Here is a 120,057-nt window from a genome sequence, read left to right as displayed (position 1 = left end):
CGTGGCCTCCTCCCAAGCTCTTGGGAGTGGCAGAGCAGAACAGAACAGTGCCCGCAGGCTATGGGAAACAGTATTGTGACTCGTGTTTACACAACCGTGTACTCACGCTTACGGGTACATTTTCTACGTGTCAAATATTTGATATCATTACGATTGCCACATATCTGTTTTCCCTTTCCGGTCCGATCAGCCGCTTCCTGCGTTTCGCAGCGGAGGGGATCGGCATTCCTGAACCAGGGAACCCACGTGGAACAGTGACCCTGACACTAGATCCTTGCCCGCGCTGTGTTTAATTGTTTTCCTACAGCCTTTCACAAAAGGAGCTCGCACAGCCACTGTGCAGGGTTTTCACTGGAGGGAGGACACCGTCCACTGGTTCAAATATCCACTCAACACTGCTGTCAATATTAGTCCGCCCCCTCAGTTAAAAAGAAGAATTAAGACAAGATCCCTGTGACCGCTGAAAGAAAGATGTCAGCAACGGTATCATTATTCACGTCCATCAGACCCGGACTAAAGCCGGCATTCGTTTAAAAATTGTGAATGTGTACGCATGAGGAACTGTGGCTCAAAGAGAGGCATGGACGAAACATCAAAGCTGCAGACTGTAAACGATCAAATACATAAATACCTAATTGTAATAACTCAGCTGGTGTGATGAACACATTAAAAAGGCAACATTTTAGGGCCTCTTGAGTCCCGAGCTTTTGTTTGCTCTGCACTTTTAATTCCTCCGAGGTATTTAGGATCAGTAGGGCCTGAAAAAAACAATGTCCTCATATGTGGACACAGGGATTCTTTAATTATATATTTTATAATAAAGTCACCAAAAATATAAAACTGTAATTTTACTTAAATATCTGAACATGGCTGTCAAGTCCCAACGTCCTCAAACGTGTACTTGCTAATTAGCGAGGTTGTAGCTCGTTGCTATTGACAAAATTTGTTAAATTTGCGCGTCATATGAAACTAGAAACCTTAATAAGCATAAATTAATACATTTTAACCGCTGGGGTTTTGTTCCTCGTCCACTTTTGTCCTGTGATCGTCTGTAGAATGAATCCGATGAAATGCCCGCCATCGCGTTTTCACCAACAAGTGTATTGACCGTTTGCTACCACTAGATGGCAGACTAAAGCGTCCACTAATGAGGACAACAGGTTTGAATGAAGCAGAATAAGCTGCACATATGAGGACGTGGAGTCTCAACCAACCAAATGAGCTTATTAGCTGACGACTGTATGAGTGTAACCTCTAGAGATTTGTTGTTCCTCAACAGTTTTGTCTTCCACCTTGGCCTGAGGGCACTCTCGTGTCTTCTAAGGATCTATATAGATCTATAAGCTGTGTAAGGTTTGTCTGATGTTACCCAAGTTGCCAGATCATCTGTAAAACACACTCTACGCATGCACACAATCTATGAAAAGCACAATTCAAACCCATCTGTCACCACAGGCTGAAACCCATGAAGGCTGTGTGTGCTCTGTGCAGGCAGACAGGCCACTTCATGCCAAATGAACACGAGCTCACATACCTGGTGTCAAATCATCGGGGCAGGACACTATTCTAACTAAAATCCCTGATATTCCAGGTTGTGGTGATGAGTCAACGCTGCGCTATTTCTTAAAGCTCCCGTCACTTTAAACGAACTGTTAAACAACACAGAGGAAAGCCTGGAGCCAGGTTCTGGATTATTCTACCTGATGACTACTGACTGATTTCCGGCAACTAGAGCAAAATATCACAGAACTGTCAGGCGTAGTCCAGTGTTTCTTCATACTTAATGGGAGAGAAGAAGAGACGGAGAGGGTGGGAGTTGAGTAGGTGGCCCCAGCAGCAATTAATTTCGCTTTCTATCTCACTCACCTTAAAGACATTTATGTTCCTGCGTGCATGTTATTCCCATCAGTACAGTGGATCTCTACATGGGAATAAACTCCTTTTTTGAACTTTGAATCAGTTAAACCATTTATAGCATTTCCGTCCAAACATTCCTTTAAAACATGATCGTACCTGTGAGTAAAACTTAATCTTTACATGCTGGCTTTTACGTCAGGATTGACCAACTCGTATCTTTTTTTACTGAAACTCCAAATCTTTACAAGATTGTTGTGATGTTCGATACCACAGATTTCCTTTCTGAGTAAAATTCATGTGTCTGGTTAATCTAAAATCAACTCAACAGTTTAGTTACTTTCCACTGTGTTTCTGTTAATGATACACATTACCTAGAATGACTTAAGTATCAAAGGTATCGATATTTTGAGTTGAGACTCGATTTTAGAGCACACAGACCTGGTATCGGAGGTATCGATATATATCAGGATCAGTACGCACATCGCTACAAGATCCTTCAATCTGTTTATTGTTTAATTAATTTCTCTGTGTTGTGTTCTCGCCTGACAGGCTCTACTGTAGGAATAGAATTAGAATATGACTGAGCGCAGGAAGCAGCAGGACATCCAGATAAAGCCAGTGTCTGTGTGAGCAGCTTTAAGTGTATTTCCTCTTGACTCCAGCAGACCACACACGGGTTAGGTGTTAAAGGTCACTCACTTATGACTGGACTCACACAGACCGAGTTTGAGATCCACGCGCGATCACATCTGTGATTTGAGTCAGACTCCAGAACCAGCCGAGGTGAAAGCGGCTCTTCTTCTCCTCCTGATTGCGTTGTGCATGCAGCACTAAGCAGACACACAGTCACGCTCCTAGCAACCAGATCTGGTCCAACACAATGGATAACCCCCTCCAGGGGAGTACGGCTTTCCTGGCTGACACTCACAGATGCCAGTCAGAACAGCCTCTTACAGGTCGAAGGAGGACGTGGAAGGGTGTGTTTTGTCTGCTGTCTTATTTTTTCTCACTTGAACACGGGGTGCTGCTGCGTGAAAAAAAATAAAGTTCTGGACTTAAACATATAAATATTTGTGACTCCCAGAAGTTAAATGGGAACATGTGGGAAGGGGGCTGCAATGTATGTGAAAACTAACAATATTAAAACGCTGCTTTTTAAAAATAAAAACAAAACTGTGAAGTGTTCATGAGACATGTTTACACTCTTTGGTGGACTTGATAAACACAGCTGATAAACCGCGCGTCCTTTAATAATAACGGTGCGTTACTTACTCTGAGCAGGTTGTTGGAGTCGCGGTGAAGTTTCAGCAGAAAAAGGAGATAGAGCTGCACTCCTCCGGCAGGCTGCTGGGACACACACACACACACACACACACACACAAAGTCCAGAAAACTGTAGAAAAACAGTTTGTTTGTGGTTTTTCAGATGGGAAGAAGACAAGTCTTCCGGTCGCGGCTACATCTCAGCCCGAGTGTGCCCAACTTTTCGCTAATTTACATGAGAAAAAAAAAAAAAGAAAGAAAGAAAGAAACTGCGCTTTTTGGATCAGTGGGTTCATTCACTGCTTAGAATGGCGTCTCCCTTTTTTTTGTCCCCCACCAATAAATCAGCCACAGTGATGTAGACACACATGCGAACACAAGACATTTCACACGGAGGGCAGAAAGTTTAGAGAAAGACCTTCATATCGTTAAGCTAATAGCAAAGTAGCCTAGAAGTTTTTTTTTGTGACTTTTTTGACTGTAAATATATAATATAAAAATACCTATGTGCTTGCTAAAAAAAAAAAGTTTCAAACATGTTCTAGGAATTGATGCTGCTTGAGGCTGACGATACATAGAGCACCATAATAATATGCTAACTATTATGGTTTCAATTAATACCTATATTATGATACTAATGACATAAGTGGCGTATGTGAATGAACATGTATTAAACCAGTTTAACCCATTAAGAACAAACATCCGCCGGAGGAAAAAAAAAAAGTTTGCTGTAATTGGATTAACATCACACACCTATGGAGAAAATACAAAGCGTGGCTGAACACTGGGAAGTGTCCTCGCGCGCGTACTTGTATGCACGCATACGCGTGTTCGGGCGCGTGTATACACATACACATGTGCGCGAGTCTGTACGTGCGTGTGCGCTCACACCTGTACATTTGTGTGTGTACACGCCTGTATTACACGCTTAGACACATGCGTATGGCCTGTGTGTATACGCGTGTACACACGGGTAAATAAGCGTGTGTGTACAAGCTCATACACATAGGCGTGTGTGCACGTGCACTTATACGCGCATATGTATGAGATACACCCACACACACACACACACACACAAACTAAAAACTGTATTTTAATTCCCGTCACACACCAATGGACAAAATTTAAAGTGTGGCTGAACAGTGTAAGTCTAACACTGGGAAGTTGCTCTTTCTGGGGGAAAAAAAGCTGCCATCACGGTAATGATGACCAGTGATGGGTAATATGACCAGTAATCACATGCGTTACTGTTTTCTGGGCAACCTATGAGGGTTTCCAGTGCAACAAACAAAAACGTTGCCCCTGGGCTCGTGGATAAATACCATTGAGTTCCTCCTGAAAAGTCTTGCGTAGACATATTTGCAGGGGAACCGTGACGGCAGCTCTGGGAGGCTGAGGTGAAGTTGGGACCTGCTCAGGACGCCCCGCAGGCTACACTGGGTGTGTTCATGGGCCGTGGTGAATCATCCTTCCACAGTCTACACCCGTCTTAAAAGGATGCAGTCTTCATAAAACCAGTCTGTTACTTTTATGCATAGATGTACACTGCCTAGCCAAAATAAGCCTCTAAACCTGGATTTAACTAAGCAACTAGGTACGATCCTTTTGGATAATTACTGCACGGATAATGATCTTTCACCCAGCAACTAGTTATTTAATCCCAACTGATGCAATGAGTAGCTTTGAGGAAGAAATGTGGTCCTAACTGATTGTGATCTGTGAGGTGTCAAACTCATTTCAGTTCGGAGGCTACATACAGCGCAATTTGATCTGAAGCAGGTCAGACCAGTGAAATAACAGCATAATAACCTATAAGTCAGGACAAGTCCAGAGTTTACAATCTGAAGGGAACTCAAAGGACTGGGACTAAACAGCTGTGTAACCTTAAAAAAAAAAGGCCAATCAGTGAGGCTAACCTGGAAAAAAAGGCTTTAATTTGCTAGAGAGCTAAAAGACTGGACTCTGGAGCAATGGAAGCAGGTCATGTGGCCTGATGAGTCCAAATTTAGTAGTGATGGGGCATCAGGGTAAGAAGAGAGGCAGATGAAGTGATGCCCCCATCGTGCCCAGTGTCTACTGTACCAGCCTGTGGGGGGAGTGCTATGATCTGGGGTTGCTGCAGTTGGTCAGGTCCAGGTTCAGCAACGTCATGCCCAGAGAACGAGGTCAGCTGGATTAACCACATTATTCCATCAATGGATTTTTGCTTCCCTGATGACGACAATGCCAGGATTCATTGGGCACAAATTGTGAATGAGTGGTTCAGGGAGCATGAGACATTGTTGTCTCACATGGATTGGCCACCACAGAGTCCAGACCCGGCCCCCATTGAGAATCTTCGGGTTGTGCTTGTGCAGTGGTCAGGGAGAAAAAGTACGGCAACGCTGGATGGAAATAGATCTTGTGACATTGCAGAAGCTTCTTATCAAAACAATGCCACGGTGAATGTGTGCTGTAAACCAAGCTATATGTGGTTCAACGAAATATAGGAGTGTTAATATTGTTTTCTCTTTACGGTAGCTATTGAATACTTATATTTATCTTAAAACAAATACAGCTTGCAGATATCTCTAGAAAATCTGTAACTCTTCATAGACCTTTTGAAAGTTATATATTACACTACACAGCATAGGTCTTCAACAGGGGGTTTAATATAAAACACATACACACATCCAGCTACATGTTTCATGTTGTTATTACTCATCCACAGACAAGTTCAATCTGTGTGAACCAAAGAGTGAACGTCACATGTTTTTCAGTGTTACATCTGCATTCCAGGATCTGCAAAAACACGTTGAGATGCAGGGAGAACATCGACATTTGTTTCGCGCCGCCTATCAAATGCACGACTCCCCTAACGGCCCAGTGTTGGCATGATTCAGCGGAACGTGGCTCAGACCTGAGTCACCGATGACAGCGTGGGCTCCGAACCGGGTTCAGGTTCACTGAAGGTCACGATGCGATCATCTCCATCCTATATATAGACGTATATACGCAGGTGTGCACCGTTATTTCCACACCGTGTTTCTATTTCAATACCACAGGCTTGCTGGTGGCCATTGTGCCTCTTTTATGCAATTAAGAATGCAGGGTTAGGTTTAGATAAACACGATTAGGACACAGGGAAGGCATTTTTGCATAGTTTGGATGTTTAGTTAGTACAACACCCAAATTTCAGGAGTAGAAAAGGTTATGAGAAATATGTGCAGCTTGTGAAAGGAAACGAATGCGAACAACATTTCACTTGTCTTCAAAGCGACCTGGGGGACTACAGATAAGTTTAACCCCGCGCAATTCTTCAGAAACGCACTGAACTTCGTTTTTATTGACATAGGAGGGGGGAAAAAAACTCCACCTGGAACGCACATGCTTTATCTATCACAAAGGATAAAAACTGTGTGTGTGTGGACTCTTTGGTCCAGATTCAGGTCAGTGCCTGCACTCAATAAACCATGCCGCCCCCCCCCACCAGTAAAAATGGAGAGCCCATTTATTTCCACGGTAAAACACAAAGATGTACAACTAAGTTAAAAACAGCCATATGTGAAACGATAGAACAGAATAGTTTCTATATCGCAACTTCACTTTCAGTATGACGAGGCGCTGGCAAAAAGACAAGGATCCAAGTGAAAAAGGCAACATCCGATCCATTTATTCACCTTATCATCAATACATATTGTACAAGTGCAAAAACATCTTACCTCAGTCGTTCATTATGCCACAGAAGAAAAACGAATGCTCGAAAATGCATGAATATGTTGAGTTAGGACACACGACTGCTACAGGGAGCAAGGAGACACTGCACCAGAACTAGAGGTATAAAAATAAACTGTTTTTCAGACGTTTCTACCAGGAGCTTTTCCCCGTGTTCAACCATTGTCTTTTAACTGTTTTAAACAGCCGTTGCCAACATATAAAAAAACAAAACAAAAAAAAAAAAAACAAATGCGTTGAGATCTGCATGCATCACATATACAGAGGGCCTACGCGTCAATTTGGCTTCATGATGCAGTAGGTGCAGATAAAATCCCAGAGATAGAAGACGGTTTAGTCTTTCGTTTAGTCCATGTGCAGCCGAGACGATGGCGGATCCGGTTCTAACTTCGTCCACCAGTCGCTGAATCTTTCTCGCGTATAATGAACGCAGCACAACGCGGGTCTTTGAACTTGTTTTCGCTCTCGCGGACAAACCGGCTCTGTTCACTGCTTTGATTTCTTTAGGATGGTGCCCACTGCGGAGATGACCGTGGTCTTGGTGCCGCTGGCGGTGGTCGTCACGGAGACGACGGCCGGCAGGGTCGCCGTGGTGGTGAGGAGAGTGGGCTGTGCCAGGGTCACGGGGATCGCAGAGTCCCACTTGCTTTTCCTCTTCTGGGCGTCTGCATGTGTAAACACAGAGATCAGTCTTTCAGTTAGAGGTTGTTTTTTTTGTCTGTGTCATGCGTTACAATAAGGACGCAGGGATCAGAACCAAGAGGCCAAACTTAGATCTACTTAAACATTGAGTTTACCTGTGGCTGTAGTGGTGGTGCTGCTGGTGTTAGAGGCTGCCGTGCTGGAGGGGTTGGTTCCCTTCTTGGTCCCTGTGACGAACTCGATCTGAAGGAGACACAAACAGGTTCCAACAGTGGTTTAATCCCTGCTACCGTTTGAGTCGTCATAAACAATAACAGTCACTTTGGACAGAGCATATTAATGAACATCATAAACAACGTAATTATAGAGGGTTAGCTAGTGAAGTCTCCGTGGTTACAGCCACCGAGTGGCAAAAAGTGACAGATTAGCATGGAGATTAGCCGTTTAGTTTGAATCACAGGCTTCATAGCGTCTAAGTTGTAAAATGAATTTAAAAAAAGGTGAAAAATATTTTCACAGATATCTCCGACTGCCAAAGAAAAGAGAATTTGAAAGAAACAACTGAAATCCAGGCACCGAAACCTGGTGCTGTGGTTCACATTCAGTGTCAGGTAATATTAATTTATGCTGTGCTTTTTGATGAAGTCATACCTTAAGTTATGTTCTGGACGGTTGTCAGATAAGTTTGTTGATGTTGTTGTTTTGGCGTAGTTACAGCCGACAGTAACTACTTCAGTTGCAAAAACAAATAACAATAAAACAATAAATAAAATATTTCTGATCCCTCCTCGTCATCCTTTTAACGTCCAGTCAGACGCCACAGTGTTGTATGGCTAATGTTACTTCTCAGTAAAGCTCTTAGCGTTAGCATCTTTTATTTAGCTGCATTTGTCATAACTGAAATGACCTAAAATTAACTGAAACTAAGTGAAACTGAGGCTAATCCACTTTTCCAAATCCATACTAGTTCATATGGATTATTGTGGAGTCCAATTGTCCTTAATTTGATCTGATAATCCACATTTTCCTGGTCTCTCTGTATTTACTGATACATTTTACTGTGTTTTTGCCGCTCAGGGCGATTTTAGCCGAGGCTAATTTCGTTCTGTTGTCACTAAGGCAGGTTGTTGATCATTAAAAAAACAAAATACATAGAACAAAATGTAGAATATACCCTGAAAAGAATTAACTAGGGGTTTAGCAATAAATATACACACACAAACAATTTTAGAAGGGACAAGTGTATCAATTCATTAGTGACCATGACAGGAAAAAAGAAGAGGTACTCAAGTCCCAGACTGTACATAACTTACTATTGCAGTATTCCACTACTTCTTTACTAGCATTTAAGCTACTAGCTTTTAAATAACTAAATGTATACTGGAGTCTGGCTAGGTTTATATGCCGGATTTCAGCAATTATTAACATGCATCTTGATACCAAGTGAGAACACGTGATACAATGTGTATTAACCACAGCCTGAACTCCTCTGACTACATTTCACAGAATACCTTGTGTAAAGTACATGTTCATTCAAGCCCAGATTTTAACTTTGTGCAAACTGACGGAATAACGGGGCCGATGATGCTGATGACGGCGGCGTGTGTCACGTTGTTTTCCAACCACGTGCGCATGTTCCTAGGAGATATCAATCACTCATCTCCTCGGTCTCAGCGCTGGCACGCTATTTACCTCGGTAAGAATGCGCGAAAAAACGCACATGGGAGAATCAAAAGGTGTTCGAAAGAAAGATACACTCAGTTTGCTTCAGCTGCAGGGGTTAGTGCTTGCATAGAAACCCGGCGCTAACGCTGAATGGGCACAGCTGAGCTGTAAATCTGCCCGGGGCTGGGCCTGAACTGATGTTACAAGATCTGAACTTGGCAGCGCAGCTTTCTGAGAGTCTGATGAAGAACGTAAAAGTAGAAATTAAGTGCAGCTGGTGGAGACTTGCCCCTGACGCAGACGGAGAACAACACCGGCAGCAAAGTCATCCACGTTTCTTTGTTGTCACACTAACCTTGGTTCGCTCTTTCTTGGCTTTCTCCAGTTTGTCCATCTCCACTTTCTGGGCTTTGGCTGGAAGAATAAAGCACAACAGTGAGTGCTGAGCTGGAAACACAAAGATGACATGTGAAGGGGGAATAAAGTGGCTCACCCAGGGCTTCGTAATAAGAGTCTTCAGACCAGCCGTGAGGATCAAACATGTCTTTGGGGTAGTTAGTTCCAAGTTCATCTATACTACAGAACTGAATGAGCTTCTCGTAAATACTGAAAGAAAACCAAAGGGAATCACAGTGAGACACTTGGACAGCGCTGTAGATCATCTGTTGCTGTATTTGTTGTGTATCTGGTGGGATGTGTGTGTGTGTGTGTGTGTGTGTGTGTGTGTGTGTGTGTGTGTGTGTGTGTGTGTGTGTGTGTGTGTGTTGACTGGTTTGGGTTTGTTCTCCTGCTGAACCACATACCTTGGGTTTCTGAATTCTTTCTTTTTCTGGATGTGGCTGTTTGTGTCAAAGTCTCCATGGAGCTTCCTCTCGTACAACTTGTGGATCTTCTCCTGTTACAAAACAAACAAATCAGTGAAGGTTGTGGGCAGACAGGAGGTCAGTCCCTGAATGTAAGAAGATCAACACCTCTGCTTTGACTTGGCTATGTGCACTTAACATTTGGCAGGAACCGATGTCAATGTTGTCAAATATACTAAATATATATATATATATATATATGATCTGTTCTGCTCAGGTACGGGTCAGTGTGTGAATGGACCCATTGTATATAGCGTTTCTGAAACATGCGAGAAATATTTGACAACTAGGTTCCACTGAACCACAGGGAGCTTGGAACAACATAGAAAAAGAAAATGCTGAAGATAGAAGAAGATATTGATCCCACTGGTCTGTGGTAATATCAGTAACTCCTCCATAGCCCTGTGCTTTGTCATTACATTACAGGCAATGTTTACATCTGATATTTAGGCTCTTGGTTGGCCAACAAGGCAATACAACTACAATAAGTAGTACCACGCAGCGACGCACACATAAACAACAATGGAGGGACCAGAGAGATGAGTGTTTTTGAGCTGGAAAGTAGTGGTTAGAGGCGCAGCTTGGAGGCCAAGGGTCAGAGGTTTGCCTCACGGAAAAAAAAGAAAGACGTAAACGTCTCTAAGTCAAGACTTTGAAGCAAAACCAGTACACTGGAGAGAGTTGAAGAAGTTGGCTGGGGACTATATTGTAGAGGAAATGCTGCATTTTTAATAAAAACATGCATTTTATCGATTTATTTTGCTGGGGGACGGCAGCTGCTGAATATTAATAATAAAGTCACTTGTGTTCTAATCAGTGTGGACGCCTGAACAAAAATTACAAGGAAATGTCAGAACTGCAGTTCCTCAAATGGCCACTTGAGGCTGGCTCCAAGAGTGACTCAATCCCCAGAATATTTGCCTCTCTAGCTAATTTCTACATTTGTGGCAACTGTACACAAGTTAAAAGGTTTACTGTGGGGCTGTTAACAATATTACTTCCACCTTTACCGCTAACACATAAAATTTATAATAGATTTTTTGTAAAAACAGACACCGGAGTCTGTTCTCTTGGAACGCCCGTCTTCTACAGACAGATCTATGGTTTAGTTCGAGCTGAGCGATTTGGTAGCCAATAGGTTGCTTTAATCCTAAAATCAGGGAATGGTTGCTAAAGGCACAACACTGATGAAAGTGAAATGACAGGGGAGGAGGGGGAAAAAAAAGCCAATTTAGTGCAAAAAACAATATTTTTGAAATTCAATCGCAGCAGATTCGCGAGCCCACGTTCCTCTGTGACCTGAGGCCAGGGATATCCAGACTGTTCAGGCGAAGGTGAATCATTAGTTGTTCATCTGAAAGGTGGGAGTGCCGGCCCCGAGGGAACGCTGCTGAGCTGTTCACTTTCCAAATCAGCTGTGTGTCCTGACCTGCCTCGGCTCCTCACACGACAAACCGTGTTGCCGTTCGAAGAGACACCGTGCAAACGGGGGAGGCGGAAAGAAAGCAGCGGTTGTCGACGCTGCGCGCTGACTGAGGATGACACCGTGCGCTGCTTTAATTACAGGGGCGAGTCCCAGGATTTATGTAGCCACGGGAATTCGCTTCCAACCCGCAGAGGGAACGGGTGAAACTGCTAAATTATTCACTTGGCGTCGAGAACAAGTTATTTTGAGTGCACCAACATCCAAGACGAGTTGTGTACGGATGAGGCAGCTTTTGGCCATTAACACTTACAAATACCAGAGCAAGTCTTAATGTCTGACTGTAAACGGGCGCAGACTACGTGTCTCCTCATGAAACCAACACCTTACCTACAGTTTTAATCTTCTGGTAAGATTAATTTTACACCTGGAAGGTGTTTATCCCCTCCCATAAACAAGGCTTCGGTTGCCACTAAAACACGCAACACGGGGCACAAGGACTATTCCATCAACCCTTCACAAAACCCACAACCCCAAATAAATTCACACTCCCGGTCGTCCGGTCTGATTAGGAGACATAACTGTGGCCTTGGTGGTGAGATAAACACTGCCTGTGTATATAACACTGTATACTGTGCTAAATGAAATGGTGAAAATGTACGTGTTCAACAGTGGCGTCCGTGTACCTGCAGTTGACTCGAGCAGCGTCCGGCCGGCTCTGGGGGGATCCTGATTTCATCAGGCGACATGTTCCTCACCTTCTCCGAGAACAGCGCTGTCAAAAAAAAAAAAACGCAGAAAGGTAAACATGAGCCCTTCCATGTTTGCACCACAGCGGCTTTCCCTTTCTGCTACGCCCTGCGTGTCTTTACACGCAGAAGGAGCATTAACTGAGAAACCGCTGTGATACAAAGGCAGCGAAACACGGGGGGATGTAAATGTGGCATAAAATTAGGAGGAAGGTTGGATATGGACACACGCTAGAAAACAACTTGGTGTGTGAAGCAAATAACATAACGCAGGTGCAGTCTTGAGCAACATGTTGTTTGTCTCAATCTTAATTGTGTATCAGTGTTTTTGTGTTTTTTACAGGGGAGTGTGGTATGAGGAGAGCACGTCTCAGGCGGGGAGTGGTTGCTGTCGGGGCTTGCACGAGCTTGGAGGCCCTGTTCGACCCCTTTGATCGCTCGCTCTCTGGTCTGGCCGCTTCTCGACCTCGTCACTTTCTCTGACTGCAGGCCAAGCATTCTTCACTGTCACTCTATACCCGACTCACACACGCAGCCTTTGCAAACACCAGTCGCACTGTGAATAGGTTCGGCAAGTGCGTGCGCGCGCGGCAACGCAGGAGCTGTGAAACGGCAAGTGAAAACTTGAACGGGCGTGGGAAGGTCGCCTTCCGAACCGAGGAGCTCGTCCTGTCGAACACTTTGCCTTAAAAAGCAGAAGGAAATTCCTCGAGCAGATACTCCCCTTTCACTGAAATGAACACTGTTCAACGATAACAATCAGACTAATATCAACCAGCACCTTTTATAGTCGAATAACATACTTGTCAGTGTTGTTGTGGACAAACTACATCATGGAGAGTGTGTAAATATACTGAAACATACTGAATATACTGAAGTATTAACTACTGTCTACTACCACATTTCTGGGGAAAGTATCTTTTGACTCTGAGGACATCCATCACATATTATGGCCTGTCCTCTGGAGAGTTGTAGAGGGGCTTGAGCCCCTACAGCTGTATCCCAGCTGTAGCAGCCTCGACAGGTCACCAGTCTATCACATGGCTAACGTGGCCTCTCTCCAGTTTCGCCTTCAGCACTGAACCTTACAAGCACCTAAAGTATTTGAAAGTAGAGTTGGGCTGTACGACCAAAAAAATGTCAAAATTCTGACGGTGTAACAGTTTTTGCTTCCCACACATAATCACGTGTTCACAGCATTTTCTACTGGTTGAGAGAGGAATTGATGCAGTAGATTGACTAAGGATGGACTATTCTACTGTGATGATGAGTAAATATTGCAGAATAATCCCACACTAGTAGTCAAACACGTTTGCATGGCCTCGTGTTAGCGCTGTATATATCCAGGGACATTAAAAGAAATTAATCAACATCATCGACGAAGAAACGGTTCCATAAATTTTGACATATTCATTCACCTTTAAACTGTTTCAGCTACCTTAACAATTGTAGTCTGCGCGCAACATTTTTTCACCCTTATTCATAAAGCTAAAATTGGAACACCTTCAGGGACAGCTTTACCCAGGGGGCAGATCAACCCAAAGGGGGACTGTACCCAGAAATCAGGGATGTCTGTGGTTACCCAAAAACAAAGAAACTCGTCTGTTCTGCCGCTTCATTTTCCAGACCTTTCCATCTTCACCACGCCTTGCAGTGACGCAGTTGCACCATGCGTATTTAGAAGCTACATTGAAAACGGTCCAATCTGAAACACTGTCTTGCTGCTCATTGTTCTGAACTCTTTGTAATCACATACAACGATATATTAAAAATTCATTCAGGAAAAAAATACCAGTATTCGGGATGAACCAGTATATGAACCAGTAAACCGTTCAGCCGTAGCTGAAAGTACTGATGAACACGACACCGTGGCTGCTTCATTTGTAGTCGTCCACACATAAATACTGCTGCTCCACAGTTAAGCAACTCTTGGGTGTGGGGGTGCGCCAGAGCCGAACTGCTAAGTGTTTGTGTGCACACAGATTGTCATCCTACACCGACGGCCCGTTTCCAGCGGACCCTCCCTTCTGCATCGCTTCTGTTTTCCTTGGTCTGCTGAACATGTGGGACCGCGGATTCACACATGTGGATCCCGACTTGCCACACTGGTCTCCCTTATGTCTGGAAAGTTCAGAGGAGGAACAGTAACTCCCTTTTAACGTTTTGCTCCGAAGCTGATACGGCCAAAGTTAACCTCCTCCAGAGGGGTAAAGGAGGGGCAGGGCGTTGGCTGTGTTGGCTACAGAAGCAACGCAAAACATGTCTATGTGCAGTCACACACACATAACAGATGCACCATGTAACTAGTCCGTATATATCCTATATTACATAAACATAAAATACTGCAGCCTCCAACAATAAAAATAAAACCTGACATGGCAGGTCTGATGACTCAGAGGGATTAAGTGGCAGCTTGGTATTTCAGTAAAGTCTCTCACAGACACCGAGTGGATCAACAAGGGTTTGCAACTGAGGACGATAAGTGATAATCTGCTCAAAATATCTTTAGATTCACAAGCGGCGACACCGAGTAACAGACAGACAGAGAAAAGCTTATATTCGGTTTCCGAGTTACCATCTGGCCGAGCAAAGAACTAGACGGAAAGTCACAATCTGTGCCCTGAGGGTCTTCTCGGGACAGACAGACAGTGTCCGTCCCTTCAGAGGACAGACAAAGGGCCGTCTTCAGCCTGCTGACAGGAGGCTTTTTGCCAGACGCGCAGTGACATTTACTGACAGACGAGACAGAAAAGCCGAGCTCTGCCGCAGGAATGCCAAGGGTCCAAGCCCAAGGACCGTGAGTCACGCTCCCGACGCCACAGGACACTGACGGCAGCGGGAGCCGTTCGAAAGCTAAAAACGTCTCAGCAGCGTGTCCCTTTCCTCTAAATCTCCTCTTTACGAGGACAACGAGCCATAAGAGTGGATGTTGTGATGACGGAGGGAGAAGCTGCTTGCTCTCTCCCACGGAGAGCGCTGGAGTCGTTTCAGAGGGAAGCGTTTTGGCAGCTGCGCCTTCACAACACAACAGCAGCGCGCAATCGCTTCCATTCAGCTCCGCCACAAATCATCTTCCACTTTGGATTCGGCGCGACATTCCTTTCAGAAGCTAAATATTTTCTCTGTGAGGAATCATACGTTAATCATTCTAATCAGTTCGTCGGCCTCATTGCGACACGTTGGCCGTGCGTATCGTTTCCCTGTGCTTTTTTGCAGTTAAATGAAGAATGGGGGATGAGCGGCGCGTTACATAACCCGCGCTATCATCTGCATCCAGCTGGAGGCAAAAAAAAAAATAATAAAATAATTATATCAGGAGGGAACTGCGAGTGCTGAGAGTTTCTGATCTAACAGGTCAGTGTTTGAAACGCCACTCCCTGTACCACTCACATCCTGTCTGATGCGATGCTAACCGCACACACACACACACACACACACACACACACCTGTGCTAAGTATTCATTGCTCACTAACCACTGCCAGCTCCTTGCGAGACGTTCACCTGACACTCAGAACAAAGACGCCTTTACGACTTAACAAGGTCTAGTTAGTGATTCATACGTTTGCTGCACCAACACCCAGCAGATGCCTGGTTCTCGGACAGTAGCCCTAAAGCCACACTGCTGCTTCCATTTATCACCGGATGTTGGCTTTTGCGTTTGTTTTTCGGTTGCTGAGAGGAAATATCGAGACATAAATATGCATTAAGATATCCCAGGTGCATTTTTTTATTTTTGAGGGAAGTCTCATCTAGATGCCCGCTCTGTGTTTTTAATAGTTTCTAGACGACAATGGAGCTCTCTGGCTCAGAGGAATGAGATTTATTATGTGCTGAACACACGCACAATACCTGTCAGACGGATCAATTCGCAAGTGAATTTATTGACAATAAACATCCCCCGTCGTCCGCAAAGTGTCGGTCATTCTTGTGTGTGTGTGTGTGTGTGTGTGTGTGTGTGTGTGCGTGCGTACTCACCAACGAGCTCATTGGGGTCCTTCCTTTCTGCCTCTGGGATCTGTTAAATAAAGAAGAAGAGGGGAGGAGGAGAGAAACAGGAGAATGGAATCGTTACAGCTCGCTGTAAGGTAAGGAAATATAAAAAGCACAAGTGGTATGTGTTATTAAAGCATGCCCCCCCATCTTTGTTACAGTTAATCGTGGTGGATTACACAAAGGTTGGTGAGAGTAAAAGTCCAAACTAACAAACTGGTGGAAAACGTGGAGATGGAGACAACATCTCATTGCTCAAACCTTCAAACCTACAAACGTACAGATGTTAATGACAGCTGAGAGTAATAAAAAAAGGGAGAATATTAAACCGAGCAGTTTCCAGAGAATGCCTCGGCCTGGCAGGAGGAGGAGGAGGAGGAGGAGGAGGAGTCTTGCACGGCCTCTGAAATATGCCGACCGCGGTGCCAGCATTGTGGTCATAACACAGGTTGAGCACAAAAGAACAGTGCTGTTATTCACGGGGATCGCGGCGTCACCTAGCAACTGCACCGGCCCACCAAAGAATCGCCCTGGAGTCGGTCAAGTCACCAGGAGGAGAGAGGAGAGAGGAGAGAGGAGGAGGAGGAGGAGGAGGGCAGAGAGGCACGGGGTACAGCGGAGCTCGTTGGGGGGAAGCCAAAGCAGTGACACCTACAGTTTGAGACGGGGCCAATAAACGGTCGAGCGTTCATCGATTCCCCACCTGACGTCTCTTTCGCCGCTCCGTTGATTTCACAGAAAGGTCGCAGCAAAAACTAATAAGATGGCAGCGCTGGAGCTGTTTTCAAGGTTTCTCCGCACGCAGAGTTTGAATTCATTTCTCAGAAATTCAACTTCTAATACAAATAATAATCTATTTCTACAAGTAAAGATCCACGTCATGTAGTTCTGCCGTCCTAGACGAACAACACACATTTCTTTGGACTTTCTGCAAGTTGACAAATAAACCACAGAGTAGATTTTTACAGAGAAGGGGTTTCGTGCATCTTTGTAGAGCTTTGTGTTAGATGATTTAGGCTATATATTACCATTCATCCAGATAAATACCCCACAGCCACATTATCAGTGCTATGAGGATGTACTCAGACACAGTGGTACATTGAGCTAAACGCTCACATGCTGATGTTAAGCAGCCATGATATTAGCCACCTTCGCTTTAATTAACCAACAATTGTTATAAAAGTCACTATCACCAAAGAAAATGGATCATTACTTCTCCAGATATTTCTAAGGATCGTTCTTAAGATCTTTAGTTTCATACCTATATTTAATTCTAATTTAGGTTCTAATTGATTTAATATTGTTATGATGTCGTGTTTAACTGTGGTTCCGTCGGTGTTCGATCGAGACAAAGTTGTAACAGGCCCTTCGCTGCTTCCAGACAACGATGTCGGCTGTGCACTCATCAGGTAAACCTCTTGGCTTAACTGACTAACCTCTTAATGTAGGGTGACCCATCAGTTTGTGGGTAACACTGAAAACAAACCGCCGCAGGGAACGACTGCAAACGGGCTGCGACCAGCCTCTCTGACTGGCCTCATGTGCAATTATGGTGTTTGCACCAGCACAAATAAACCAACCTCGCAGGGAAACGCTCTCGGTTTCTGAAACACAACCTAGGTGTATGAAAGCACCAGAGCGACCTGAATTTGTGAACAGGAACTAAACCCCTCCACTTGCTAGGATGCCCTGCCGGCCAAACATAACATAAACAGTGAGGCGTTAACTGTATCAGAAACTTTCACAAAGGCCCACGGGTTTGAGGGTGGAGATCACACCGCCGTCTGCAATCTAGTCAACTCTTACTCAATGTATCCTGGCTATGGGCTGCAGCGACACTTCAAAGGTTTCCTGAGAACGACTCTCTCTGTTTCAGCGAGGGGCCGGGCCGTACAATGAAGCTGTTATCTATGGTTATACAGAACTGCACCAAAACATCAACGGGCATCTTCCTTTTACAGCACTCAGATAAGAGAAAAAATAATAAAGTGAAAGTCGGAGACTCTGAACCCATACGAGTCTAGACTGTGATAAAGATCCCCACCTGGCAATCAGACACGAGAAGAGAGAGATCCGCCCGCCTCGGTGCTACAGATAACACGGAAAACATATCACAACATATACAGTGTGCTGAGCATTATGCTACCAAGTAAACAAAAACGGTTTGATCCTGGAAATGTTCTCTAATACCAGGCATGTTGATGCACGCAGTGTTGAGAAACCTCAGTATGATATGATTGTACAATCCATCCATACATTGCCAGTGCCTTATCTCCCCTTGATTACATGGCACCCATCAAGTTACAAAACCACTTATCAGATTACCATCGATCAAAGAAAGGATGTAAAACAAAGCGTTAGCCTAAGTAGACGTTTGCATTGTTCCTGCTCGTTAGACTTGTGAGTCACCCTCACCTTGCTGAGTTCAGCAGGAAGCTCACTGGCCCAGAGTCTGGCCCGTGCAGCTTTAAAACACACCCAGGGTTGTGGGGTGGGGCAGGTTTGGTGTTAAAGGTTCAAGCAGTGCGCTCTGGAAAACCACACTGTCGTTTCTTTCTCTTCTCTTCAGAAGAGGGCCGAGACACGCGTGAAGATGCACCAGTAAAAGCGTCAAATACCGGTCACTCAGCAGGTCCCAACCTACGTCAAGTGTCTTGTTAGTGAGATGAACGTTCGCCACACCAGACACGCGTGAACCCACAGCACCATCTAGTGCTGCTCCGTAGCATGTGGTGCCTGCCGCCCCTCCGCGTTTGGTTAGTCACATAACAGCATGACAAATAATTCAAAGGGTTTTCCACATCTACTCCGTCCCACCGCAGGTGGGCGTTCAAGTACCTCGACATCATCTGCGTCCCGCCCCTCGTCAGATTCTTCCATTTCCTACGGAAAACAAAAATGCAGAGGGTTAACGCTGTGGGAGTCAGAAGGAGGAGGAGACCAGGACGGGAAACCAAGCAGCACCAAGCAAAGGCTGTAAAACTACTCAACTCTATGATCTCCTGTCAGTCATGAGACACTCCAGGCAGGACACACATACTACCTTAAATGTGGGTTAAAAGTTGTGTGTTATATTTATTCTTTCTGACTAGACTAGACTACAGTGTTCTGATATACATCACGATAAAACATTGTCACTACTAATACTTATCTGGAAAATGTTTGAACATACAGTTTATGCTTTTATAGTGCTCCTCCTTAAACTCCAACAAGTTGGAGAACAAAGAAAGTTTGTGATATTTGCATGGAAGTTAACAAATGTTTCACTGGCGCAAACACACCTTTGACAAAATTACAAAATGTAGATGAATCAAGTAAACACAAATAAAGGAGAACATAAAGTCTGAAATAATTAAAAACAATATGTTTGAGAGGCTTAATGATAATAGAACCGTAGCACACTAATATTATGAGCTACAGCTCAATCAGTCAGAACCGGATCTTCTCAGAATCTCAGTCTGGTAACACGTATTTCATTATGGGTCGTGTTTCAGCCGTTAGTTATTTTTTGGGGAAATTCCCCAAAAGACACAACACAAACATTTCAGGATTTAAACATTTTACAAAATGTTCATGTTATACAATTGAGTGCTGATATTTATGAATAAGTTCATATTAGGAACCGGTAAACCATAACTCTTCCAAATCATGGAATTCAAAGACAAGACATGAGTCTTGGCATGTGTTCCCCGACAAGTCGCACACTTGAATCTCAGTGACTGTGTTGTTATTGTCGAGTATGTTTATTTGCCAGCACCATCTTTTCTACTTAAGGTACCACCGAAAAACAAGAACTATCATATTTGGAATTGAAGTACCTGTAGCTGGGTTATTTCTCAGTGGACTGTTGAATATAGATAATGACAAACAAAAAAAACAAAAAACTATTATAATTATACTCCACCAGATACGGCAGCAAAAACACCATCAGGCATAAAACTATAAGAGGTGAATTACACTGATTGTTTTGTCTTCAAAGTTCATTAGTTAGAAGCAGGAAAATTGGGAAAATGAAAGGAAAGACTAAGCCAAGTGCCAAATTGTGATGGCTAGATGAACGTGTGAAAGCAGAACTTTAAGTCTTGTGAGACATTCCCAGTTTGAAGTGGTCAGTACATATTAAAAGTGGTTCAAGGGAGGAAAACGTGTGAACGAGCTGCTGCAGACCAGTCTGGGTGTCCATGCTGGAACCGGGACCGAGGAAGATTTCATCATAGTGGGATCACCAACATTATTCACTTCACCATGTTTTAATATTATGGCTGAGTGGTGTAGTTAAAATCACAGTCAACCTGTTTCGTCTGTCTTCAAATGTGTCTCACGTGTTTTACTGTGGGGCACGTTGTGTGCTGTACTGTGGTGGACTTTGTGGAATGGAGACGGTGCTATGAAAAAGAATTTTCCCATGGGGACAATAAAGTCATAGGTCTATGAAACCTCCACATCCACCAGAGTTCACTAAAGACCCGGTGTGTCAGATTATATTCGGTTATATTTTGTAATACCACACAGTATATTGATTTACCTCCTTTATAGAACAGGCTTCAACACTAAAACTTAAAGAGGGATCAATCCCAAAGTGAAATACTGACCGAATTGCTCTCTCTGCTGTCTTCATCCGGGGACACTTTGTCATCTATGTCTTCAGTTCGGTTCAGGTCATCATCACCGTAGCCATACACAAGTCCTCCTCCGCTTCCTTTGCCCCCTGGTGATGGGGTGATGGGGTGGGGCAAGGGGACATGACACAGAAACAGGTAAGATAATGATCTAACCAGGCCATAGCTACAGCAAGATACCAACAGCAAGCCATACGAACTGTACTACACACTGTTTGCAAAACCGCTGGAGAGTCAAAACGTTTCACTGATATGCGAGACCCGGAGTCAAGAAGTTAATCCGGAAAATTCAAGCTAAACAAAACGTCGGTTGATGAAACAATCAATTTCAACGACCATGACTTATTTAATGAACAGAACCGCGAGACAGACGTAAAAACACATCCACCGAAACGATTAATATCCATATATATATTATATGTTTGTCAAACAAGTCAATATATGCTGAACAATGTCGGTTAGCGCGGTGAGCTAACGGCTAACAGCCGCTACCACATGAAGTTCCGGTAAAAGAGCCGCACCGCTACTCAAAGCGTTTAACGGCCGCAAGACTGACGGAACAATTTAAACATGTTATCATATACCTGACTCTTCTGGTTCGGGGTCAGAGTCGGGCTCTGAGTCGTCTCCATACTCTGCCAAAGAGGAAAGCAAACTGCTCTTTTTGCCGCTCGCCATTGCTGTGCGCGTCGCGTAAACGTTTGGTCGCAGAATGATAACGTCAGTGGGTGAAACCGCGACTGCGCAGTGCGCAGGAACAAACGGAGCGACGGGAGATGTAGTCCTTAAGTTTCACCGGAGGGCTAAACAAAAGGAGACTGTCCATATCGGATCATTATTTTTTTTAATTAAGTTATGTTTTAGATCTAAAACTAGTCATATTTTATGTTAATATTAAATTATGTAAAAAATCTATAACATGCTACATATAACATACATATACTTCTGCCGCGTTATTTGCATTTTTTTTTATATAAATACCATTTAAGAATTTATGCAGCCTGGACTCGTAATTGTTAAAATTACACCAACTCTGATTGGTTGGCATTCTTAGGTATACAGATTATACCTGCTTACAATGGGGCCATGAAATTAAATATGTCTGAGATCTCTCAGGCTCTACCTCCACAATGAAACAAGGTCATTCTGTATGCATCTTATTTTGAATATTTTTTATTTGAAGTACGTTTGTTACAGTACATTATCTTGAAAAATACCCAAGAAAATCACAGATTTCGGGCTTCATTCTTACACTGAGCAGCCTTTTCAAAACCACAACAAGTAGTCCTGTTGTAACCTTTATTCAAAAATAAATTCATCGAAAAGTGATTCACTTTAAATATAGACATAACAATGAAGTATCACACATTTTAATTCAAAGCTACTCTGGAGAAATTGCCAGCTCTAAAAATTTGTGTAGCAGTAAAAACTCCCAGAATTCGTTTTCAAAATCCAAATGACATACAATAATTTTAGATCATGTCAGCATACATCCTGCAGTACATTTGTCAGTGCTCCTCGTGAAACTAAATCACTGTATTATTCGTCTTCACCGGCTTTTTCTTCTTCTTTTGCTTGACTTTGTTTTGACTGCAGCAGCATCCGAACGCCAGCGCAAAGATCACCAGAGACAGGATCCCGAGCACGAACACTCCCATGACCACAATCCCGCCCAGGGCCCACGGTTCGTGGTGCAGGCGGTACAGGAACCACTCCAGCAAGTCCTGAGGTGACCCCGTGGGTTTCAACATATCTGTCAGACTGCGAGGGGAAGGGATAAACCAGATAAAAGCCTTGATATTAACCAATGATAGAATGTTATTGGGCCCATTAGCCGCCCGCTAACAATGCTTTTTCAGAGCCGGAAGCACTTAATCTGCTAATGATAAGATGTTTTTCAGAAGGTAAAGATGTCATTTGAGTCTATAATGAGCTGTTGATCAGTGTCGTACAGGGCGTTTGTCTCCAAACTCCACTCCATTTGAAAACTCACCTCTCCATGGCTATGTCCAGCTAAATAAATAATCCTCTCACGGCTCGGTGGCTCCCAACAGAATGTACCGTAGTGTGATGTTCTGTTCTTGATCCACAGCTCTGTCCGGGCCTATTTAAATAGCCCAAACATTACAGTTTGTCGTCACTTTGAGCTCATTCTTGTAAATCCGAACGCCGGACAGTAGCTACGGGGTTTTCCTGGTGGCCGTGAAACCTGTTCTGTGTGAGTTCAGAGTGAAAGTAACAGTTCCTGGTTAATGTTTACACTAAGGTCACTGACTACTGGAGGAGAAACAGAAATGTGACGATAAGGCACGCACACAACAGTGCTCCGTTCCCCTGACGGGATTTGGGTCGAAGCTTATTTGGAAGGAAGTCTCACATAGTTTAAACGCCAGCTTCACAATGAATCCTATTAAATCTAATTTGTTTAAAAGACATTTATTACAAATAAGATCAATCAAACATTTCAGCACACATTTTGTACGGCCTAAGCAAATGACACACTGCATTATCTCTGTGCATTTGTCCTACAGTATACAGGAATACATTTATGTCAAAAAATAAACAGCTCAAATTTTCCCCCTGACACAATTTGTAAAAACACATTATCTCCGTTGAGCCAGCAGAGGGCGATATCGCCGTCTCCCTCTCTCTCTCTGTCAAATGCTGGTTCCTTTTTAAAAACTGTACAGTAACGCATCTGTTCCATCTCGTCTCATTCTTGATGAATGTCAGCTGCATACCAAACCGCTCCATAATAACAAGAGTCTCTGTGACATTTCGACTTTTCATCTGTTAAAACGCTGCCGCACAGTGTTTTATTGTTCGGGTTTGTGATGAATCGTGGTGAGTTGTGCCACTCTGCTGACTTGCATGGATTCCAGCGGCGTGGCCCCCCTGGGTGCTGATTCTCTGGGTGCTGATCTTTAACCCAGTGCTGGAAATGTCACGGCTATGAGTCCCCACCCTCTCCCTAGCTTGATCCCATTTGATGCCCGCGTGTTCCCACCAAAAACGATTAATGAGTTTTGTAAAGAATTGTTCACCCATCAGGTGAATGTGAATAAAGGCGCCCTTTTTTTCATGTGGGTGACGGCGAGAAAGGACCGAAGAAAGGACGGTCATTGCATTTATTGGTCTCCTTCACATCAGATGGGCTGCAGAGGTTGAACTCTTGAGGCCTGGTACTTTGGCTTCGAGCTGCAGCAGCATTTGCTGCAGGACAGCACGATCATGAAGAGAAACGTGGCTGCGAGGAAAGACAGGAAACAAAACGGTGAGGTCAGTGCACGCTGGGATGGCTTTGCGAAGCACGATTTAAAGGTCTATGGCATGTCAAGAAGAAAAACGTATGCATCAGATTAAAGCTGTTGCTCAACAAACACCCGCAGAGAAATGTTTCTTGACTCAGCAGTTTCCTGCAGCTCTGGGTGTGAAGTTTTAAGAAGTGCAACTATGGTGTGCAGAGGTGTTCTACCAGTATTTTTATTTTTTTTTACCTTACCGAGTCTCCAGCAGTGACATATCTTACTATTCATTCCTGCTATACAAAGAGTGTACTAGCGAGCTACAGCGCTGTCAGTCAGTCTGAGCCACCGCTAACTGTTAGTAGCCTCCAAAGAACCCGAGAACAAAGGCTCAGACTCAATGGATTCATCGTTTGTTGTAACCAGCTACGCAGCGAAGCGTTTAAACTGCTTTGTTTAAAGTGTTGTGGGACTTGTTCTTCATGAGTCATTCTTCATCTGATTGACACTGTAGTGGGTTGCCCTCATCTCAGCTTTTTTTTCCAGCAACGAGCAGCAGTTGTTTTTTTTTTTTTTAAAGGAAAAACAAAAGAAAAATCTTCAATATAGTACGTTGCGCACTACATCTGCAATAGCAAATGGCTGGTGAAAGTTAATGTCAGTGAACGCAGAGCAGTTTAAAGCAGATAAAGGGACTTGGGCGGATGTTTTCCTCAAATGTAGATGGAGCTCAAACCATTTTTTTTCAATTGTACATCCTGCTTGTGGCCCCCGAATAGAAGAAAAGTAGCGGTGGTTTGAATTTAATGACCTTCAGGCGAGTAGAAACAACATAGCAGGTTAAAAGTTTCCTGCTGGTGTGAGGGGGTCAGAGGAACCCGTCAGAACAGCTACGACTGTAGGAACAATACTCCTAAATTCTAACCTCTCCTTAAAAACTCACCAACGAAGAGGATGATCACAGCGAAGGCTCCCTGCTCCAGAGGGCTCGCCTGCGGGAGACCCTGCATTTTGGTCCACGCCTTCTGAAGGATGTCCATCATCTCGTGTCTCACTTCCATGGTGCCGTTTCAGGTGATCAGGTGAAGACGAGACGCAAAATTAGCTCCTTTCCCACAGGAAAAAGGCCTCTGTAGAACTTAAAAAATCAAAAAAGACAAAAAAAAAGATCTGAACTGAAGGAGCGTTTCTCTGTGTGAAAATGTTCTGAACGTACAAATGAAAAAGTTCTTTGACTCCACCCTTCACTGCTGTGATTTTATCCTGCCACCCTGCAATTACCCCTCAAACCCAGTCATAATGCACAGGCCCTTGAACCAGAAATACTCTCTATGATTTGCAAGTACTCATTCATTATTACACCAGCGCACACTGATTAACTTGCTGTACGCGTCCGTGTGTTTGTGTGGGCACAAAATGCGTCTACGTTGCCTGTGGACAGACGGAGTGTGAGCCCCCTGCTCCGGGCATAGCGCAGTTGTATCCACACACAGGACAAACCATCCTGCACGTTCGGTTTAATTATAAACTAGGCTAACTATTTCAGGCCTGTCGTCGTCACTAGAGCAGCTGTGTGTGGGTGAGATGCCGCGGTCTGATACTAGAGGGACTGTACAGTGGCACCAGCGCTGGACACTGAAGACAGACACGCGTCAGAGATAAACGCTGAATGGTGATTAGTGTGTCAGCGATGAACAACAGGAACTAATGTCGTTAGGTTCAGTCCTTGTAATATCACATGACCTAAAATAGAGGTTTTCAACATGACTGTACACTACCAGTCAAAAGTTAGGACACACTTTCTCTCACTTTTGACTGACCACAGACTGTATATAAGAGACAGCAGCTTCATTTTAAAACTTTTTTTTATGTCTGAAACTAATCTCAACCTGTGCAACAGCCCAGAATGTTCTTTCAGCTTTCTTGTTTAATTTCTTCCTGTCTATTTAACTACAGCCTGTGTTCCACAGTATGTTTTTGGCCAACGTCATGGCCTACTACTATTGATATTTTATATTAAAATACAGTAAATGCATATTCTACATATATACATTTGCAATAAAGCGTGTTTTAAACATGTAACTTATTTTTGCTGGCTCAATCCAACCATAATTAGCTCCACTGAGGATGGCAGTTGCTGCTGCTACGCTAAGCTAACTTAGCAAGTGTTTAAGATATAATTCTCGCTCTTCACTGCACTAAACTATTGTTACGATGTGTAAAATAAGAAACTAATCAACCAAGATTGTGATTCAGTCGATAATGACAGCGCAAAATCAATATTTAAATTTAGCTGGGTCTTTGCCACTTGCTAAGCTAATGCTTGCTAGTTTCCCTTCCCAGAAGGTTGTTGACTCACCTGATGTGTTAATGTTAAACCGCCTGTATCACCAACAAAATCCTGTTTGTAGATACATTACACACATTTAAAATACCAGTGTTTCATTTGCCTTCCTGTCCCACTTTTTTAAAATATGAAGCTTGTGTTCCTGAGAATTCCTGATGCTTGTTGCCAGGCAACATAAACAATAGTAAAAAACCACACATATCTAATTAATAATTCATTATTAATTCAGTTCTTTGTGGGGGGTTTTGACTCAATCGACTTTGTTTTCATTTCTATGAACTTCTTATTCATCGTCACTGTTTGTGCTTCTGTGTTTTGATTCAGTATTCTGACTGTTTTCCTGTAATTATGCAAATCGTGTGTTGTTCTGTTCTTTTTGCCGGTATCAGTAGCTTAACCTCAACGCTGCTTTTCACGAAACAGGAAGAACCACGTGACCTGATACCACAGACAGCTAAACAGGATACATTGAAGATTTATAATCTACCTACAAAGACACTCACTGATCACCTTGTTAAGAACACCTTGCTAGTACCGGGTGGACACCTTTCCTTTCTGTTTTTACAGTCTGCCTTAATTCCTATCTCAGTTGTAACAAGTGGTTAGTTGGTATTTTTGCCCTCTCTCTCACTGAATATTTTCTCACAAATCTTAAAGATGGTTAAGTGGGAAAATCTGAGTTTACCAGTTTTCAGACACCGAGCCCATCTGACACCGAACCAATCAAACCAAGTCACTAAGTTCACCTTTCATCCTTGTTCTGAGGCTCAGTTTGAACTCTGGCACTTTGTTTTGATCACATCTACATATCTAGATACACTGAGTTGCTGTCATGTGATTGAGATTTAAAGTTTAAAGTTAAATAGGTGTGCGTATACACTAATCAGGCATAACATTATGACCACTGACGGGAGAAGTAAAATAACATTGACCATCTTGTGACAGTTCAGTGTTCTGCTGGGAAACTTTTGGACCTGGCTGTTACTTTGACATGTGCCACCCACCTAGACCAGACCAGACACCCCCACCCCATAGTAATGACACCCCTTGATGGCAGCAGCCATCCCCAGCAGGATGCAGCCAGACACACACATACACACACACACACACGCACACACACACACACACACACACACAAAAATGATATAGGAACAACTCAAAAAAAAAAAAACACAAAGAGCACACAAAGTATCTATGGGAAAGGTGCCTCCCCTCAACCCACACAGTAGTGGGAAAGTGGTTGTAATGTTATGCCACTCAAAATCCCCCCTTCACGACTTTTCCAATGTGCAGTTGATGTGAAACTTAACTAATAATTGGCAATTGACATTTTAGAGGATGTAGTTTCTGATGCTGTTACACTGGATTGAATCAATAAACACTAAAGTGGTTCTGGTATTTAGCCTAGCCCACTGCCTAAAATCAATTACCGTCACAATAACAGGGAACATGTTCCGGTACAACAAAGCACAGCCTGCGCAATGAAAACACAGTTGAATCACCAGCTCTCTCTCCGTATTGGAAACAAATTCTAAATGCCGCAACCTTCTTGAGGATAAGAGACGTTACATGTCTGAATACATTCCTTTTAAGCAGTGCTGCCGGTGAACTGGTATGTGAGCGCCTCTACATATTTATGTCCAGTGCAGAGTGCCTATTCTTGTTTTGCTTTCTTGAAGCTCCTCCAGCTGACTGTGAAACCTCCACCACCTGCTGGAGTTGCTCTGGAGCTTGGGTGACCCCTCTTTGCATTACATTCTGCTCTTGTCTTTGTCCTTCCACTGAGTTGCCCCGTCATGTTTCACAAGCAGAACAAGTTGCCCTTTTTTTTTTTACCATCTGTGGTTTAATATTTGCAAACTTATAGGTAAATAAATGAGAAAGCATTACACCAATTCTTGTCATATGGTGCAAACCAAAGTTAGGTATTTTAAAGCATAAAAAAAGTATAAAGATGATGTAGTTTATGTTGACACACACAAAAAACAATGTCTTACCTCTGCGGTGAACGTGCACTTCACACTGAGAGTGTCACTGTTTCCACTTAAGTTAAGTTTTCTATGAAATGAGAACCAGAGTGAACGGTGCACAAACCTCTACCCCTTCTTGCTTTCACCCTCCCCCTTTTCCTCTCTCTCGGCTTCTCTCGGGTTTGTTTGCGGTGCCTGCTGGTCTCCAGCTCTTCATCTAATTAGCCTGCTCCCTCCCGTCCCCTCCGAGAGAGACACCAGCGCTGGATGTTTTGGAGCGTAATCTGACTCTTCCTGCGGATCAGCGGCCGTCCCCGTGTGCGACTGCAACTGTTCCCCCCGCCGCGTGTTTCCACTTTCTCCTCCTGTTTCTCGGGGAGTTTGTGTACCTCCTCCCTCCTCCTCCCTCTCCTCCTCCTCCTCCCCTTTTCACCCTCCCTCCCTCTCTCCTTCCAATCTCGCCCTCCTCCAGCCCTTTTCCCAAATCAACTCATTCACTGCTGCGTACGCTTGTCTCTCACTCCCCCTCACCCTCTGTCCTGTCTGTACATCTGAACACTCATTCACTGCCTTTTCCTCCCTCCCTCCCTCCCTCTCTCCCTCCCTCCCTTCCTCTCTGTTGCTACAGACCAGCTGTGCCAGGGCCTCCTTCTTTTTTTTTGTCTTCAGTCACCGTGGAGACGAGGCTCCTTCTAAAAAGAGCAGGGGGTGGTGTCCGTGTGCCTCCGTGTGCATCCGTCTGCTGCCCCACCAGCTAACACCCATATTTCTTAACAGCGTTTCCTTTCTGTTAAGCCTCCGATTCAACTACTGGGTGCGCGTCCTCCATGTGCACACACGTGAAGTACTATTAGACATATTTCCAAGACCGGGGGCTGTGGCACATTGCCCTCCTGCCAGTTCAGCCTCCGTCTGCGTCGTAGGTGGGGTGTCCTTAACTACAGAGAGGAATGGAGGGAAGAACAATGAGGCTTTTTTGCTGTTGTTTATTTTCTGAAACAGCAGCCTGGTTGATGTGTGCTCCCCAGGGAGATTTTTCTTCAGGAAAATCACGTCCGGTGAGGGAAGCGCAGACGAAAGTCAGTTGTGTGGGTGTCCTCAGAGGATATTTGGACATTTCGCGATAACCGTTATTCATTTCCCAAAACTTCATCACAGCACAGACGCAGTGGTAACACAATGAATGGGCGTTAGAGTTGAATGTTTCGTGTCGAGCCTCAAACAATGCGGCTTGGTCAGAGCTGCTAATGCGGTGCACTGTAAAAAGGCACAAATACATTGGCACACTTCACCTCCTTTAACAATAAAATGTGATTTAAAACAGTTTCGCAGAATTTATTCAAATGACAAGTTGCGTAACATGCAAATAATGGCTAGCATGTGACTAGTTTAGAGTATAAAGGAATAAATAATATTTCACACTGGGGACATGATGTGGCTTCTCCTGCTTATAAATCACATACAGTCCAGATTCTCTTTGGATCCTGTTGTTTAATGGAGGCTCAGTTTTAGCGGCTTAATTGTAATACACTTTATGGCGGCGCCACTAATAGGATTTGAACCTGAAAGTGCATCTAGGAGGATTGCTTCTGCATGTTTAGGAAATTCGTGGTGGATCTCTGCTTTTAGAGCATCAAATGTAGCCTTTCAACAGTTCTCACCTTCGGCCACTGCCAGGACGAATAAATACACCACTGGTTACCAGTTGTGTCTGCCTGCATGTTATATGTAGTGTATCTGCTTTTCATGGACTGTACATTGGATATTACCTTTCCTTTCTCAATTTGTTATTTTGAAACCTTTGTCTTGTTTACGGTAGCCTGGTCTGACCGTAAGAATTCCATCGTCGGGCGTGTTTCAACTGATAAAGAGAAAAAAAATACTCTGTATCCAGCTGGATAGTCCAACAACTTGTATGAGCCATTGTGTTGTCAGCAAATTCACCTCTACGGTTCTCAGATGACACATATGACCCTGTTGCGATTATTCTCTGACCATTGACTGTGTAAAGAGAGAAGGGGAACTGCTTCTCAAAAATTAAGCCAAAGCAAGTAGAGCTCCCCCTGGTGACTGGCTGCAGACATGTTAGCGGATGGGACTCGGGCAAAAGTAAAACACTAAAATACACATCAAATAACTTTTTCAATGATGGTTTGTTAGGTAGTTAATATTATGTTGATGTGTGTTCAAGTGTCAATTTTGTTGATAAGTTTCGTTTTAGTTAGTTATTTGACGCTGTTGAAACAGGATGAAACAGGATAAAGTAGTCCTGTGTGTCCCGTGTGAGATATAAAAAAAATATACATAAAAAAAAAACACAGTGAATCTAGGAAATGTGTTTTAGCTCAATTTTGATCTAAACCAGAAACCCATTATCAAGATTTAAAGCAGAAAATGAATGAATATAAATCAATTTTGTAGACATAAGTAGATAAGTCTGTGTTACTAATCTTGTGAAGCTATTTTTCTGGTCAACAGTGGTGGACACTACTTTGGTGCACCCATCTTTTTGTGTTCACACCTAAGGATCTGAAAACAAATGCGGTCATAGAGCTTTATTAATAGGGCCTTTTATAAGATCCTTTATAAGTTATTTATAAGATCCTACCGTGGTACTTCCCCTGCATAAGATATACAACGAATGGTCTACCACAACTGGCAAAGGTGTGTTAGCCAGTTTAAACAAGATTAAACAAAAATGGGACTAAAATTGAAGTGCAGCCTTTTTTCGAATCTATGTACAAGGCTTTTTTATGTGACACAGAAATAAGCAATATTGCAACATCACCACCTGTGGGCTGGTTATGACATACAACCTATAAATAAACCAGTGGCTAGTTACTCTCAAAAAGTTGCTAGAACTACATGGTATTAAAGTGTCTTTTTGTGTGTCTACTGTTTGCTGCTGTCAGTGAAAGTAACGGCACAAGAGCCATAAGAGGGAGGCAACTCAATCAAACTACCTTTTTTAGTTAAGTATTGCATTCTTGCACATACTCTTGGTTATTTCGAGTTATCACTTGTAGATTCCTCAGCATATTCATCACTGATATAAACTGAATGTCTTGTAGTCAGCTGTTGTAGCAGGTCTGCATTGCAGCCTACAAACGGAGGAGCTCCTCACTGAAGGGAAGACTTACATATCATCAGAACTGTTTTATTGTAGGGCTGTCTCTGATAATGATGGAAATGGTCAGTGCTTTAGGAGGCACACTGTGTAACAATGGGCTGATTTGCATTGACGCCCTGTGTGGGGAGGTCTTGTGAATAGAGGCTTCTGCCTCAATCAGTTTCTTTTCAGACTTTGTTGTGGGCAGACTCTGTGAGTAGCGTGATAGCATTTTAACCTTGTGACCCCTTTGATGCTGTCAGATACACAGTGCACTCACAGCTACACACCAAACACTACTCAGCCTTATTCGTTATCTTGACTGACGCACATGCACAGAAATCACTCTGTTCTGCTGAATTGAATTAGTAAGACTTTGCAGGTAAATTAAGTATATAATGTAAAATATGCATTTAACAAAATAGCTTCAGTGATTATTTTATATAGAGCTCCAATGTTTGTTTTGTTCAAACAGTATAGCAAATGGAACATGTTTAATTAATAATTATATACATCAAACCAGTAGATCTCTAACACTTGTCAAGAAGTATAAACAACTTACAGTAATTCCTTGATTAAAAAACTCAAATTTAAATTTTACAGGAGCTGGTGATTCATTGTCTGTTGATCAACATCTTGATGAATTTAATCAGTTTAATCAGATTCGTTAAGTTTTTGTTTCAGCACCATCTCTTACCATCAGGGATAAAACAGCGCCTATCATCTTAATTAATGATTCAGGAGTAAATACTGATAATGGAGATATTTCTGTCTCATAATATGTAAACTGAAAGGCCTTGGAAGTGATGAACTATGGCTGACACATTTTTCTGTACAAATCATAGATCTGATCTGGAGTCCCTCAGGGATCAACACTCGATCCACTGTTGTTTTACACATTTTACATCATCCATACACACAGTTTATGTTACTACACACTAACACACTCCTTGTATCGCTGTTTCTGGAAGATTCTGTCTGACTACAGGACTTTTCTGTAAGTGAGTACCACGCTGGTGACAAAATCTGGTGTACCCCCCTAGTTGTGATCATATGTTCCAGATAAAAGCTCGATAATTCGATGCATGGGAAGTAAGTGGAGTCTTGTCACAGAAGAATGCAGAAAAACATATTTATACATGCATTCACGTAGACTAACACAAATCTGTCATTTCGGTAATTTATAGCAGTGCATTTGGTTGTTTTTAAGATTCTCACTCAGCTCCTTTGTTTTGTTGGGGTTGTCCTTTAAAATGCATGTGATTCCTTGAACTTCTTGTTAGTGCGCTATCTTACATCTGCTTTCAAAATAAAGTAATTTACTTTGAAGAAACAGGGCTTTCTAAATTAAATGAAGCTCTGCTTGGTCGCTGGCTTTGCATCATTCAGACAGAATTTATAGAAATATGGGGAAAAGGTCACATTTTAGATGAATTATATTTTGTTATAACGTAACTGCATTGCATTACCTTGATAAGGGCAAAGCTTAAGGGTAAATAGCATTAATAATTTAAGTAAATAATTTGACTCCATGTGCCCCTATTCCAGCCTCATACCAGGATTTTTAGTTAATTTATTTCAGCTTTTTTATTCTCCTTTATATGCAGGAATGGAACGGATGACGGGGACATAATGGTTTTTGTTTCACAGTCTTTTCTGTTACCCTTGTTCTTTCACTGGATGAGCGCCATCATCACTGTCAGCATTAAACGAGACACAGAAAAACAGATCTGTGGGGCAGCGCATTTGTTTGCAGGTGCAGAAATCATTGGTGTGTGATAACGGGTGCGTGGTTTCCTATGAAAAGTTTGTGCACCAGGATGGAAGAGAGATTGCTAACAACGTGGCTATGATAGGAGTAATCTCTCACAGAGAGAATAATCTCATTCATGGTGGTGCTCATATTTCTCACTTATTTGCCCAACTGTGACAGCACTTTCCACATTGCAATGGCCTTTAGAGACATGCTGATTTCTTACAAAACAGCCACTGGAAAAAACACAAAAACACCCCTTTTTTGTCTGCTTTCAATCAACGGAAATCTGATCTCAAGAATCAAGAATCAAGAATCAAGAATCTTTATTGTCATTATGCAAGGCACAACGAAATTCTGTTCAGCAGCTCTTGGTATAAATGTACAGACCTGAGATATATAAATAATATAAATATAGAATAGGAAATATAAAATAGAATAACAAGTTAAAATAAAAAATAGAATTTAAGAATAAAATAAGATGAGATGAGAGGTAGTAGTGCAATCAAGGATATTTAAAGTGACCAGTATGAATATTGCATGTATAGCAGCATGTTTAGACAAGGGGCAGCATGTTTAGACAAGGACACAGATGTCTGCTTTGAATCAAGTTTTTTAGTCCCCGGCCAGTCTTTTCCTGCGTAGTGAAACCACAGTCTCTGTTTATAACGTATGTGCCGTACAGTGATTAAGCTGTGGAGGATGGTGACACTTGACACAAAGTCTGCTGTTTTTGGAGAATGTGACGCGTTATCAACACACAATCAAATCTACGTCTATCTTCCCTGCACAGTCGCCACAGCAGCGAGCCTTATCGGTAAAGCAACTATTTCTGTCTGTGTGTGAACTGTCGAGCTGTTAAACCACAGTCTCCAGAGGATGAGACGGCTCTCGCGGAGTTAAAACCCACCATCTGTACTGAAGTGCCTCATCCAGGACATGCATGTCACCATGTTACGCAGATAGGACGTGGGTGCCAGTTGATTTCTAACAGACAGGTGAACCGCTTTTATCTCTCTGGCAGCAGAGAAACGTACAGCATGTGGATGCAAAGTCATGCTACACCTGTTTTCGTAATTCAAAAGATGTCTCCTTCGTTGTGACCGACGGCAGAACTTCCAGCAGCATTAGCGCACGTTAACTTCCTACAGGAGATTTAAATGACCCACTTTTCACAGATCTGTGACACACGAGTGGCTTTCATTTGTTACAGTTCACCAGCTGGTCGACTTTCTAAAGATGACAGGAAGGAGAGAAAGCAATAGTTAAACTGGTATTCTGTGTCACTTTGTTTTTAATTTGATTCATCACAACTGCGATGACAGATCACAGGGCACTGTTAATCTGATGAGCAGTTCAATGCGATTCATACACAGTGCTAAACAATCCAGAATAAGTTTTACTTTAGTTTAACTTTTAAAAACAATACCTTACAAAACACCCAGAAAATGAATAAAATGCAATAAAAGATGAGTAATATAAAACAAAATAACCGTAAAAGGTAAAGTGTAAGGCAACAAAACACATCACATTGTAAATTCACAAATATAATGAATCAGGTACAATATGAGTACTTTAATCTTAAGGTTTGTCTATATGAATGAGTCTTAAAAAAGCTGCTTCAAACAGTCCAGCAAGTCAACAGTCCCGGGTACTATCACCTTTAGTTTAATAATTAGAACAGGGGAAGGGAAGACGACAAGAAGATCTGATGTAACTAGGAGTAAGGCTGGTGAAGTGAGCTCAAATCAACCTCTTCCAACTTTTGGGTTCAGTCCTGCCAGCCCAGAGGCGGCCTACAGTTTCATGGGGATTTCATCCCAATACTTAATGGTAATCAGGGTACTGCTGTCTCGTCTTTAGAGGTCTGCTGTCCCTCCATTAATATGTCATCACTAACCCATGCGACTATCACATGTGCTCAGGGCGAAGATGCTCTCATGTGTGAAAAGCACGACCCTGTCAATTATTCTACGGCAAATGCCAGTCAAGCAGAAAGCACGGGGTCACTAGAGGACGCTGGGACCTCAAATCCCACTCATGAAGTCTGTTTCTGATCTTGGGAAGACCTTCTTTGACCCTGCCCAGCTCTCATCTACGCCCTTGAGACGGCACTGGGAGACACAGCAAACCCTCTGGCTATGGTGAAAGCTGATGTCCTGGATGAGCTGGACTGCCTGTGCAGCCTCCGTGGCATCCAAGTATCACCTCATGCTAACAGTAGTGACACTGACCCCAGTCAAATTCAAAACTAATGAAAAAAAAGTCAGAAAAGATGGGGAAGGAAGAAATGTCATTGACCTCCAACTGTAAAACCTTTCCTGTTTTGGCTGTCGTCTGATTATTACCCCTCTAGTGCACCTGTTGCTAGTTTCATTAACACCAAGCCAACTGAAACTGGTTAAAACCTGTCTTTATAGATAAGATAAATAAGTGTTCCTTTGATATTTTTTGAGCAGTTTGCTCTTGAATAATCATTCAAAGGACTCCATGTGGTTTGTAAAGAGGTCAACAGGAGTATTTCTGGAGTATTTTAAGCTCAAGTGCCAGAAAGGTTCACTCGTGTTAAGATGACGGAGTATGAATTACCAGATCGCCCTCTAGTGGTGTAAGCAGCCACCGGCACAATTTGCTGTTGGAAGGGAATCAAACTACAATAAAATTTTAGGACCAAGCAGAAGGTGCGCACTTGTTAATACAACTGAATTGAAACTGAGTTAATAAAATAGTAAATATTTTTGCCAATTTACTATTTGAGCATGAACGTTCATGTGAACTAAGATTGTTAAACTGAGAAAATAGGCATTCAGGGTAAATTATTTTGGGTAGTGGTATTAAAAAAAAATGTAAACAAATACTCTAGGTCTATTTTACATAAACTGCACTGTACATACGCAGTATTAACTATGAAATGAGAGTTATTGAGATTTCCCCCCCAGTTTAATTAGAGGCACCAAAGAGGATCTTTGGGGAAATTTGAAAAGTGCATTCTTTGCTCAGATAAACAAATAAGTCATATTTTCAAATCTGTCACGTCTCCTCATATCCACTTTTAATATGTTTTCATTTATTTTTATTCTTGTATGTTTTGACAGTTTTTCAAGCCTTCTTGGTTGTCGGATAATGTATGAGGTAATGCAGCGTTTAAGCGCCATCCGAAATTTCAGTTGCAATTTTAGAAGTGCCATTTTAATCAATTAGCTGTGCCTTATCCTGACGTGTGCCTTGACATCAGTCTGGAGCAGCGGTGTAAAGCTCATATTAATTCAGGGCCCTCATTTGAACAGTGACATAACAGAATAATAACCTTTAACGACAAGTCCAGGGGTTCCCCCTTGTTTTAGTGCAAAACAAGAACAAGTACATTTGGAGAACTAATAAAAAAAAATGAAATGTCGTACAAAAAAATGGGCATGTTGCCGTCTGTTATTTAGTCCTGTGTTTCTGTTGTGTTCTGTCCATTTCCTGTACTAAAACAGCGGGCAAATAAACATAAGAATAGCAGTTATTTGCACTGAAAAATTCTTCTATGTAATTTTCACACTTTGCAAATTAATACTGCGGGCCAGATTAGACCCTCTGAAGGACCGCCTTTGGCCCGCGGTCCGCATGTTTGACTCCTTGCGGTCTAGAGGGCGCAGTTGGCCGAGAGCTGCAAGACAATGGTGTAGTTTACAAGCAGCACGTGAAGGCACCTCGAGTGTGTTGCTGAAGACGGGGGGAAAGGAAGTGCTGTCATCGTAACAAATCGCTGCCACGTCTGTAGGCTCCTCTGGTCGGAGCACCGGGATGGGCCGGTGCTGGGCGGTGGTAGAGGGATGAGAGGAAGAAGGGGGAGTGACCGTGGAAACTGGAGAGGAAGGCACAGAGGAAACACGTAGAGCAACAACGGGAGAGCGGCTCCAGCCTGGAGAAGGAGTGAGCGCTGTCTTTTCCTTGAGTCCTGTCTACTGCTGCTGCTGCTGCTGCTGCTATTGTTCAGACAGAGAGGGGCTATCCCTGCGGGTTTCTCTGGCTCAAGAGGAGGGGGGTCCCCCATGCTAAGCTCAGGGAGAATGGAGGAATTCGTGACCGAAGAGGAAGAGCCGTGGTACGACCAACAGGACCTGGAGCAGGGTAAGGCTAGACACCACCATCCTCCCCTCCTCCTGCAGCATCCCTCCTTGTGTCAGCTGCTGGCGCCGGCCGGTCAGCTGGCCTCCTCTTCAACAAAGGCTCTCCCTCTGCGAGACAACAGAGACGTCATCTGCAGCTTTTTTTTTACTTCTCGGTTTTAATGCAATCCTTCCATTGAGGCAGTTTCCGAGCAAAAAAGGCTGAGCTTCTTTGACAACAATGCGCTGAAAGCATGCCAGGCAGGGCCTTGACTCTACTGTGAAGTGTCAGCATCAGATCGGTGTGGTTGATCCTCACTAACAGTGTTATCAGGCTGCATGTGGTTTATGGAGGCTTTAACGAGGCATCAGTATGCCCTCAGAAGCTCCTCAGATATTATGTTTTTTATTTCTATCATTTTTTACGCAAGTTGATTGGTCCAGTTGTTAGGGAGAGGCTCAGGAAGTACACAAAGCCCTTTTAGGTTGCTGTGTCCATGTTTTCAAAGGCACTGACCCTTAAAATTTGTATTGTCATGAAGCCGGAATATACACAAGATTAACCTAGATTTAATTCATCTTTTAATTTCTTGACATGTGCAATTCAAGATTCTTAAAAAAAAAAACTACCGCTGCTGTTTTTGAGGTTTCTACATTGGAATAAATGCATTAAAATATACTTTTGTCACTGTTATATATCAAATAATCCAAACGGTGGCAAATGATGAGAGCAAATTAAGAAAAATCAGCAGATTCTCACACTTGAGAAGCTTGCCGAAGAAATTTGTTATTAAAAATGTCAAAAACGTGTCAACTAACAGCTTTATTGTCTAATGGACCCTGTTCAAAGCCGGTTAATTAACTTCTGCCTTTGCATTAACGCCACCGGCCGTGAACATTAACATAATAAGTGTAGTAAATCTGATCTACATAAACCCTAATGGTCCTGTTATTTGAATCTGTTTATGTAGATGCAAATATATGTAAAGGGCCATTTAAAACGTTTCCTACATATCTAAGCCTTGAGAACTAATAACTATAACTGACATTTTGGATGATTTTATTCAGTGTAAATTATTGTGAAGTATTTATTAGCCAATTTGCTACTTAAACTCATGTCCTGCACAACTTGACATTGAATATTAAACGTGAGTTATATAATGTTATTTTCTATATCCGTGGCTCCTGCGGGCCTTTTTAACTTTTCATAAAAGTGTGTAATGAGTCACTGCGTTCTCTGCACCTCTTACTCCATCCGTCTTCTTCATCCCTCAATTTCCTGTTTTTAATCACCTTCTAATTACAATGGTACATTTCACTTGGCTGTGGGGAAGTGGTCTTGATGCCGACTAGAAACACACACGGATAAACGCACTTGGCATCATGATGTCACGGATTCATAGGCCAAGTTTTTTCCTCACACGTCGGCGAACCTGAGGGTAAAAATAAATCTCTTGATTAGCTTTTTATTCAGGGAGACAGTGAAGATGAAAGAGTGGGGAAAGAAGCGAGATGGAACTAAATCGAGCGACGGCAGCGCAGAAATGAAATCAAAGTCAAAATGGATGGCGTCAGAAATAGCGCCTTGTCTTCGCGCGTGTGTCCACGCGGAGACAGAGGGAGAGAAAGACAGAGCTCTGTGTCTGACGGAGCGGGGCAGAAGACGAGCTGAGCCCACGGCCCCAGCTCGTCTTCTGTCATGTGGCCTTTCTAACGGCCACGAGTCCTTCGCCGAGAGACACCGCTGTCATTGTATTACTTTGATGTCATGCATGAATCACTGGGAAGCTGATGTTCTATAGAGTCAGGCTGACCTGGGGGGCTGTCGGGAGGCTTCCTTGCAAGGTCTCGTAATAAAGACAGACATTGACAACATTGAGGTCCTGTTATCGCTTTGGAATCATGAATGTTATAATAAAAACTGAGAGGTGAATCTGAGTTTGTTTGAATTTGCCTTACCTTTGATAGTTAGCCACAAATTAAGTAGTGTTTAGCAGTACGTTTAAATTATTCCTATAATTTAAAGGAGAGGAATTCACGGAATAAGAAAAGTGCTTCCAAAAAAAAGCAAAGAAGGTGGCAGAAAAATAGAGAAATGGCTGAGCCTAATACAGTTGCTAATATAAAACAGCTAATATTAATATACCAACATCAGGTTAGCATAAATACAGGCAGCCTGTAGCTTGTAGCTTCGCTAGTTTGTCTGAAGCTAACAAAACAAATAAATCTCACTAATTGACACTAGATTTGGTCATGTATGGTCATTGTTTCAGTAGAATTGTTTCTACCTCTACCTGGAGGTGACAAAACATTAAGCTAGCAGTCGTTTATTTTCTATCATTAAGAGAAAGAATATATAACATCTTTCAATTCAGCCAAAAGATTAAACAGTGAAGGACAGCCTGTGTCCTGTTGGTCAAATATTCTTTTGTTTTCCTTGTTTTAACCTGACCTCCGCACGAAATTTGAAAATCTAGCTGTTCTAGCCTCTACGTTAAGGTAAGCTAGCTAGCTGCTGGCGCTAGCTTCATATGTGCAGTAAAAACAACAGAATGGTCTGTTTCTGTCTGTGGCGCAAGGTATCGTGATGAAACATGAGGAGGACAAAATATTAAGCAAGTTGAAACGTAGTTTGCTATCTCATCTGTTACCTGTCGACAAAAAATGAACCGTCATCAGCGAACGGACCAAAAAAAAAAAGGAAATGTAAACACGGAAGCACCGTTTTCCCCAATTCAAACTGACAAATCAAGTTCTCAACAAACACAGTTTATTGAGTTTGGTTGCTCATGGCTCAAGTTATAGTTTAAATGTGGCAACCCTCGCACACCACATAAGGTGTCTTATGTCCCCCACAGATCACTCAACCTGTGGACATGCTTTGATAATACCATGTTTTAAGCAAATGAATTTGTACAAGGGCTACAGGAGAGAGATTGTCAGACATTAAACTGCTTCCTTCAGTTTCTGTGGCAGATGTCAAACTTGGAAAGCCGAGTCCTCCTGTGGAATGCTAATTAAGATGTAGTTGCAACTCACGTTTCAACTCTGAAGCCGAAAAAAATAGCATGGATGCAGACGTGTAATTGGGATGCTTCTTTGTTTGGGCCCATTGTGCATTAGCCAGAGCCTTTCCTGGCTCGCGGCCAGGGAGCGAATGCGTGGCTCTGCCAGCTGCGACTGGAGGCTCGTTGGCTTGACTCACATTTGATGATAGGCTTCCTTGACGGTTGAAGCTTTCGTGTCACGTCTCAAGTGTTTACGTCGTTCGAGGAATGAAATGGAACAGTGTAAAAGAGCAGAGTTCGCGGGAAGGAATAAAGAAATGTTGCAAGACATTGCTGCTTTGGAACACAGTGCGTTAGTACTGCTGATGGTACGGAAAGGCACTCTGCTGTAGCATTAAATATTAAGTCAGGGCTGCAACGCAGGGAAAGGGGAACAGGAGAAGTCTTGTTTTTCACATTCCAGTGAATCCCAGGGGTGACACGCACCTTTAAAACACGGCCTGTGAAAGACGTCACCACCACCACCACCACGGACTCTACGGTATCACTGCATTTGTTTGCATCTGAAAAGCAAATAGTTAATAGTGTTGGTGGAGTGATTTATGTAAACACACCAACGCACTCACAGCTGGTTGCAGCTGTTTTCAAGGAGCGTGCAGGAAATGGATGTATTCCTCATACGTGATGTAATTACTGTGCGCTGGAGTTCCGGCCTCAGTCATTTCACCCAGTGAGGATCAATGTCAGGTCTGTGTGGATCAAACAGCAGTCAGTTGTCGCGTATTGACCTGCAAAGTTGTTTGCTTGTGCAGTAAATTCCATCGATTGGTTCTCTGTCCTCGCTGCTTTCTTCTTCACTCCTCCTCCTCCTCCTCCTCCTTCTCCTCCTCCTCTGTTGTTCTCTTTTCACAGAGGCTTTAGTCTGTGCAGTGTTCACTTTCCCACTCTGGCAGCCAAAGAGCATTCGACATGTGAATGTGGACACCGAGAAAGTGTTTGGACAGTTTTTACTTGGTGACATTTGGGTTTTAGATTTCTGTTTTCGGCCACAACAACCTTTGCTTATGTAATTCAGGTTTCTTTTTATTCATGAGAGGAATGCTAGCCAGACTAGTGTTGTACTTACAGCAGCTACTGCATCAACTGTGTTTGATAGAAATTCTCTTCTATTGTGACAAGATGATGGCTTATGTTGGTAGCCATGGCTGCGGACACTGACAATGCCAACTACACACTGCATCATTCAGACTAACTACCCCTTCTTCTTTTTTTCTTTTTTTCTTTTTTTACAACAAAATAAAGCCCAGAAAAGAAATATGCGCTTCAAAGTTTGTGTTATTATCGTAGCCCAGCTGGGGTAGCACACCACTGGCTACTTTATGTTCTCATACAGTTAATTAGCAAATGTGTCAGCAAACAGTTGCCAATTTACGCAACTTTAACATATTTCTGACCATCCAGCAAATCCAAAGTCCAATATTTTAGTCTCCACCAATGTATTTCTCCGAATAACTTACCAGATTTTTAACATCTGGCCTCTTGAACTTGGCAGATAGCATGCAGTCGGCTAATCTGGTCTGGTGCTTTAATTAATGTGGATGAAAGTGAAGGAGACTGAACCAAAAAAACATGTTGCAGACATTTAAATCCAAAGCCAACTGTCTGAGGTCTAGTGAAGCTCTAAAAGCTGAGGAAATTGCAAAATTGGATGATAATGCTTTTTGGGTTTGCCGCTGTCGGCGATCCAAGTACAAACACCTGCCATTTGTTTTTACATGGTTGTATTACGATATCGTTATTATGTCGTATCAGTGACCGTCAAATTCATCACCTCATCGTTCTACTGTCTCTGCCGGATGTTTTTATGTTATTATTACCTCTCAGGGCTTTAATGCCTGCTGTAATCACATACCATCGTCTGTCCACGTCCTCATGAAAGCACTGACTCTAGTGTCAAAGAGGCATCCACTCAGTAATAGTACCTGAGCTGTTGGCTCCAGGGCCCCGCAGGAATTCATTAAGCTATCAGCACAGAAGGAAAGTCCGTACGGGGCTGTTGGGCACAGCAGGCCTCACTTGCTACTCATTAGTCTAAGACAGGGCTGTTAATTAGGGGAGGAGTGTGTGATTTCGCAAAATTGAATACTGAAAAATAGAGGTTAAACAGTGTTGGATGTTGGAAGCTAACGCCAATGTCAGCATTTAAGGGTGGACATCTCATTACAACAGGAGGTTGGTAAGGAATGGTATTTTTAAAGGTTTCTGTGATAAATTCAACCCAACAATTAATCGGGTACGGGTTAGAACTAAACTAATAATGATTCAGACGGACATTTAAAATCATATTTTGGCCACTTGCAAGCAGCAAAACATGCTGTGAGCAGCCCTGACTTTTTACATTTTATTTGGTTTATTTTTTTCATTTTTTTTTACATATTCAGCAACTTTTAGCACTGTTTTTGGTCTCCACCAGGTGTTAGCAGCATTAGACTAAAGCTAAAAGGAACAAAAATCTTTTGCAAAACTAAATAGAACTGCTGTGTCACATTAAGTCATACTGATAAATATAAATATTAAGAATTAGAGGTCACTAAAAGATTAATGCACCAATATCTGACAAGCAAGTTATTTAACCAGCTTCTTTTTCCCACACTGGGATATTGTGCAAATTGTGTATTATTTTGTAAAGTAAAAGCAAAATTAACCAGCTTTGATATTTTAACTGCAGATTATTATGCATTGATTATTTCTTGACAAATTATGCTTTCAAATTCCTGGTTGTCCGACCAACATCATCCAAATGCAAATACATTGAGCTTACAATTATAGAAAATGCAGAAAAAATGCAATTCACACGAAATCAGACAATAACGTCCTGTTTGTATAAGTCTGAGGGAGGATTTCTGTGTTTACTCCAACATTGCATTTTCAGTGGTGCAGGAAATGCTGTAAGTGGCCTGGCGTCCGCCCCATTCGTTACTGAAGTCAGAGCGAGGACAGTATGAGAGATGACTTTGTCGGCTGTTTGCTTTAGTCCCCCGTTTTCTGAGAGGTCACACAAGCCACACCTTGCTGACTCAAACGCAGCCATATAGGCCATCAGTTCTGCTGAGTCAGAGCACAGGAAGAACAGAGAGTGATGGCAGTGACTCATCTTACTTAGTGGGTGCATTAGCAGTCTGCGGGTCCAAACACAAACAGTGGACACCGAGTATTTTTGCTCGATACTTTAAATGTAGGTTTGTCTTCCTTCAGAAAAGTGAACGCCTCCAGCACCCCGGTGTCTTGAATGTCAGCCTATTTCCTGCCCTAAAACTCAGCGGAGAGATGTCTCTTCAAATAAACTTGGCACCAATCTCTGACCTTCACTTTAAGTCAGCAGAGAGAGGACCTGCAGGGGGACAGGCTGCAGAACGTAGCGCTGTCTCCCTCTACTCCTGATCTCCCTTCATAATTGAACCAGTCCACCGCAGACCAAGGCGACACGATGGGCCATTCGATCATTCCTGGGCCTTTTATAACCTTGCTTTTAATAGAACAGCGCGTTCTGTCTTTTGTGAAAAATGTCATCTAAATAGTGCGGCTGCAGTATGTCTTTTTCTGGGAGATTAACTCCTCCCGTTTTATATTTTCTTCTCAGGCCTCTGGCATTAATATTCATCCGTCCTGCCTTCATCTATTGCTCATTTCGTTTATCCTCTTATGTCACTTTTTTAGGTCTGCTTCACTTTTTTTTTTACTCAATTCCTTTCTGATTTCTAGATCTCCACTTGGCAGCAGAACTGGGCAAGACTCTGCTGGAGAGGAACAAGGAGCTGGAGGACTCTCTGCAGCAGATGTACATCACCAACGAAGAGCAAGTGCAGGAGATTGAGGTATGAACAGTGAGCCCTGTCAATGTTTAAATCCAGCCCAGTTTACTCAACCACTTCATCTTTGTATTAAAATCCTAAAGAAGTGGATGAGGCTGCAAAATGCTGCCTATTCCAATTTAAATCAACTAAAGCAGAGGTAAAAAAAAAAAAAGTTCTGGACTAAGCGAGAACCAGGATATGTCCTTTAACTCTCACAAAACAAGTCCCCACAACTGCATTCTTTCACCTGCACGATGTTATCTCAAGATTATAGTTATCTTGCTTCTGTCCACATTGTGGATTGTAGGCATTCCTATCAAATGCATGCCTGTGTTTGTCCCCCAGTACCTGTCGAAGCAGCTGGAGGTGCTCCGGGACATGAACGAGCAGCACGCCAAAGTGTACGAGCAGCTGGACGGGACGGCCAGAGACCTGGAACGCACCAACCTCACGCTGGTGACGGACAGCAAGGCGTCGCAGCAGAAGATCGAGAGGTGAGGCGGGAGCTGGGAGTTGTCTTTTTCTCCGTCGCTTTAAAACTCTTCCACTCCTTCACGAGACTGTGCCCCATTCACCAGATTAACGGGGACTATCGAGGCTTTGCAGAACCAGGTGGAGTCTCTGTCCGGGCAGGTAGAGCAGCTTCGGTCCATGGAGCAGCTTCGAGTCAGGAGGGAGAAGCGAGAGCGACGCAAGACCATCCACTCGTTCCCTTGCCTGAGGGAGCTTTGCACTGCGCCCAGGTGCTTATGACGTCATTCACAGTGCGAACAGCTGGAGAGCAGGTTAGACTTCCAGTAAGAAACCAGATTGGTTGTATTCTTTCATTGTTACAGGTATGAGGACGAGTTTGTGGTGGGCAGAGCTGAGAGCTTTACCGTGGAAACCAAGCGTCAGCCGTTTGAAGAAGAGAACCAGCACCTGAGGGAGGCGGTGTCGGCCCTGCGAGCCGCCGTCTGGACTGAGAGGGGCCGTAGGGAGGTGGTGGAGAAGGAGTGCAACCTCCTGATTGGGGAGTTCTCTCGGCTGCAGACGCGGGTTCAGGTAGGTTGCAAAATGATACACCAGAAGTTTTCCGTACCTAGGAACATGTATTTGTGCCACTGGCATGGATTCAGATTGGGTTTTGCTACATGGTTTTGCTACCAGGAAGCAAAATTGTCTGGACAAAACAAGTCTTTCATTAGCATTTTAATTGGTTCTAGCATACTAAGTCACAATGACTGACAATTAGGTATTGCTTGGTTTGGGCACTCATCCCCTTCACCCAAGCCGAAAATTGCTTGAACATGATGCCCAACTGAACAAGCAAACAACAATTTTTAATCGTGCGGAATAGTTAACACTCACTTATGAACTCACTAAACATTTGTTTGTTTTTTCCTCGCAGGACGCTGAGAGCTGCCAGGCAAGGGTTCGGGAGTTGGAGGTGGAGCTGCAGGAGCTTCAGCAGCTACGTCGCGCTCGGACTTTCCTGCTGAGCAGCGAGGACGACGGCGTGGCTCTCACCCAGACTGTCCTCAGCATCACCCCGGAGACCGACACCTTCCTGGAGGCGGAGGCTGGGGAGACGGGAGGAGGCGTGAGGGAGGAGACCGAAGGCGGACGGGGCGTTGGAGGCGAGGCGTTGCCCGAGTCCAGCCCCGTGAGGAAAAGCTGCAGCGACACAGCGCTCAACGCCATCGTGGCCCGGGACGCGTCCGGCCGCAGGAGAGTCAGCTACGCCCTCCACGCCAACAGTGTGAGGAAGAGAGGGATGTCCATCCTCAGGGAGGTGGACGAGCAGTACCACGCCTTACTGGAGAAATACGAGGAGCTGTTGGGGAAGTGTAGGCGCCACGAGGAGAACCTGTGTCACGCCGGGGTCCAGACCTCCAGGCCCGTCTCGCGAGACCCTTCCATGAAAGACTGTGCCATGGGCTCCACCCCTGCACCGCCTCCTACTCCCACCCAGTCTCCTTCCACGCCTGAAGCCATTGAGAGCATCAGCAAGCAGGTGGAGGCGGTGGATAAGCGGCTGGGGCAGAACACTCCAGAGTACAAGGCCCTTTTCAAGGAGATCTTCTCTCGTATCCAGAAGACCAAGATGGACATCAAAGCTACCAAAGCTGCTAAAGCAAGCAAGTCTGGGAAATCAGGAAAATCTAGTAAACACTAAATGTACATGCATTTAGTGGAAATTCACGTTAACTGAGGTGAAATCAACGGGATTTTCACACAGAACTGAAAATGAAACTGGAAAAAAAAAAAAAAAAAAAAAGAATCTGGCTCGCATGTGATTGAATTTTTGCGATATTCAGACGCATACAAGCATATAGAACATGAATGAATCTGTTTAGGCCTATCCCCACATATTCTTCCGTTCCAACTAAATCTATATTGGCTTCACTGCCTTATTACCTTACACACTACACCCACAGTACCACAGCAGTAGCAATATGTTGCTCATAAGTGCACTAACAGTAAAAAGCTCTACAGAAAAACACAAAAACTCTGCATCTCTGACAAGAATACGAGTTTAAATCTAACCTAATATTAACATGAACCTGTACCTTGTGTTTATTATAAAGGAACTATACTAACCTTTGTTTAATTGCGCTAACACAAAGCTTGAGCTTACCTTTCAAGCCACAGTGCTGTCAGTCTACAAAAAAAAAAAAAAAGACCTTGAGGTGCTAATGACTCTACTCCTTCTACGTCTGTCACTTCTCACATTAACACTGTTGAAAATTTAATACAACTTTTGTCTGAATGAGGTTGCTACAGTTTATTTTAAGATTTATAGTGCCTCGGCAGGAATAGTCCAGGTTAATTTACCACTCCCTCTCCCAGTGCTGATAAACTAAGCTAAGCTAAGCTAAGCTAAGATAACCCAACCATCTGCTGGCAGTAGCTTCAACAAAGTGTTTGTTAGATGTGACATGAAATTACGATGCTAACATTAAAACTGGTGTTGCCTTCAAATGGGGTCGTCTTTACCATGAACACAGGAAGTATCTGAACAGATGGCTATTAACAAACTGCTGTCAAAGATGGTGGAGGACATGGAAGTTTTTTTTTTTGTGGAAAATTAATACAGTATATTGTAATTTAGCCACATGTAGTTTTCTTTGTAATTTTACAGTGTGTATGATGAAACTGTTGTACTATTCTAGACAGCCTCATCCTTTCTACGTTAAGTTTTCATGTCGCTAGCTTGCTAACTGTTAGCCTCGGCGACTTCTAGATGTTGACGGTTGCCTAGCAACTCACAATTTGTGGCGACGGTTTCGCAGCGGACACCAAGCATTTGATAGTGTACATGACTCCCCCCGACGTGACCACAAGTGCACCAGATCCATCTGAAGGTAGCATGAGACTGAAACTGGTTTTACATTTACAAATTGAATCCCTCCACTGTGTGTCACTTCAGCTCTCTTATGAGTACTGAAGTGACTTGATATTAATATAGAGTAGTGAGTATATGATCTGATTTTATTGTAGTTTTAGATAGTGAATGAGTTGAGTTCTATGAGTGATTATCCCAGTAAATTATTAGAAGCTGCTGTCTGAGACAAGATGCAAAGGACAATCTCTGCAGATAGTTGTTTTCACTATTTCTGGGCATTATGAAGACTCATCCTACAGAATAGGATATAGTATATAGCCTTCACTACTGTATAAACTATTTTAGAGACAGATTTGTTTCTACAACTAACAGACCAAACAATAAGAAGAAGCAGAAATATGAAAGTGAATGAGCTTTGTCATTGACATTATTGGGAGAGCACAGAAAAGGCCATTTAATGTAGACGACATGAACGTTTGTGCGGACTGGATTTAAATAAAATAATCTGTGGGGCTTTTTCTTAACACAAGTGTTAAGGCAGTTGTTTTTTTTTTTGTATAAAAGAAAATGTAACCAGTATAAGGCTTCAAACCAGGGCTTTATCTAACACCTAGTAGTCTTACCAAACTATAAAACTGACCTGCAAACATATTGCACCTTTTTCACAATATACAATACCTATGCCTTTCCTTCTGGGTGACTTCCTGTATGTAAACCTTTGTTATAATGAATGTTGTTACAGCTAATATTTTATACCCGATTCTACAGTAATGTCAAAGACATAACCAAGCTTGAAACCTTTTTGTGGCACAGCTGACAACTGAGGGACCCTACACTAGTGTCCAAGGCAGGAAGTGTGTAAAAAAGGAGGTGTATGATGGAGGTCTGATGGATTTCTGGAAAGAAGAGATGGATTCATAGAGAAGGTGTCTTGAGGTAAAGTTTGCAGTAATGTAATTGTAATGGATAACTGTAGTGTGAGGTGCATTTGAGTTCAACGCTCGTGGCTTTTAGAATGATTCAAGTGTAAGGAAATGGGAGTATGTGTTAGCGTAGATGAAATGATGCCAAACCAGGGCCTGTTATAATTTTCTAAAGGCTCATGAGGTTTCTGTACTGTAATGTCTTACCTATTGCACTTGAAAATGTCTTATGCCTCATCTTTTGCATATTTAGCTAGTTTGTACCTTTGTGTATTTATTTGTGTGAAGTTTTTTTTTTTTTTTTTTTTACTTTGTCAGTGCCTACATGTGAATGTCAATAACATGTTGTCAGAATAAACTTATTTAATTTGATTTTACTTTTATTATCAAGTTTAAAGCTGTGCATTATAAGTTTGTAAGATATATGAGTTAAGTCTGGTCTGACATTAGTTCATATCGTTACTGAACCGAGACCTACTTTGCCATGTTAATAAAGCATTCAATATAATGCGTGCTGTGTTGTTGTTTTTACAATGTTTTTACAATTATACTAAATGGGGAAATGGGAACAACAATGTACTACTAGTTGCGCCCATGAATTTATAGCAGTTGAGGCCTCAATAGTAATGACAGGCAGGAAGGAAAAGTGGTCGCAACAATGATAAGACAACCGTGTGTGGTGGGTATTATTTCTATGCAACAGCGCTTCATTCATGTCAATCTGACCGCGTGGCCTAATGGATAAGGCGTCTGACTTCGGATCAGAAGATTGAGGGTTCGAGTCCCTTCGTGGTCGTCTTTTAGCAAAATATTTTTATGCAGAAGGTGTTAACACGGTTCGTTTTAGGTAGACGACGTAAATCCGCGATTTAACTGAAGCATTTGCAAGAGCTTTTCCGTTTGTCGTACGTATAAAGAACCGATAACATGGATTGAACTACCGCTTATATTATGCTAACCTAACTAGCTGTTAAACGCTAAGTGAAACTGCACCTGGGTCGTCTTGGTAGAATGCTATAGGAGACTTAAGCCATACTAACAGAAAAAAAATGAACACAAATAACATGACATATATCTATCAATCATTACCCGGTATCATTCTGCATTGAAATACGAACATGGAGGACAATGTGCCAATGTAGCAGAGTGGCGCAGCGGAAGCGTGCTGGGCCCATAACCCAGAGGTCGATGGATCGAAACCATCCTCTGCTAAGTGTTTTTGACAAAATTTTAATATTACGTTTTTAGTGTTATTTCCGATATAATTTATTTTTCGTTAAATGTAAGAAGGAACTTCACATCATACAGCTGCTATTTGTCATGAAACAAGCATTTTTGCGTTTATTTTACAGAAAAATAAATACAAAGTAATTAACACAGAACACATAGGTTTACAAGTTATTTGACAACACAATCGTGAGGTAGAACCACTTAGTCAGTCAAAGTCCACCCGTCTGCTCTGCTTGATAGCCGAATAGATCTTCTTCTGTTTGAGTCGCTCTCTGTCCCTCTTCTGTAACCTGCACAACAGAGGGCCACATAGAAGTTACATAAGACACATTTTTTGATAAAGGATCCCCAAGGAACAGTTGCTGCGTGTTGCACTAATAATCTGAATAATAGCTCAGTCCGCAAAAAAATTTGCTCTAACCCAATCATACTGGTGGCGCAAACCCTTGGGTCTGTAGGAAAACATTACGACTTATTAACCACGTAAAACCCTTAATCTGATTAGTTCTCTCTGCTTGAAATGAATCCACTCTTTCAACATTTGATGATGTGACATATTTTATGTGTAAAGTGTACGAAAAGAGGAACAAAGTTAAAAATCTGGATGTATTCCTATTAAAACTATTTATCCTTGTCAGGAGATTTGGGGAAAAAATAAACTTGGAAGGCAAATTCTGAATGTGTTTTGCATTGTGAAAATATATTTAATGACAGGACGATCAGAATGACTAATCAGGTTGAAGTAATACTGTCCATATAAACACCGTCAGCATGTACTACTATTACTAATAATACCTGGCTTCTTTAAGAGCGATGTCTTCAGCTGTGGGTTCATAGGGCTTCTCACTGGCCTCAGCTATGATGGCAGAGATCTTCTGCACACAATCATCAAGGTTTCTTCGCTGACTCCTGCTCAGCTCCGACGTCACCAGCAGCTCCCCAGCTTTATTGATGCGGTTTTTGTTCTTTGCAGAGTAAAAAAAAAAAAAAGTAAAATAAAACAGTGTTGGATTAGGTTAGGACAACATACAAATGGCTAACTCTCGACAATTAGACATCTTGCTGATGGCAGTGCATTTGGATATAAACCTTTTCAAGGATTTTTCGTCGTACATCCTCTGGGATCCAGTCAGCTGTTTGCACGTGGAAACGGACTTCTGCTTTTGTGCTGACTGCGGCAGGAGAGGTTAAAGACAAGATTACTCTGATGATAACAAGAAGACGTAGAAAATACTAACATCTAACCTTGATACACTTGAGGTCTGTTTCTTTTGCATTAAAATGTATTTTCTTAATATAAAAATGGACAATGATAACCTTTATTGACATGCTGACCACCGGGACCACTGCTTCTGCTGTAAGACACTCTTAGACGGTCTGCAACACAAGACAAGAAGACATGAATGAATTGGCAGACAATAGATTGATAGGGTTAGTAGATGTGCGGTGTGCCATTTACCTACTGGAATGTGCACTTGGTCATCCTGGGGGGAAAAAGTCAAAAAAGAGAGTGGTCAGAGATAAACAGCTAATTTAATGGCAGCCCAGTTTGTCAGGTGACTTAAGGAGTTGTCAGATAACATACATTTAAACGTGGTGACATTTTAAGGAAGTTTCCAGTGACATCCTTCCTGAAAAAAAATAAACCATTCTTAGGCTTTATATTGTTTACTTCACTGACCTGTGTGGCGTTTGTCCCTCGGGTTCCGTAGCTTACCCTCGGCAGAAAAGAGTTGTTAATGTGTCTTAATACGACGCTCCTTGACAAAACATGATGTGGAATCAAGGTTATTCCTGTAATACAACAAGGTAAATAAAAACGCCGTGCCATGCATGCCGCCATGTTGGAGTGACGTCGTCGCGACCGGGGAAGTCACGTTTCAATACGTTTTACGTACGTATCTGTTGCCGAGCGACGGTTGTAGTTCTTTTGGGGAGCTGAATTGAGTTGTAAATATATTTAGCGTTCGTACTTGACATGGGTGAAGTGAAGGGAAAATAATAAATTTAGGTTCCACCGAGATTTGAACTCGGATCGCTGGATTCAGAGTCCAGAGTGCTAACCATTACACCATGGAACCACATGGTACCAGTCGGAATATTATGTATATGACAAATCATCTTGTTATTGTGGTCAACACTTATTGTTATTGTGGTCGACTTTGGTGGTACCAGGGCTGTGCTTGACCACATTAACTAGCTAACGAAGAAATGTTGTAATTTTTAGTGTGGTTACTTCAGTTACCTTTTACTGGGAATTGATTCAAAACAGTTCCCAGGAACATGTCTTACAACATGTTGCATACGCTAATGCTAATGTTACTTGAAAATGATGAGCAGACTGAATGAAATCTTCTATTCATACGAGTAAGAAAAAATTAACTATATAATTTAGTAGAAAGTCTGTGATGAAGTAAACGGGAGACGCAGTTTTCTTTATACGTATTGCAAACCCGGAACTTCTGTTCCGTCGTCCCCTTTGCCGTCGGGTGATAAATGCAGCCGGACAGTGCTGCTAGTTTTCTAGCAAAACAAAACAAAACAGCTTTCTACATGTAGCTAGTTTTCGACATGGTTTTGTGTTTTGCCTTAGCTGTTTGCGTGAACAGACGCCGTCGTACCATGAGGAATACATTATTTGGTTTTTAGCTAAACGGTAGCGGCGTTTGTCACACGAGATTTGTAACCATTTCTCGGAAAAGGTTGTTATTTTTAGCAGGATAGCCCAATGTTAGGAGCTAATCGCGCAACGGTGCACATTCTGTTTTGGTGCCTTTATCCGCATTAGAGACATTATCTAATCAGTACAGTGCAAAACGATAGCTTCATTGGTCTAAAGTTACAATTTAAAACGTAGGTTTTAAACACGCGTATTCGCTGGAACATGGCTAACGTCGTGTCGTAGCTAGCTCTCACCGAGGGATGCACTATTTGGGATTTTGACAATTACGCAACGCAGGAAGTGTGGTGTCACAACAATGGGCGAAGATCGTCTCTAGTTGGTGTAGCTGCCGCCGTGTCACTTAGATCATGTATGACGTGAAGTGTCTATTGCCCAAGAGAGCCCTGCACACAACTTAAGGTTCACTCGAATCACCATCAGTGATATTTGTCCGCCTCGTTTACCTGCAAAATGCCTGGGATGGTGGCTTTCGGTCGGCGCTGGGGGATAGCCAGCGATGACCTCGTTTTCCCCGGCTGCTTTGAACTCTTCATCCGTGTGCTTTGGTATGTTTCTCACTTTTATGACTTTTATCAATCAACGTGTCCTCGATGATTGATAAAAGTCACATTAAACTACTACACGTTGACCTAAGTTGCTCTGTGAGATTCTTTCTTTGCTGACATTTTTTTTTTCTTTTCCCCCCACAGGTGGATTGGCACCATGATCCTGTTCATTTATCACAGGGATCATTTTGATTGTAACGGGAGAGGAGTCCTCTACAGCTACCTGGTGGGACTGCTGGTTGTGCTGGGGCTCATCATCTTGTCACTGTGCGCTATTGTCTATGTCAGTGCACAAGGTAAATGGATTGTTGTTCGTCTGGCGTTCAGCAATAAAAGTCTGTGAAGATAATATGTAAAAGTAACGGGGCAGCGAGGTGTCAAAATGCAGCTTATTCTGTATGCAATGCAGGAAGTTTGCGAGACGCTTGCTGCGCAGTACAACTTACGGCTGTGAGAAACATGTGGGAAACAAACCAAAGTTTATTGAGCGAATCTCTTTCATAGTGGAAATGTGCTCCATCAGCTTTATTAGCCAGGTATGCGAAACTGCTTGAAACCTAAAAAAGGCAGTAATTCGACTGGGTGATCATTTTGGAGGATGTCCCGTGTGGTTGCGACACTACAATACCAAGTCGAATCAGCTGAATACCATAACCTTCATAAAGATTATAGGCTTTTTCTGCAAATACCAGAACAGTGACAATCAGTGTGGTTAAATATTGTGTATATGTTGTGTATTTTTTGCTTATGTAGTTTTTTTTTTAGTCTCATTTATCAGCATTTGCAGGGTGTCCCTGTGTCTTGTGTAAAGGTACTCTGTTGAAACACAGGAAAAATTATTCAAACCCTTACTTTACTTAGGCAACATTTGTTACATAATCTTCCTCATTGTATTAACACTGATTAAACATCCACCTTTCACTAGTGGAAGCCATCTAATTTTTCTTAATATTTTTTATTAATTTTCTAAATAAGTGTTATTTTTTTTCAGGTACCATCACAAACCCGGGCCCTCGGCGCTCTATGCCCGCGCTGGTCTACCTTCGAGCTGTGCTGTACCTTCCCGAGCTAGTGTGGGCCTGCCTGGGAGCTGTGTGGGTGTCAGATGACAGTCAGGGTTGTGACCTTCCCACAGTGGGTGCTGTCATCTCAGCGGTGATAGCCAGGTGAGTTATCAGAGATTTATCTATTTTTGTTTGTTTTTCTTTCGTCAAATAGATACTCGATTTCTTTTCTGTGTCGCTGCAGCTGGATCATCCTGCTGTTCACGGCGCTGGGCGTGGTGTTTGTGTTCGACCCCATTGGGAACCCCCGTCCTCAGCCTGCCCCCGTGGAGCCGCTGGGAGTGCGAGACCTGCAGAGCAGCGAGGGAAACCAGTTTCTGTCCACCGCTCGGTCCCTGGCCGTCAAGGTGTGGGAGAGCAGGCTGCGGCTCCTGTGCTGCTGTCTGCCGCAGGACGAAAGCCACCGGGCCGCCTTCTCCAGCATCGCGCAGCTCTTCGGCAGCTTCTTCTCCGTAAGGGACGCCGTTGTTTTGGGATGCTGACATCTGTCAAGGATTGTTGGAATAGGGCTGGGCGTGTTGTGAAATGAAATGGAATCTCGCAGATTAAAAATAAAAACATAAATGTTATCAAAATTAAATGAAGAAACAGGGACAGTTCAGGTTTAATTTTATATTTATTCATATTTAGCTTATTTAAACCACTATGTATGTAATGTCAATGGCAGCGCGACTGGCTACCGTAATGACTATAGTCTGTGCGCAACATTTTTTTGTCATTCATAAAAGCTAAAATCAGGGACATTTTCAGGGACAGTTTTAGCCGGGGAACAGGACACCAGAAATGGCGACTACATGCCAGTATGTTAAAAATTGTTAATGAAAAAAAATACTGGTATTCAGTATGAACTGCCCAGCCTTGTGTTGGAACAACTAACGCTAATCAGAATACGACAAATGACACTAAAAGAAGTTCCCTGGAATACAAATGGACTTTTTAAGCAAGTAACACACTGTGTATGTTGCAGGACACGGACCTGGTTCCCAGCGACATCGCGGCCGGCTTGGCTCTGCTGCACCAGGAGCACGATAAGATGGAGCTAAGCAGAGACCCAGACTCCGTGGTCGCTCACAGCCCTTCCTCTCCCATCGTAAGTTAGAGCAACAGCAAGGAGTGGACAAGAGTGTCAGAAAACCAACAAGTAAAGCGATTTATTTTCTTCCCGCCGCTTCCATTCTCATAACTATCAGAAGAGCAAAAATCTGAAACGGTGTTAAGACAGAGCGGATTCTGGAAAGTAACTAAAAGCTGTCAAAAAGTGTATTGGTGTAAAAGATAAAATACTAAAAACAGAAAACATTCTATAGCATCATTTTACTGACTTCTTGGTTCTTCCGTCTTGTACCAGACATCTCTTATAGATGGCAAATAGTTTGTTTGTTTTTTGTCTGTTTAGAAACAATAAAATATGAAAAAAAGGTCAAATCATGACCTCTGATATGAGTGGAAAAAAAAAAGAAAGTAGCAGAGCCTCGACATCGTACCCAAGGATAACATTGATGTATTTGATTGAAAGTCAGAGTTTGTTCTTGTCCCGTGTGAATGGGGCTTTACTTATATGTCTCTTACTCTGTGCAGGGAGAAGATTTGGAGTCCGAGTTGGAGAAAGCAGCCCACTGGATGCAGTTTGCTGCGGCAGCTTACGGCTGGCCGCTGTACGTTTACTCCAACCTCCTTACCGGACCCTGCAAACTCAGTGGAGACTGGTGAGATGACGCATACATTTAAAATGACAGAATAAACAGAGCAGAGAGAACAATAGCTGAAAGGAAGTCAAAGGTTTGTCTCGGTTTAGTTCAGTCATCTGAATCAGGTGTGAATCCGTGTGTCAGCTGTAGGAGTCGTGCGGCCGAGTATGAAATCGTCGGGGGAGACCACCTCGGCTGCCACTTCTCGTCCATCCTGCAGACCACCGGCCTCCAGTACAGAGACTTCATCCACGTCAGCTTCCACAACCAGGTAGGAGTCTGACCACTCACTCCCCCGCGGTCACGGTTTAATGTCGATATCTTTAAAAGCAAACTCAACACCTACCTTTTCAGTTTGCCGCTTAATTGAATCTTAATTATGTATAAAACTATTTCTTTTAGCAGTTGCCATTTTTATTGTTATTAAGGTAATTTTATCACTTTCTCTCTTGTTTGCCTTTTATTATTTTTTGTTAGTTTTTTTTTCCTCTTTGACTAATTTCCGACTAGTTTCTATTTATTGTCTGATTTTACTTTGCTCTCTTTGGGTTCATCCAGCCTCTGGTGTTTCCTCACCTACCAAATCTTTCACGAAAGCAAGTTCCTGCTCTCGTTTGAATGGATGCTTTTCTTATCTGTATTACTTCACAGATTATTAAAGTGTGTGTCTGTCTGCCTATGTGTGGGTGGGTGTTTGTGTTGTGTCTTGTATAAAGCACCTTGTGCTTCATTTTGTATAAAAAGTTCTGTACAAATAATTGATTGGTTGATCATTACTCTGAGTTTGGCCTCCGTGGTTGTGACTCCTTGTTTTGTGTTGGTGTGTTGCAGATCTACGAGATCCCTTTCTATGTGGCTCTGGATCATAAGAGGGAGGCCATCCTGGTGGCTGTCAGAGGGACTCTTTCACTGAAGGTGAGTTGGGAATAATACACTAATAATAATAATAGTATTTAAATAGTTTTCCTCTCCGTGTTACTCCTTGCTAGCACAGGACTGTTTGACTTCAGAACCGCCTTAGTCCTTCATGGCATATGTATCTAGAAAGGTCCCGGGGAGATAGTTCCACATCGACTTGATAGCATCACACAGTTGCTGCACATTTGCTTCACATCCACGATGCAAATTTCCCATATCACCGCTCTGAGGCCTGGTGACCGTGGAGGTCATTTGAGAACAGGGCACACATTGTACAAGACACAAGTGTGAGATGAACTTTGTGACGTCGTCCTGCTGGAAGTAGCCGCCAGCGTCGCTTTGCGCCAGGAAAATATCCCCCACAACCATTAAACCACCTCCAGCGTCCTGAACCGTTTATATAAGATGAATGTTCAAGTTTATAAAATGGATTCAGACTTCTATTGTCCAATTAGGGTGAGCCCTCGCAGATTATAACCTGAGTTTCCTGTTCTTGGGCGACTCTCTTCACATTTGTACATGGAAAATATTGTTATTATTATATCTCTGCACTCCTGCTTCCTCTTAATGCTAGAATCACTTCTCTTTTTGTTTTAATGACTGATAAAAGAGTAACTGAAAGGTTCGTCTGCCAAATATAGACCCCGCGTGTTTTCATCGTGTCATGCGGAGAGAAAGGGGGGGCGAACAAAAGAAGTGAAACAGGGACCATTCAATCGCAAAATATCCACATTTACATATTTTTTTTTTCACAGCTGCACATGAGTCTCCAAAGAACACAAAAAATATCGTGCGGCCTTTAACTTAATCTTTAACTTTTCACCCCTGACGTGTAGTTTCATGCACTTTCCCGTCTTTCCCGTTTGTCTCCGTTCAGGACGTCCTGACAGACCTGTCGGCTGAATGTGAGGACCTGCCTATAGAGGGAGTGTCTGGCGCCTGCTACGCTCACAAGGTCGGTGTCCGTTTGAGCGCAGAGCTCCTCAGCCTTTTTCTGTGTTTGCGTCAGTGTTTTATTAAGGGGTGAGCTTGCGTCTCCCGCAGGGAATCTGCCAGGCGGCGAGTTACATCTACAAGAAGCTGATCAATGACGGCATCCTGAACCAGGCCTTCTCCATCGCACCGGTAAGGAGTGAAACCGCAAGCACCTCTGGCCCCGTTCAGACCCGGTATTAAACATTCATCCTGGGTGATATATAGCAGGGGGGGGGTCAAACTCATTGTAGTTGAGGGGCCACAAACAGCCCAGTTTGATATCAAGCTGGCCCGACCATAATAATAGAAGTTTCAGGACACTGTTTCCGTCTGCTGTTTAGTTGTGTCCACATCTCTGACTGAAAAAATAGGAATGTAAGTTACTTTTATTGGAGAAAAAAAAATGCAAATTCATGCCATGGGCCGGATTGGACCCTCTGGCGAACCGGTTTTGGATCCCTCGCCATATGTTTGATCTTCAAAAATGCAAACTCATATGCACCAATTTTCATACTCCAGCACAACAATAACTCTCACTACATGTAAATACTACTGTGCAAGTTTGTGTACATACCTGCTTCAATTATTATTTTATTCTGAAAGTCTCATTTATGTTGTACAATTTTTCTATTTTCTTACGCTTTTATTTTTATGCTTATTTAAGGGCTTTCTTCTCGTACCACTGAGCAAAAAAAATGTGCACACATACTTGGCCGATAAAGTTGATCGTGATTCTGAGAATAGTACATGAGTTTGAAACCAGGCAGACGTTGCAGGAGTAAAAAGTGTTTGTGTCTCCCTGTGTTTGTAGGAGTATAAACTGGTGATCACGGGTCACAGTCTGGGCGCGGGCGCGGCCGCGGTGCTGGCCGTCCTCCTGCGCAATTCCTTCCCCACCCTGCAGTGCTACGCGTTCTCTCCACCAGGGGGACTCCTGAGGTAAGAGATAGAGGAGACCGGGATTATTTGCGGTCCGGTGGTGAGCACCCAGTCAGTGTGTGTGGAGTAATACGTATGTATTTGTCGGAGGTTAGATGTATAATCTGGACGTGCAAGGATAATGGACAACACAGAGTTATGTGGAGCTCTGGAAGTGTCGAGGATCTGCTTAAAATTGGTTTCCACACACCATTATATTCTCTTGTTTTGTTGTATAATTTCTGTTTTTTTTGTTGTTTGTCTGTGCAGTAAGGCCTTAGCTGATTACTCCAAGACCTTTGTAATGTCAGTGGTGCTGGGAAAGGATCTGGTACCCAGGTAAGGCAGAAACAACGTACGCATCGATTAGCCATTAGAACGTGTTAAAGGCTACGTAACGGATAAATGTTGTTAGCTGATGTTTTGTACTTCCTTGTGGCGCTAATTATCAGTGTCCACAGTGAATCCATGAAGCTAAATACACATTTGAGTTAACAGGACAGCAGACTTGTCTTAAACAGGCCAATATAAATGCGCTGTGGGGAACAGACTATTATAGACCGCTGCATGATGGAGACTCTATATTTGGCTTCGCCCTGTTATTACAGACACAGAGGAGGAGAATATGAGGCCAGCTTACAGGCTCTCTCTCATGCACTTGTTCTAATTATTCTGCTGTATTGTTTTCGTACAGACTGAGCATTCCCAACATGGAGGATCTGAAGAGACGGATACTTAAAATAGTTTCAAACTGCAACAAGCCCAAAGTAAGAACCATGATGTGGTCGTGGGTTTATGCTTTGACACCGTCTAGCGATACCTGAAGTCGCTGTCTTTAGCTTCACGTGTTTTTCCGAACTCGTTTCAGTACCGCATCCTGCTGCAAGGCTGCTGGTACGAGGTGTTCGGAGGAGAGCCGGACGACTTCCCCACCGAGATGGACAACAGGAGGGAGGAGATGCTTAGCCAGCCGCTGCTGGGGGAGGAGTCTCTGATTATTCGCAACTCATCGTCCTATCAGAGCCTGGGATCAGACGACTCGCCCGCCCACACGGCTACACACTTGCCCCTCTTCCTGCCTGGACGCATCATGCACATCACTGAAGACGGACCTTCGCGGAGGTTAGTCTACAAATGGTTTACGCACCATTTGCCTGACCGGATGGGCTGCCTTTTTTTTTTTTTTTTTTAAATTAACATTTTAATTATTGTAGTTTTTGGTTGTTAGTTTGGAGCCGATCTACACATAACAACACACATCGCAACATGCCTTCAAAGTTACGTCTCCCCTCCATATTTTACTCTTCAAACTAAATGTTTCAACTAAATGATGTTAATTGTATCTGATAGATAACTTAAATAATAAATAATAAAGTTTAGAAGCTGCAGTAAAAGTCTTAAAAGTCAGTAGTTTGGAAAACTCTAGACTGTAGCAAAAGACAAATAATAGTGTAATAATCAATTCAGATTCGCATTAAGACAACACCACAAATTAGCATGAAATCGAATTGGCAGATTGCCCATGATTCCTTCTCCTACTGTGGACACAGGCAGCGGATGGTGCAGTAAATTACAATGAATCTGTGTGTGCAGCAGAAATCAGCTGACATGTCAAATAACAGATGACATCTTCTTTCTCGCTGTAACTTCTTTCTGTAGTTGAAGTCTCAACTTTCTAAGCTATTTTGACTGATATCGGGCAGAATTATCAACTTGTTTCCACCCATGGTTATTTCCTACAGTGTGGAATAGTGAAAAGCAGATTTAGGACCTTAAGTTTTCAGATCTCTCACTACAGATTGACAGAAACATTAAATCTGAACATGGTGCTGATTGGCTCATCCCTGTGCTTTGTTCAAAGTTACAAAAACAAAAAAACAAATGCAGCAGCTACGTAGTCACAGAGTTACTATTTAGCTGTTGTTCAAGTGTTTCTTGATGTTTTTGTGTTGCCATCCGTTTAAAAATGCCACCTTCTCCAAGCTCGACTTTGATAACATGACACAAACTAGTCTAGTGTGGTGGCGTGGATGGAGTCAAAGGTCTGGGCACAGGAAATAAAATTTCTGTAAATTCAACTTAAAGGACCTGTGTGTTTGGTTTAGTGACATCTAGTGGTGAAGTTAGCGATTGCAACTCCATTCTCTGCTCTGGGGCATTTCAGCTGCTTTAATGCTACTTATTTTTTTAGATACACGCCTCAATTGTTTCCATCGCTCAAGTGTTTCAAACTTTAGAAAATGTAGCCTTTCTTGGCTGTAAATAGTTTTTTCACAATTTCTGTATCGGTTCTGCAGAAAATCCCCAAAAAACTGTTGCAACTTAACCCACTGTCCAATTCCCTTTCTCCGTCTTTTCTCCCTCAGATCCTGTTTTGCTCAGGTCCGGTACCGTGCGGACTGGTCCAACGAAATGGCGTTCAGGAGTATTTTGATCAGCCCCAGGATGCTCACAGATCACATGCCTGACATTGTGCTGAAAGCGCTCAACAGCCTGACCGTCGACAAGCCCTACTCCCTCTGCCCTTCGTCTTCAAACAACAGCCAGCATAACGCTATCTGAAATGCACTAGAGAGACTGACTCTTTCTGTCTGTGCTCCCAGACGCCACAGTATATAAACCACTTTGTTTGTGTGTCTACGCCTGATCCATGGCCTACAATCCCAAACTTTACGCATTTGTACGTATGCATTTCTTTGGCTCCTAAGCCTTCTCATTAGGCTTCTCAAACATCCCACCATTTGCATCTGATTGTTAAACACCACCAGAATCCGGAGATTTGCCTGTTGTGATTTCCATGAATGCACCTGACCTTTAAAGAGAAGCGGATCGGAGCGCAAGGACTTGCTTCTTCAGATGCACTTTTAATTATTTAATTTAAATAATTGGATTTATTTTGACTTTATGAGTCACTCCATGAGCACCTTCATGCCATGATCACTGAATGTGCGTTGTGTACAATATTTGACAGTGCTGCAGTATTACTGTGACGTCCGTGCTGTACGTTTTATGTTTTTGTGTGTGTGTATGTGTGTGTTTGCTAGAAGGCTGCCTTGGTTCCCGCTCTTGTCTTCCTTGTCTGATTCACCATGTGGAGATATGAGGGTGACTCAGAACCATGGACTGAACTTACACACTTTCAGCCACAACATTAAGACCACAAACATGTGACGTGAATAACGCTGAAGGTCTTTTAACAAAATAATGTTCTTTTGGGAGACACGGGCCTGATGCTTTGATACCAAGCCTTATGTCATGGCAACGGCAAAGAGGTTGTTCCTTGCATCCTGGTGCCATATGGTCACCAAGTAAGCGGAGAACATGCACCTGTCCATCCACGTGATGTAAAAGAAAGCGTGATTCATCAGAAGAGGCCACCTTTTTCCAGTTCTGATGCTCCTGTGTGCAATCCACACTAACACAGCCCTGTGCAAAACAAATTAAGATGCCCTGTTATACTTTTCTGTAGGAACCCGCACCCGGTCGCTTATTGACCTTTCCCCCCCTTATTCGGACGTCTTTATGAGGCACTAACCACGACAAACCAGGGACACCTCACCATTGCTGTAGCTTTGGAGATTCCCTGATGATCAGTGCTGTTCACTTCACCTGTAGTAGTCATAATATTATGGCTGATTGGTCTTATGGTATTGTATAGTAACTGTAGTTAGCCTGTCTTGTGTTTAATGTCTTGAGACATCAGGGTGAATCAGTGCCTATGCATCACAGAGAGAGAGAGAGAAAAAAAAAATTGGCAGAATTGCTTTGCAGAAACAAGCGGCAATGAGTCCGGCGTGTTTACAGGAAGTTCTCCGTTGCAGTTTGACTAATGCATGGTGTTTGGTATAAACATGATAGAGGTAGAAAGATTGTACTTACACATCACTTTGCTGGGAACCTGTTTACTTGCCATGGATATGTCATCCTTTTTTATATATATATATACATATATATACACACATGTATTAAGGCCTGTATAATAACATTTGAATCCGCTGATGCCTGCATAACTATTTCCCATCTTCAATGGAATGGATTGGCCTCCTTGGTGCAAATAAAAGCATTTGTGAAACAACCCCCCCCTTTTTTTCTTTTTAAATCAGTTGATCTTTGTTTCTCTTAAAATTGGTTGAACATAATGTGACCTGTTGATATGTGACAGTAAATAGAAAGGTTAGCAAAAACAGTAAAAGGTCTTTATGAACCCTGCAAATGAATGACTGAAGGATGTGGGTCAGGGACTGGGTCCTAATTATGACATGTTAAGAATAAATAGGATTAGTTTTTACTTCCTAGCCCTTTTTTTAGCACGTGACGTCAGTGACACATGACGTCTTCAAGTGATCCTCGTTTCAAAACCCAGACACAGTCAATCACAGTGTTGTTATCACACAGTGCTCCAAATTACCTCAGCAGCATTGCTTTTTGGGCTGCTAGTTTACTTGATGCTTTTACATGCAATGCGGTACAAGATTTTAGATTAAAGAGTGGCGCGATTCAATGCAGAAGTCCTTGAGAAAAAACGGCAAAAGAACAATATTTGTGTTCTTAAAGCACATATAAGATCGTATTAATTGCAATTAAGCACTTTTATTAACTACACAGTACATTCTTTTATTCGGCATACTTCCGGACTACATTTTTGAGGAATAATTACACTTTGAAAGTCGTTGATGATTTGTTGATAAATGCCAAAGCCCAATGTCTGGCAATTTGGCTTGAACTTCAGGGAATAACGGAACATTTTAATTCCTAATAATTATGAAGTCTAGCTAAAAATAACTCACATTTACATTTAACAATTTAAATCCTCAGGATTTAACGTAATTTGTGACGTCACATAAAATGAGGCAAATCAAAGCTGAACACAGTTTGAAGAAAAAAAGTTACTTGTGTGTCTTTAAACCAATATACGCTTATTTGTTCCCCGCCCTCCGTGAAAAAAACGTCACCTAACACTAACTATAAAAGACCACCACCCTCTGATTAAATTATTATTATATATAACTTGCGCGAGTTATGTTTGCTTGCTACTCGTTGCGCAACACTGCAATCCTGTAGCTGTTTTGCAATTTTTGGGTGAGCTTTTTGCCATCTGCCTATCAACATTACTGAGTGCGCTAAAACTCCTGAGGTATTTTTATTTTTTTAAATTATTATTATTTCCTTGCAGTGTTTACTATTTGGTCGAGTCACGGGAAGTGGTTCATCCCATAATTCCGACTGCGCCTGAATGCAGCAGCGGGAGCTCATCTGTTGGACGGGAAACTAATCAGGAGCCAAGTAAAGACTTCTCAGGACGGCTAGCGCGGCTCTAAAGTCAGCCGTCTGCACGCCACGGACGAACGCGGACTTTGTTTGCGTAGCGCGGCGTCTCCTCTGTGCGAGAAACGACGCTCGCGCTATGTTTTAGGGGACACGGTTTTGTTGCTGAAAAATAAAAAGTACGAGGCGGACGGACGGACGGACGGACGGAGAGGAGCCCCCGGGCCGAGCCGAAGCTCGCGGCTAGCTCACTGACGTCAGCTGGGGGGGGGGTGAAGAAGTGCAAGTAACAAAAAATGGAGCTGGACGACGTGGTCCTGTATCAGGACGAGTCCGGCAACTCCACCATGATGTCCGAGCGGGTCTCGGGTCTGGCCAGCTCCATCTACCGCGAGTTCGAGCGGCTCATCGAGAAGTACGACGAGGACGTGGTGAAGGAGCTGATGCCTCTGGTGGTGGCCGTGCTGGAGAACCTGGACTCGGTGTTCGCTGTCAACCAGGAGCACGAAGTGGAGCTGGAGCTGCTGAAGGAGGACAACGAGCAGCTCGTCACCCAGTACGAGAGGGAGAAGGCTCTGAGAAAACACGCAGAAGAGGTGGGCGATCGCGTAGAGGCAGGATTATTATAGATTAAAAGGCTGGTGCGACTGAATGCACAACTCCTTGGAGACAATGTTTGTGTCCTTAAAGCACGCGTGAGATGTTATTAGTTGCAATTTGGCACTTTTATGAACTACACAGTGCGTTATTTTATTCTGCATACTTCCAGAGTGCACTTTTTATGGAGTAATTACACTTTTAAACTTGTCAATAACTTGTTGATAAATGCCACATCCCCCAGTGTTTGGCAATTTGGCTTCAACTTTAGGGAATGAGAGATTTGTTTCTCCTCCGACTGTTCTGATTTTGTTCAAATGATTTCTTAATAGTGTCTTCTTTAAAGGGAAATGTTAATAAAAAGACAGGGTCTGCGTTTGACAAATCAGTCCAGAGGCACTTGCCGTCCTCAGGGATGCAAGTTCACCATGTGACACCATGTGTTTGACACCCTGGGCTGCGGTGAATGCTCATTTTACTGCACCGCTGTAGCTTGTTGTGCCTCAAACCAATGCAAACCAGACAGGGATTTGTTTACCAGGTGGCTGCACCTACGAATTAACGTCTGAATGTTCACGGCTGACTACCTTCTCGCTGATCCTCCTGCATTTGATCCTGCACGAGCGACAGCCGTGGTTTCCATGGTCCTCGTCCTCGCCGGAGGGTTTGTGTTGGCAACGGTCGCGCAGTTGTTCAAGATCCATATGCACGCTTGTTGCACAGTACAGCAGAAAGAGAGTGTAAATCTGTAGCTGTGTCATATGTTGTGACTGCTTCGGTGTAGAGACGCTGGGACACACCAAGCCGAGCGTCAGGCTGACGGTGAGCGTCTCTGGTCCCAGTTTTTCCGGTGTCCCCTGCACCGTTGGCACTAGTCGGACCACTGCTGCTGTGTTTACTGTCAATTTATCCGGTTGAGTCGGCCCAAGTCGGCGAGAGGGTTCACTCTGATTGGCTGTCCAGTTAGTGAACCGTTTTTAAGTAGCAAAACGCGAGCGTTTCTCGTTTTACGTTTTTGTCCAAGCTGAACGTTCAAACACGTGAATGTTTTCACAGTGATGCGATGACCTAGAATAAATAAACCGACGGATCGGAGAGACCAACCCTGTATGATGGTTTGTAACTCTTCCTAGTTGGCAAACGTATTGTGGTTGGAGTTGCAGCAGCAGTGCAAACAGTTGTCACATGCTGCGTTTCCATTACCCCTAGCAATGCGCAAAATGTCAATATCACAATAAAAAGAATGGTAATGGAAACACCAACATTTGGAAAAAAACTCTTAAATGTTACTATAACACTTTTACGCTCTCATGAGATGGTTTTTCAGACGTATCGATGTAAAAGTTTATTGCAAAAATGCAGTGGGAACACTTATTTTGCATTTTCCCGTCACTGGAGATGATGCAGGGGGTCATGTGGCCACTTCGTTTGGGGTCCATCTTCCTCTAAGTGAAGTCTCACGTGAGGAGAATTATGGGATGTGGCAAGACGAGAGTTACAGCTCATTTTCAAAACACCTTTCAATGGAAACAAAGTCGAAAGTTCAGAAATATCAATTGGTAAATGTCATAAATGCTTCACTGTGGGACTATAGGTCAAACTTTACGTCACATCTCTTGATGTTTTCATTGACATATTTTGGGAGTGATGATAAACACAACTTTCCATGTAATAGTAACTCCCCCAGTTTCCCCAGGAAGAGTCATGAAGTCGCAGTCGGCCTTCATTGAAGTCTGTTTGCTAAAACCGAACCTTTACACACTGCACATTTGTTGTGATACCTGTTGCTGCAGCTGTTGTGTATCCATAATTCTCTAATGCAAAGGCAGCGAATCTGCACTGACTTCATGTTATTAGCAGACGCGCTGAATATGTCATGCAGATCTACATCCTTGTTTTGCCTGCATAACAATGTTGTGATGATACAGGGTGACTGTGGTGATAATGAAATCTCATTTGTCATAGCAGCAGCGATGCAGAGTGGGTCGGGTCTACGGCATTGCAGCTGTGGGTTGCAATACAGCCTCGTAGTGGGCGTTTTTTTTTCTTTCTGTGTCGTCAAAATATCTGGTGACACATGCAGCTATTATTGCCTTCAGTCTTTTGATTCAGACGTCCTTTTGATTTCTTCGGTCAGAAGTCTGGAGGGTACATGTGGGTGGTACATGACTGAGTAACGTCCACATGAATGCAAATAGGTCTGAAAGTTTCCCAGGAGAACACTGAATTGTCACAAGATGGTCAATGTCATTTACTTTACCTGTCATTGGTCATAATGTTATGCCCGATCGATGCGCAATATCCTTATCAACAACACTTCTTTGAACCAAAAGGCATCCAGCTAACCTGCCAACCCACCAGCTCCTACCTACACACTTGGTTATGTATTATAACCCCGGATTCAGTGAGTGTAGACAGACATTGTTGTAAAGTGGTATTGAGTGCACTTGTATCTGTGCTGTTTAACAAATACCAGTTTGAGTGCATTGAAGTATCAGACCGTCAGACATTTTATTTATTTCTATAAAGAAGGATCAAAGAATATCGTCGAGACTCTAAAAAACCTGTGTTTTCAGCCCTAGAGAAAAACTTGTTTTGTAATCATCTATCTGTCTAGACATATGTATATATAAAAAAATAACTATAAAAAATACACAGAAAGATTACAGAGTATTAGATTTTTGTGGGGTTTAGACCAGGGATATTTATGGGATTTGCAGTTATAATCATTTTTAGTTGTTTCCTGTGATTCGAGTACTTTGCCATGGTGACAGATAAGTGTAGGTATTTGTTTCTTAGAAAATGGACCTAAACATCCATCACCTCTGATGCTGGTTTTTAGCCCGATGACAATAAAAGTCAATAAAACCACAGACGGGTGATTTGTTCTTTTCATCTCAAACTAACAGACTTTATAAGACAAAAATATAAAACCCAAAGCTTAACTTGTTATTTACAGAAAACATCAACTAAAGATACTTTATATGATACATGTTGAGAACTGTTAATGTAAATTGCAGCAACAGGCAATAGTGTGAAATTAAAACGACTTTTACATCTTGGGATTTGACTGCAGTTTTTAGCAAAAAATATAAACTTTTTAGTTTTACATGGATGTTTTTTTAAAAAAACCTCAACCACACAGCATCGTTCCTCTTAATCCTTCCTAGTTCTCATATTTGTGCTCTGTACTGTACACATAACCTCTGTCTCAAGCGTCTTTATCAACCCTGATCATCTGCAAGGTTTGAAATTAGTGGTGTCCAGCATGGTTTAGACTGGAAAGGGGATTACAATATTATAGACCAGAACCTGCTGCAACACCTACAGTGTCTAGTTACAAATAACACAAAGGATGAACAGTATATTTGAGATGGGCTTAGGAAATCACAATACCACCAGTGTACGTGTGTAGTATTTGCCGTTTGTCAGTATTTTCATAGTTGTTGACACTCTCCTTGACGCTTTAATGTTGAATGACAAGCCCAGCAGCTCACAAAGCCGTCTGTTAATAATTTATGTCATGTCGTAACATGTTGCTGGAGCGTTCAGACAGAACCTGTGCACATGGGATTTTCCATGCGTATGTTGCAGCCCTGTGTTAGACTGGTTCCATCTGACTCAAGTGTGAAATCCCTGATCATGATGAAAGTAGCTCTTCCCTCAGCCAGACAGACAGTTCGCTGCCATGTAGGTGTAATTAGTTGTGTCGTTATGCTCAGATGAAGTCATCTGTCCTGCCCTTTTACATCCTCTTTGTTGGGGAGCTTAGCTTGTTTATAGGTCGTCATGAAGCTTTTATGGCATTTCTGGTTGTGCCTTTAACTTTTGTTTGTTGCCACCTGAAAGTCTTCTGTCCAAAGTCTTGTCTCTGATTCACCGTTCCTCTAGCCCGATTAATCAGCCTATTTAATTGGCCGATTATAGCCATTAGAGAGTAATAACATTGGAACCAGCGTCAGCCCCAAAAAATCCATATCGGTCGAGCCCTAGTTACTGTTACTTACTCTGTGTGTACAGTGCAGGAAATAACCACACATAAAAACATTTTTCCAATGTCCGCTAACATTAGCATGGTTGCTAATGTTGTGTGTCTCCCCTTGTGGGGCCTTAAATATCTCCTACAGTTAGACAACAGGCACTTCAATATGCTGTGGAGTACATGATGTGATATTCTACATCTATAATTCATAGAAGGCACAGTTCAATGAGAACAAAGGAGTCTTTAAATGCTGGCAAACAACATGTCTTCTGTTAACTTTTTTTTGTTTCTTACCAGGATTGGCACGTGCTCCTGCCATGTTCAGTATTATTGGATATTATTTGCTTGGGAGGGGAGCATCAACATGGTGCTTGTTTTGAAAAAGCTAATATGCAGCGTTGCTGACTTGTGTCTGGCTTGTTGTGCTCTCACTTAGTTGTTGACACTGTAGTTGGTGGGTCAACATCCAATTTAAAAGGCCAACGAGGTCAATTGGTTCTCACAGACTACTTCACCGTTCTCAAAGCCACTTTAAAAATCACAGAACATAAGGATTTTTTTTTTTTTTTTATTGGCTTTCCCTTGTTATGCTGCATTTAGGTCATGTGCACACTTACCAAAACAATCTTTTTTTTTCTCTTGCCATTGTTTTGAGAATTTCTCAGTGAAGATGGAACCATTGCAAAACCGCATCTAGTTTTAGAAAGGCAGTAGTACATATCACAGGCCTATATGTGGCGCTGTCTGTGCTGCAGAACTCAGCCAAAATCAGCCAAGTAGAGACGGAGCATGTGCATCAACCCTGAGCGCCGTATACAAACGTACAGTCCGTCATGCTTTTCAGCTCATCGTCGTGGCAAAGCAACAGTGTATATTGAACCTGGCCGCAGAACAAGGGTCAATATCTGATGCAGCGAGCCTGTAGTCCTACATTGATGTTGTTGTTAATAGACATCGGGGGCGAGGGATGGAGTGATGACATCACACGAATGAAAGAAAAAAAAAACTCACAGGCTCCGTATTTTTCTTTTTCAGCTTGGAACCTGGATTCAAAAAGGATCCATCATGATGGTCGGCCCTAATGTGCCAGAATTACGTGTTTTCTTATAACGCTCAGGGTTCATCTTGTGCTTAGAAAGTACCTACCTTCTAGTAGGAGCTAAAACGCTCCTATAAATTTAGTTCTAAGAACTTGAATGTTCTCAAGTTCTGTAGTGAAGATAATAGAAATGATCTGATCACAGAAACGTCTAATTGGTGATGCCATGTAACAAGCAGAGGATTTTTGCCTCTTATGTTCTGACAATACTTAGGTCTCTTTGTCATAGTAGATGGACAACTGACTATAGTATGAGTTTTCAGTTGTTTACAAAATCCCATTGTAATGATGTTTGTAGAAAGTCACTCAACAGTACACCTGGTATTTCAGTGATATTTCCTCATGGATGTGCCACTGAAGTTTGAGTTTCTTGTGGTACCACTGTCATTCCTCCTCTTCATCCATCAACAAAGGATCCAGCTGCTTCTTTTACGGCACCAACAAGGTCTTCGGTTTAACACAAAGCTTCATTTGAGGCTGTCAAACCCTTAACACATCACCCACCGAAAGAGTTTCAAGAAGGATTTGCAGGAAAACTGTAAAAGCGCTCCCTCTCCCATCGCTCCCCCGGCCGTGACTAAGTCTATATCGGGTGCATATCACATGGTTAGGCTGACACAACTAAAGAATAATTTCATTACATCCCTCCCCCTGTTTAAATGCAAAGTGTCTCCAAAAGCAAATGCAGGCTCAAAGGAAGCTAATGAATAACGTGGCACAGGCTCGGTTACTAAGCTGCTCATTTGGACGACAAGTCACTATTGAAGCAAAGAAGCTGATTAATCGTACCAAACAAACACACTGTATGAGCCAAGTCCTGGTTTTCCTCACTTCCAGCCCAGAGGAATACCTCCTCTTATTGGTTCGTCTCAGTAGAGGGGAGGAAAAGGCAAGGCAGGAAATTCTTGGGGAAAAACGGCACTTCCCTCAGTTCTTTGTCCAGCCAGGGTTATCTGCTGACCTGCAAACGACCACATCCTACACACGAATAACGCGAGCTGATTGATCACCGTGAATCATTAGCGTGTATTAGGAGACACTGAACAGACTCATTCATGGCGGCATGACGCCGTAGTTTAGCCTCATTTGAGCTCATTGAGCAGCTTGTGGTTAAGGAAGACGGACTAACTAAATTAGCATCATAAATCGTTATTAATGACATTGTTGGCTGGCAAATCTACCGCATTTGTCAAGAGAGAAATACTACAGTAACTGTTGGTTGGATGCCATGCCGTGCTTTAAATCGCTGCTGAATTTTGTGACATTCATGTTCACAGCTTGCTGACATTAGTGATCACCTGACCTTTTCTATGTAACCACCACGAAGTTTATTTGTTTCTGAGTTTCTGCAGCGATGGAATGGACGGCGTGACATTTTCTACACATCAGGATGAATTATAGTTGCTTGTGTAATTCATTTAGAAACGCCATCAGGTCATTAACTGTTCGTAATGTGAACAGGCTGTTACACACTCCACAAGAGAAGTTTGTTCTTGTATCTAGGGAAGCTTGTTCTTCATGCATCAACGGGTAGTACCTGGCAACTCTCCTGTGATTGCTTAGAAACCGGAAGTGGGCTCGGTTAGCATGCAACAGTGGCAACGCTAGCGCCTGCTCACAGATGCTAATATTCAGAGTGTGACCGCTAATCGCTCCTGGGTGTGTATTTATGATTATGAAACGCAGTCGTCAATGCCGACATCCGAAAATAATCGGAAAGGTGCCTCTCGCCGTCCATCTCCCGGATCTCCCACAATGCTTAGCGCTTGTGATGTATGCTGCAGTGGGAGGGGCCTACGAGAGTTCGCCACTTGACCCGGCCAGAAAGAACTTTTTTCTTGTTCTTGCAGCCCTAGGAGCAAGAACAAATTTCTTGCTTCTTGCTGAGTGTGTAACAAGCATTACCCTCTGATGTTAGCTCAATGCACTTCTATGTCTGTGCTAATTAAAACATCGTAGAAACTAGGGTTACAAGCACTGATTATTTCTTATTTTCAATAATCAGATCACAGTTAAGTTTCACAGCAGAGCACAGATCAATCTTCATTTTCTTCATCTTCATATCTGCGACAAGTGATTCGTGGTTACGTTCATAATGATGTTATCCCTCTTGACACACTGCAGCGGTCGGTTTATTGTGTCTGGTGGCCAAGGCCTCACACGCCCCACATTTCCTAAATGTCCCAGTGGCGATCCTCGGCCAAAAACGCCAAAAAAGGAGCTGATTTCAGCCTCTGTCAATTGAGTGCTGATACAGTGGGCCGCTGTCTGTCTGGGTGCGCGGACACTTGTTCTGGGACCACATGTGTTTGTGCGTATGAGAGTGTGTGTTGCCGCTCAGGGACAAAGAGGGCATTATACATGCAGCGCGGGGGGAAGAGGGCATGCTAAAATGCTGGAACACTTATTCTCTGGAGCGCTGTCATATGCACAAGCCTCCTTCCTGGGTCATATGAGGAGCAGCAGGGCGAGAATGTTCTGATGAATGTGTCGATGTAGTGGGAGGACGCGCAACGTTACGTGTCATTCATAGGCTCTCATAATCTTTTGTGGCCTTTTAACCCTTTAAAACCTGAACGCATCGTCAGTGATCTGTTAAAGCGTGAAGTATTTGAATCACCGTAACTCGCAGTGGTTTGCTCTGTTGACAAAATTCAAAGTGTGGCTGAACACTGGGAAGTTGTGGTTTGGTCTTTGTGACATCTCAAGGTTATAACTTCATTTTTACCAACAAATTCCTCCAAACTTCCTGGGTCTCCCCGGTCTTGCGTCGCTCCCCAACCTGCAGCCAACATGCGTCACAATTACCGTAATTGCTTTGTTCCAGAAAGCGCAACTTCACCATGTTCAGCCACACACAGAATTTTGCCCATTGGTGAATTACGGTAATACATGATACCGCAAGCATTTTTTTATTTAATGCGCAGGTAGATGTTCAGGTCTTAAAGCGTTAAACAACAGAAACCACGTCTTTTAACTTATTTGTATTTGGCTTCCATATTGTCGTCATGTACATTTGCGGGTTAGGGTCCTCAGTCCGTAGTCTAGCCGTGTGCTATGTTAATGCTCTTAGTAGATTTACGTGGAAAATGCTGCTTTACTACAAATACTTAAGTTCTTAAGATGCTCTCGAGGTCCCACTGGTCCTCTGTACGTCAGCTAGCAGCTTTGAATCACTGTTTTTCTCCGTTTAACTAATGTTTCGAATATGTTCTGCTCAGAAACGTCTGGACCCGGGATTCATGTGGATGTTACTCATATTTAGACCGTGCACCTAGACCAGACCAGGCACCCCCCCACCCCCACCCCCACCCCATAGCAATGACAGTCTTTGATGGCAGCAGCCATCACCAGCAGGATACAGCCTGACACAGACGCGCACACACAAAAAAATGGTTTACTCAAAAAATGGAAAAACCGTACAAGACAAGGTGATTACAACATTACAACATTGTGCTGCCAGACGCAACAGGACACCCTCAGATGGCTCATGTCTATTCTCTGATGAGTCACAACTGTTTTGTAGGCACAAGGGAGACCTACACAATATAATGTTATGCATATGTCGTGCATATGAACTGTGATTTTACGATAATGCCAAATAATAATGACTCTGTTTTGTTTATCAACCAGCATCAGGTGCTCTGCTCTGAAATAGTTTGAGTCCGCGGGCAAATGGAGATCACACAGTTCATCAGTGGCTGAATTGTTATTATTTTTATTCACAAAGACACTGAAGAAACACCTTGGTGAGGCGCCGCCAGTCTCAATGCGATGCGTTGTGTAAAGGAGCTCAGGTGACACTCATCTCTAAACAGATGACCTCCACCCCCCCGGCCCAGGGCCCAACTGTGGGGGCTCTTATCCTCAGAGAGAGTCCACAGTCACAAGACTGCGTGTTTACAGGCAAAGGCATCAGACGCCCGACTCAGCTGATGAGCCGAAGCATCAAACCGACCGTACGAGAGGCCACAACAATAACCCGTAAAATCCTATTATTAGAGTTCAAGGCAAAAGTCTCTAAGGTTGACTTGTCAAAACAGTTTATATGCTAATGCCTTCCACAGTCGCTCATTGTTCCACGGTGGAGCACGTATTGTGCTTAAACAATAGACCTATAGTAAGGGGATTGTCCAACTTTTTATCTCAGTAAGTCCTGTTGTAAATGCAAACTTCAGATTTGAATGCCACACTTAAATTTGTCCATCGACTGCGAACGCGTCTTTCATGAACGTATTTACATATTTCCAGAGTTTTTTTTTTTAGCCACGCTAACAGCAGAGCTTTGTGGGTGTCAGGAGCTTTTGTTAAGGTGGCCTGATTTGATTCACCAGATACGAATCTGCACAGATGCCGAGCTTTTATTAATCGTGTTTTGCGTCCGACCTGATGTGAGCGATCCTTGTTGAATATATGATGTTTTACCAGCATCATCGCATGTTTCTGCTGCCAGCTTCATTCATTCATTCATTCATTCATTCACTGCTGCTGACTCAAGTTTCATTAGCAATGGCCTCATGCTAACTGAAAAACATTTGCACAATGAGATGGAAATACATAACTGGTTTCACTCGGTGCTGGTTCACTTGTCACTTTCTGGTGTTGGCCTAGAGACTAGACTCTAATGAGAGTGAATGAATGATGAAGACATCAGATGAGTTTTGAAATGAGGTGTGGATTATCAGCAAATTGATTATCATTGATCATTAACCAAAATTCATCAGCAAGTGGAGCTTTATTGAGACAAGGATTGGAAAGTCTGAACCATAACTGAAGTTTTTAGCAACACTAGCGGTGTGACTCTTGGGTTTGTGAACTTCAATCATCTGCCTCGTCCACCACTTTTGGTCTGGATACAACTATTCAATCATGGTCCCTACAGGGTGAAGCCAAGAGGTTGTTGTTTGTGGTTTTGAATGAGCTGAAATAACGACAACAACAACATTTTGTAGAAATCTATGCTGATTCAGGTTTAGCTCTCACAGAACCATTAGCATCACTCATCTTCTAATCCAAAAATGATCAGATTGAAGGGGAAAAAAAGACATTTGCTGTTCAAATCTTCTGGTCTAAACCGTGACCACATTGAAGGGTGCGTCCAACTGTGTTCATTGTAAACAGGAACGCCCTCTCTGCTTATACGGAGAATGACAGAAGTGTCGGATTGAAGACAGATTTAAATAGACGTGAAGTTGGAGAAAGAGCCTCCGTGAAGCCGTTAAATACTCCATGACTTCCAGTTCTCCCAAAACCAAACACTGACATTGTGGCTCTCAGTGTGTGGGCAATACAAGTTAGTACAAGGGTTTAAAACAGGGGTCTTCAACGTTTTTCAGGCCAAGGACCTCAAACCTATGAAGAGATTAAGTCGGGACCTACTATATGTGTTATATATTAAACTTGGCCTAGTGCTATTCAAAAATATACATTATTATTATAATTATTCAATATTAATCTAACCCTTACCCCTTCATTAAAATATGTAATTATTTAAATTTATCGGAGTAAATTAAAAAAAAAAAGAAAAAGAAAAATGTCTCAACCAAAGATTTTTGTGACCCTCTGCAGTACCTCCGCGGACCCCTAGGGGGCACAGACCACCTGTTGACGAGCTATGGTTTGAAATTAAAATAAAAACGGAGATTGCAAAGAGAGAGGACTGTAGCAAAGTTGGAGGATTGTTTATGCGTAACTCTCAAAGAGGCGCCGTGTGGCTACAGAGGTTTACATGTAGTAACGTATTTACACACAAGCAGTGGTTGAATCCGCATTAAATCGATTAGATTTGATGGTGGATTGTGGTTCGCGGCTGGAGACGGTTTGAAGAGGTGGTTGAATTCTTTTTCTGTCTGATATCCAGTTGGGTTCAGTAATGTAGTTTTCATGTGTGTCTTGGACTGAGCTAAGTGAGTAAGTTTTTGACACTGATATCATCTGTTGCCGACTCCTGACTGTGGAAACTGTGCTGTGGCTGTTTGTGTTTCTCTTTCTTTTTTTTTTTTCCTGGTGGCGCTGTGCACCTGTTGAGCAGAGAGATTAGATGACTTTCATAATGGACAGACGACAGACGCTCCGTTTTCCACACACGATCTCCTTTTCACTCTTTTCCATCTACGCCCGCGTCCTAGAAGTCACGACTGTGATCTCACTCAAAGCTCAGAGGAACCGACCTCTCACGAGCTTGTGTGACACGTCTGTGTCCTCGCGCCGCCGTGAGCAAATCATCAACCTGTCCCCGGACGTCCCCAGTCAACAAGTCAATAAATGTCTCTCCCCCCGCTGTGTTTGTCTGCAGAGGTACATCGTCTTCGAAGACTCCCAGGAAGGCGAGAAGAAGGATCTCCAGTGTCGGCTGCTGACGCTGGAGTCTCACACGCGGCAGCTAGAGCTGAAAACTAAAAACTACGCAGACCAGAGTAAGTCCACCGCCTTCAACATCTGTCGTCTCTTACGTGACGTTTTTTTTGCCGCCGTGATGTTCTGACACACGCCCAGGTCAGATAACCTGTGAGCAGCTCTTACAGCCTGCAGGTCTTATGACTGTTTGTCAGCCTGATGTGCCGGAGGCCAGATGGACTCCCTGCGTCCCTCGTGAATAAAAGCCATTAGTAACATACTACCAGTGTTTGCCGGCCTAGTGAGTTACACAACCCCTAATAGAATAAAGCAGATGTGTCCCAAACCCTGAACGATTCAGAGAGTTAAACCTAGCACGGCAGGGTTTTTATTTTATTTGCATCTATCGGGGTTTTTTTAGATAATAAGAGCAGCTGCATGTGTGGAGATGGTATACGTGTCTCTTTCTGAAGAAGGAAAAACTCTGTGTAAGTCTCAGAGTGTGGTTGTGTTTCGAGGGCATGAAAAGAAACCCCTCATGATGCGTGCGTGACTGCACCGTATGTGACGGCTTGTTTGTTCCACCGCAGCATACGCCTCTTTCATCCCGAGGGGAAATTTGAGACTCATAAGCAAATTTCTTCTTTTTTTTTATTTCTTTCAATTTAACACTTCCTCTTTTTTTTTTTTTTGTATGATTTTGCGTTTGTCCTTTTGTCTGTAATTAAACACTTATGTGCACGTGTAACTGGAAAACGCACGTACGGTCGTAGCTCTGTAAACGTCAGCACGCTTTCATGTTCAGGATTTCCATGTGGGTCTTTCCTTCGGGGTCACTTCATGTTTCTCCTCACACCTCTTTTCAGACCTGAGTTATTTCTGCTTCCCTCTTTCACCTCCACTTCCTCTACGCGCCCTCTCGAAACCACCGCGTTCATCACGATGTAGCGCAGCTGCCCTCTGATCCGCTGGTCTGCGTTCGTCGCGTGGTTGTCAGATTCTTCCACAGCGCTCGTCTTTTGGACTTCACTCCTGGGCTGTGAAGCATCAAAGCCTCGGTGATGTTGTGATTTAGTCGTATCAGCTCTCCGCTCGTTGCAGAGGGCGACAAGGAGCGTTTTAGTGTCCACCTCTGACTGAGAGAGAGAGAGAGAGAGTGCCCATGCATGGCTGGCATCTGATTAGCTCGCTCAACAACTGTCCGACTGTTTTGCCTACGAATAAGCAGAGCCACAGTCACTGGAACCAGTAAGTCGTGGTCCACCAGCTGGATTTAACTGTTTCATCTTTTAGACCCTTTTTTTTAAAAAAAAAAAAAAAAAAATCCTTAATGTGGTTTTTAATTATTTACATTTTTTCCTTATCTTAAGGTTTTATAATAATATCATCACCGTTCTCCGTCTCAAGGTTGCTAGGAGACGAGCAGTGATCACATCATCTTTTGATCCAGTTGAATGGATGTTTTTCACTGAAATGGGTCCAAATATTATAGTGATGATGATGATGTGTATTTATGTCGGAGCTCCGTTTGTCTTGGCTCGGGAGCGTTTGGTTGACGCATGGTGGCCCTCTACTGGCTCTAGCACGTTACTGCAGCAAATAACTCTGGGATCAACTCCCTGAATGATGCAACATTTAAGTGGGGAATGAAAAATGACTATGATGAACTCGGTCTCTAATCCTATGAACGTTTTGTTTTCTTGTCCAGTTAGCAGACTGGAGGAGAGAGAAGCAGACCTCAAGAAGGAGTACAATGCCCTTCATCAGAGACACACTGAGGTAGGCTGGTCTGGAAGAAGTAATATGAAATATAATGTATTTGTGCTTACACAGGAGTCCACATACAAGTATTTCTATAACAAGAAGAGCCCCCATTATTTTCTATTTCTGTAAATGTACTAAGATCCTGTTTTTTTTTGTTTGTTTGTTTGATTTTTTTTGTCCTTGTTTGCCGCTAGTGAACCTGAACTGATACAGACAGTTACTTAACTGTCAATTAAACATTTATGTGACACATTTGGATTCATATAGTCATCCAAATAAAAATATAAAGTTGGTTGAGTTAAATATTATCTACTCTTTAATCTAGTTATTGGATGCAGGACAAAATCAGTACATTATCTTCAGGTTAACTAGTATTTACTCTCCCTGGTGCCTTATGAGCATAAATGAACTAAAAATCTACTATATGCAGCATATTGAGTCGTTTATTGTTCAGTTCTTATATATAAATGAGCCCAGTTGAGCATTTTAACAGAGATAAGCTAAGCTGCAGACCATTAGATCAATAATGTGTTGTTGTTAAACTGTACATGTGTGTATGTTTTGGTTACACGTTTTCATAAAATGAAGCCACATTAATGCTCACATTGATTCTCACTTTATAGAGCCCAGCTGTGGTATCAGACACTTAAACACTTAACGGCTGGAATGGACAGATCACAAGCGTCCACTATAAAAAAGCATTAGAGCCAGTAATGATCCTTTAATTAAACTATGCTCTGACTGACACTAATATCAGTCCTTAGGATTGACTAGAGACATAAATGTATAAATGTATCAACCTGAGGAACTTAACTGTGACTACACGATGCTCTTGAGTCCTTTAGATAAAGTACAGAAGGAACTATTAATTCTTAAATTAAATAATGAATCATCAGTTTCCACTTTGTAGAACAATAAAAAATACAGACCTTGAGGGAAGGGACGTGTTTAGTCTTAAACGGGACAAAGCAGAGTAAAAATAAAAGGTATAAAAGTATAGATGTGGCTTTTGCATTACAGCAAATCAAAGGCTTTGGAGCTTCTGGAGAAACAGGCAGTGAGAAGATGATGAAGACGTGAACGATCTGAAGATGAATTATGTATCCGCTGAGCTGGTTTCTCTCTCTCTGCCCGTTTTCCATCATGTATCACTAACAGATGTCTCCGTGTCCAAACAAACCTCTCAGGCTTGAGATCTGAATCATGTTGAATAGAAGACATGAAAGCTGTCACCCACACACCGTCAGTACATCCACATCATTTTGTTATTTTTGTTATTTTTTTGTGAACCTATCAGTCACAGCTGTGGTTGGATGTGGGTGACAGTAGAAGACAGTAGGGGAACTCTCTGCCTCTAATTAGCAGCCTTTCATCAGTGTGTGGGTGGAATTGTCATCTCCTACTTATTGCAAAATAAAGAACATGTGTCTGCCATATTTAATGTCCAAAGTGAAAGCTCCTCTGGGACAAATAAAGTCTGCAAAATGACTGTGACGTTGCTAATTCTGTCGTTCTCTCCATCCTGTACCTTCAGATGATCCACAGCTACATGGAGCACCTGGAGCGGACTAAGCACCAGCACACAGCGATAATAGCAGAGCCCTCTGACACAAGCACGTCAGCCAGAACACGGTTAGACATCCACACTGGTTTACTCCATGTTCTTCATCCTCTGTTACTTCCTCAACATGTCTTAGGCCTGTAAAAATGTTTAGATGGGATATGGTTGCTGTCTACAGAATACCAGATGTGAACTTAAAATACTCCTGTAACTAAAGTCAGCCAGTAAGCAGGTAAAATAAACACTGATCCTGTTTGTTAGTCTTATTCTTTTGATGCTTTATTATCTTGTAGATCTCCATGTTCTCCCTTGTGTTGCAGATAACGACTCTTGTCATTCATGAAATTGATGCAACTCCCTATAATTAAAGTGCGTTAGTAGTAAGACAATTTATAGCCCACTACAAATTGAGTTTCAACACGGAGGAGATGGATGCTTACTGCGTTTTATGTTTTTGTCTATGTAAGTGATTGTCAAGGTTTTCAGGCCTGTAGTGGAGCAGTTCTACTCGCTGCAGCTCTGCTCCCACACAAACCGTATATCTTCCCTACGGGCAGGAGGCAGAAGTAGGTCAGAGAACCTGTCTCAGCAGAGAAGGAATGAGGGTGCATTCATCCCCAGTTGTTAATTACAAAACCAGGACGTTTTGATAGAGTTCGTTTTGGTTTCTGGAAACAAATGCATTAATCTGACACCGGTTAGAGGAGGTGGTCCCAGCCTGTTACCCGTGGAGCGATGTAGCCACGGCAACTGTGTGTGTCCAGAGCCTGTGTCCAGTGTCTGGGCCTTCAGAGTAGAGCCCTGCAGGGACTGTTTATTTCATCTCGATCCCGCTGAATTTCTGACCATTACCGCTCACACCCGCACACGTGTAGGTCCACTCCTGCCCGCAGCCGCAAAACTTTGAGTATTTATGCATTGATTTTGTGTCTTCTCCCGTCCCGCAGGAGAAAACACGTCATTTTATAGGCTGTTAATAAAGAGATTCACGGAGTTGTTTGTTTCGTTTTCCTGGAGAACGGAGCAGGTGTGTCGCCTAAACCCAGAGGTGCCGGATTTGTGTCCGTTGTCGACAAGTATTTTAGAAACATTCGTTACAACTAACAAAGTCCAGCTCGTTCCCATCTTTGTCACAGACAATTGAGAAGTTTCTCCAAATGTCAGACTTGCCTTGCTTTGTCTTAGTGCTGTAAATACCTTCTTTGAGCTTCCTTTTGACATCATTTGTTGACATCCTGTCGCTAGGCTACGTCCCGATCCCGCAGGGTTTTTTTTTTTGTTTTAGCCGCCTCCTCCCGCCCGATGCAAAGTTTATACCGCCCGCTCACGCGAGATTTGATTTGGGTCTCGTGGGTCCCAATGCCAATCCCAATCCCAATCTACTTCAGAGGACAGGCAGCAGCAGCAGTGCACCTTCTTAGCATTCTCGACATTTTACATAAATGGCAACAAATGCCAGTGCCCAAACTCAAGTCATTTTTAGCAAGATCGTTTTCAGATTTCCTGGAATTTTCGCAAGAAAAAAAACCATTTACACATGTGTTGGTTATAAGAGGAGACCATATGGAAGCCACTCTGTCCCACAGTTTTCCAGTTTCACACAGCACATACCATGGTTGCTGTGGATGTCGTATTAATCAGGGCAGTAGTAGTCGGAATAATCTGCTTCGATGGGATGATCAGCTTTGTGATCTATTGCTCATTTGAAGAGCAGATTATGACCACGACCTATGAAGCATGCAGGTCAAAAGACCTCAGCTACAATGAGCATCAGTTTCATTGTCATTAAGTTCACAGTATCTGTTTAGATGCAGTAGATGGTTAATATTAGGGTGGGTATCGGGAAGGACTTCACGATACGATACATATCACGATACTTGAGTCACGATATGATACATTATTGTGATGTTATGATATTGTGATGTATTGCAATATTTCACATAATGCAGCTCAAAATACACATTGTATATGTGTACATCAGATGACAGTGATAATTCACTGGACAAATTGAGTCAAAAAACAATATTAATCCAACCAATCCATTTCCAATTTATTGTACTTGTACAGAAAAGGTGGAGGTGTGGAAGTCGTTCACGATTGGCCCAAAACATGACTTCTTCTTTTTCTCATTATTATTTCGATACTAAGCCTTCAAAATCGATAATGTATCGATTGTATTGTAGACAAATGGGAAGAAAGAAATCGCGATGTATTGCCATATCAATATTTTTTCCCACTCCTAGTTTATACAAGTCCAAGCACATCTGTTACCATCGTCAATCCTGTGTTTCTGCAGAGAAGATTGTCACCACTCTGTGTGGATGATTTGTTTCTGCTGCAGTGTTTGGTGCATGACAAATAAAGTACGATGGTCAAAAGGCTCAATTTTGGCCTTTTTTTAATTTATTTATTTTGGCCTGTTGTCTCAAATACAACTACTACATCGCTTGGAATGTCTTTTTTTCCAAATGCTCCTTTCCCTTGTCACAGAGACGGTTTGTGAGGAGGGCAGATTTTCCTTTGGTGACGCTTTCAACAACCGAGTCTGACTTACTTTGTCTTCATCGTGGCTTTTTTTTAGTCACGCTGAGTGTACAAGAGGTGTGAATAACGTTTAATAGCTATTTATCATTTGAATGTACCTTTGGTCAAACTTGTGCATTGTGGCAGCTTCCGTTATTACCTCGGCCCCCCCACGATGCCTTCAGTCACCGCGGACACACTGCCAACCTCCCTTCCACACACACACTGGACACTTTTGATCAGACTCCCCGTTCCGCAGCCAATAAGCAGCAGCCTGAGAAGAGGCATATGGAACGAGCTGCCTCAGCATCCAAAAGAGCGAGGGAGAGAGAATGAGAGAGAGAGAGACGTGGAGGGAGGGGGTGGTGGATGCTATCACAGAGAGAGAGAGAGGGGGAGAGCGTCAGAGTGTTCTAGACTCCACAGCAGCAGCCGTGTCGCATCTCGGTAGAGGAAGAGTGAAGAAGGAAGGAAGGAAAGGAAGGAAAACAGAATCACCTGCCAGAGGAGGAGTGGAGTTGAAGAGGACTGGAGGACTCTGCTGCTGCTGCTGCTGCTGCTACCAGCCTCTCCCACCTCGCTGAGGATGAGCTCTGCTGTGTGCTGCTGCTGAAGCCCCTGGGATTACCGTTGTTGTGACTGCTGCTGACACATTGTTCTGCCTTTGACCTGCTCCCAGTCTCTCGCTGCTGAGCCGCAACGTCAGAGCAGCACAGGATTCAGCGTCTCTACCTCCGCCGTAGATTTTACCTACAGAGTGAATTTTATTCGGTGACCGCCGCTAACCGGCTCTTTTACCGACAGCCCCCGCCGCGCCGCCCCCCCCCCTCCTTCCTCGCCCCTTAAGTTCTTGGTACCCGGTGAGGCACTCGGCCATGATTTGGGGGGGCCATGAGCCCCGGGTGTATGCTGCTGTTTGTTTTTGGCTTCGTAGGGGGAGCAGTGGTCATCAACTCTGCTGTACTGGTCTCTCTGTCAGTGCTGCTGCTCGTTCACTACTCCGTCTCTACTGGCGGCTTACCTGCCCTGCCCTCCTTACCCTCCTTACCCAGATCCACCAGGTACCGTGTGCGTGTGTGTGTGTTAGTGATTTTGCCGTGTGCAATACTTCCTATAATAATATTATAATATATTGCTATAATTTCTTTTCTGTCTTCGTAGCGGTGCAGTTTTGCCTCCATGTGGGCGTGTTATAGTCTGACAGTGTGAGGCTGCACATTAAAAGTGGGTCAAGAGAGAGAGTGGCCTGAGTCACACATGGACAGCATCACCTTAGATGTTTCAGTTCATAGTATTTCTTTCATTTGGTCAGATCCTTTTCGGAGCGACCTGGTACTGCTCAGTTCAAAAGACAAAAGGCAGAACTGGCCGCTGTCGGTGCCCCGCACGTGACCTCCTCTTCTCAATATGGTGGTGTGTCCATTGTTTTTTTTGTTTTTGTTTTTTGGGGCTGCTGCTTTTCATCTCCGCTTCCCGGCTGCTGTATTCCCCCATGGCGGCCATTGTCCTCCTCACTAGGCACTTCATTTCTTTCATACCTGGTTGCTGGAGTGAGAAAAGCTGCATTTTCTGTGATGAAGAGAATTTTGCAATGTGTCTGTTTCATTTCTGTCTCACTGGATGTCGCTGCTCTTTCAGTGTGTAGTAGTAGTTGTTGTTGTTGTTGTTGCAAGTCCTATTATTAGAGCTAATGATAATTAGAGGTTTGTTGTTCGAGCCTCCGTGTGTCCTTCAGTTGACATTCTACATCACTAGAAACATCACGGAGGCTGATACAGACGGATTTAGAGTTGACGCCTGAGCTAATAGGTGAGAAGTAATCGAGTTTATTGGGCGACCAGCCTCATCCCTCCTCTCACCTACTTCAGTGTCAAGAGATTCTTTGGTGCAACACCTCTCTGTGAAGTCTCCCCTCAGCCTGGTCGCACAGTTTGTTTTTGTCTTCATTGTGTTTCCACCCTGGTGGAGAATGGAAAAATGAATCCCTGTGTAATTTAGCAAATTAAGTGCAGGCTTTGTTGTGTGAAAACTTTACTCAACACTATAGATAGATAGATAGGTAGATGGATAGGTCGATCCCTGAAGACAAATTAGGTCGTCATAGCAGTCCGGTATTTGAATACAATAAAATACGATAGAATAAAATACTGAGGTATAAAGATAAAAGCAAAGATAAAAACACAGAATAGGACAAGGACACTTAAAAAACACAAGATACATAGGTAGATAAGGTGCAGTGGCAAGATGATGTAGTAGTAGTAGTAGTACTAGTAGTAGTAGTAGTAGTATCCCACCTGCTAAACTGACTGTTGGACACTAGGAAACACGTGTTCTTCCAATGTGTCCTTTGCTGTATCAGCTGGAATGAAACGTCTCAGGAACCATTGGCTGGATTGCTGCAAAGTTTGGGACAGATGCTCATAATATCCAGCAAATTAATCATCAGTTCCCTTTAGCAACATCAGAATACCACTGTTAACATCCACAAGTTGGATTGGGACAAAAAAAGTACTTTCATTCATTCACAACGTGCATGTATTCATGCTTCTGTCAGGATAAATAGTTGTCTCTTTACTGGTGACTAATAACAAAGAGCAAGAGGAATCACATTCTTTTTAGTTTGTTGTTTTTTCTTTGTTTGTTTTATGATGGTAACTTCTTAAACTAAGGTGGAACCTGGTAAAGATCTGTCTTTTGACAAGGCTGTCAGCAAGGCCACTAGCATGACGATTTCTTAATATCCTGCTCGGATAAAAGTAACTCAACTAACATCTATCCTTCACAATAGTCCTTTCCACTTTGAATAAAAGTCCGTTTCTTTGTGTCTCCAGAAAGGACCGTCCCATCTCCATGGGCATATTCCAGCTTCCTGGCACTGACGGCATGACCCCTGACCTCCAGAGGGACCCCGGCGACGCGTCCGAGCCGTGGAGATTCAACAACCTCAGCCATCCGCGGTCCAACACCAGCCTCAAGGTACGACGCTCTCAGGGTCCCGCTTTAAAGCCTTTCAAAGCAAAGACTCCTCTTCGTGTCAGCAGGTTCGAAGGTGTAAAACTCACCGAAGCTTCCCACGGATCAGACGCATGACATCACCTCCCCCCTCCGGTTCGCGAGAGTTCAAAAGAGCCGGTGGAAACAAAACGCAGACAGCAAAATGCCAAAGAAAGAGTACATTTCTCTTCAGAGAGAAAGGGTGGCTCAGTGTGTCCAGAATTTTTAGCAGCTTGTTTGTGTGCGAGTGTGATGGGGTGGCTTGGAGCCCAGGGAGCTGGGGAAGTGGTACCATTCGGGAGCCTGCCTTTAACCTCAAGGGAGGGTGGAAAGGACACAGTGTCTTCACATTGTTGCTGTTGGAAACCCTGCTTCCAGGAAGGCTCCGTCATGAATATTAATGAGCGTCTAATAAGTATTCATTTGTAGTTATTGTACGCTAGTGCGGGGTCAAATGGGCGTCGTTGGGAGTGTGGGAGTGAGTTGACTTTTGTGTTCAGGTTGTGAGGACTCATTCTTGCATAATATTATTCATAAGCTAATTTTGAAATCCTCTCGCGGAGTCCTTGAGGAGAATAAAGATGTATTTTCCCCCCTCAGATTCAGCACTGTAAGGCAGTTTTACAGTTCACCCTCAGCTCCACAGAAAGACCTTTGTGTTTTTTTTCTTCTGACGTGACATTTCCAAAAGACTTCCAGTTAATCATCCCCTCTCAGCATGTTGGGCTTGTGCGGCTGCTTTTAAAGGGCCAGACAGCAGCTAGAGGAGCAGCAAAACTCCCCACAGTTGGTCGCTCATTGCTACTATAGCAACAATGAGGGTGACGCCAGCATGCAGATGAGCCATGTGAAAGGAAACACTTCCACCAGGGAGGAGAATAGGTGTTCGGATATTAACTCATTCATCGTGTGTGAAAGCTTCAGAGTCTCCTCTTTTTTTTTTTATTCAAGTGGTAAAACACGTCTCGAGTGCGTTTGAAGGTGACACAGCGATGCTTTGTTATTGTCCTCATTGATTCTTTTCCATCAGCCCTGTGCTATTTATGGCCCCCGGGGCTGCTGGTATTAGCAGATCAAAACAATGCAGCCTTGGAAAAAATCTCGCTGCCACTACAGGATGCTGATGAAACCTGAGAGTCACGGATTGGTACTGTAAATTCAGTTCTTGTATTTGTTTACGTAGAGTCTTTGGCGAGCAGGTCACCTTCTGTGCCAAAGGAAACTATAAATGGGGCTCAGAATTTATTGCGCGTCTGATGTTTACACCCTTCCCACATCTTTGTTTGGATAAATCAAGATAAGTTGTAATACCTTTAAGCCTTCTTCAACATTATTTCCTCCTTGTGCTATTGTACAATCAGAATGGGAATCAGCTTCAAGTATGTACACACATGCAATTAACTTGACTTCAGTTAGACATTGTGCATTATTTCACATATGTTAAAGGAAAAAAACAGATGTGACATAAATGTGAGTATAATGTGTTTATTGATAATGAGCATGGTGTTTAATATCCCTCAGATTAAGGAACTGTTCTCCCCAATCAGAGTGGGAGGTCAAAGTTCACAGGAGAATTGTCCCTGTCAGAAGGCTGATCAGGACCAGGTAGACCGGTTTCTCAGGCATCCACCAGACTAACATGGATGTGTACTCCGTGTTCTCGTTGTAGTTGTGTTGCAGGGTTTGCTGCATGTGTGATTATATCAGACCACACTAACGTACAGACGATGCCTCGTATCTTGGTTTTAATGCACGATGCTGTGGAGAACTTCCTGGAAAATGTTTCATAAAGCTAGTGCAGCTTGGTCTACAAGTAACAACCCTAAAAACCACGAGGAGAGTCTCAATCAGACACTGACAGTTGCATACTTTTATAATACAATAAAAGCCTCGAGAAATGAAATGCTTGAGAAGGTCCTAAAATATCCTGTTAGTAATTTACAGATCTAATTACCAGTGTGGATCTTATTTCCATAGAAAGTGATGTTTGAGCCGTGCTTCTCGAGTGTTCAGGGTTGATCCAATAATGATGTAAAAGCATCTGCACAAAAGGAAAGTTAATATATCCAGTGAGTAACTTGTTATTTTTGGTATCTTTCTGCGGTGAGGAGCTGTTTCCGTCTGGTGCAAGACTTATGCAACAAGGCCTCAACACGAACTCATGGACAATTAAAACACGTTTTTGTCAGTTTTAATTTAATGAGTCAGGTAGCGTGTAGTCATAAGTCACAGGGTTGATCTGCCCCTGATGAAAGTTGTCTTTGTGAAACAAGGAAAGCTTATTTAACATCAAATACACTGTAGATGAATAAGCCCACTGTTGTTATTTTGTGTGTGCATGTTGTATTTGATTTGTGTGGAGTTGAGCTGCATCCCAGTCTTCACACTTATCTTAATTTTCTTTAAATGGAAGGAATGTTGATTTGTATGTGATAGTGGAGTTTTATTTGGAGATGTTCTTGAATATGTTAATGGTCTGAGTGTTATTTCACATGTTTGTGTGTTTGGTTTGCATATAAATATATATATATCAATGAACTACAACTAACATACTTGCAGTCTTTAAAAGAAATAAAACAAATAGAGATGCAACAACATGGAATTTCAACAACTAATGTTTATCCACCCGATAGTGTTACAGTTATATCGATTCAAACTATTACATCAATCTTAAATGATCTTAAAAAGGGAGAAAAGTTGTTATTGACTCGTTGGCCTCTTTAATAAAGAAAACAAGCTGCAGACTCACTGGTCCCATTGGTTTTTAGCTTTGTAACAAACATGTTTCTGCGACATGTATTCCATAGTCTGTGAGTATAAAACATACTAATTCTGTGAATGACCAGGTGACGTTTTCCTTATTAAACAGACGTTAGACAAAGTGCGAGTGCGAGTACATCGTCATTACATGAAGTTTTATTTCCTGACTTCCTTCTCTCTTTCCTCTCCTAAGGATGAGTTGGCCCATTTTAACCGCGGCGGCCCTAAATCCAGCACGCCGACCAACCAGGGAAGTGTCTCCAAAAGTGGAACTCCTGCGTCTGCAAAAGATGGAGGGTCCAAATCTAACACTTCCACGTCCTCTCAGGGTGGTACCTCTATATCAAACACCCCCACTTCTGGGTACAGCGGTAACTCCCAGTCCACCACACCACTATCTCCTCTTGACGGAGGGTCCAGCAGCATGAGCCCCAGGTCCAGTCTCGGGGGTGGGTCTGTTTCTACTGCTCCGCTGTCTTCTGATGTCACCATGGAGTCTGTGGACACACCCCTGCAGCAACAGGAAGCTTCAGAGGGGCTCAACAAGAACCTAGACTCGAGCAGAGGAAAGCCAGAGAGCAGTAAGGACATAGCAGCAGTCCAGGGAGGACAGCAAGGACAGCAGGGACAGCAGGGACAGCAGGGACAGCCTGGTCAGCCTGGTCAGCCTGGTCAGCCTGGTCAGCCTGGTCAGAAGTCAACTACTGGACCTCTTGGAGCTGATGGTTAGTATTGTAGTCATAGCAACCCCAACCTTTGTTGACAGTGAATAAATCCTCAATAACTGTGGCAGTTTTACAAAAGCAGAAACTTATCTTCTTGCTGGTTTTGGTAGATGGAACAGAAAACCTGGAGAAGTCTGAGGTGCAGGCGATCATCGAGTCCACTCCTGAACTGGACATGGACCTCGAGGGGTGCAGAGGAACAAGGTACGGGACTGATTTGAGGCTGACACACAGACCTACCATCACATATTAATCAGAGAGATCTTGTAAAAATGAAAACCTTTAATTATTATCCTAGAAGATAGAAGTAATCCGCACCTCATTGCATTTAAATATTGACTGTTTGTCCTGGAAGAATGACTTTCATGATCTCTTCGTATCAATATATCCCTAAAAACACCAGAACAACTCTTCAGTAGCTTATCTAAGATTTCCCTTTCTGTCTAAGGCCACTGATACTGAATGAGGTTATGAATTTGAAAAAAAAATATATATATATCCCAAACGAGCGGGAGGAGGATTTGTAATAAAATACAATAAAAATCTCCAGAAGAGCCTCCAGATGGACCAAAAATGTACCACAAAAAAAAAATCTGCGTAATTTCCTAAAGCAGCTTGAAATTCAAACAGGATTAATAATACATTTGTGTATTAATCCACATTTCATGCTCTGCTGAGTAGAGTAGTTGACGTGGGGTTGAGTAATAAGGAACTAGACGGTGTTAAAGGAACATGTTACCCTGAGCAACAGTGGTTCACAGATGTGATTTAATAGGTTTCGGATAAACCGGTGGTTGTCATTGTGTCACATCCTGTTTCTATAGCATCTAATAACTAAAACAAAATTCATCCTAAAAACTGGCACTCACTCACTAACATGAAGGAGGTGGCGCTTATGACCTATACTGCAGCCAGACACCAGGGGGAGCAGTTCCACTGTATCATATTTATACAGTCTATGCTTAAAACAATGTCACTACAAAATCATACATTAGGATGGGAGCGTTGTGATGCCTTCGTCATTATGATAATCCTACTTTCCTGTGTCCTACCTTTGCACCCAGCACACCAAATAAAGGTGGCATCGAGAACCTAGCTTTCGACCGCAACACTGATTCTCTGTTTGAGGAGTTGTCGTCTGCGGGAAACGACCTCATTGGAGACGTGGATGAAGGCGCTGACCTGCTGGGTAAGAAGCCTCACTCTGTCACAACACTTGACTCGGCCGCCAGCTTCACTTTTCCAACTGGTTTTACTCTCTTCTCGTGTTCTCTGAATCGTCTTTCCTTTGGCTGTCGGGGCCTTAACATCGTTACAGACGAGTTTTCTGGTGTGTATCAGCAAATTCCACCTCAGATCTCATAGCCAGTCTTAGTTTGTCTGTGTTTTCTGTCTGTGCCGTGAGAGTTTAGTTTAGAGTGGTGTTGTTAAGAGAAGTGACACTAAAAAGCTTCAAATGAGTCTCATAAACCTCTTTCTGGTCGCCCTTTGCTCGACTCTCAGACTACAACTTTCTAGGTAAGACTGAGAGCATTATGTTAGTCTGAAGGATAGATGTATAAAACTATATAGTAACTGCATCATTTTCACTAATATTTGAATTTATGAGATGACTTATCATTTTCAGGTATGGGCCGGGAAGTTGAACATCTCATCCAGGAGAACACCCACCTGCTGGAGACCAAGTAAGTATTCATCCCTGCTTTTGTGTACTTGAGAATAATGATGTTAACTTTATTTTGTGGGTCATGTTCGACTTTATGCCAAATACCAGCGTTCATTCATTATTTAGTTGTTTGTGCATTTTGTGTTTTACAGATTGTGATGAGAATTAGACTTTAAATATGTCACAGCCAGTTATGTTTACCTGCACGCTAATCTTTAATTTTAGACATGGATCATTTAAACAGTATGTTTCAGTAGATGCTGTTTTCTGATTATAATAGAGTTTTAAGAACCATTCCTTCCAGTTGTAGACAGTGCATTCAGAATATCAGCCTTAGCTGGGGGTTTCTTCTGCCTGGTCAAGATTGATTCCTAAAATATGAACCAACATTTCTTCTGTGAAGGAGAAACGCTCCTACCTTCACATTAAGACTTGGATATCAATACAGATTTTTGCGAACAGGGCAATGTTATTGAAGGAATGAGACGAGCGAGGCTGTGTTTGCACAGTTGGGCAAGTCGGTAAAAATCCAGTGTGTAAACATCCTGCTATGAATAGGAGTACTGCTGTAATAATGATTTTATCAACATTGTAAATAGTCCAGTAGGATTTCTTTGTTCAGCAAAGGGCAAAAAGTTAAATATTTTATGTGTTTTGTTTGCAGCTCAGTGAGTGTCTGCTGATGCACAATTTAGATGAAAGTCTCTGTAACTTTCCTCAATGTAGTGATTTATAGACACGACTCATGGCAGACAATGCTGGCATTAAGTATAACATGACCCACTATTCAAGGAATGTTTGTCATTTCTACAATTACACTTAAATATTTTTCAGGACTGCTAACTTCTAACCCTAAAAACTCCTAACCCTACTTTGTGGTCTACTGACTAATGAACATAGAAATGACCCTAACCCTAAGAACTCCTGAATCTGAGTATTGCTAAACCCTAGCCCTGTTAATCCTAACCCTAAGAACTTTTTGAAGAAATTTTGTGGTCTATTGACTAATGAACATAAAACTAACCCTAAGAACTCTTAACACTAAGAACTCCTAACCCTGAGAACCCCTAAACCTAACAACTGTTAACCCTAACCCTACGAACAGCTAACCCTATTTTGTGGTCTACTGACTAATGAACATAGAACTAACCCTAAGGACTGCTAACCCTGAGAACTTTTTAACCCTAACCCTACGAACAGCTAACCTTAAACCTATTTTGTGATCTGCTGACTAATGGACATAACGCTAACCCTTGATTCACTGGTGGGAAACATGTCAGGGCTGCCACCTTGTATTTAGTAAAGAAATAACTGCACGTTTGTTGTTTCCAGAAATGCCTTGAATGTGGTGAAGAACGACCTGATAGCACAAGTGGATGACCTGGCCTGTGAGAAGGAGGTCCTGCGAGGAGAGCTGGATGCTGTCACTCAGGCCAAGACCAAACTGGAGGAGAAGAATAAAGAATTGGAAGACGAACTCAAGAAGTGAGCTGGTTCCAAAACACCACATGCAAAACACGACTGGTCGACAAGCTGTATTTTAATGTGCTCTGTTGTGTTGTGTTGTGTTGTTACAGAGTTCGAGCAGAACTGGAGAACGCCAAACAGAAGGTGAAGAATGACAATGAGGACGATGTGAGTGCTTTATACTGGTTGTTTTTCCTCATTTATAAATGGCAGCAGTAGTTTCAGGGTTCGGTCTGAATGAATTTCAATCTGTGTGCAGAGTGATGTGCCCACAGCCCAGAGGAAGCGTTTCACCAGGGTGGAGATGGCCCGAGTCCTGATGGAGAGGAACCAGTACAAGGAGAGACTGATGGAGCTGCAGGAGGCGGTCAGATGGACGGAGATGATCCGGTAAGATGAGACGAGAGGCAACAAGTTTCATGATGACAGGAGACAACATGCTGTACATACACCGATCAGCCACAACATTAGAACCATTCACAGGAGAAATAAATAACACTGAGCTTCTTGTGACAATACAATGTTCTCCTGGGAAACTTTTGGACCTGGTATTCATGTAAATGTTACTCAAACATCTACCACTCACCTAGACCAGAGCAGAACCCCCCCCATAGCAATGACACTCCTCGATGGCAGTAGACATCCCCAGCAGGATGCAGCGTGATGCAAACAAGGTTTAGGAACAACTCAAAAAAAACATGAACTGCACAAGGTGTTGACCTGGCCTCCAAACTCACTAGATCCCAAACTGATCAAGCATCTGTGAGATGATCCACTGAGACGCCCTCTAACAACATCTGTCAAAACTGTTTTTGAGGCACAAGGCAGACCTACACAGGGTTTGGTGCCTGATTATTGTATAACATAAAGTAGAAATGTAGGGTCATTTAAAAAAAAAAGAGAAAACATTTATATAAAACTATTTATTTGATTCTTTCAGCGCTTCAAAGGAGAACCCAGCCCTTCCAGAGAAGAAAAAATCCAGCCTCTGGCAGTTGTAAGCGCCTCTCTCCTTCTCATTTTAGGTCCTAAATATTAAACTACATTGAGACCACTGTGTTATTTATGTGCTTTGTGTTTTTTTTTTTTTTTTGTTGTATTCCATGTTAAATGGTTGTGTTCTCCAGGATGTAGGTAAATCTCTGACACTGTAACTGTGTCTATGTTGACTGACGTTTGACATTATCATCGTGATAACAAACTCGTAACAGAGGAGAGCGAGCCAGGAAGCAATAACTCTGACCTCAGACCTGTGAGAGTAGAGTTTGATTCAAGTAAAAGGAAGTCGTAAACATCAGTCTTGACAGGAGCCTCTGTGGGAGCTGATGTTGCTGGATAATTCATCGTTTTTCTTACATATATATCCAGGCTCTCCTTTGTTGAGTTTCATAAGGAATGGGTTTGGTTTGAAGGATATTACCCAGTGTTTTGGTAATGGCATTGGAACAGCTGTGCATGTAAGAGAAGCAACATCTGATATATCCATATTCTCTACTCTGTTTCTGTGTGTCCCTCTTTACTCTGCCTGATGTCGTGACGTCTGTGTGTAGGAGGTGTGTTGGTGTGGGGGTTACTATGTAGCTGGGACTTATAGTGTCTGTTAGAAAAGTATAAATGATAAATATTATCCGTGGAGTTGAGGAGATGTGAAGTTGTTTCTGGTCAGATCTGTTCCGCTCTGTGTTGTTGACTAACGTCCCAGTTTTTAACAGTACTAACCCCGCACTCCCTGCTCTCTAACCTTTTTAGTCGACAGCTACTCTAATTTTTTTTACTGATTGGGAGATGTTGAGTTTTGACGGAAGTTAATGGGAATATGTGTGTATCCGCTGCCTGTATCAAAGCTAGCTTGGTGTGCCGGCATGGACAGGGAGCCTTTTTACCCTTAAATGTTGAACCCTACTTCTGCTGCTGGAGCTACTGGTTGTGTCCACCCCTCTATACGTTTGTCTGTTTGCTTCTTTCTTCCTCCACCCTCCCCCCCTTTTTCCTCCCACTTCCCTGCTCCTTACACCTCCAGTTTCAGCCGTTTGTTCAGCTCGTCGGGTGGAGCGGCCAAGAAGCCGGCGGTGGAGGCCCCGGTGAACGTCAAGTACAACGCACCCACCTCGCAGATCCAGCCGTCGGTCAAGAAGAAGAGCAGCACCCTGCAGCAGCTGCCCAGTGACAAGAGCAAAGCCTTCGACTTCCTTAATGAGGAGTAAGTCAGCATGGGGGCTCGTGTTGCTAGTACCTGAAACAACTCACTTAAATCCTGTGTTCACTCAAGTTAAGCTCCAAGTATTATTAATATTGTTGCTTCATTTGTCCATATTTCTCTTGGCAAAATGTCAAAACTTATATCAACCAGCCAAATGCCCAGAATCCAAAGATGCTAATCTTTGCCTAAAAAAAACAACTATAGAATAAAATGACAAAAAAAAAATGCATTTATGAAGGTGGAATCAATTAATAATTGACACATTTTGCTTGTGGATGATCCCAGCTCTGGATGCTGCGGTAAAACCTCTTGTTTATTTCCCACCACTGAATTTTCACAGTAAAACAAGCTGATAATAAGGAATTATAGAAATGTAGCTGTGCTATAGTTCTTCTTACTGCTCCGCCACTATCAGCACCAAGAACTTGTTGGTAGGAACCAATGTTGTGTTATGCAGTGGCGGCTGGTGGTGAAATTTGGTGGGCGGGCTGACAAATACCGATTAAATAGTAAACACAGCAGCAAAAGGAACATCCCCTACCTACAATACACACAGTTAAATCAATTACAGGTACACTACACTTCTTCAGTGCTCTTCGGTTCTCAGCTGGTCCGGCTTCAGGACCCCTTAATGACAAGCTGAGACCCAAACCAAAGAACATTTTCAACTTCTCAGATTGTGTAGTTTGAACCTGAGATAGTAGAAACAAAAACAAATGATAGTGGTAATGATAAACCAAAATGAGCAGTAAGTGGCGATGCTAGAGAGGAAACTTCGTTTTTACACAATTAGCTGCAAGTGTTGTTGTGTTCAGTCTCTTCTTCAAGCATTAATCATAAGGCCGACATGACAACTTTTCACTAACATCCATTTTTACCAGATTCAGTTGGTGTTTTCTTGAAAAATATGTGAAATAAAAAAAGTGAACCTTCTGGGAAATATTAACAAAAAAATTAGCTTTACCTGAGAATTTTTCTAGCTTGTCAACCAACACTGCACTATAGGGGGAAAATATAATAATTTTGAGTCTCACTGGGACTTGAACCCCAGTGTCCCATATGGTTCCCAGCATCACTAACCACTGTGCCACCCAACTATATAGCACACTATGCTTAATGAGCCATATAACATAACATCAGCCTGTTTCCGATGTGGATTGTGCTGCATTTATGTTTTCTAATTTTGTCCAACAAATGTTTAAAAGTCCACAATTCCATGTTGGGTTCATGCTGTATCTTATCCAAAAAGCAGTAACGGAAACTAGAAAAGTGAATCCTTGTCTACCCTTACTGTTAACCAGTCATTTCTTTCAAACCAAGAAACACAAAACTAGTTTGTTGTTGAGCAAACTTTCAACTTTCAATATTCAGTAGTTATTTACAATTTACTTCATGTTAAAAGAGTGTAATAACCTTCCGGGAGAGGCCGTAATATTGACTGTAATAGTACAACGTCTCAACTTTGAGAAACCGTTGAACTTTTTTCCAGCAGCACAAATCATAATTACAGTAATCCAAAGTGCGCTTGCTCAAACAGAGAGGGTTCACATTTATATCCACACCTTAATTAATACTCAATCAATTAATCAAGCTTATTTAACTGTTTGGAAAAATCAAGTCTTTTCCATTGTTTCATTTATTTTAGATAATTCCCCAGAATAGACAGGTTTTTCACCCAGTTTTGTTTTGTCCCACAGAACGGCAGCTGACCCTGTGGTGTCCAGGCGCGAACAAAAGAGAGCTCAGTACGAGCAGGTCAAAGCCCACGTCAGGAAGGAGGACGGCAGGGTGCAGGCGTACGGCTGGAGCCTGCCGAAGAAATACAAAGTAAGGCGTTGACCACCCGAAACCTGGCATCTGCTCTTACTGTCTACTCAGCCTGTTTTTACATTATTTACATCATGTAATCCCATGATGCTGCATCTTTGACTTTTCAGACCAACGGGGGTCAGGCAGAGGGCAAGATGAAGAATCTACCTGTTCCCGTCTTCCTCAGACCACTCGATGAGAAAGATGCTTCTATGAAGGTTTTTATCATCATATCATCATATTTCTTGTCCTTTAACCAACACTGCCTGTAATCCCTGCTCTGTTGGTCTTATAAATGCATCTCATTCAGTAAAATAAACATTAGAATTCATTTTATTGTGTTTCAGTTGTGGTGTGCTGCTGGTGTGAACCTGTCTGGGGGTAAAACCAGAGACGGAGGCTCGATAGTTGGAGCCAGTGTGTTTTACAGCGACGTGTCAGGACCGGAGAGCCCTAAAAAGAAGATAGGATCTCAGAGCAGCCTGGAAAAACTGGATCAAGAACTCAAGGTACACGCTAGGGGTGGAGCTGAACCCGAATACGGTCGTCGGAAAGGCACAAATAACGTGTTTTTTTTACAAATAGTAATCAAACAAATAGTTTTTAAATTAGCATTCCTCATGTGACCACAGTGAATATTTGTGCGTCTGCCCAGATTGAGTGACGTTCAGGAAGTGGTGTGAAAAGTCTCGACTCTGTAACAGAGGAGGCTCCGACTGGAGAAAACACGACTGAACTGTATCACTAGTTTTGCTGAATAGATTTTTATTTTTACCTTAACTGGGTTGCGAAGGCAGCAAATAACTTTTGGGAAGCAGAGTTTTTACATTACATTGGTATTGAGACTTCTGCAGTCAGGTTCTCTCATGTTAGCATTTATGTGTTAGCTCATTAATTCAGACTATAGTCTATTGGAAAATTAGAAGTGTAACTGTATTTTTAAACCTCTTTTGAATATTTTCCCCTCAACAAATACAAATACTGGATGGTTTGCACAACCCTAGCACACACTTGATCGAGCAATCCCACAAGGACACACGGTGAGTCACATCCTGCTTCACTCATCTCCGTTTGTGTCGTGTTGTCCCTGCAGGAGCAGCAGAAGGAGATGCGCCACCAGGACGAAATGTCGTCCCTGGTGTGGATCTGCACCAGCACCCAGTCCACCACTAAAGTCGTTGTCATCGACGCCAACCAGCCTGGAAACATCCTGGAGAGCTTCTTTGTCTGTAACTCCCACGTCCTCTGCATCGCTAGCGTACCGGGTCAGTGGGTGGAAAATACCACACAGAATGGACACTGTGTCGTTCGTTTGAGGGGACGGCGTGAATCATCGGTTAATTTGGTTTTGTCTCGTTATTCAGGTGCGAGAGAGACGGACTACCCAGCCGGAGAAGAAGTGTCTCCAAGCTCCGAGGCCGGACCGGTGGGAGATGGCGGCTCTGCAGAAACCAACAGCAGCACGGCTGGTGGCGACAGCGTGCTCGAAGGCATCACCGTGGTGGGCTGTGACGCCGAGGGAGCGTCGGCTGTTCCTCAGACCGCGGACAGTCCGGGAGGAGACACCGGTAAAAGAGACAGCAACACAACTCTGATACATTTACCTAAAGAGAAACCGATTCTACTTGTCACATTTGATTCGTTTCACTAAGAGAACATTTTCCCTACAGAATCCAGACCGATAGAAGAATCCACTGAGGCGACGGAGACCAGCACGGGACCCGTCGACCAACAGGGAAGCCTGAGAGGCATCTACACCGAGCACATCTTCACTGATCCATTAGGAGCTCAGCTGACTGCAGAGGCTCCGGCCAACTACTCTCAGAGGTAACATCAGGAGGCCCGTTACCCAACACGGTGGTCTTATAGCTCTAATAAATGTGTCAGCTTTATCATGACGCCCGTAAAGAAACTACGGAGCAACAACATTAGTTCCCTGTAAAACCATTTACTGTGTGTTCCTGAAGCCGGTGTTTAAATATATGCACAGTGGTAAAAAATGATCGCAGCACATTAAAGTCAGGGTCTGCGTTGCTTATTGGCTGCGTGTGTTATAGGCCTTGAAATAAAACCGAGCGTTACTTCAGGCACCGCTGGGAAAAAACAATGAAAGAACACACCGCGAGTCGGCTGTGGAAAATAACCATTTACTCATAAAGTCGGATTTGTGTAGCTTGGCTCAGGCGTCGGCCCGACTCCAACGTAGCCAAGGTCCAGTCAAACCTGGCACGTCTCTGATGTTCTGTGGTCAATACAAGGCACTGATGTGGGTTTGGTAAGTCTGAGTGTGGCTGCGTAGCTGTGATAATGATTTAATTTAGGAGTCTTCAGCGTTTTTCAGGCCAAGGACCCCCGAACTGAAGGAGAGATTAAGTACGGACCCCTACCTACTATATGTGTTCTATATTAAACTCAACCTATTTAATAAATATACATTATTATCATTTTGCATTCATTATTAAGCTATTCCTTATCCCTTTACTAAAATATGTTGGATTTGTGTTAATGTGTATTTAAAGAAAATTAATAAAAAAAATTCAAATCAACAAAACATTTTGGCCCCCTAGGGATCACGCACCTGATGTAGACTTACAATTTAACTTGTCACTCAGCTATTTACAGTTCTTTTTGTGTCTACAAGGCTGTATATAAAAGATGAATGTAGTCGCACTAACAACACCAATTAGTGTGTAGACGGACATATTAACTCATTGAAGTTGGCATCTTGTTTTTATTTATTTATTTATTTATTTTTGGAGAAGTGACCACAAGGTGCAAAAAGTGGATCTGAGCGAAAAACTTTTTGTGATTCACCCCAAACATACGTCCTTTCGAGGCCTAATGACGCCTTATTACACCTTTAGCCACGTCTGTGTCGCCTCCGTCTTCCATCAGCTCTCCATAAACAGTGCATGGTGCAACCTAGTGCAACACTGCCACTGTCTTCATTAAACATGTATATAAATGGGTTATTTTAAACGATGTTTCCTCTAAAATACGTCACTTTGTCTTTCAGTAGCATTGCATAGTTTTATCTAATATTTTTTTAATAGCTTCTTTATGTTAATGCTTTATAATAATGAATCTTTTATGTAGAATCTTACTACAACTGTCCACAAATTATAGTAATGACTGTATGTGCGTCATGTCAGATCTCTGGTAATAATCCTCTGTATTCGCTGTCGTCTCTGATGAGCAGGGAGAGTGATCTGCTGAAAGACGGCGTGAGTTCGAACCCCAGCGCTGAGGAGCAGGACCTGATGAGGGAGGAGGCTCAGAAAATGAGCAGCGTCCTGCCCACCATGTGGCTGGGGGCACAGAATGGATGGTGAGAGTTTACGTTCACGCATTAACCAGACTTTTAAGAAATCCGCTGTTAAGTGAAATGAAATGCACGTGTTATAATTCCAGCGTGTACGTCCACTCCTCCGTGGCTCAGTGGAAGAAGTGTCTGCACTCTATAAAGCTGAAGGACTCGGTGCTCGGCATAGTGTAAGCTCGCTCACGCGGATGTATCATGATTGTCGCGTCACTTTCACGTACTCGTACTCGAACGTGCAGTTCTCTCTTCCACAGACATGTGAAAGGACGCGTGCTGGTCGGCCTGGCTGATGGCACGTTAGCCATTTTCCACAGAGGAGTAGGTGAGAGAATGGAAACTTTACCACTTTGTCTTTTAGTGCTTACACACAGAGTCCATTTGATGTGACGTTAATCAATCTATGTAAACTTGGCTTTGCATTGTATCAGATGGACAGTGGGACCTGACAAACTACCACCTGTTGGACCTGGGGAGGCCCCATCACTCCATCCGCTGCATGACTGTGGTGCATGACAGGGTGTGGTGTGGCTACAGGAACAAGATCTTTGTGGTGCAGCCCAAAGCCATGAAGATAGAGGTACAGCAAAGTTCAGTCCTCACTCGGTCCAGGCAAAGATGAGTTATGTCCTCCCGTTAAGCTGCATGTCTCCATATTTTGCAGAAATCCTTTGACGCCCACCCCCGTAAGGACAGTCAGGTACGTCAGCTGGCCTGGGACGGTGACGGCATCTGGGTGTCCATCAGGCTGGACTCCACTCTAAGGCTGTTCCACGCTCACACCCACCAGCACCTCCAGGACGTTGACATTGAGCCCTACGTCAGCAAGATGCTGGGTCAGTTTTCAGTTCTGATGTCGTACAGTGATGCTGTTGAAGGTTTGACAGGCTAAACTCAGATTTTGATCGTTGTGTTTGACTTTCCCTCAGGAACGGGTAAACTGGGCTTCTCGTTTGTGAGGATCACGGCTCTGATGGTGTCGTGTAATCGTCTGTGGATCGGCACTGGGAATGGAGTCATCATCTCCATCCCTCTGACGGAGAGTAAGTTCTAGAGCTGGAGCTGTAAAGTTGAATTTATTCATTTATTTGAATGAATAAGTCTGTAACCACTACATTTATTACATCATAATTTATTATAATATATATAAGGCAAACACTCACATTTGTGTTGGAAGCTTTTGTAAACCCCAGTAGTAAGTGCATCCTGAATACTTTGAAGTTGTATTGATGTAGCTCTTCAGTCAGTTTCAGTTGTAGTTGTTGTCAGCTGAAGTGATAATTCCTCAGTACACACACATTAGCGTCCGACTACAAGAGCTCACCCTGAAATTCATGGCAGCAGAGTGAAGGTTCTTGGCATTGGAGAACAATTTGAGTTCAAAGACACCACAAGTCACTGCTTGCTCTCAGCAGCTCAACTTCTATATGGTCCCCAACAGCTGTATCCTCTTGACGGCTATTGAAGCTGCAGCCTCGAGCTGTCTCCACACAATAAAATATCTGGTAGAACAGAGCCTAAAAGCCTAAAAACAATAAAAACATGTTATTCCTAATTAGATAAACACAGGTAAAGCGGATCATTTGCTGAGTTGTATATCAACCGTACCTTGACATGTCTCAATCATCACCTCTGCTGAACTACAGCGGCTAATAAGGTAACCAAGGCGGCAAGTAGCCACCCAGGAAGTGTTGTTCGTGTCTACGGGGACGACAGCAGCGACAAAGTGAAAGCCGGGACGTTCGTTCCCTATTGCTCCATGGCTCACGCTCAGCTCTGTTTCCATGGTCACCGGGATGCTGTCAAGTTCTTCACAGCTGTTCCAGGTAAGACCATCCTTACTTTTTAACAACGCAGGCTTTGAATTATGTCTTCAAATATTCAATAAAAGATTAAGCTGACAAGTGTGATGTAATTTCTCAGTTGGCATATTCTAACTTAAAACAACTGAATAAGTGACGAGGCAAACAGCTCATTTAGAAACAGCGTACTGGTAAATTAACAAGGTCTAAATGTTGCAAGTAGAAAAACATTGCACGAGCAGATGCAATCTGGAGCGCTCCGTTGTTACTTACAGTTTGTGTTTCTGCGCTTTCAGGCCACGCGGATCCATCTGCGTCCTGCGGAGGGGAGGCAGCAGGTGACAAGGCGACAGATGCCACAGCTCAGGAAGGAAACAAGTCTATGCTGGTGATGAGCGGAGGAGAGGGCTACATCGACTTTCGAATGGGTGAGTTCACAGACACGGGCGCAAACACAACAGCAAACGTCGGAGCAGATGTAGGGAACTCAACCCGTCGTGTCCGCAGGTGACGAGGACGGCGAGGCGGAGGAGGGGGAGCACGCCCCCCTCAAACTGCAGCCCTTCCTGGCTAAAGCCGAGCGCAGCCACCTCATCGTCTGGCAGGTCCAGGTCAACGACGACTGACCTCCGACCCCCTCGAGGCCCGACTTGCCTTTTCCCTCAAACTGCTGCCACAGCGGAAGAGTTGAGGTGGGCGACTCTTCTCTGCCGGCACGAGTTTTATCTGCACTTTTTTTCTCTTCCTCAGTCCTGAACAATAAGAGTGAAGCAAGCAAGAACTGCTCAAAGCTTTTTCTCAGCGATAACCTGGATGCATGTTTTTGTTTTATTATGACTTCTTTCTTTTTATTTTTTATTTTATGGATTTGTATTACAATCTGTTATAATGCCTCCTGCTCTTTTATTATGATTTGAGGTCACTCTTTTTTTTTCATGTCTGCTTAGCAAAATCCATCTACGTTTCCAGGTTCCCTCCAATCAGTCCAGTTACTACGTGCTCTCGCTCCCTTTTTGCCCTTTTTAATAATACAGGCTAGCCAGTCAGTCGTAGGAACCAATCATGAGGGATTCCTGATCAGTTTCAAATCGTTTGTCATTTTATTTGAGAATTTTAGCTTTGAAAGTGTGCAAGCCAAGAACCTTAATCGACTGACTTTGGATCAAATGCAATACGTCACATCTTCTTCTGTTCAAGCAGAGAATTCATTTATCTAAATATTTGATATGTAATTGGAGCAGCTCAGTTTGTGGCTCCTGTGTTTTACGTTACATTCAAGTCACGCAACCGTCCCCGATGTTTGAAAACCATAGAATCAATGTTCTGGAGGAATATTCACAGTCCACCTCAGTGAAAAGATGCTTTCTGTCCTTTAATCCAGTTCACAAGTTGTTCCTAAAAAAAAAAAAAAAAACATGATTTTCTGGTTATTTCTGGTTATATGGAACAGAAAGTACAGTTGCAACATTTTTTTTTATTTTAATGTTGCAACAGATGGGAATTATTTTTAAAATCGGTCAAAAGCCTTCAAGACTAAATACTAAATACATTCACACCAGCAGCAAAAGATTGATAAAAATTAATCCTCCATTTTGTCTTTTAAAAAATGTCTTCGTTTTGCAGTCTGCAAAAAACTCGCCATTTGGATTTAATTAGGGGGCCTGAAATAAAACTCTCTGCACGCAACTTGAACCAATCAGAGCCATTTTGTTGTAAAGAAATAAAAACTACATCACTGTAACTCAACTATACATCACCAAGTAAGATAATCCTTTAATGGATCCTTTTATGTATTTGGTTTTTGACCAAACATCTGCAGAGCTAATAACATCTCTGTTTGTTTCAGTTCTATGCTTTGTTTAGTGCCAGTTAGTCTGGATTAGCATGCTAACATATTGTGGACGTTACACGAAGCGTTAGCATTTAGATTAGTTATTACTGTGTCACAGGTTTGACTTGAATGTTACGGTAATGCACAGGACCACTGACTGGAGCTGTAATAAAGCTACTGTAAAAGTAGCCGACAACATCCCACTGACCTGGATTAGATCCATGAAGAGGACGTTTATCAGTCCTCTGCTCTCATTCTACCCACTCACCTCCACTCATTAGACACTTTAAAGTATGCCTTAGGTATTAAGGCTTGAAAGGTCTGAGTGAAAGGCTTTTCAAGCGCGACAAAGTATTTATTTTTTCTCCGAAGAATGTTCTGTTTGCTACCAAAGGTTAAAGAACTACAGACGGATAATGCGCCACACGCTGAAACAATAACGGTGTTTCTATCTAACGCTTCTCAGCAGGGCGTTTGCCTCCGCGTTGATAACGGGCGAGTTTTTGTAACAGAAATCCTAGTGTATAGAGAAGATATATTTTTAGACTTTGATATTTGGAAATTGAAATATTTTCAGGGTGTGCGATAGAAGAGAACGTCCTGGACCTGTTACTATGAGAGGAACGAAAGGAGCAGCAGCCGCACTGACGATTAACACGCCCTCTCTGATCCCTCTCTTGACATTTAGAGATCAGAACTCAAACACTGACCGCGGCCCCCACTATGCTGACGATTTCACACCTCCTCCCGGCGGTAAAACCCATCAGCAGAGAATCTTTTTTCCTTTTTTTTTAATGAACTTTTCTGTTTAATGCCTGTCTTTCAGTCTGTCCTCTCTGAGGACGTCTGGGTGTATTTGAGAGTGTATCTGTGGCCTCTGTGTATCAGCGCACTGCACACTCATGTCTTTGGGTATTTGTTTCGTCCTCTTCGTGCTGAACAGTATCGTCGGAGGAGCGAGTGTATGTGTGAGTGTCTTCTCTCCACGAGAGAAGAGAAACGTTGCAGTTTAGCCATTTCAGTATTTATTTACAATGATTGAGCCTTTGCAATTCAGGATGTATCTTTGTACATTGAATATGAATATATATGATTATATTGTATGAAACACGGCTTGGGTTTATTGTTTGTAACAACAGTTGTCGCTGTTGGAATTCACTTGTTTTGCAGAGGGTAACTTTACTCAGCTATGCACCAGATCTCTGAGGACGGAGGAGTTGGTGATGGGTTGTTTTTCTGTTTTTTTTTTTGTTTTGGAGAGCCTGCAGCCTGTCCTCAGACACAATCAGTTTTCATCTCCAATGTGGGAAATAAAGTCAAACTGAACTCTAGGCAATGACTGTGCAGCTCCATCCCATCGCAGCACAGCGGAGCAAACTTTGAGTCCTCCGCAGAAAAAAACCCGTGTCATCAATCTCACCTGCATACGCTTCTCGAGACCTTGGCAGGGGCTCCCTCTCCTCCTCCAGGTTTACTGTACTTCTACAGCATCTCTAGCCTTACTTATTTTTAACAATCAATTAAAGCAGCATTTGTGGGCAAATGATTGTCAGCTTTTTCAGTCTGATATTTTTCTGATGCCCTTTTGAGGGGCTTTTTCCTTTTCGTATGACCGACTTGTAAACGCTCTGCTGGGTTGAAATACAGGAAATGTAAGGAGTGTTTGCACCTGGAGTAAAAATATGACAATGTCGTAGAGATCCAGCATAAACAGTCCCAGGACTTTGCTGGTCTGGGCAGCAGTTTCGACACAGTCGACAAAGAACTTTACTCCAACTTCCAAGTTTATTATGTGATGCCATTAGAAATCTTGGAAAGGGAAGTGTCTGTAAGACGCTGTCAACAATGAATCTTTTAGTTCCAATATTCATAGAAAATACATAGAAAATGTGTACAATACAATATGTGCCGTTTAACGCTGATTGCAGTATTCACGACGAACATGCAGAAACTAAACACTCAACTGTCAATATGGGGTCCGCAGAGGTATTACTTTAAATAGACATTAACATGAATCCAACATATTTTAATAAAGGGATAAAAGGAGGCAGAAAACTTTCTTTTAGTCAGCACTTGACTCAACCAGCGATACAGGAGCTGTCTCAACAGCGCACCGCCACACTCGACCTGTCAATCTAATCCTTCTGGACACAGTAGGCCCCGCCCCTATAGCTGCTGAGCCAATCATGAGGCCACATATTAAACGCTGACTCTGTCAGGTTCCCCGCTATTGGCCGAGAGCCTGTTTAGTCCCCAGGTGAAATCCCTGCAATATTAGCAGAAAACAAGCTAACAGTGCAACTAGATATATATATATTTATTTATTTTTTGAACCCATGTATTAGATGTACAGCTTAATATTTAACGCAAAATGTTAATAAATAGCACTAGGCTGAGTTTAATATACTACACATATAGTAGGTAGGAAGGGGGTCGCTACTCTCTCCAACAGTTTGGCCTGAAAAACCTCTGCTTTAAGGCTTCTCCAGACCTCGTCCTCTTACCACTGCATTGTGAACAACTATATAAACTTAGTGCACACTTAGCATCTGACGTTTTGTAAGTACACTGCAGCCAACATGGCTCTGTTTAAAAGCATAGAAAGGGCCTCAAGCTAATTCAAAATGCTGCAGCGAGAGCATTGTCAGCAATTATGAAGAGATATCATATTACTTATTCCTGAATGACCCAATACCACCGTATAACCCCCAATAAATCCCCTTCCTCTTAAAGTGCAGGTTTACTTGTGGACCCCTCCCTTTTCTACAAATCTTTGCTGGTACAGTCGTCATTCTTTGGTACACACATCCCCTCTCAAGCCCACACACTTTTCTTTACCAACAGTAGGTGGCGAGCTTGACCAACAATGTAACAGTGACTGCTCCTCCAGTGACTTTATTAGAAGGACAGAAGCACCCCTCCCCTGGCTGTGATTGGTCCAGTGCCGTTCTATTCAAGGCCTCGTTTCAGCCCGTTGAATGAGGCTGAACCGGTGCTTAGGAGACTGAGAGGCGGATAGAGGGGCTCTAATCTCTTCCCAAGCTCTAAGGAGAAAGCCTGCTGTCATGGGTCACAGTCATGATAGTGGAGTAGGAGGTTAAGTAATACATATACACTGGATTTTCTCTCTCTCTCTCTCTTTTGTTTTTTTTGTTTTTGCTCATCAATAGCTCAGCCTTGACTTTGAGCTTGACACCATCAACTGTGGTATGGAACAGTTGTTGTTGTCCACAGTGATAATATCAAATTGAAATAGTGTCCTCATACTAAATTCCAGCTCTCATAACTGCTCAATAAAGAGCTGGTATTTTGTTGCCAAATGGCCAAGAAGAAGTCACAAATAGTCCAATCGTGAATCAGTATTTGCTTGTGAACTGAAATGAGAAACTGAAGAATGTGATGAATGTGAATGCCTATGCCTTAAAAAGCAAAGAAGCTACAACATTAGATAGCAGTTAGCTAGCATAAAGACTGGAAAGTTAGGTAAACAGCTAACCAAGCTAACTACCTGCCCTGTTTTACTCATTAGCATGTTAGTTTATGTTAGCAAGCAGTTTAGCTGAAGTCATGACTAAAGTTAAACATACATTACACCATGTTTAGTTTAGTTTTTTCCTGTTTTTTAGCTGTTTCAGTATCTATGCTAAGCTACGCTGGCCTAAAATAAGCACCTCGTACTGTACTGTCATCCATTTAAAGGTTTGATTTGGCTTCTTGTTATAGTCTGTAGCTAATAAAGGATAATTAATGCTAATATGAGCAAACTTTAGGTAGATGTTTCTGCACAATCTTTTTAATTTTTCTCAGTTGTGGAATTTCCCAGTTTAGCGTCGTCACCTGCAGACACGACGGGTTGTGTTCTCTACATGAACAATTCATTTTACGTTTTATAACTTCACAGCTGACATGTTACATGCTAAACAGATGTGTCCATACAATGAGGTAACAGGTGGATTAGCTGACGCATCGTGGTCAGGGTAGAGACAAATTGTCAGACGTCAACTTGTTGCCTCATATCGCCCGCTTCCATTGACTACGTATTAAATACGAATACCGTACGTATTGTAGCTCGACGCTCCCTTTTGTTGTTTGTTGTGTGAACGTAGCAACAAATGTTAGCCAGGGAGTGCCTTCAGGACAGCAGTGTTGTTTCTAATACATAAGACGTCAAACAGTGTTTGTATAGGATTTCCCGTGTTGTAGCCATGATCTGACTCAGTAGTGCGTAGCAAGAGTTTGCTACCAATGTCTGCCATTAGCTACTAACTGCTGCTTTTCGTAATAGGCCAGTGAAGTTGACGTTTTCTAACTTTTTCATGTTTCACCTGTAAGAGGAAGAATGATCACTCCACATATTTTCATTCTACAAAATACATACTAGCATTCTTTGGGAAACAAGCTGCCGACGTGTTTTGTAAAAATCAGGGTTGCCACCATTGACGAGAACCTTCTTCTTCTTCTACCATTGTTGTGTAACGGTCACGAACATGAGAACACATCTATTCCATCAGTTTACCCAATCCAACAGGACTATTGTGCAGTCTACGCCGTAGTTATATAAGAAAGCCAGATGGTGGCTTCAGGGTTGTGCGGGGGTGAGGACGTATCAACGAACCCACCGCAATCGTAAACCTCCAGGTTGCGGCCTGGATGCTCCAGTTCAACCGACTTACGCAAATGGATGTTTCCAGATACACAAAGATCCTCTGAGGTGAAATATTGCCAATGGCTATAAAATGAGACTGAAGCCGTTGTGTGATCTTGTGTATTTCACAGAAGGTCACGCGGGTGTGTGATGAGGCAGATGCTGACTTTGCTGAATGCCACATTTTCACCCTGAGAAAGCAAACGTGTGAGGTAGACACTGCTGCCCGTTGAAGTCCCCCCCCCTTCATCCCCACACCGACACACACACACAGAATCTGCTGTTGTTGTGCATCTATTCTGCATGAATCACGTGAACACCTTGTGAGTGTGTGCCGTTAGGCCGCCGCCTGCGTTGCGTGTCACGGGCCTCGTCTGCCCTCTCATCTCGACAAAGTCTTCCCTGGTGCAGGATAAACACACACACAGCTGGAGTCTCCCACGATTCGCACACACACACACACACACACACACACACACACACCATCTATTTCTGTCCTCTCTCGTGCTTCTCATCACACAATACACCATTTTCACACTCTCCTCTCACGCTCCTCGCCTTCACCCCGTTTTTGTCCTCATACGATGTGAGGACTCCCTTCCCTTGATAATCATCTCGGCCGCCAACGGAGTCTCTCTCTCGGTTTGTGTGTGTGACTCTGGGATCATTGAAGTGTGTTGACAGTGTTTGTGAAGCTATCAAGAAGCATAAATACTCCATCCCTCAGTTAAGCTGCTATATGCTGAGGCTGTTAGGAGACAGCCAGTAGTGATGGATCATTGTGCCTTGATCAACATGTAATGCTAACCATTTCCTGCGTGGTATGATGGACAGCTGTCCATTATAGTGACTACTATGTGCATATCAACCAACACAGGGGACGCTTGTGCATTACTCCATGCACATTTTTGTTTAATATTTCTTTACACAGAGAGCCGGAAATGTCAAGTACATCGGGACTTTTGTATAAATACTTCAACTGAAAGAAAAACAAAACAATGCTGGCATCAAGTAACATCTAAGAATGAATATAATTGTTAAAGTTTCTGGATATTTATTTTGTACTAGGAGAAATGTGTAATTAATCATGTGAGTGGACAGTTTTGTAACTTCATGAAAAATGGGTTCCTGAAAAACAATTCAATTGCATCATTTTTTATATGGCTAAAGAGGAATAAAAACACACAGGAGGAAAAAAAAAAAGAAATCTTGACTGAGGTTCTCATAATTCATGCATGAAAATACGCTGTTAAGAGAAGGATTTTCCATGCATGCGTCGCCTTCCCGCTGGTAGAAGTCGCCCTAACATTTTTATCTGCTCTCGTCTCGGCCGCACGCACCACACGCACATAATTAAGCGCACACATTCGATGCATACAAAAATTCATGCGCTGATTATACACTCTCAGTCCTCTTTCAACAGAAAAGAGCCCGAGCAAAGACAAAGTAGTGAAACTCTCCGGCATTTTTTTTTTTCCAATTCTCTTTTCCTGTCATGGCATTTTGCAGCATTTACTTTGGTTTCGGCTTTGACATTTATATATGTTGATTCACTGCCATTTATTGCCCAGATCTCTCCCTGTCACTCTATCTGAAAACGTATGTTTACTAAAATTGTAATGATCTAAAATACATTTATTTGCTTTTAGTTTTAAGTGAGAAGAAGATCAATACCACTCGTATATCGTATATTGTTAAACAGAGGAGATAGTTAGCTTCGCTTTGCGCAAAAACTGGACACTGCTAGTGCGTCTCTCCACTAGCAGTGCGACTGTTGTAATGGCTCCATCATAAACTTGTTCTAAGAAATCTGACATTAAGCTCATTCTGCAACCATATTACAGAGCCATACTAGCCATTTCCTCTTTACTTCCAGTCATTGTGCAAGCCGAAGCTAAACCGCTAACGAACTACTTCCACAATGACAAAAACAACTACATTACAACACACAAACCTTCATGTCTGAAAATTCCCACTCACGAGGTTATGAATATGTCAAGTGGGTCAGTTCACCTTTCTTTTCCGACCCTATTTAAAGCAGCATAAGAATGACATCAGTTTACTCCTGTAGCTATTGGCAAGGAATCGAATACTAGCGTCCAACTATCGCTGTAAATGCACAAATCGGTAATCTACGCCGTCGTAAAACAAGGGACAAGCAATAAATAGTACTATTTCATTTAAAGAAATGGATGAATAAAACATATTGGCAGAATCCTGACGTCCCCACAGCTGCTGAGGGTGAAGGTCTCGAGCTGTAAATGTTAATAAGTTGTCAATAAATGGATTTTGGTCCGAATGCCCCGCAGGTCTTTTCTAGAAGATAAACAGTGACAGTGGCCGATGCAAAAAAAAGACAGAACTAAAAATGAAACTCACTATATCATTTACAAAGAAAATGTTGCACGTGTACAGAAAACTGAATGTACTTTAACTAATAACAGATCTATTGTGTGAAGTACAGTTACTGTGTGAATTAACTGTGGTGAGCATGAACATACCAGGATCTACTCATAGTAGTAACGGTAAAATATAATTGTTGCTTGCAGCCTAATTGTATCTGTAAAATGGAATAGTGAAATTCTGCCTCGGGGTTCCCTATTAATTACTTAACACTTGAAAATAAATGGAAGCAATTTGATGAACCAACTGAACAAAATTGAGCTGAATATAAACAAACAACAGCGATGGTATTAAAACTGGAGTTTGAAAATGGATTTCTCCAGGAGACCTGCTGCAAGATGATGATGCTGTACTTGTGATTCAAATTATGTAGATTCCAACAGATTGGGCCGCGTTGCTGCGTTCACCACAAGATAATTTTACATGAATACTGTCTAACATGAAAGTCACAGGGACAAGAAAAAAAAGATGGTTGTTTGGCATGACAATAGCTTGTCTAATCCCTTGTAATTTATCATATTTGACACAGACTAGCCTGTCAGAACCTGTTTACCTGCTAGAGAGATGACTTCTATAGGATCTGACTTGTACGGCCATCAAATGTCAAATAATGTCTAATAAAAAAAATTTTTAAAATGGAAAGACAACAAACTCAAAAGTCACAGATGTTACATCGTCATAACTGTCAAACTAAATTGTATTTTACTACAACAAACTCTGGCTTCTAGCAGAAAGACCAGAACCATCCTTTTTTTCTGTTGAATCACGTGGTGATGTCCACAGCGTGTCTTTCAAGGAGATCGACATTCTGCACTATTCACACCCACGTGAGTTTGCATTCTTTTCTTTCCGGTGGTTGACATTGACAGACAGGGCTATGACTGATCGTGACCAGCATGTCTCGAACAACTCTCCCTTATCTGACGCCGTTTGTCTTATCAAACTGTGCTTGTTCTTTCGCATTACAAGCTGTACAGGCTCTGGCTGTTTGAGGCTTCTGAGCCGATGAATCACCTTTGCTTGCCTAGTTTCCTATCTTAGCCATGCAGCTCATTTTGTGTCCGCTTGAAAACCTCATTGACACAAACAGTCACATATTTGTGTATGCTTGTGTGTCCTCTTTTTTTTTGTTTGTTTGTTTTACATGAAGCCAACCAGGTTAATGTAACCTTAGTTTGGGAAATGAGCAACTAGGTTAGCTTAGTTTTAAGGTAATGCGTAATTGTATAGTAAGGTCTTCAAGAAAATTCAAAGTTGAGTTTTTGTTAAATCGTAAAAATCCTTAGCTTAGCTTAGCATAGAACCTGTAAGCAGCCAGTCTAGTTTTATATCAAGTTAAGATGTTTCTACCATTGACTGTATATACTATGGACAAACCCAACGTGACAGACGCCATGTTGGATGAGCTTTACTTACACCCCCACTAAGATTTTACAAATATGGACATGGGAGGGAGGGTCATGTCAGTTGTTGAGACCCGCCCACCCAGCTCCTGAGCTAACTTCCTTTTAGCTGAGTCTACCGCCTGTCACTCAAAGCAGGAACGCCCTTAATTATGCAGATTTTTTTTAAAAAATAAACAAATGAAGTTAACCAAGCGTTATGCTGGCTTGATGCTAGCTAGTTTTCTAGACTAAAGGCTTAGAAAAATAGCAGCTACCGTCATATATACCATGAAACCCATGTGTACATGTAATTTATGTCCATGTAGATGTAGACTTAATTGTAAGTAACTTTGCCTTGGTTACTACTAAGTTATTATTGCTAGCCTGTTAATGTTATAATGATAATACTGCAACAGCTACAACAGCAAGACTAGTTTAATTTTAGCTATTTCTGAGTATTTATAATTTTTCTTTTAACGGCGATGGATGAACACGGGACACTGAGGAGAAGGTAAACACAGCTCCGTGACTGTTGAGGTGACTGGGCTACAAAGCATTTTTCATCATGCTCATTTAAGATATTTAAAGTAAGTAGACGCTGGGAGATTTAAGTGGGGGCCTTTTACATATTGGCAGATGTTGGCGATAACATTTATAGGCCTGTTAATGGTGAAAATAAGCGATTTATTTCAACATAGCTCATTGGCCCCATAGGGTTACACCGTAGAATCTTCCCTCAAACACGATTTGAGTTGGCCAGACTCTCTAATATTGGTTCTGAGGCTAAAGCGAGTAGAGCTCCCCCTGGTGGCTGGCTGCAGTATAGGTCATAAGCTCCACCCCCTCAAACAAAAACCGACGTTACATGCTAGCCTCAGTGACTGTGTGCAACTACATGGAGTCTTCTTGCTACACAAGACAACCATTGTGTCTACACGGGGACTAAAACCAAATCCTTACTCACCGGAGGCCAGCAGTTGCTACTGTGCAGAGAGACAAAGGCAATAACGCAGTGTCACCACTTCCAGATAAACAAAATTCATGCAAACCATATGAAAATGCACGGGCTAGTTAAATTTTCTAGTACTATCTAGCGCAGAGAGGTGTGACTGTAAAAGGCGTCCTCCCTTCAGATGATGTGTGTTGCTGCCCGTATAGACTGTGTGTGTGTCAGTGGTCTGGTCTGTCCTCACTCTGTCTTTTGGGTCCCGACTGGTGCCATGAACGCTGTCAGGATGAATGAGCCTTTAGCATTTGCTCCATTCTCTGCCCTCGTCGCTGCTCGTCTGTCAGCCTGTCTGCCTGTCTCTCTTGCTCTTCATCAGCAACCCCCCACCGCTCCCCCTTTCTTTCTGCCTTCAAACAGCGAGGGTGCCCACTTAATACGGTGCCGTGGAGAGGCGGCCTGGAGTCGGCTCCGCGCAAACGTCACGGTGGCGTCTGCTGAAGGGATATGAAGATGAGCAGGCGGTGGACAAAAGGTGAGAAAGTGAAAGAGGAATAGATGTGTTCTGAGAAGCAGAGCCCGAAGGTGAGATGAGTCACTCCGCCCTCCCAAACCCACTGGGCTCAATGGGGTCTTACACAGCCTGTAGACACACACACACACACACACACACACACACACACACACACACACACACACACACACACACACACACACACACACACACATTCATTTGGCTTCTCCCACACACTGTCCTTGCTCTATTGCTCTGCTCGAAGCTCCAACTTTCATCACGGCTTCACACACCAGAACGTACAAGAGCTGCACTCAACCTGTCAGCTGCTGCTGTGGTGCTGGTGTTTTTTTTTTTTTTTTTTGGTGTTTTTTTTGTGTGGCGCTTCCTGCGAGTCGTCACTCACAGCGTGACCAAATGTAATCTAATGATACGCCGCATCGCCGTGGAGCAAAAAATATTACATTTTCCCTCGTCCCTTTGATTAACAGAAATGAGCCTCTCCCAGTCTTGTAGCTTTCATTTTCAGCCACATTAAAGCGTGAATATCACACTACTGAGTCTAATCCTCAGGGAGAATTTTTGGCTGGGAGTTATGTAACACGCACACAGAGGGCAGGCACAGTTATCGCTCTATTTATTATAGAAATCTACCGCAGACGGTAGTCACATGTAGGGCTTTATGTTACCACGAGATAGCCATCGAGGTCGGCAAAGGTGTTCCATAACCTGCCCTACATGTCGACGCGTTGTCACAGGTACAGATCCGCAGAAGTCTTTCATAATGGTCTGAAATCTTTTCTCTTTTTTTTTCTTACTCTACTTCCTGCTTTATTGGTATTCAGTGCCTTCAAGGCCTTACTGAGGATGGTGTGTGGGTTTTATGGTCTCTGCCTTCACACTGAGGTGTTGCTGTGGCCTGCAGGGAGCACTGCTGTGTTGGAAGTTGGAGTAGAAGAGAGGAAAACAACAAGCTCTGTCTTTACTTCAGCCCTGCAGAGCCCGCGAGACACACTCCTCCCGGCCAAATACTGTGCGTGTGTGTGTGTGCGCATTTGTGTGAAGGACATCCACATTTTATTGTCCGTGGCTCATGTCTTTCTCTGCAGATCACAAGAATATACTACAGGTTTGAAGGGAAATGCCGATCTCTAGAGGCTGGTGTTGCTGATGTGACGTGCGCATGTCGAGCGTTCTTAAATACTCTAAAATACCTTTTCAATTTGAGCTCAGTTTGCCCTGTTGTGTCCAAAGGATCAACCGAGTTTGGGCTCTTGTTGCATTGACAGTACCAGGCGAAGGTTTTGACAAACCTTCTCAGTCAGAAGTTCTTCTTTCTTTTAATACTGACAGACTTTGAACCTGTGAAGGAACGCATATGGAAATATGGAGGAAAATAAAAAATGTTAAACCAACTGGAATATGTTTTGGATTTTAGATTGTTGGCTGGAAGCTGACCTCTATGTCCCAAAGTAGCCTAATGATGGGACTGTACTTTTGACATTATGACTTCAAAAATAAGATAAATTCATCCGTCATTGTTGCCACAGTTTGGAAATTGACAGTGTTACAGCAGATGGGATAAGACACTAGAACATGGGATCTGTTCAAGAAACTAAGTAGATATGTTCAAAATTTTTGGATAAGTATCATGTGTATTATTTGGGTAGTATTAAGTAAAAAATACTCCACTAAAGAAGGATAATTTCAGTCGGAAATTGGGTTATGGTTAGGGTTAGGTTTTTGTGTGTGTGTCTGTGTCAGGCTGCATCCTGCTGGGGATGGCTGCTGCCATCAAGGGGTGTCATTACTATGGGGTGGGGGTGCCTGGTCCGTTCTGGGTGGGTGGCACACGTCTCAGTAACATCCTCATGAATGCCAGGTCCAAATGTTTCCCAGCAGAACACTAAAATTGTCACAAGATGGTCAATATTATTTACTTCTTCTGTCAGTGGTTTTAATGTTGTGGCTGATCCGTATATAGTGCACATGAGAAGATGCTGATCTCAGCAAAATGTGTGTACAAATGACAAATGAGGCAGGAACTGGCAGCAGTGTTGTGAGAGTGTTTTATTTTGTACCATCAGTCCATTTATATTCCAGAGGCTTCCTACAGAGCACCATAACGTTTTTTTTTATTATTATTATTATTTATTATCTCAATCTCATAATTACAGCATGTGATAGTAACTTTTAATTACGAGATACGGAGGTCAGAATTACAAAATAAGGTCTCCAAATCTGCGTTGAGCATAAGCGTTGAGCACAATATCAAAATTGAATTTTTTAAGAGGCTTTCCATTTTTTTAATGAGTCAGCTGGAAAAATGCCAGACATGCAGTTTCCAACCAACCAAGGTGACTCAGCAGCTGATAGGAGACACTAACAAACGTTATCATTTTACGATTCAAAACAAAAATCGATAATCCACTTATTTAAAAGTAATAAATAAATACACAATTGATTGATTACTCTATTTATTGTTGCTTTATGTAAAGTGCAACAACCGATGGCTTCATTGACATAGCAACAGTAACCAGGGGGACCAAGGTTGTCAGTTATAAGCTGTGTTGTTGATGTTTTTGGGGGGGCGGGGCTTAGCTGGAGGCTAAATAGCATATTTCAATGGACTATTTTGCCAAGAATGGGCGAGGAAAGCGCATATTTTACAGAATATACTACTACACTCACTCCCCGAGACCGTGAGTGTTATTTTAAAAAGTTGGCTCTGACTGATGGGACTATATTCACCAGCTCCTACACCCTCACTCACTGGATGGACGATTTGACCAAAGGAGGACACAGAGGGGATGAAGTCTGGTCTGTCTTTATCAACTGAAGCCTCTCCAACAAATATTACAAAAAGTAAGTGGAACCACTGTGGAGGGTAACGTAGTAATTGCAGCTCCTGCCTGGACGCCCCTGAAACACAGAAGTAACGTTGCATTAGCTCGCGGTTAGCATTAGCATGTATCAAGAATCCTCCAAATAATGATCAACTTTCAGTCACAATTTAGTCTAACCCATAAAGTTATCCAGGCAAAAAAATGATGATGTATTAGATATTAATCTGACCTGATATCTAATGTGCGCTGCAAACAGAGTTGTTGAAGATTGTCTCAGTCCTTTATTTTAATCGCGTTACAGTGACGTCACAGTGACGCTTTCAGAGCCATCTCATGTGCAGGTACATGAAGTAAATAAAATAGCTTCACTTAACTTTGGTACACCTTGATGGATTGCATGTGGTAACCTTCCATCTCCATCTATCAAATGTTTGCCGCCAGACAAAGAAAGTGGTGTTACAGTGCAGCAGCTTCAATTCAGAACTGTAATGTGTGAAAAATGTGTTGAAAAAAAAAGCAGCACATCAAGATTGCCAAGTTAATCGATTACAGCCAAACTTTGTTCTTAAGATGCTGTAAATACGCTTATGCATGTGGAGCTCAGACAACAGACACTAATTTCGGATTCATCAGTTCTATGTTTGCCTGCTGAGTCACAGTGATGCATCATCCATTTCACAAAGACCTCCTGACTGTAGGCCTCTTAAGCGTCAGCGCATGTTGCGGGTGCGAGTTCAGATTTCCTGCACAGTTTGAGGGGCATGCAGTTTATTACACAGCCCTTATACTAGCACACAAGCACTATTACAAGAACCCCTCAACACTTTACCCTACTTACTGCTATTTAGAGAATCACAGTTATCCCAGCATGCACGTAGCTGCTTAAAGACCTCTAAGTATGCATGCATATGCATCGATATGAATGAATTATACTCACATGTATTATTCACCCAAGGTTATTTCTCATTACATTACACTACCCTCTATGTGTATATACAGTATGCTGTAAGGCAAACCCTGGTAAACACTGGTAATGTTGCAAATGCATGTTTAGTCATTTAAGGTATTCTGTTACGAAAGAGGCATCGATTGCAGCTGTAAGAGCTTCGCTTAAAGCTGCAATAATTAGTATGTTTCACATTAACTATTCTTATAAGCCAGGGGTCTTCAACGTTTTTCAGGCCAAAGATCCCAAACAGATGGAGGGATTAAGTAGGGACCCCCTACCTAAAAGCAAAGGCAGCAACTGTCTAGTGAAATGTAGTATAGACCTGTATTTAGCAGCTGAAGAGCTTTTCTTAGTAGTTGGTGGTAGTTGGTTATTTTGGAGACCAAAATAAAGCTAAAAGAAGAGTTTGTGGCCCTGCTTAGACCGTTCACTAACATCTGCCTCGGGTAACATGATCATAGTTTACAGTACAGGTGTGAACACGCTCTGTATGCAGTTAGAGGAGCTGATCTCGGACCACATTTGAAAGTGGTCCTGGACACACAACATTCCTTCGGTAGTGTGAATGAACAGTAAGTCCTGGTTCACATTCAAGACCGCCAACTCAACAGGGGCGCTCTTGTTTAACTTGTTGTTTTGCCTCATTCTGCCAGAAAAGGGAAACGTTCCGTAAGTGACAAATCAGCATGTGGTAAATTACAAATGTGATCATATTGATGTATAAGGTTGGAGTTATGTAGGCTTTATTGTGCCTTCAATAATGGCTGGTGTCCATGTTGACCTTTATTACTGGAGACTTTTCTGTCTTTGCTTCCAACAGCACCGAAGTGACCTTTGTGCAGGACGCTAAAATAACTTAATGATAACTGGACCCGTTTGCTTTCAGTGAGAGGGACTCTTTACAACTTGTTCCAAAATATGTAAGTATATCTAAGTTAATATCCACACGTAGTAAACACCCATTTGTGGTTTTGGTACAGATATGGAGATCCACTAGACACTGGTATAATATTATATGCGGCCCAAATGAGTCCAAAGGAGCGTTAAGCCAGGATCGGTGCTGGCTGGGGACGCATGTGTAGATGCATTTTAATGCCAGGTGTGAACAGAAACACTAATAGCTGGCTGCTTACGACCAGATTAGATATGAATACGAGGTCTGACCACGGCCTCTATCACTCTTATGTTATGAAACATGGCTACTGATGAATTCCACTGTTCTTCTGTCTGCTGTGTGGGTGAACAAACATATTTACAATGACGGCTTTGTATTTTTTTTTTTGTGTAGTTCCATTAAGTGGTCAAAGTGCTAATTTGACCTAATTTAGGAGAGCTCCATAATGACGTAAAGGCCGCTGAGGAAAACTATCCAGTTTAAGGGTCAGTAACTGTAATGTAATTGCACACTTCACTCCATTAGAGGAGAGTGTAATAGCGGTTGTGTACTGATTTTGTAAGGAATTATCCCTAACGCTGGTTTCTGTGCAGTAAACTGAAAGTGTGGGCTGTTTGAATTGATCACTGTTAGAGCATCTACAACCCAAAAGCTTTGCAATACTATGACCCACATAAACACACTGAACTCAAATCAGCACTTTGAGCCACTATGCAGTCGCTTGCCCAGAGTTGGAAAAGTGTGTTATTGACCCACGAGTGGGTCCAAAACTCATCATTTATTTTAACTGCTCTGTGGGAGCGCTGCTTGTGTGGTACAGCTCTGCTGACCAGCTCTGCTGATGGCGACAGATAGCAGTCTGAGCCAAACCTTGACGTTTGAATCCTATTCAAGGCCTCAAGGTCCTGACTCTGGAGGTAACGTAACCAGAGCTTCAGGCCTCAGGTTCAACGTGACCCAGTTCTGTCTTCCTGCTGCCTGGACAGTCAGTACTTGGCTCAAACAGTCATTGTATTACTTTTCTTTTCAGCTACGCAAACTGGCAACTGCTGCTGTCTAGCTTTCATAAATGAGGATGACAGCTTCCTCTTCTGGAAATGATCAATTCACTTTTTCTAAATAAAACCAGAGCAATATTTTCCTCTGATAATTCAAGTGTTCAGACACATCACATTTACAACAGTTTAGGGCAACAATAAAAAGAAAATTATGAGCAAAAGGTTTTTACCAATTAATTTAATTTACAAGCATGAACAATGAAGAGGAATTCCACAGGGTTCTATCCTTGGCTCTCTTCTCTTTGTTTTGTTACAGATTTTCAGGCATAAGCAGAACTTTACATACTATATGTATTCAGTAGAACTACAGTGTCTGTGGCTGACCTCTTGCTGAGGCTTACTCTTAGCTCACAGGGGCCCTCAGTAAAACTATAAATCAACTTGTCAGTTTGCTTTTGTTTTATAGCTCAGCTCTCACTAGAAATGTATAATATATGGTTAGCGGGAAAGGTATTGAACAGGCTTTGGATGTAAAATATACCTGTCACATGAGTTTCCTATCTAAACTTTGAGAAACGTATTACAGTGTTGAAAACATTGGAAAACTTTTTGACTGAGTGTAAACAGCACTCAGTCAAATTTTGCATCAATTTTGTGCATTTTTATGACGAGTAGTTTTTACTTCCTGTTCTCATTTTATGGTGACATATTGTGCAATCCCACAATTCATATTCAATAGAGAGAATGCTTTTAGCCTACATTGTAGACCAAAACTCTTATACATTTCTTTTTCTTTCATACTGTAGCCACCCAGAGCTATCTTATGTTGTCATTGTCTAATTACTTGTTAAGGCTTAGCTCATACCGGCCTGCAACTGTAAAACAGTGAGTATGTTTACATGCACGTGACAAAAACAAATTATTGCCTTAATCCGACTTTAACTGGACAATTTAAATGCATGTAAACATATTACACGTTACTCTCCTTATTGGATTCAGACATCCAAATAATGCGATTGGAAATCAATTTTCGCCAGCGTGTTCACACTTAATCAGACTTTTAACAGGACAATGCATGAACACATGCTTCACAACCACTGTGCTGTCGTATGACCCTGGAACAACAACATCCAACAACAACATCCAAAGCCGGTCACAGAAGAAGAAGGTAAACATACAAGATTAAAAAGCTGTACTATTATCCATCTTGTTGTTGTTTGAATTGCCGGTCTGCCACATGAACGACTCCAGTTGTTTATTATTTGACAGAATAGGTCAACCAGAAACCCACTGACAGGACACATATCGCCACCTAGTGTGGAGGAGGAGGAGGACATGTCCCATCAGTTATTCGATTTTCTCCGTTGCATGTAAACTGGGACAAGGACTGTAGTCAGAAAGTTGAATTTTGAGCATAGCTCGATTAAGCTGTGCATGTAAACGCACTGAATGAAGAGGAGTTCCCCAGGGATCTATCCTTGGCTCTCTTCTCGTTGTTGTATGGCTTGCAGGTTTTCTGACATAAGCAGAACATTACATACTGTATGTATTTGGTAGAACTACATTGTCTGTGTCTGACCACTTGCTGAAGCTTAGTCTTGGCTCATACCAGCCTTCACTACTACTGTAAATCATCTTATCTGTTTGCTTCTCTTCCAGGGATCTGCTTACGCCAGAAATTTATAATGTTTACTTGGAAAGTTATTCAGCAGGTTATGGATGTAAAAAAAAAAACTTGAGGGATGTATTACAATTGTGAGACAGGTGGCAAACTTTTAGCAAACATTTATACTCAGTATAAACACTTTTCACTGGATTAGTCAACAACCTATTTTCATCTCATGATGATATGTAATCCAACTGTAAAACCTTTGATTTTCAGGAGAATGGTGATATCACACAACTGCAATGTTCCTTTAACAATTTCATTCTATTTCTAGCCAGGCTTCACCATATTCCTCTTGCAAGATTGACAGTAAACAGTGTCTGTGTATTATCCAGCCCCCACATGTTAACTCTTTCCGCTAGTAAATATAGAACTAGAGAATATGCCAGCTACACACTCAGCATCTTGTTCCTTTTTGTGACACAAACAGTACGTGCACACCCATTAGGCAGCCGGTCAGCTCCTCTATCTGCCTGCAGGCCACTGGGTCTGGATCCCTGCTTCATTTGCATGAAAAGAGAGAAGTGGATCATGCTCGTGAGATTGTTGCTGTGACGACGCAGAGCAGACATATGGCTCTTTGAGAGAATCCTCGGGGGGTCAGAAAAGGTGGAAGCTCTCACCGAGTGTCTGCGCTAGGTTGGAAGGAAAACAAGAGTGAGGGAAACGTCT

General features: G+C 42.7%; 5 protein-coding genes and 3 non-coding genes across 15 annotated transcripts; 5 read left to right on the top strand and 3 right to left on the bottom strand.

Annotated features, from left to right (window-relative positions):
- Positions 1-6,750: 6,750 nt before the first annotated feature.
- LOC125022904 (SAP30 binding protein) lies at positions 6,751-21,518 on the bottom strand. Its single transcript, XM_047609897.1, has 10 exons — positions 21,371-21,518; positions 20,760-20,875; positions 19,006-19,050; positions 16,153-16,192; positions 12,114-12,202; positions 9,945-10,036; positions 9,635-9,747; positions 9,497-9,555; positions 7,632-7,719; positions 6,751-7,499 (listed from the first exon to the last, which is right to left on the bottom strand). Exons 1-10 carry the CDS (start codon positions 21,462-21,464, stop codon positions 7,321-7,323), a joined length of 915 nt encoding a protein of 304 aa, XP_047465853.1. The 5' UTR covers positions 21,465-21,518; the 3' UTR covers positions 6,751-7,320.
- Positions 21,519-36,887: 15,369 nt separating this feature from the next.
- LOC125022890 (cerebellar degeneration-related protein 2-like) lies at positions 36,888-48,925 on the top strand. Its single transcript, XM_047609877.1, has 6 exons — positions 36,888-37,326; positions 44,075-44,187; positions 44,512-44,660; positions 44,745-44,909; positions 45,003-45,210; positions 45,557-48,925. Exons 1-6 carry the CDS (start codon positions 37,248-37,250, stop codon positions 46,322-46,324), a joined length of 1,482 nt encoding a protein of 493 aa, XP_047465833.1. The 5' UTR covers positions 36,888-37,247; the 3' UTR covers positions 46,325-48,925.
- A 215-nt stretch (positions 48,926-49,140) lies between these two features.
- trnar-ucg lies at positions 49,141-49,213 on the top strand. The gene has a single exon. It is a non-coding gene; the product is annotated as a tRNA-Arg (tRNA).
- A 344-nt stretch (positions 49,214-49,557) lies between these two features.
- trnam-cau lies at positions 49,558-49,629 on the top strand. Its single transcript has one exon. It is a non-coding gene; the product is annotated as a tRNA-Met (tRNA).
- A 94-nt stretch (positions 49,630-49,723) lies between these two features.
- mrpl58 (mitochondrial ribosomal protein L58) lies at positions 49,724-51,658 on the bottom strand. The gene is made up of 6 exons (XM_047609297.1): positions 51,329-51,658; positions 51,107-51,131; positions 50,965-51,024; positions 50,737-50,819; positions 50,443-50,612; positions 49,724-49,937 (listed from the first exon to the last, which is right to left on the bottom strand). Exons 1-6 carry the CDS (start codon positions 51,488-51,490, stop codon positions 49,853-49,855), a joined length of 585 nt encoding a protein of 194 aa, XP_047465253.1. The 5' UTR covers positions 51,491-51,658; the 3' UTR covers positions 49,724-49,852.
- On the bottom strand, positions 51,657-51,728 carry trnaq-cug. Its single transcript has one exon. It is a non-coding gene; the product is annotated as a tRNA-Gln (tRNA).
- A 444-nt stretch (positions 51,729-52,172) lies between these two features.
- On the top strand, positions 52,173-62,513 carry daglb (diacylglycerol lipase, beta). The gene is made up of 15 exons (XM_047609296.1): positions 52,173-52,875; positions 53,020-53,171; positions 53,867-54,041; positions 54,124-54,391; positions 54,907-55,029; positions 55,518-55,645; positions 55,772-55,898; positions 56,459-56,542; positions 57,423-57,500; positions 57,590-57,670; positions 58,332-58,459; positions 58,709-58,777; positions 59,133-59,205; positions 59,307-59,560; positions 60,805-62,513. The coding sequence occupies exons 1-15, from the start codon at positions 52,781-52,783 to the stop codon at positions 60,998-61,000; spliced, it is 2,031 nt and encodes a 676-aa protein (XP_047465252.1). The 5' UTR covers positions 52,173-52,780; the 3' UTR covers positions 61,001-62,513.
- Positions 62,514-63,478: 965 nt separating this feature from the next.
- Positions 63,479-103,681, top strand: spag9b (sperm associated antigen 9b). 8 transcript variants are annotated; one of them, XM_047608711.1, is made up of 31 exons: positions 63,479-64,299; positions 75,677-75,797; positions 77,426-77,496; positions 79,016-79,113; positions 84,397-84,541; positions 86,081-86,164; positions 87,513-88,044; positions 88,155-88,248; positions 89,109-89,233; positions 89,672-89,729; positions 91,043-91,195; positions 91,288-91,345; positions 91,437-91,567; positions 92,118-92,174; positions 92,305-92,307; positions 93,198-93,377; positions 95,075-95,204; positions 95,315-95,404; positions 95,534-95,695; positions 96,280-96,451; positions 96,551-96,754; positions 96,857-97,013; positions 98,386-98,514; positions 98,598-98,678; positions 98,763-98,830; positions 98,937-99,085; positions 99,170-99,341; positions 99,435-99,548; positions 100,152-100,331; positions 100,604-100,735; positions 100,815-103,681. In XM_047608711.1, the coding sequence occupies exons 1-31, from the start codon at positions 64,000-64,002 to the stop codon at positions 100,931-100,933; spliced, it is 4,269 nt and encodes a 1,422-aa protein (XP_047464667.1). In that variant the 5' UTR covers positions 63,479-63,999; the 3' UTR covers positions 100,934-103,681. The 8 variants fall into 8 exon arrangements, with proteins under 8 accessions (XP_047464667.1, XP_047464669.1, XP_047464668.1 ...); XM_047608713.1 differs by lacking the exon at positions 92,305-92,307 and having other exon boundaries at positions 92,118-92,175; positions 93,202-93,377; XM_047608712.1 differs by lacking the exon at positions 92,305-92,307 and having other exon boundaries at positions 63,480-64,299.
- Positions 103,682-120,057: the final 16,376 nt, after the last annotated feature.

This window comes from Mugil cephalus, chromosome 16 (genome assembly GCF_022458985.1).
Source record: "Mugil cephalus isolate CIBA_MC_2020 chromosome 16, CIBA_Mcephalus_1.1, whole genome shotgun sequence".
NCBI lineage: Eukaryota > Metazoa > Chordata > Actinopteri > Mugiliformes > Mugilidae > Mugil > Mugil cephalus.
This window is presented reverse-complemented; position numbering and strand designations above follow the sequence as displayed.

What these genes read in the sequence shown, in the direction of transcription:
- daglb (XM_047609296.1), top strand. Translation starts at nt 52,781, where the DNA reads ATGCCTGGGATGGTGGCTTTCGGTCGGCGCTGGGGGATAGCCAGCGAT. An exon ending in TCTTCGGCAGCTTCTTCTCC is followed by an intron (nt 54,392 to 54,906) that starts GTAAGGGACGCC and finishes TGTATGTTGCAG; the next exon opens with GACACGGACCTGGTTCCCAG. An exon ending in ACAGCCCTTCCTCTCCCATC is followed by an intron (nt 55,030 to 55,517) that starts GTAAGTTAGAGC and finishes TACTCTGTGCAG; the next exon opens with GGAGAAGATTTGGAGTCCGA.
- LOC125022890 (XM_047609877.1), top strand. Translation starts at nt 37,248, where the DNA reads ATGCTAAGCTCAGGGAGAATGGAGGAATTCGTGACCGAAGAGGAAGAG. An exon ending in CCAACAGGACCTGGAGCAGG is followed by an intron (nt 37,327 to 44,074) that starts GTAAGGCTAGAC and finishes TCTGATTTCTAG; the next exon opens with ATCTCCACTTGGCAGCAGAA. An exon ending in GGCTGCAGACGCGGGTTCAG is followed by an intron (nt 45,211 to 45,556) that starts GTAGGTTGCAAA and finishes TTTTCCTCGCAG; the next exon opens with GACGCTGAGAGCTGCCAGGC.
- LOC125022904 (XM_047609897.1), bottom strand. Translation starts at nt 21,464, where the DNA reads ATGGCGAGCGGCAAAAAGAGCAGTTTGCTTTCCTCTTTGGCAGAGTAT. An exon ending in CCCCGAACCAGAAGAGTCAG is followed by an intron (nt 20,876 to 21,370) that starts GTATATGATAAC and finishes CCCCATCACCAG; the next exon opens with GGGGCAAAGGAAGCGGAGGA. An exon ending in CCAAGAAAGAGCGAACCAAG is followed by an intron (nt 7,720 to 9,496) that starts GTTAGTGTGACA and finishes TGTCTCCTTCAG; the next exon opens with ATCGAGTTCGTCACAGGGAC.
- spag9b (XM_047608711.1), top strand. Translation starts at nt 64,000, where the DNA reads ATGGAGCTGGACGACGTGGTCCTGTATCAGGACGAGTCCGGCAACTCC. An exon ending in GGTCCAACACCAGCCTCAAG is followed by an intron (nt 84,542 to 86,080) that starts GTACGACGCTCT and finishes AATATCCCTCAG; the next exon opens with ATTAAGGAACTGTTCTCCCC. An exon ending in CTACATCGACTTTCGAATGG is followed by an intron (nt 100,736 to 100,814) that starts GTGAGTTCACAG and finishes TCGTGTCCGCAG; the next exon opens with GTGACGAGGACGGCGAGGCG.
- mrpl58 (XM_047609297.1), bottom strand. Translation starts at nt 51,490, where the DNA reads ATGGCGGCATGCATGGCACGGCGTTTTTATTTACCTTGTTGTATTACA. An exon ending in TGGTCAGCATGTCAATAAAG is followed by an intron (nt 50,820 to 50,964) that starts GTTATCATTGTC and finishes CTCCTGCCGCAG; the next exon opens with TCAGCACAAAAGCAGAAGTC. An exon ending in GACGAAAAATCCTTGAAAAG is followed by an intron (nt 50,613 to 50,736) that starts GTTTATATCCAA and finishes TACTCTGCAAAG; the next exon opens with AACAAAAACCGCATCAATAA.